General features: G+C 42.7%; 5 protein-coding genes and 1 long non-coding RNA gene across 16 annotated transcripts, besides 2 other annotated features; 2 read left to right on the plus strand and 4 right to left on the minus strand.

Annotated features, from left to right (window-relative positions):
• The first annotated feature begins 27,947 nt into the window (after window positions 1-27,947).
• haf (hattifattener) lies at window positions 27,948-82,208 on the plus strand. 8 transcript variants are annotated; one of them, NM_001369974.1, is made up of 10 exons: window positions 27,948-28,024; window positions 29,652-29,734; window positions 73,435-73,644; window positions 73,781-74,731; window positions 75,141-75,476; window positions 75,763-76,448; window positions 77,017-77,155; window positions 77,580-77,704; window positions 77,918-78,304; window positions 79,209-81,223. In NM_001369974.1, exons 3-10 carry the CDS (start codon window positions 73,453-73,455, stop codon window positions 79,357-79,359), a joined length of 2,967 nt encoding a protein of 988 aa, NP_001356952.1. In that variant the 5' UTR covers window positions 27,948-28,024; window positions 29,652-29,734; window positions 73,435-73,452; the 3' UTR covers window positions 79,360-81,223. The 8 variants fall into 5 exon arrangements, with proteins under 8 accessions (NP_001259874.1, NP_001259875.1, NP_608607.2 ...); NM_001272945.2 differs by having other exon boundaries at window positions 27,948-28,030; window positions 79,209-82,208; NM_001272946.1 differs by having other exon boundaries at window positions 27,948-28,572; window positions 29,143-29,734; window positions 77,915-78,304.
• Window positions 43,564-46,373: a mobile genetic element.
• On the minus strand, window positions 57,685-59,974 carry nis (no individualized sperm). Its single transcript, NM_134761.4, has 2 exons — window positions 59,671-59,974; window positions 57,685-59,607 (listed from the first exon to the last, which is right to left on the minus strand). The coding sequence occupies exons 1-2, from the start codon at window positions 59,849-59,851 to the stop codon at window positions 57,809-57,811; spliced, it is 1,980 nt and encodes a 659-aa protein (NP_608605.1). The 5' UTR covers window positions 59,852-59,974; the 3' UTR covers window positions 57,685-57,808.
• Rab3GAP1 (RAB3 GTPase activating protein subunit 1) lies at window positions 67,641-83,976 on the minus strand. Its single transcript, NM_134764.3, has 5 exons — window positions 82,574-83,976; window positions 82,305-82,477; window positions 68,711-69,240; window positions 68,417-68,646; window positions 67,641-68,362 (listed from the first exon to the last, which is right to left on the minus strand). The coding sequence occupies exons 1-5, from the start codon at window positions 83,888-83,890 to the stop codon at window positions 67,862-67,864; spliced, it is 2,751 nt and encodes a 916-aa protein (NP_608608.2). The 5' UTR covers window positions 83,891-83,976; the 3' UTR covers window positions 67,641-67,861.
• Window positions 83,977-84,228: 252 nt separating this feature from the next.
• CG14352 (uncharacterized protein) lies at window positions 84,229-85,395 on the plus strand. Its single transcript, NM_134765.3, has 2 exons — window positions 84,229-84,687; window positions 84,825-85,395. Exons 1-2 carry the CDS (start codon window positions 84,327-84,329, stop codon window positions 85,217-85,219), a joined length of 756 nt encoding a protein of 251 aa, NP_608609.1. The 5' UTR covers window positions 84,229-84,326; the 3' UTR covers window positions 85,220-85,395.
• RFeSP (Rieske iron-sulfur protein) lies at window positions 85,248-86,979 on the minus strand. Of its 3 annotated transcripts, none has more exons than NM_001272947.1 (3): window positions 86,802-86,979; window positions 85,863-86,242; window positions 85,248-85,807 (listed from the first exon to the last, which is right to left on the minus strand). In NM_001272947.1, the coding sequence occupies exons 1-3, from the start codon at window positions 86,893-86,895 to the stop codon at window positions 85,589-85,591; spliced, it is 693 nt and encodes a 230-aa protein (NP_001259876.1). In that variant the 5' UTR covers window positions 86,896-86,979; the 3' UTR covers window positions 85,248-85,588. The 3 variants fall into 3 exon arrangements, with proteins under 3 accessions (NP_001259876.1, NP_524748.2, NP_722715.1); NM_080009.4 differs by having other exon boundaries at window positions 85,366-85,807; NM_164426.3 differs by having other exon boundaries at window positions 85,515-85,807.
• Window positions 86,980-91,127: 4,148 nt separating this feature from the next.
• Window positions 91,128-91,376: a mobile genetic element.
• A 79-nt stretch (window positions 91,377-91,455) lies between these two features.
• Window positions 91,456-98,840, minus strand: lncRNA:CR44603 (long non-coding RNA:CR44603). 2 transcript variants are annotated; one of them, NR_124020.1, is made up of 2 exons: window positions 92,859-98,840; window positions 91,456-92,789 (listed from the first exon to the last, which is right to left on the minus strand). It is a non-coding gene; the product is annotated as a long non-coding RNA:CR44603 (long non-coding RNA). The 2 variants fall into 2 exon arrangements; NR_124021.1 differs by having other exon boundaries at window positions 92,231-92,789; window positions 92,859-96,297.
• Window positions 98,841-104,661: the final 5,821 nt, after the last annotated feature.

Below are 104,661 nucleotides of genomic sequence, written 5' to 3' on the forward strand. Positions count from 1 at the left end.
ATTGAATTTGGTGGTTTCAGTGATCATGAAAAAGGTGATATGATACAAACGATTTTCCTGAATTTTCCATATATCATAGCTTATTTTTGAGCAAGCAACTGGTTTGCATTGCATTTTATTCACTTACAAATATATTTTGGCTGAAGTGCAGGCATTATTTTTCTTAGTGCAAGTGTCAGTTACCTAACATGTTCAAATGGTAGGGATATTTTTGGCTCATTTAGAAGCATTCAAATGACGTCAACTTGTTCTTTTTAGCCAAAGCATTCCCACTGGTCCGATGCCCGGCAATACACCACATCAGTAAAGTTCTTGCTGGATGAATCGCTCCAACTTTTGTTTTACACACAGTGCCTTTGTCTTTGCAAAATATTCATCAGAGACACCAGCCGAAAAGTATGCAACTGCACACAATGCAACCGAGAAATCGCAGCTGCAGGCGAGATGGAAGATAGGTCCTTCCTCCTTATCCTGGGGCGTGTTGTGAGCAAACTTTTGCAACATTTATCTTCGTTATTATGACGCTCGAATGGGCTATCAGCGCGAAAGTGGAGCGCCTGCTAAATATTTGGCCGGCAACGGAAACGCATAAGGGCTAAAAAGCATAGTACGACGGGGCTGAGAATAAGAAGAATGTCCTTAATACCGCGATTCCACTGCTTCTCATCCGGCTTTCTCCCAACGCGCTGTGTCTAAAAATGTTACAAGTTGTCAAACGTGCTGCGCTGGCGGGCTGCGCATTTCCGGTGATGCAAAACAAATGTATCTCAAAGGGAATGAGAAGTGATTTCAATTTGTTTTCTAGCCAGGAGGAGATATTTCAAATAGAAAATTTCAAATACAAATACTGATAAAATAAAATTCGATTGTAACATTTTTTATCAAATTATTTCTGCTTATGTTTCTTCAATTCGTGTTTTTTAGCCCATGTTGGACGTCTGCATATTTCGCATCCCTGGCAGGACGAGTATCCTTCGTTCTCGCTGCATTTGGCAGTATCGGGGCAGACAAAGCGAAGTATCCCAGCTGCAAGCGAGACAGTGCAACTCGGCAGTTGTAAACGGGAAGGCAGTGGCAACTTTTTCCTGCACTTAATTAGTTTGGGCATAAGTGGAGCAGAAAAAGTTGTTCGCCAAGATGACAGTGGGAGGCCTTGTCCTCCAGTGGGTTTGTCAGTTGTCGCCGAGTCCTTCCTGCTGTGTCCTCCCTTTGGCTGTTTTGTGTGCGTTCGCAGCCAAGGAAATTGCCTCATAAATGTTCATTACCCAATGTGTGTTTGGGTCTTTCGGGTTCCGAATTTGGATGGATTTTGTATGGCGACATGTGCGCAATTTCCCCTTTTCCCAAGCCAAAAATGACGCTGCACTCGCACAGGAAATGTTGTGCGATAAATTTATGTTTAATTTAGGAAGAGAGTAGGGATTTCCCCATTCATTTGTAAAGTCTCTAATGCCTTTCACTGGTCATTTCTCACATTACCTACAACCTAATCAGCGCCTATTAATCATACGCACTGTTGACCACATTTTGTCCAACAAATCGCGCTCTCTCCAGTGCTCCTCGGTGTGTCAGATAATGGTGGCACTTCCTGTGCCCCACGACCCAGTCACATTCCCATTCTCCGCCGGAGAGAGAAACACACAAACGTCTCGCATACGCGCAGCAATTCAAAAATATTAAGTGCCGCAGTTAGGCAAGTACTTAGTGGCAACAACAGGAGAGGAGCATGCGGCTAAATGCCAGTCAAACAATGTGCAAACAATGGAAGCCCAGCCAAAGGAAAAGCTGATGGCACGCCTGAAAATGAACCCGCAAAATATGGCTCACAAATAGGGGCATCGACATCGAGCGCGAGAAGCAGGATTTCCAAGGGGAAAAGTCTGCAGATAGTCCAATGGAGATGTTCGCGTGATTAGACTTAGGCTGTAATATAGTGGATTAATCAATCGGTTATACTAAAAACCTCTGATCAATGTTGAAATTCCAGCAAACACCAAATTAAAAGGTGTAACTAAGTCTTTCCTTTGTATCTCTAGTTTTAATATCTTCTGACACGAGCACGGAGCTGTTTACCGAATCACGAGCCCATCTCGAACCTACAGCGCTAAAAGCGGAGGACCAGCAGACCAATTGAGAACCCAGCAGCATCCACGGCTGCTTTTCGAGGGGGGCTTCGTTTGTCGGAACTGTCACATTAAAATGGATGATTTATTTGCGACCCTAATTTATTGCGCCACAGTCACCGGCCGCGTTTCGTTTCAGACTGGCAGAGGCAAAGCCAAAGGACAGGATATTGAGTACGCGCAATGCATGAGCGAGTGGGCGCCGGAACGTGGAATTGGGGAAAGGGAACCTGGGAAGCTGGCCAAATGGGAACGGGACCAATGAACTCGCTGGGGGGGCCACCGGAAATTGGGGGTGTGGCAAGTGGCAGCGGGGCTAATATAATGAATTTTACACGACACCAGCGCACTTGGCACTTAATAATCGCATTAGGGCGCTAAGCAGCTCGTTGACAGGGCGGAACGGAAGGGAAACCGCAGACGGGGAGCCCCCAATCCCCCACTTCCGTTCCGTTCCGTTCCGTCCCGTTCCGCTTTGTTCCGCTCACAGCTTCTTATCGGCTACATAATGTTTTATTGTCCCGCTTATTGCTACAAATTTGCGGTTACTTCCGTGCTCTTTGTTGGGTTATTTATTCGGCCATTCAAATGCCTAATGCCGATTATAAAAACAAGGATTCACGATCAGCCGAATGGGCATGTGATAAGGACAGGTGTCTGCCATTTACCTCAAAGGTAACCTCCTTTGGTGGTCAAGATAAACGGAGTAATAATGTGGGCAATTGAGTCGAAATTGCCTTCGAGAGATATTCCAGTTAATGAGATTATAAAAAGAATATTAAAGCAAAATAAATACGAATACGAATGCATGCTAGCCTGAATAAATTAAACAGCAATCATAAAATGTAGTTCCCTTAGCGAATAAATAAATGGATAATGGCGCTGAAAGTTATAAGAAAACACAATGATTTGGTTTCAAAGGAAATTTCGCAAATGGACTGCTACAAATTCCGCTTTGAAGATATCTACCGAGTATCCATTTCCGGCAAGAATTCACCTTGCCACATTGACAGCAAGAAGCAAGCAGTGAGAAGTGAAAGAGACAACTGCCCAAGCGAAAAAGGGATGGAGAACGAGGAAAAGCTCATCAGTTGACACCTCATATCCTTGGAGCATTTTCCAATCGAAAGACTTATCTTGCCTAGCTCCATTAGAAAAATTGCGCGCTCTTCGTTCAATTCCTTTATTACAAAAATCGTTCGCTCTTTTTATTTGTTTTGTTATTTCGTATTTCTGTTTTTGTTGCATTTCGTGAGGACAGTGGAGAAAAGACCAGAAGGACTTGGTCCAGGACCAGGTGAAGCCGTGATTGAAAAACACTGATAGACTCGGTAAATAGATGAAATGCTGGCCCAGATGTACTCCAATATATGGGAAAAAGTAGTGGGAAGTGGCTGCCACATCGCCTATTCAATTGGCTCTCCCCATTGCACTTTGCGAATTTGATCGAGTGAATGGCGTCACAAAGCAGCAAATCGAAATTGAAGTTTTTTAAGCTCTTTTTTTAGCTTTTTTCTGATGTATGTACCTTGTACCCTTTATCGATATCGGGTATAGTAATGTGTTATATTTATATCGTAACACTAGATGTTATACTTAAGAATGATTGTTCTTGGTCTTCTTAAATCAGTTATAGTCAGTCGGAAATAATGTATCTAATAATTTGTATACCACAGAAAGTGTATTTATCCTTTGGATAATTTTAAATCTTTTCCCCACAAGAGCAAAACATTTTTATTTCGTATCCAACGCGAATAAATCAAATCAAGCTCATAATGGACGAAAAGGTCGAGTTCAAATGAGAGAAATGAGAGGAGTAAGAGCTGCAGCCAAACGGTGGCCAACAACTGAATGTGTGGCAATTGGGGTTGCATCCTGGTGGGCCCACGGATGGGGAAAGCCAGGATCAGGACACGTGTGAGAGCAAAGAACAACACGTGGCCACAGCCCAGTTTTCTGGGCCTAATCAACATCAATTGCGCTTTTTGGTCTCCTCTGCGGCTGCTGCGTGATATTTTGTAATTAGAGAAAAATCATTTTTCGAATTTTCAGCGATGAAATTCGCAATGCAGTGGGGTAGCTGGCCGGCCCAAATGCAAACAATACGCGAACATGGTAAAACTCATTAGTGCCAGCGGCAGCTGCAATTTCAAAAGACAAGCATTTTGTGGCTGTTCGATTAAAATGCTAAATTTTTAGGATGTTTCTGTGTTTGCAGCCTGCCGCCACGGTCAAAACCGTATTATTGTTAATTAGTCCCAACGGATTAAAGTTTTGTGGCGCTGTTTTAGGGCAGTGCATAAAATTGCATCCATCATGGCCAAAATGCTGGCAATTCATTGGTAATTTACATGCAGCATTTGTTCGAAAAGAATGGAAATTTATTGATGGGATAAGTGATCGGGTTGCTGGAATACTAGCAGCCAACAAAGGAAATTCAGACGAGGAATTCAATTGAAAATGTGTCACTTCGATTTAGTGCGATAGACTGCACTGACTTATTTGAAAAAAAAAAGTAAAAGGATTATTGTGTTACCTCCCTATAAATGTAACAATGGTAGTTTAAAAATGTCTTTGAAGCTAAATTCTAAAACCGATAAACTTGATTGGCTACATCCTTTTAATTTGGAACTTTAATTTCTGCTCTAATGGAAAGTTGTATGCATTAGTTTACCTTTTCTCAGTTTGAAAACGATCCGTGGCGAAACAAAAACAAAAATTGTGAAAAGGAGACCAAATCTCATTTGCCCGCATCTGGTGAGCATTTGCCAAATAATGCCGTGAGTTTCACACATTTAATTAGTTTAATTAGTCTGCAGCACACACACACACACACGTACCCTATCTTGCCACGCCCATCGAGCGCCCTTTATCATTAATCAGCTTTCATTTTCTTTGACTGCTACAAACATTCTTTTCGCCAACCCAAAAGGCCCCTCGAACTTCTTGCGTTGCTCGCTTAATTTTTAACTTTTAACACAGATGCCAGCTTGAATGGCACTTTGCCACGCCCCCGCCCTTTGGGAGCACCTACCACCGCCCCAGCCCCTTTTGGCTAATTTGCTTTGAGAGGAAAGTTGGAGGAAAACAGGCCACTGACGTCATTAGCATCACGGCAGGCTAAATATAGAAGATGAAAATAGAGGTGGGGCGAGTGCGAGGAAAACTTTTCCAAACTGTGTTGTGTGGCATTTTGTCACATCCAGACATTGAAAATTCGGATAATTGAATATTTTCCAGGGCGTCGGCAACAAAAACGATTTCAAAATTGGGTTGATTCTTAAATTTTCCAAGGGGGTGCCAAATCCAATCCAATCCGGCCACTTGCCCGCGCGCAGCGACGACTGGAAGGCCAAATCATTAAAATTAGATTACGGAATCCTTCTCACATTTCCGCCGGAAATTGCACTTTGCGTGCGGCAAGCAGCAAGGACTTGGGAGCAAAAAGGATCTACATCTACATCCACATTTACATCTGCGAAGTGCAGACCTGGTGACGTCAATCGCAATGGCAATGCGAATCGTCCAGAGGAAGCGACAGATTAGTTAATAAAATCTCTTTTCCGCCCGCAAATGACTTAGACAGGAAGTGGAAAGAAAATGCAAGCCAAGGACCGTCTAAATTTGTCACCCGTCATGCTAATAAAATATGCAAATTTCTTCAGTCTCTCCAGCGAGTGGTAAAGCCCTTTTTTCTCCTTAGCTTGCTGTTGTTTTATTATTATTTCTGTTTTCATGCTGCTATTTTTGTTCCAGCAGAATGACTTATTTCAGCATTTATAGTTGACTTTGTTGCTAATATCAGGAAGAGAACAGACAAGAAATATAGCGCAATACAATAGTTGAAGTTCTAAAAACAAAACCCTTTAAATTGCGTTATCTGTCTGGTATAACAAATACATATATTTTCATATTAAGATGGGTCATAACTTCGTATATTACCTCATGTCTTACATTATAAATAAATGTTTTACACTTGACGTTTTCAGTGCTGTGAAAGCGATATACATTTTTTAAATTTAACGTTTTCAATCTCTTTTAACCAAAAAAAAAAAAATCCATGTGCAACACGAAATAGGATTCACGGGATGACTTGTTGCATGTTTTTGTGCAGTTGTCGTTGCCCCACACTTTTTTGTGTTTGTGTTTTTGGGTTTTGGGGAAACACATAAACATGTTATAAAATATGCACATTATAAAATGCGAGTTGAGCTAGACAAAAGCCGAAAGGAATTTGCACACTCATGGCCACCGAAAAAAAGTAGAAGAAAAACGGGGACGACGAAAGGAAGGCAGTGGAGCTCACATTTTATAAAAGTTTTTGCTACTGTCTCTAGGTCTTCTGTTTTTGTTGGCGTTTCGACTGGGTTTCATAATTTCCTTCCTGCTTAGGTTTTCTGCTGACAACTTGCTGCAAAATATATTTTGGCATTTATTTATTTGTGTCTTGCATCTTGACAGTTTTCTTTTTTCTCGCACCACTACTTCGCTCTCTTCTTTTCCTGTGCTCTGGAATCGCATAAATATTCCCCGGCACGAAAAGCTAAAGAAGTTTTCAAGTGCAGTCAACGTTGCGTATGCGTAATAAAAGCCAATTTCGTGTCACGAGAGAATAAGTTTTGAATGAGGGGTAAATGGAAAGAAACTATAGAAACGTGTTGACTTGTACAACGTATTTATATTATGCTGTTAGTTCTGCAGAAGAGCAATTTCAATAAAATCAAGTATGATGTGTGCTTGAATTATAAACGTTTAATAGTTATTTGTTCACTATTTGCTTTGCACAGTTTGTTCAATTCAAAAATGGCCATTTGTATATCAGCTAAATTAAATCTAAAAATGCGTATAGTAAATGTAGAATCTATAAAGTAAGAAAACACCCAAATAATTTAAAGGTTTACACGCTGTCCTCTGATTTCCCTTTATTTCGTAATCGTGGAAAAACATTGACATCATTAGATTATAGAAACAGTTTTGATTGAAAAAAAAAATTTACTGGTAAAGGAAAATTGGATACAGACTGAATATTACCCTCTAAATTATGAAACATCTTTCAACTGATTCTTTATTTAAAACCTGTCGTACATTATGTTTCAGTACATTTCCTTACTTATATTTCTGGCAACATTTTAGGCACTCGTCTATAGTCTTAGTCGAGACGATTAATTAAACAGCGCTGTAGAAACGAAACATACTGCCACTAAATATGGACTTAGTAAGCAAGCATCTTTGAGGGGTATTAATACAGTAGAGCACTGCAGAAACACGCAGCTTGCGGCAATATGAAGTGCAGTGAACTGTGCACCGAATCTCACTCACTTCCCTGAATCCCACTCCACCTCCCTCCATCGGCAGCCCCTCTGTGTTCCTCCGCCGCCTGTCTTAGCCATGCAGCCAAATTGCAGTCGAAGGCATTGGCTGCTGATGAGATGAGCGCGAGCTGCCAGCGAAGCCAGCTGCGAACCACACGGCGTATGTGTAATGCTCGCGTTCACTGTGTGTTTTGCGCACACAAAATGCATCCGGGTGTTCGGAACTTGCACTGCCGTTTCCGAAACATTTAGCTCGGGTTGAAGTCGCAGCTGAAAATCACTGGAACTCACAACATTCGAGAATTGAGTTCTACGACATTTTCATTCCTCTAAGGGGATTTGCTTTTCTTTTTATATGTATTTGTTCCAGTTTTATTGTTATTGTTAACGGAGACTGAAGTTCGACAGTTGCTTAGATTTGCGGAGAATTATTGTGTGGCGAAGATGGATGAAATTTGAACTAACTTTAAGTTACAAAACGAATTCCTAACAGATAATCGTGCTTTTCCGGCCCAATTTATTAACAATGCAACAACGATAAGTTTAAGTGCAATCATCATTATTAATTCATTGGATACTTAAACCATATGTTTTATGTTGTTTTTCCTATTTAATTGTATTTTTATATTTATTTTTGCTGTGGCATGTCCACGAAAAAACTTGTTTGCACATCATAAGCGAATGCAAATAACAAGTTTTGCATCTGCTTCCAGTTTTCGACTGGGTCAGCTATTCGACACATTGACTTTTAACATAGTTTTCTCTGAAACAGTGTCCTCATATCGATAAAGATTCTCCGTACTTGATATATTTATATAAACACAGATTCTATACAGAGCTTACTACGCCTACTGAAAATAAATACAGTTTATAAATTCAATTAATTTTCATTTATTTAAATCACTGTGCCAAGTCGTGGTTGCCTAAGAAGTGGTCAAATAAAAACAAAATGCCCAAGCAGATGCCGCAAGATTGTGCAAATCTGCCTCAGCTGAAAAACGACTCCCAAACATTGCCATCACCATTATCATCAAGCCTCGAAAATGTGAATACTTGGGTTGACTCTTCGCTGATTGATTATTTATGGGCACTTTGTTTTTTCTGCGTGTGGAAGTGCGGAGTGGTTAACCCATATTCGCATCGGGCTTACAGAATAGAATCGTGTTTTTGCCAGCCGAAATTCACGTAGCCACATAAAAAGACAATTTCCCTGTGTTTTTCGACTGGGATCTTGACAAATCGTGCCCCAATGGCCAGCGTCGTGATAAACGTCAGTCACTGTCTGATTCGGGTTTTTGCTTCCGAATTTTTTGGGCCAGCATTTATTACAAATCAATGCAATGACAGGGGAAACATTTAATGGCTATCAAATCCTTTTGTCTCTGCTGATAGTTCTGGGCAAATGGTTATCTTTTTTGTAGGACAACGATAGGCTTTTGCCATGACCTTCCATTAACTCGCTTGCAATTAACCCGGCTCCAGTTGGCTAATGACATTTTAAGCATTATAAATAAAATTTAATAAAAGTCAACTTTTGACTCGGCGTAATTATAATTTACTGCAATGGCACGCGCCGACTCCTCTGCTTCCCCCACTCCACTCCAGCCTCATCTTTTACGCCCTCTGTGGTGCAGGTGTAATTGTAATTACTCCACGCACCAGCCGTCCAGCCATCCAACCATCCAAGCATCCAGCCAACAAACAACATACAACAACCAACATCCAACAGGCAGCGCAAAGTGACTCGGACCTCGCTTTTCATTGCGCGAAATGTCCATTTAAATAGCTTGATTTATGCCAGCGTCGAGCTGCAGAGTACAGTGGACGATACTGCCATTTAACTGCTCAAAAGCTCTGGAGCTCTGCGATGAAAATATAGGTGTAAATATAGTTGATGATTTGGTTGAACAGAAAGTAGGGGTCACTACAAATTCATTACTGCTATTTATATTATATTTTATTAATTATACAAATACTTGATTTTAATGTTTATTTTTCTTTTTTTAGGTACCTGGCAGTTAATGGCCCACTGTGCATGTCCTGACCTAGCAGCGGTCCCTCATTTTCGGCTTTTGCCACCGAACTTTGTCCGTTATGTGGGCAAAAAAGGGGCGTGGCGGGTCGGACGGGGTCGCCGCTTTCCTCTCGCTTTAAGTGTATTTATTTGCGCTTTATTTTTATGACCGGGCCCCGTGTAATTGGCGCTGTGAGCGCTCGCTCGCTCCGGAGCGCATTTTGATGTATATATACCCGTATACCCGTATTCCGTATTCCGTATTCAGGTTGGGTGGACGGAGGGCGAGGTCCTGGGGGGAGCCATAAAGTGCACGCTTCTTGTGTTTTATACGCTTTATTTAAATTCTCCCGTCGCTTTGGACCACACCCACTACTCCGTTTTTGCCAGTTTGTTTGCCCATCCTCTTAGCATTTTGCCAATGATTGCTGGTCCATGTGTGGGTTGTTTTGAGTCAGTGGAGAGCTTACTCAGTTTTGCGCATTTAAATTTTTAATTAAATTTAAAAAGTTCTGTGTGTGCGGAGTAATTTGTTAAATATTTATGATTATTTGCGTAGCACTCTGAATGACTACCGAATGGCATAGCTCAAAGTGGCCTATTGCTAAATGTCATTCCTAAATACTAATCACTTAATTTTCAGTTACAAATCACAAGCTTACAGTTTATGAAAGCTCCTCGATTATGGGTGAAAATGAGTATCGGAAAAGATGAGAAGAAAAACAAAAATTTCTGTCTGATAAGCTCTTATTGATTCATATTTGGCAAGCAATAAACAATTCCAGAAGACATAAATTCAAAAGTTGTTAAACTTAACTTCTTAATTATCCATAAATAATTACCATAAATTTAGAGGTACTAATGGTAATTACACAGCGTATTTGGAAATCCATTTTATTGTCTTTATTAAAAAAGGTTATAGTTGACTACTTCAGAGGATTTTTTAACAAAGGAAGAAGCATTTAAAGTGTGCACACATCAATAGCATCTGCTGGAATTAAATTATAATTGTTTACCTAACGCTTTAAAACAAAAAATAAGAATCATAATTTATTAAATTATAGCCTCTTTGTGAACCTATTTTACCATGGCCGAAACTTAATTGGCAGTTGTTTACGAACACATTGTGGGTAAACAAAATTTTAATCTCTGTCCGGAACTGGGTTCAATGCATAAAATTCGCTGAAATCATGCGTAACCAGAAGGCGGCGACAATCGCAACCGTCTGGCCACATAAATCACGGCCAAAAGCACTGAAAGCGATGGCCAACAGACAACAATGACAGCCGCCACCGAAGAAATTCATTTGCATTCAACACGTTGCCGTGTGTGCAAACAAGAGTGGCAAGTGGGCGCTGGATGTTTGCTATCTGGCCGAGGGGGCGTATGAGCGACGTGCGTGCAACGCGGCGTATGTGTAACGGTGGCAGATGCGACAGATGCAGCTCCACAACTGCGACAGTTGGCACTCGGCGTGGTCCAAAGCAAAAATAACAGCGCAATACAGCACCGTTGCAGTAAACTAAACAAGACCCGGTCAGCGGCCAAATGGCATTAGAGTGTGGACCAAATTGTACAGCAGGGCTGCAATATAGGATTCTGAGATGTAAAAAACTAATCTAAGAAACTAATCTGTCAGCTTGGAGTGGGATTAACACCAAAGTACTAATATTATTAATTTGATCTTTTTGATAACAATAAGAGGGCTTTTTTTTCATTTCAAGAATATAGTATTGTTGTACAATTTAGGTGTACTATCCCGAATTCACATGCCATCCCTGGCCCCACAAATCACGCACAATCGCACACCAGCACGCCCAGACAGTCGCAAACACAGTCGGTGTAATCTAATTGCTGACATGGCCAGACGATGCCAGTGAATGGGCCGGCCAGATGACCAGTTGACCAGAAACCAGACCAGAATCGAAATGCCAGAACCCGCTCGAGTCATCAACGCTGCGATGGAGGAGCATTGGGAACGGGACCGGACGATCAGAACCGGATGATGCGGCTGGAATTATTGTCACCCGACCACATTGCAATATGCGAAACGTGTTTCGAGCTGGAGGAGTTAGCTTTCGGTTGAAATGGACTCAACTTAATCCAAACGAGAACTGTGTCAATTCTGGCTGCATGAGAATTGAGATGGTTTTGGTTCTAGCTGCACTTTTAATGTTAATTTTAATGCGTGCAGGGAAAAGTTGCCGAGCACTTACCACTCAGCATTTACCACTTGGTAATTGCGAGTGGGTTGCGCTTTTACCGTGTGTGGGCTGCCGTTCATGAGCTGAATTTACTAGACCGCCCGTTCTATTTGTGTAAGGCAGCCCCTCCTCCTTGGCCCTCTCCACTTTTAGTTAGTTAGTTAGTTAGCTGCCACAAGCACACACATACACACACACACACACACTCGCACAAACCGCTTAAATGCACTGCGACCCTGTTGACCTTGCCTGTATGTGGTTGGCATATATATATATATAGGTACACATAGCTGCTGGCTCAACATCATCCGACCAACTCGATTCCAGTTGCCATCATCGCCTGACTGGGAGGAGGAGGGCAAAGCAAAGTTAGTTACACTAACAGGTAATCATGTCACCACCCCAGGTGAGGAGCAAGTGCCGATGGGGAATTCAATAACAATTCCACTTCAGATCGCGTTATAATACGATAACGAAAATCCAATTTCTGCTAAACATTCGCAGAATTCATTTACCATCTAATAAACTGTATTGCTGCAGAAATAAAAGAGCTAACTTGCATCATTTAAACTAGATTTTATTACACGCTCTGAGGATTGAATTGATAACCTTTTTAATTTAATTTAACAATCGGTTTTCGCTGCTTAATGCGTTTATTAGCGGTTTAGCGGGACAAATAAGGGCTTATTGAACAATGAGCTTGTGTTGAAAAATTATGTTAAATGATGCAAATATAATAAGATATGAATGCTGACCATTTAAATAATTAATAGCTCAGGGTTAACGAAAATATAAAGCAGATGAAATCAGCAGCTGATTTAAACTTTTCTTACACAATTTTGTCTGATGTAACCTTTGACTGATTTGGCTACAAATGCTCTCATATTTCTAAAAGTTTCATATATGCTGCCAACTCTCTGCGGAAAGTTTATTCTGGGATTTTGGCAACTAATGAGAAAACTGCAACTGACTTGAGAGTTAGAGGCGTTACATGAACCACACAGGTTACTTAACAGTGGTTAAATGTTAATAATACTGCACATGTATCTAAACTTTTAAAATTATGCAGAATTTCGTTGGAGATTTGTGGAAAACTTTTGTACGCTTCTAGTAAAATGTAATAAGTGATAATTGGATATAATTTTCAAGTTAAATTCTAATCGTATTTCTAGTTTGTTTAGCTCTCTGAATATCAAATGTTTTGTACACATAACATTGCTACCCAGAACTCTCGATTCTGCTCCACTGATCCGACAGCCCCCACACTTTTGTCCCCAGTCTGCGGAATGTAACTCCCACACTTGTTTTAATGGCAATGCTTATTGCATTTTGTGCTATACTTTTGCTTTCTCACTGAGGTAGGGCAGCAGATACAGATACAGATATATATATATCCGAGATGTGAAAGAGCCAAGGCCCCGAGCTCATTACGGCAATGACAAATCAGTTTTCTTGTCAAACGCAACTATGATGTCAAGTGTGTCTGTGGGTTTTCCACTCGCTCGATGTTTGTTTGTGTGCGGATGGCGTTTCCAATTTTCCGGGCAAAGTCGCTGGCCAGTAGCGAAGGGCGGATTAGGATCGGGCTTAAGGATTCCAGGGTTGAGGACGTGTCCCAGTTCATTTCGTTTGTCTGGCGACATTTATGACACGCTGCCGGCTGCAGCTGAAGTTCCCAACAAATGCAATTTAAATTGAGGCATACCTCCGGTCAACACAATCAGCGTTGTGGAAGTTGTGTGGGTTGGCATGACTTCCAGGATCAACTCGAGAAAATGCCACAGTTTAAAAGAGCAAGAAGTTAGTATTCATTCTCAATTAAGAGATGTACATATAAATTTAATCACAAGACAACGACAGCTAGACAAAAATTTATTGGGGCAGCAAAAGAACTGGAACTGTGGAAAAATTCAAAGAAAAATATGTTCCAGTCTTAATGCAAATTTTGCTTTCATTATAAATTTATGAACTTCTCATTATTATAATTGAAATTCACGTGGCTAAGAAGCGCGAGTCTAATTGCACGACCCAGCTTTCCATTTCAATATACTGGACAAACGTCCCTGGCTGCCACTTCCAATTTATTTTACATCTTTGTGGTCGCTCGCAAAAATTTCCATTTGATTTTCCTTCTTATTTACTGTGTTCTTTTTTTCCGCAACTTTTATTCGCATTGAAATGATTTTAATGACAGCAATTTGAGTTTCGAGATCGCGCAACATTAGCTTTGGAGCCCAGATATATGGCCGCGGGGGATGAGCCGGGGACTGGCGTTAAATGAACGTGTTTATAACGCTTAACTTTCAAATTAGGGCCAAAACAGGCCGACATGAGGCGGAAGTTTCGATTTGCCGTCTGCGGCTAGCCCAAGGCCCCAAGAAATTGCGCGACGTCTTCGTTTCCGTCTGAGAGAAGGATAAAGGGCCAGAAAACCCCTCAACCGAGTCATTACGTCAGCAAAGTCTCCACCACTCCGTCATTATCAGCATCCAGCGGAATCCCCATCTAGTTGGCTATTATCCTCAGCCGAATTGTGGGTTAGTGGAACTCCGCCGTTTGAAAGAAATGCTTTGTGATTTCTCCCGCTCGTTATTATCACACTAAGATTTTGATTGATGAGATTTCGCAAAACGCCTGTCAGTCGGGGCACGTGACCCGCCCCGAAAATTTTTATGTGGGCCCCGAATTTGGCCAACTTAATGGGGGAGTTGCGGCCAAAAGCCGCGGGGCTTGATTAGTTTTTTTCTAGGCTTTTCCCTCTTAGTTTTGTCTGCCGGAAAGGGGCGGCGTTTAAGGCTGAAAGTGACGCGAACTTTTGGGCAGGTCTTTTATTTTCCTCACTTTGTCTTTCAAATGGCTTGGCAAGTAGAGAAAATTGCTTTTGTGGGATTGGGAACTTTCCAGCTCAGTTCGATGTTAGTCCCTTTAAGGGCCGGCGAAAAAGGGTTGTTCTTCATTTAGGGAATTATATTTGATACTATTAGATCCACTCTGTTATTTAGTACAAAATTCGTTTGTTTAATTTCCAATCAATTTCCCGAGTAATTTGTATACATTGCGGAGTTTAGCCAGCCATAAATTAGTAATGCTATTCTCACCCAGCCACAAATCCAGAAGTTTCCTGTTTGTTTGGCCATCAGTAGTGCTGTCTATTACGTCTGTCGGCTAAAAAACATAAAAACAATAAACAAGTTGCTACAACAGCAACACTTGTTGCCCCATCACGAGGCCACACACAAGCAAAAAGGAAAACGAGGCTCGGGACACAGGTAAGTGGCAAAGTCAACACCGAAAAAGAGAGGTGAAAAAACAATTTTGCGATTATATTGTTCACGTGTTGCCAAATCCGCCCTGTTGCCGCCACAAAAATGTGCCCCCCATTTGGGCGTCTCTGCATCTGTTTTCATTTTGCCCACCTGCCTTTTTTTGGTCATTTTACAAGCATTTTCCCATATTAAATCATAAAAGTATAAAGGTGAGATGTGCAAGTGGCGCACGGTGCTTGTAATTTATTTGTACTGCTTTTTTATTCACTTTTTACCTCTATTATCATTTGCAGCACTCGTGTCTGTGGAGTACCGAGTGTTTGAGTACCCTGTTTGCACTATTAAAAAAGTTTTATTATGAAAGGTAATTTAATTTATGCTTTTTTAAGGGAGTCATAAAGGCGATATTTCTATTTGAAGCGTATGAGTACTATGTTAAATGTCAAATCTATAAAGTCTTTTGGGGTGTCTAATCTTCAGTTTATATGGCCGATGGGTGGGCCGTTGCAAATTGCGCCTTGTGTTGCAAGAAGCTGAGTGATAATCCGCAATAAGTTGCCATACCAGCGGCCATAACAATCACACTAACATCTCTCATTTTCCCAGTTTGTAATTTTTGAAGGTGGTGCCTGCCAAAAAAAAAAAAGACAAACGAAATATTACCATTTTTAATTCGCGTATGCTGCAATTTCTGTTGAATGCCTGATTTTGCAATCGAGATGCGTGTGAGCTAAGTTATGCAGATATAAAAGGGAGAATCGCCGGAATGATTAAATATAATTGCTGTATACATTTCTGATTAAGGTTTATCATTTGAAATTTTAAATTTCAATCGTAAGTAAAAAAGTATTCAAAGTTCAAAATTTAATTAAAAGTCATAAAAAGCATATTACTTCCATTTATCTACTTGTCACGCTTAAAGCATTCGATTCAAATATTATCGAATTTAATTTGTGAAATTTCTGCCTCCCGAGTTGACATATTATCCAGTGCGAGCTTTGCATTTCAAATAGATTTCACTGAGGAAATATTTATTTATTTATTTATGTACACTCCATCGTGGAGCAGATGGCAACTGGAGCCAAGTCAGCTGCCCAACCCATCGGAAGATTTGTCCGGAGTAAGACAACGAGCACCCAAAAAGGGAATTCAAGTGCCCACCCAACGCAGACTCATCAATGAAATAATTTAGTGGGCTCTTTGGTCAGCCACGCCCCTTTTGCCGTGGCACACTTAAGTTTGCCGAGGCTGTGCGTGGAAAATATACATTTGTTTTGCCTTCGGCGTTTCCCCTGCATTCATTTGTTTAATTGAACACCTCCGCGAATGGAGGAGTGGCCCAAAAGTGTGGGCTTCACAGTGAGATGTAGATGCAGATAGATTCAGATGGAGATTGAGATGGAGATGGCCCAACACTAATTATACAATTGCCGCGCAGAAACGACGGCTGCTCCTCTTTTTGGCATGCGAATTAATTAAAGCTCTGGCCTTGAAGAATTTTGCATACCAAAGAACCGTAGCTCACTGGTTCACAATGTGTTCTTGGTAGCTTAGAAATTCATACCGCGTTCCGTACCGGTAGGCCTGCTCTGCGATTTGTCAAAACTGAAGTTGCCCCACAGACCATTTCGAGTTTAATGACTTTGACAGCTAATAGCTCGCATTAATTGCTCCGATCTCTGACACTAAATAAACTTTAGCCAGGCTTCAGCTTTGGGCAATGCGGCCAAAAAAATTAAATTACTTTAAGTAAATCTCCGTTTTCGTCACCCAACAAGCTGGAAAGTAAAACCACGAAATACATAAAATGTTTGTGCAATAGTTAGTGAAATGCTTAACACATGAGTTTGCTTAGTTTGGGCAGATGCTTTTGTAAGATTTTTTATGAGTTTCAGATAGAATTAGCCAGAATTCTGCAGTTCGTATCAATGGCTCAGTATGTCATGTTCTTCAGCAATACAATGCACCCCATCTATCTTGAAATCTGTATCCCACAGAGCTGCATAACGAAACCGACCAACTTTTATTTTTGGAACGTTTTTCCCCTTGTGAGCGACATTCCGTCTCTGGCTTCAACTGCCGGCTGTCAGTTGGCAGTTAGCAGGCAAATTGCGGTCTGGGCCAAGACGTTTGCTGGCTGGCTCTTGACGGTAATGATGACGCCTGGCTAAGAAAACAAAAAGCCAGACAAAGTCGTCAATGCTGATGTAGTTACACACCGAAAAAAATGCAAGCGACTTTGACTGAGTACACTCTAATTAGTAAATATTTTATATAAATTTAAATTAGTTGATTACAAGTTATGTGCCATAGAAATTAGTGAAAATAGTGTTGATTTTTTGAGAAACACCTTGGTGGGTTTTTGGTGCAAAAGTAACACACCCAAACGACTGCTGCTGCTCCCCCAGAAGCTCCATTGCTGACCTTTATAGGGGCGGCAGGGTGCGGGGCGTGGCGCTTACTGCGCGTGCTTAAGTAATGAGACCCAAAAAAAAGAAGAGGAGAACAGGGCCAACAAGAAGAAGAAGTCAGCGACAATTAGAAGAAGGCAAAAACGAAACTGAAAACGATGACTAGGGCGACAGAAGACTGAAGACAGAAGAATGAAGACTAAGGCAGTCTGAATGACTCGAATCATTTGCCAAGGGGTGTGGCACTGATTGCGCTGACACGGGCATTACAAGGGGGCGTGGCACCCTGCCCCTAACAGCAGTGTAAGTGCATGTAAAGGTTAAGCTTTCAATTAACTCGAGTGCAGCTGGAAGCAAAAAAAAAAACGGAAGAAAAGCCAGAAGACGCAAGCGATTCGAACTCAAAACTAACAAGGATAAAAAGGGGGAAGTAGCCAAAGAACTGCGGGAGGGCGAAAAATCATCAAACTGACCAAAGTAATAAAACGAAATGAAATGAAACGGAAATGAAACTTAACGGCTTCCAAGTAAACACACACACAACAGCCGAGAACAAACTTTTCACATACCGTTTCCATGCAACCGTTTCTCACCACCAATTTATGCTGTTGCCGCAAGTCGGAGGTGCTGCGAGTTGCTAAAGATATTAAATCGTTAATAAAAATAAGTATCAGATTTTCCAATCTATACTTTCAGTATAGTTTTTGTAAAGTTTGGTTTTTGAAACACTTCAAACAAGTTGTTTTTTAAACTTATTTCTTTCATTTTAAAAGAAGAAAGTGCATATATCGTATGTGATATTAAATACTTTCTAGCCAAATTGGCATACCCGCTCTCGTGGCTTGCATTCCATCAGCTTCTTACCACTTTATGCGTGTGTGTGTGTGTTTATTGTGTTTGTGTAGGGCGCTAGTTAAACTTTATCGGGTCGAGAAGTCGGGGGATGGTGGAGATACAGCGCCAAAGTTTGCGCTCAAAACAAGCAAGGATGCCCCTGCAATTGCCCGCCCCCCTCTTCATTTCGCATAAGTCCTCTTTGGGAGTTTTCGACTTCTCAAGTTCAGACTACTTTCCCCGTCTCGCTGGCGTTTAATGCCAAGTTTTATATTAGTAAGAAAAACAGAAGCATACATTGACTCGCTTTTTACTTTCGACTCCATTTTGCCATGTGTCCCCCATCCCCATACCCTTCGCTACTCCCCATGTCCAAGAGTCAAGTTAACTTTAGTTTATTTTATTCGATGCAGCACATATTTCGCTTCCTTGTTTTTCTTGCTCCTAGTGTCTCTAGTTTGGCAAGAGTGCGTAAATTTTGTTGGCCAGTCCAAGTTGTGCCATATAAAGTTGCTAATGAATTGAAAGGTGCCACAAACTCGGCTGGAACAACATATAGTAAATAAATATACATATCCTAACCTCGGGCCAAAACGGAGCTGGTATTTAAAGTTTGAGAGGCAGTCAGTTCTGGGATAAGTTCACAAAGATCTTAATCGAATAAAACTTAACGCTTTAAAAATAAATGAATGGGAAGATTAAATAACTTAATTTCAATAATTTATAATAAACCACTAACGACAGCTAAAGCAATAAACTCTCGATTATGGCCTATAGTGACATTTATCTCCGTCTATAAAAATTGATTTTCTCCATTTCATTTTCTAATTTGTATCCCACAATCGACGAACCATTGTTAAATATGTGCTACACACAGCTAAAAATCAAATTAAATACATTATTAAATTAATTATTCAGTTTACCGAACAATGGCAATGTCATTTATTATGCAAATCGAATTTGTTGTAGACTGTTAGACAATGAAACTTCAAAGTCAACAAACTGACAAATGAAATTGGTTTTTAGCCCGGTGCATCCGGTTTTTCATCAAGCAAAATACAGTGCAGAGAAGTGGGCTTTCAGGAAAATCGAGAAAATAGCGCAGAGTTTCCACAAGTAATAAAATGATTACAATTTGGCTTTAGAGTGTTGTAATGCCTGCAGCTGCTTGAAAAATGTTATATTTCGGCATTAACTGCTTTGCTGACCATGTGTGTCTGGCCGAAAGCGAACTGAGAGCAAAAGTCAGTTTATGGCGCTAAATCCAATGCACAATGCAACCCCAAAGTACTGGCCATTACTTTGTGACGAGGGGTGTAGCCTTGGTGGCCAAGATTATAGCACACTTTAGAGGGCCGCAAGCTCATATTGCACTTAATAGCACATAAAACTAGAACGTGATAATGCAACGCACCAACCGAAAGTGGCCATAACGAGACCAAGATGAAGGCGAGACCAAAACAAACAGCTGATAGGTGAGACAGGGAAGTCGGAGATAAAAATTCATGGGCACCGGAAGGTGTATTCCTGCGCATAATTGGGGTTATTAACATACAAGTTATGGCTTCCACCACCAGCTGTTTGGTTGTAGATAAAATGGAACAAACGCCGAAGGACTCGTTCCGTAAACAGGGACTTATCGAGCAGGATACGGTAAGTGGGGATGCTACATTTTTATAAGGAGAACAAACATTACAACGTGTACAAAAAGAACATTTTAAAATAGGTCCAATAACCTTTCGTTTCACTTATCAATGCTACTCATCTAGCATAATCCTATATGATTTTACTTCCATGCCATTAAGATATAGTGTGTGTGCTATCAATCCGTTTTTTACATTCGTTTAATGTACTCAAGCCAATCCTTATCAAAGCTCGACTTTCAAGCATCCACTCACTCTGATTAGTTTGCTCTCAGTCCTTGGATGACCGGCAGCCACAAACAACATTTTGGAGTCCTTTAGGACATGCTTCTTCACCCAGTTGCGATACGAGCCCCAAATATATTTATATCGCCCATCTATCATCGGTCGCAAGCCCTGAACTTTGGCCACAGCAACCACATCATTCATTATTTGGGGCGGGCGCACTCGGGTGTGTCCTGTTTTTGCTTAATTGACAACTATTTCGCTTTTTTGCTGCGCCGGTGCTTAAAACTTCCACTGACATGTCGAATGTCAAAGTGTCCGAGTTCGAGGCCGAGCCAGAGTCCTGCGAGGGAAATATCGAAGCATCGGGCAAAAACAAGAGCTGGCAAAACAAATTGTCGGCCAGGAGCAACCGCAAGGAAATCGACGTAAACAAAGGGACGGAAATCCAAGACGCATTGCACACATCAGCAGTTCAAACAGAGCTCAATTGAGCGTGAATTATCGGCTGGAAAGGGCCCCCCTCTCCGGCCACGCCCACCATCAATCACGCCCACACGTGGAGGGAAAATGCGGGGAAATGGGGAAATGGGGAAACGGGGGACTGGTAAATACACATACAAATTGGTCGTTTCGATTGAAATTTTTGCCACTTGCCGAGAGCAAAAGTTTTGCAAGCAAACAAAAGTGCCGAAATGACCGAAATCAAATCAATTTACGACTTGAAACCTGGTAAACATTTCACGCCACAACAATAGCCCCTGACCGACCGACCGACCACCTATCCCCGAAAATTTAAAGAGCTCTGATTGTCAGTTAGTCACTCCATCGCAGTCATTCACTCATTCATTCATTCACTCCGTCAGTCAGTCATTCAAACGAGTCATACACGAAGCCATTCGAACGCTTTCCCCCCCTAGCCACAGACACGAAAAACATTTTACCACCCATGCGAGCACTTGTGTCCATCTTCGATTTTATTCCCTGCACCTCCCCCTATCCATTTGTCTGCCAGCTCTGTTGTACTTTTCGAGTGTCCACTGTGAAAGGGCTATAGCTTTTCTGCATGAGCTAAAAATGGTATAGATTTATGTCTGAAGTGGAGCGTTTTTCCCAACTTTCTTTCACTTTCAAAACCATAAAGTTCAGTACAGAGATTACCATTTTCGTCAGATATTCCTTTTCAACGACTATTTAATCTGCTCATAAAATAGAAATCGGATTTTAGAGACCCTCTTGAAATCCAGGGAGCATAGAATGCCAACATCTCGCCAGGCCCCGTTGCCCCCTCCATTGGGGTTTAATTTTTCAGGTTACAATACAGTTTTGTGGTCTAGCCCTCCATTGTTTCACCCAATTGCTTTTGGGTGCCCGGACTCAATCCCTTCGGAGAAATTTTCCGATGTGTGACAATAAAGTTTGGAGCAGTGGGAAAGTGGGGAAATTGGGGACTGTGTTGGAAATCCTTTAATTGACTTTGGGGTTTTGTGCTGAGCATTCGGAGAGGGAAGATGAGTGGCAACACGGTTTCTTTGTCGAATATCCATCGATGAGTCGTCACATGCTGCTGTTCAAATTTTGCCTTGATTTCGTTTTTATTCCTCCACTCTTACTTTGTGCTTTGCCAGCGTTTTACTCAATTCCATTTTGCTTTTGCATAATCGATTAGCGGATCTCAGCCGGCCCTGTCAGCTTCCATGACACATGGAAATCATCATCGAGGAGCTCAGCACACACATCAGCCCACAAAAATAATCATTCCGCTCATCATACCATAATGACTGCGGTAAAAATCTATGCAAATTCCGGAATTGGGCAACATTCGTTGACAATTATAGATACGCACAGTGACGGGCTGCATTTGGGGGCTATAAAGATACAGCCGAGTGGAATCCGGCATGAGTTCGCCGAATTTGTATTGCGGGGTGTTGGGTCAAATACTCGTAGAACAATGGCAGCCACAGAATGTTTGATAAATTTGGTTCCTCATTGTTCGCCGGGATACAAAGTGTGTGAAAATACAGAAAGGCTCAGCTATAAGGGACCTAATTCATACATTAATATACGCTGATGGTTTGTTGCTGAAATTCTTTGAATATAGCTATGTTTTATGGTTGATTATTAAGTTGCTTATATATTTGTCTTTATATTTACAATATTTTCCAACCAAATACATAACTCACTGTGTCATTTTTTCACCCACATATGGTTGCTTGGATGGGGCTTACACCTTTTCATGCCTTTTGTTTTCCACTCCCAACTTTGTTCAGCCCAGCTTCTATTTCTAGTTCAACCTTTTGTTTGGAATATGTGCCAAAGGGTTCCAAGCTCGTGGCCCCACTTTTCATGAGAGGGTTTTTTGTTTGGCAAATTGTATGCCGGCCATTAGCCAGTTTAAATTATTGTTAGCTGTAGGTTTAGGTAGTTTATTTTCGGTAAAATCGAACGGACCTCCAAATCGACTTCACTTATTGTCGGACTACTTTGCCTGCTTCAATGTTACTTGAGTAACTTGGAGTTCGCTTCAATTAGCATCGCTGTGTCCCAACTCAATTTACCGCGCTCTCTCCACTTAACATTGATTGAAAAATATTACCTAATTAAATTACAATTTAGTTTGAAATTCAAATTGATTCGCACTCCACTTAGTTGGACAGTTGCTTTGCATAATGTATTTATATTGCATCGCAATTGCTCAATTATGTATACGCCATGTTGGCTTGCAGTTTATTCATAATATTCGCATTAAATGTGACGAGGAAAAGCGAAGAACAAAAAGAAGCGGACCAATAATTTATGAACAAATAAAATACATTACCTGCGACAGGCGTTTCGCTTTCATTTCAATTGACATGAGGCAAAACGAAGTCACTTAAATCGCGTGTCCAACATTTAAATCAATTAAATTGTATGTAAGTGGTACACTGCATATCGGCAATGTAAGGCTATGTAATATTCCCAGTTTTTCAAACAAATCTGAAATTAAAGACACAATTATAATGATATTCGATCGTATGTTTCTTTTCGCAGCCAAAAAAAGGGACATAAATTAGGAAATTAATGTCGGATTGTTTTGAAACGCACTGTTTTTTTCTTGCAGCTGGCAAGCAGAAAATTGAAATCAAATCGTCCTGTGTCATTTGCAAAAATTAATAAATAAGTCACTTGAAATAATTTATATGTACACGCAAACATAAACACAAGCAGGCACGTGTGCCTACACATTAAATAAATATGCATTTAAATAAATAATTGGACAGGATTTGTGGCAATTTTTTTAAGCCATTTACCGTCCACTTTCTAAATATAATTGGCAAAATGTGTAATTTTAATGGCCAACTACTGTGTGAATATTTTTGCGGTTTGTTTAATTATATTTGCATTTCAACGGAAAATTCCGGACGTCATATACGCAAATGTCAAACTGTTTTGTGGGCGGGGAAAATGTGAGGTAAATCAGAATTACTGCGGAAATGGCGCTAAAAAGTTCTCTGTTCAAATATGGTTTTACATTTTTATGCCCTCAACTGTGACAACATGAAGTGGAGTAAACAGACGTGAAAGTGCATTTAATAAAGCTGGTTAAGGCAAATAGATTTATAATGTTGAGGGTGCTTCGAATGCACCAAAATGCGAAGTTTTGGGTTTCTGCATCAATCACAATCATCGTGACTCGCTTTTGTTTTGCGGCCACATAACCACATTAAACGAACGAGCCCTTCACAATGGTCAGCTCCCAAAGGACTCTGGCTGTTTTTCATTTGCAAAGTCTTTCCTTTGTGCCCGCTGACAAATGATGCCAGTAAATGCAAGGATCCGTTACTGCATCCTGCAACCCAGCGGCAGGACCTTGATGCATGCCACTCAGTTAGCAGTGCGGCGCATGACATCGATATGCCTAATGAAGTGATGCATGCACGTCCTTACATCTGCGTCAGGATCCTCCTGTTTTCAGCACTAATCCTACAACAGAGTCGCCAGACCAAAACTCAATCTGGGCCCGCGTGGATACTCGTATTTGTATGCGTTGCATTCAAGCGCCGCCAATCCTTGCGTAATTCCAATAAGCTAAGGCTCGCTGGCACAAGCACACTGGTTACGAAAATAAATATATAAAGGGGGAAAATAAACAAAACAATTAAGCAAACACTTGCAATTATGCAAAATAGCTTATGGAATATATTATAAACTTAAAGGTTAAAGGTAAGCGAGCACATAACATAGGTATATTTGTATAGGCTTTCCTATAGTGCTATATTTGTAAATAGCCTTTCTTAGATCCTATCCATTTCTTTCAGTGTAGCTGTGGACATGGTCCAGGATAATGAAATTGACCGCAACATTATTCGGGCGAATGTTGCATGAGGCAGGTGGCTGCTGAGGGGGTGAACTGGGATGGAGGATTTCAGCAGGTATAGGTGTAAGCTTATTGTGGGCTTCAACGCTGTGAGTGGCAGTGCGGGAAAAGGGGCGTGGTTGGGTAGAATTCCCAGCATGTTAAGTGCACAACGGTTTTCGGGTCCTTTGCGCCCCGCTCGACAGAGTTAACAATTTAATTGTCATGAAATATTCATTTTGCGGGAGTTGCGGACGGTCCCCTAACATGGAAATAGTTTTTGCAAGATATGTCAAACTCCTTCGCAAAAGGGGGCGATTCGATTGTATTTTCTAAAATACATAAAATGGAAATTTAACTGCATTCCAACAATTAAAATATGCGGAAAACGTATTTTTCAGCCGTAAGCTTAAAGCTTAAGTCATAAGCCATATTAAGGAAGAAAATCGCCCAAAAATAGCACCAAAAACACAGGAACTTCTAAATCTCCCCTCTGGCTGGCATGACTCTCCATTAACTATTTAAGGCGTGACAATGAAGGGGATGCGCCATGTCCATAGTTGAATAGCCGAGGAGTCTTTAAAGTGACTTTGGGTCGCCATTTAAAACTTAGGACAGGCATTATTCTCCCCGCCCCGACTTTCCACCATTGTTGTTATTGCTGTTTATGAGGGCATGGGCGCGGGAGGGGGCGTGGCGTCTGCTTTGTTTGTCAAGCGATTAAGTTGTAATTATGCGATGGTACGTGTCCAAAGACTTGGAATGAGCCTTGGTTTCTGAATGTTCTTTCTTCCGACTTTTATTTGATGGTTGGGTTGTCCTTTCGGAAATAAAAGGATGGGATTATGGACAGCGGGGCCTAATGAGTTGTCATTAATAGGCGTGGCGCTCGAATTCTGGTCCAGATGAACAGGGAAATGTTAAGTGCAATGAAAAGGATGTTCTCTAGATTTTCTCAAGAGTCAAAGAGTGTAGAATGAAATTAGGGACAAAGAAAGACTTGTTAAATGCCAATTAAAATGGATGGACGGAGAGAAAAGAGGGAAAATGGAAAATGCCACTGTCGACATGCATAAGTCAAAAATGAAAGGCAAGAACAAAAAACTGCAGGACAAGATACATGAAATCGAGCCAAGATAGACAATGGAAAGGAAAAAATATAATATCGAAGAAAAACGAACTAAAAACGATGGATCCAAAAAGTCAACGATAAGGAGACAAGAATAGGATCCCAACTAACCAAAGTGCCAAGTAAAAATGTAACCATCGATACAAATACTGAACTTACGTTCAACTTTCTTTTTAGATTTTAAGGCTATGCAAGTTGAAATTAAAAGTTCCAAATAAAAGTATGAATCAAAAGCGTGTCAACAAATTAATTCAATAAGGTCTAAGCGGTAAAGCGTTAGAGAGAAAAATAAACTTCCACATCTACCTTGCATATTAATGACAAAATAAAAATCATAGCATATCGCTTGGGTCTTTTGCAGATTTCCGTGAATTTCGTTTTGCACTTCCACCAAATAATGAATTATCTAACTAACAGCCTTGGTGTAAATATTTAATATTTAAATCAACGCTGAAATCCGATTATCAATTATCCAAATTATTCAGCTTTTAAACGACAAAATGCCGACTAAATAAATACGAGTATTTGCACCTAAATCAAATCAACCTGTCTCCTGTGCTTTAGATTAGATGCTAAATAAATAATCCACCGGCTAATTAACATATGAAAATTTCCCTGATTATAGCAAGTATAATGATAATTTTAATGGCAGACTGAGAGCTGACCGGCTTTAAATTTCGAGTAAGCAATTTGCGCAATTAAATATGAAATGTAAATATGAAATCAGCTTTATGTTGGCAGATTAGGGAAATTATTTAGGTCTTTGGGAGTGAGTGTTTTCGTCCCCGTCACGTTTGCCATATTAAGATATCGCTCCAGTCGTTTACATACATATTTAATGCGCTAATTTTTCAGCCATAATTTCCCAGAAAGAGAGGGAGCGACTAAACGCAACTGAGACGGCAACACACACGTGCTGTTGGCATTTCCTGCAGGCGCTGCTCCTTCAGGCGGATATCCTTTTGTTGTCGAGCGCCTCCGACTTTTATCGCTACTAATAGGCCACGTCAACTGCGAGGGAGCGGAAAGCAAAGATGAGCCCGAAAAGCGAGCAGAGGCCAAAAAAGACAATAAAAAGCGAAATGCAGCCTTGAGGCCTCCACTCAATGGCAGCCACAACTCACTCAGGCCAAAATAAGATAATCCCAGGCATAACAGCAGCAGTAGAGAAGAAAGCCCCAAAGAAGCATAGTGACTACTCTATTTTGAAATCAAAAAAATACAAAATGTAAAGAAGGTACATTACTTTCTCAAATAAAATAAGTATCTTTCTTCAATAATGCAGCATGTTAAGGATATGCTGACGTGTAAAAAATCCCTGTATGCATGGAAACTGCGAGTTATGGATTGGCATATTTGAAAAGTTTGCGAGTAAGAAAGTGTAAAGGAGGCGGTAAGGGCGGTGGGCTTTAGTTTATGGAGAAACGCATTCGCATAACTTGCACATTCTCCGAAACTTGCTAAATCTTTGAAGCCCAACTCGAGCTGGCAGCTGGTAACTGGAATCCGGTAACTGGGAACTGGGAACTGGGGGATTATTTCAGGTATTTCTGGGACTTTTCTTAACACTCAACTATTTAAAGCTGCAGAGTTGCTCGTATATTGCCCCCACATAATTAGTTGCGCTTAAAGTTTGGTGCGTCGTTCCTGTTTTTTGTTGCCTTTTTAGTGGGTGCTCATTCCCCGAGAGGATGAGGATGTTTGGCATACATATATATAGGTCAGGGGGTAAGTTACGGTCTGCAGTTGATTTTACTTTTTATCTTGTTTCTGTGGTGCGTGGTCTCTGTTAACTGTCGGGTTTAGCAGCTCTGAAAACGCAAGCCGGTTGTTGCAGTCGCCTGTTACGTCTACGATATTGGCTTGTGGTTTATGTTAGTTAACAGTGTTACGTTACCTACGATATTTGACAAAATAAAGAAGTCTATTGTGTTGCAGCTCACAAAAAGCATCAATAATTATTTCTTAAGAAATATTATTTTTATTTATTTATTATTATTTTTTTTAATATTCTGTTCATTTTGGTAAATAATTACAAATGACATTTATATTACAAATTTCTGAATAAATCGTACAGTTATTTGCTAATGACAGTGTTTGCGTTCATTTTGTACAGTTTTGCTTCCTCTGCCCAAACTATTACCACTTGGGTAATTTAGTTAGCTAATTGGAAGCCAATAAATTGGCCTGCATGTCTGGCCAGTGAAGCAAGGCAAAAACGAAGTTTAAGCAAGGGTTTAATGCACCCCCGAAAAAAAGCCGAAAATAACTAAGTATTAACTTGGCATGCAAGCAATGCCAGTTAGCCAAGTTAGCAGAGGGTTAAAAGCCGGTTAACACTCCAAAAGCCGAAGTTTCTCTGCTGCGTCGCTGCTTTCGCTTCGTTCGGCATCGCTGTTAGGCGCTAACATGGGCTGGAGCTCGATTTTAGAGCCCCGATTCTTGGCTTTCAGTCACCTGTTAAGGCCCAAGCGCTACGAACGTTGACGGAGTTTTTCCGGGAAATCGCCAGAGGAAAATCACGAGAGTGCGTGTGTGTGATCTTATGTGTTGCTTGTGTTTGTGTTGATTTCTGCATGCTTTTCCGCTTATCATTTGCACTTGCGAGCATGCATTCTATGCCACCAAGAAAAAGAAAACACATCATTCCTGTTCGAAAACCAGTTCTGTATTATTTTGGCTTTGATTTGGCGACGACGGCGAACAACGGTTTCCAGCTGGTCCAGAATTCCTGAACGCGCGCTGTGACGTCGCCGCGCTATATGTACTCCATCCATACTGAATGGTGTGGATTTGGCCAAGAAGCGACTTTGGCCAAGTGGCGCGCCTCTATCAATAGAGCTTTTCATTTGGTTTACCGTTAGGCGGCGGGTCTATCTGGTCGCCGTGCTGGTTGTAGTTGTTGTTGTTGTTGCTCTCGAGTGGGCAGCGCCAGCGGAGCGTGCATCTTTGGGGTTTAGTTTAGAAAGCCGGAGAACCCAAGGCATCGCACCTCGTCTCTCCATCTTTGGATCTTGAGTAAATCGAGAAAAGTCGGGGAGCCAGAAGCGGGAAAGAAAACCAAACCAGTAAGCGGTAAGACGGCAGAAGGCTTAATTAAATTTAAGGCACACACTTATGGCCAGACTTTAGAGATTGACCGACTTCTGATGCCAACAAAAGTGTATGAAAGCCGTTAATTGATTTGTTTATTTGCTGTTTAAATTGTTGCGCAAAATTGGATAAATACTTCTGCCCGAAACGTAAATAAATCGTAATAATTTCTGCGGCATGTTTGCATATAATTATGTGGCACAACGGTTTTATACTTCTTCGTAATTGAATGTAAATTGGAAAAATGATTTGCAGCGTGGAAACAGTAAAAACTTTTCGAGAACACATATTTAAAAATTAACTTTGAAATTATATATCAAATAGGTGAAATTCAAAATCAATTTCGTAATAATAACATTTTATCAATTCACCTTTTCATATAAACTTAAATAATTGAGGTCGCTTTGCATTTAAAATTTTCCCCATGACCAAGGAATTTTCTTTGATTTGATAAATGCGATAATTGTGTTCAGAAATAAAAGGCCAAAAAACTGGGCCGGAAATTACAAAGATTTTCGAATGCAATCATAATTATTACTCGTGGCATTCCAGCCGAATTTTCGTTCTTTGGGAAAACCACACGAAAACATTCCAATGGCAAACAGGTTGCCACAAAGCCGAGAGCAGCAACAACATGGCCAAGAGGGAAAATCAAACACGTGCACAGAACGGAAAAGGTTAACAACACAACAAAAGTAAAAACAGCAAACAGCAGCGGTAACAGCATTACATTATTCCTTCTTTTTTTTTTATTTTGACCAAACACAGGGAAATAAACCAAATTTTAAAACCGCGCGCTAACTGAAAAAAAGATTCGAATATAAAAAAAGGGGGAAAATAAAAACGGATATAAAGGAATTTCAAGCGTTTGGCGTTTTGTCAACCAGTAAAGGGCCAAGTGACGAGCAAACAAAAAAAAAAAAAACGGAAAATATCGAGGGAGAGGCGCACAAGTGGCTGCAACAAAGGGCCCCGAACCACCGAACCCGCGACCTCTGACACCCCAAAAAACAACAAAATATAAGAATATCTACCTTTTGGCCGGAAAACGCTTGTTTCAGCACGCGAACAAGGGAGACGGGACGACTGCGAGGGAGGGAGACAGGACCAGGAACAACAGCAACAAAAACAACAAAACAAACAGGTGAGAAGGAGACTTGCACGAATGAATGAATGAATGAATGCCTGGGTGAGGGAATGAGGAATTGCGGGGGGCGAGTATGGCGAAGTGAATGAATAAAGGCAACAACTGAAAAACGGAGGCCAGTACAGTGATACCTCAAGTAACATCAATTCTGTATTATTTCACTTATAAAATAACAATTTATCTAGTAACTTTGAATGGTTAAAAAATATTTTTATATATGTATATCCAAAACTATATCAATTTCCTTTGTTGTCGTAAAAAACCAATATCAGCAAACGAAATTATCACAACAGCGCAATAACTAACCTCTTCTAGCCACAAATTTGACTTTGCGAGTGCCCACTGTTTATTAGTTCCAGTTGCGATACAGTGATTGAAACTGATAAAGAATAATAAAAAAGGCTTTCCTCATGCACGAGGATTTTCCCAAACAATTCTTTCCCGCGGCGGTGGTTTTTCGTTTCACTTCGGATGGCAGAGAAGCCTGCTCAATAAGCAATTAATATGCACAAGTGTCTGCCCGGCGAGTTTCCACCAAAATCTCCGAGAGGAAATGGGACCGAGTCTCGACTGCGTGAAAATGGGGAAAGAAAGAAAAGCCGAGCCCAGCGTGGCACATTGTTTCGATTTCCACGCAGTGTTAAGAGCTTAATTTAATTCCGAAAAGGTTTTTTCACTTGATGAAAATTGAGTTTGGTTTTGTCGAGGAAAAAAAACGGGCAAAGCGAAATCTTGGTAATGAAAATACAAAAATACAACACTGCCCTCTGATTCAATAATTAAATATATATTTTCAGTAATTTTATTAGTTCGTGTGTGACGTCAAATTAACAAACATTTCTCCTCCAATTTGGAGAAATGGTTTACACAAGTCGAAGTGATCCGTGTGCTGCCTTCTACCATTAATTTTAATGCAAATCAGGTTCTATTATCTCAATTGAAAGTTGTCTTTGAGTAATTTGAGACCAAATTTGATTCTCTGCTCGCCGGAGCCATTTTCCACTGATATTTCTCCATTCTGCAGCTTACCCCAGTCACGATTGCAACTTTAATCTATGGCAATTTATATTTGCTTTTGTTGGTACTAAACAAATTCACCATGAAACACACACAGAACTATTTTGGCACAAAGGGACGTAGTCGGAGGTTTTTCCAGGGGGGTTTCCACAGTATCATCCATAAAAGTATGAAATAAATCGGAATATGCACAGCAATGATTTATCATTATTTGGATTCTGCAAATGCAATTTGGCCCCCCCTGCTCCCGAGCCACTGACCTTGGTGGAAACTCTGCGTGAAGTTGCAAAGTAAAAATAACCGGGAAAAGTTGCAAAAAGCAGCAGAAGTAATGCCAAAAAATACGCAAAACAAAAGAACAACGAGTTCGCAAAAAGAAAAACACTCCTTCAGAAGTACAACGTATTGGTGTAGTCAACTCGATTCCGGCGAGACTCTTGTGAAATATCGCACTTTGCTCATAGAAATGGTTATCTGCGCTCGAAAAAGAAATTCAGGAAAAGTCCGAGTAAACAAAAACACAAACAGCGAGTAACAAAACGCATGGCAAACAAACTCGCACAGACAAAAGTAATGTGAAACACAATAAAAGTGTCTAACTGTAGGAAGAAATGAAAGTCAAATGCTGGTGCGTTTCCAAGAAGGGGGCTAATATATATATAAATATATATATATATATATATATATATATATATATATATATGTATATACATTATATTGAAGAGAGGCAAGGCCCCCATTTCCGCCTTATTTCTCACAGCATCTTCGGCGGCTTTATTAGCGGCAATCGAGTTTGTATTCTCTTTCGTTGATCTTGATCGTGAACTCGAAAATATTTAGAAAATGTGTTAGAGACGCGGCCAAGAATTCGAGAAAGGCGCGCGGAGAGCGGGGGATTTGGAGACTCGTGTCTGGGTTTTGAGAAGAAAGCGTGCAAATTATGGTTTCTAGGAAACTGGGTGCCTGACTGATGAAGACGGCCTAACACCACCTGTACCATCATATTCCGCAGGTACAGTGGTTGATATAGCAATTAATGGTTGAATTATTTTTGATTGCTCGGTAATTATTTTATTTCTTTATAAAGTCTATAGATCACTTCTTTATGCTTGGTTTGGATAGCTGGTTGAGCGGAAAACCAATTAAACGCATACACTTGCTCCTTGAAACTTATTCTATAATTTTATATTTGATGATGATTCAAGAATCATAGTTTATTGGTAATAACTCACTTACGCCGGAGAGTGATCCCACAACAGCATGCTCTTTAAGTACTGTTGAATCAGTAGTAATTTATAGTTGTAACTTAAGCAGTGTAATAGCTTTCTTTATTTCTTTGAGCACTTTAATTTCCAACCATCCATCATATGGCTCCGCAGCACTCCAAGAACCTAACAATCCACCTATCTGCGAGTCAAGCTGTTTCCCCCAAAAGTCGTAAACCATTTCCTTTGGCCAACTTGGTGTTTGGGCCATCAAAGCCGCACAACCACTTCCTCGGATTCTTCCCACTGTCAGAGGGGTTCCCTCGCAGATAATTGAATTATGATCGAGGAGTGGGGCTTACTGGGCTAATGAACACAAGCTGAAGGGTAGTCGTCGAGTGAGCCAAGAAGACAGGGCCCACATTGAGGTGATAATGATCCCAGTGTTCATTATGATAATAATGACTATGCTGCCACTCAGAAGCGAATGGAAAATGTTTGAGAGAGATATACGTGTAGAAGAAAATAAGAATGAGTCGCGGCAATGAACTCGAAAGAAGCAATGCAGACAAACTAACAAAAAGATGTGGTGGAGAAGAGGCATGCATAACTAAGTAACTGCCACAAACAGAGAAAGAGACGGCAAGCGGCAGAGTGAAAGAGACAGCAACTGGGCGAGCGACTGAGATGGCAGGACACGCAGCATGCAGTTGCAGTTGTCAGTGCATCATTATCCAGCTGAGATTTTTGTTGGCCTATTAGAAGGATGGCCAGTGGCAAAAACTTTTCGAGTCTGCAGCTGCATAATAATGCTGGTCTACACTGGGGGAAATTTATATTAAAGTTCTACATTGCTTTACTATAGATACTAACTATTACTTGCTTCATTGTCTGGGAGAAGCCACCTCAAACCATTAGTTTCTTTTATTTAAGACTACATTTGAAGATGAAGATGATAAGATAGCTAAAAATGTTTTCCTCTGTTTGCCTTTAAGATCCATCGCCGTCATCTGTTTTTGACTCAAATGTAGTTGGCAGGAGGAAAAAAAGAAGAGTGCTATATAAAGAGAGAGGTCATTCATCCAGCGTTTATCACGTTATGTTATGCCTAACCCCCATCCCCCAGAGTTTATTAACATATTTTTCTTTCCCTTTCTAACCACCTGTTTTTTTTTTTTTTGTTTGTTTGTTACCAAGTGTGGCTTTGGCCTTAGCTGTTGTGTATTTCTACTGTTTGTTGGTATATATCATATCTACCTTTTTCTGAGGCTGTCTAGCGATTCTGCTTTTTCAGATTTTAGGCAATTATTTAAGGTACTTATCTTAGTTAAGATCCCTGAGATCTTAATGCTGTCTTTTACTTCTTTATTATAATTGTTACTTGGAATCTTCGAACTTGCAGGGAAAGACTTACCCATCAGTAGATTGTTTTTTTTTGCCACTGTAAAGGGTATTCCCTTGGCCATTCCAGCAGCTGTCTTCCTTTATTCTGCGGCCTTTTTTGTGCCCTCATTTCCTGGCAGCGCCCACCACTTGGTGGCGGTTTGGAAAGTGGAAAAGTGGCAGGAGAGGTGGAAGCTGTCGGGAAAAGACCCCAACTTGGGTCCAGAATATCCCTGACCAACTTCTCACTGTCGCGTTCCACGCTTCTTTTACTGCTTCCGGTGACGCTTGCTTTTATGCATGCCTGTTTTTTTCTGCCTTTTCCTATTATATCGCCTTTTTTGGCCTACGGTTTTGGCCAACAGGAAATAGCCGACATTAGACTGGGCTGGCACGTGTTTATGTTGCTTTGCTGTTATTTTATGCTTCACGCTGGGGCAGGAAATGCGATAGAAAAATGCATTTTCAGTCGCCATGGAATTTTCGCTCTTTTATTCGGGAAAAACTGTTGGCAGTTTCGCATCTGCCTCTGCTCCTAGTTGTCTGGATGCTTTTTTCAGCACCCAGGGTTTTTTAAGCGATCTGTGTTTGGGTTGCTTTAGATTTCAGTTCAATTTCGGTTTAGTCCCGTGCAGAAATATATATTTTATATGTGAACAGAACGCGGAGGAAATTACGTTTTTATGCCTGAACTATAAAGCCAAAACAAACGAACGATTTAACTTATTTTTTTTATTATTTTTCGAGCGAAATTGAAACTTTTATTGCTACTACCACTATAATGCCGAACTAAACGGTAATTTTACCTAAATAAATCTTAAATGCTTGTGAATTGTATACTTAAACCCATTAAAGTCGAATAAGCAATGATTTCTTATATGAACTAAAATAAAAGGAGCATCTCACATCTGAAGGAAAGCGTTTATAACAAAAGTTTAATAAATGTTTTATAGTGGAGTAAGCTAAAACTATATTTATTTTCGACCATCCGAGTTATTATCTTCTTAATGGTTTCCTTTATTTTTTATATTCAAAAAAACACTGTTGTGTTTCGCCCTCACTGAAAATGTTTTCTTTTTAGCATATTCCAAACCACTCCTCCACTCATTAAAAGAAAACTCTGTCGCCGGTGGCGACTTCAAAAGTCACTCTTCCCGAAAAGTGCAGCTGCATAGTCCATTTATCCGACCATCCATCTAGAATGCTGCAGGGAATTTTCCTTCATCGAGGTGAAGAAACGAAATGTGGGAAACAAGAAGAGAGCCAAATGAAAAACTTTGTAGCTTTGTTATCTGGTATCTGCCTTCTGGTTTCCAGCCACACTGTTTGTATTGTGGCTCATTTGCATTATTTTAATTCATTCCATTCGGGTAATCCCCAAAAGAAACTAAATAAAAGCTAAAATTGACGTTCTGTATCAATAGATCAGAATGAAAATGAAAATGGTGATGGTGATGGGGAAATTGTTACGGTTCTTGGGAGCAACCGTTATGCTGACTGCATACACTTAATTAATTTCCAAATAAAACGAGAAAGAAAACCCACAAATTGAAGAGGGGCCAGCAGCAATCCATATGGCAAAACTTTCAACTTACAATTCAATTTATTTTTCAACAGGAATACAAGAAAACCGAAAAAAGAAAAAGTAAAAGTAGAACAAGAAATAAGGAAGTGCAACAAAGGCGGCGATAGAGCAAAGGTAAAAAGACAAATTGCAACTTTTTGAGGCACAAAAATCACAGTTAGCAGATAGTTTTACCCCCAGTTTGCCCACCCACTTCCTCCAAGGACACACAAAAGCATAAGGAGAAACTTTGTCCTGCCGCCAGGACACTTGAAACAAATTGCAATTCGTGCCTTTGCCTACGAAGCGGGGTTAAATGGTTTTCCCTTAGCTTTTTGCGGGACGACGTACGATGTTCGCCGGGGTCTCCAGTGTTGCCTATAAATTAAGTGCAGCAATTAATAATTAAAAAAGCGTGTTAATTAGAGAGCCACACACAGAGTCAAATGGATTAGGGGCGGATGGTGGGGAAAGACGGCTAATTGCGATTTCAATTAGCCGTATTACGAAAATCCTTTTGGTCCACTCAATACACAAACCAAATCGAATTTTAATGGTGAAAAATCGAGGTTAACAGTGGGTTGTTACTTTAAGCTCTCTAAATTAAAGATTTAAATTCGTTTACTAATAAATTAAACAAGTAAGCAAAGCAAGCATTAACTAACCCTCTAAGCCATAGTAAGTCAACCATCTTGGTATGAAAATCGTGTGAATAAATTGAGCTTGTCACATCAGCAGAACTAACTGCCTTTGTTATGCTTACTTATCCATGTTCATCGCTTTGTCTATCCGCAAACAGTCCGTGGAATAAGTCCATCGTCACTGGCAGTGCGCTCCACCATTGGTTGAAGGTGGCTGCTAACTTTTGGCCAGCACTGTGCTGGGTGGTTCTGTCATTAAGGTGGCCGTTGTGCTTCCGTTCGGTTAGTTTACCCCCCCCCCCCTTGCGCACCATTTCATCTCCAAAAACATTTTTCGCTGACAATTCGATTGGCCAAGTTAACTGGGGAAATCTCCGCGCTCATATTTCATTTCATTGTGCGCCATTTCTCTGGATATGAATGCACCCAGACAGGAATGGCGACTGCTGACTGCTTAATATTTCACCGGACTTTGCCAAATCTTTTATTACATAACTCGACTTAGATGTGGTTGGCAGCGGAAGAGAACCATTCCCCCATATATATTTGCACATACACCATCTGATATCTGGAATGCCCCTCACGTTCGCGGCGTTGCCTAATTTAGTTATGCATCCAGGCACTATATCTAAATATGTCCGCCCCCCGATTCATAACCATCCATCCACCCATTGATTATTCACAATCAATCAGCGTATTGAGTCGGCCTATTCCCGTTACGATCCAATTTCCCGTTGCGCCTCCGATTCTATTTCCATAGCCATATATATTGGAGACCTCAATTAGTCGGCCACGGATATTCTGTTCTTCGATTCGCCGAATTGCAATTGATTTTGGCTGTGCCAATTAGTTAATTAGCAGATAAGTGAAATAGAGGAGTCAAGTGATGAGAATAGCCAATGAATAAAAGGGGGGCTTATAAACTAATCCACACTAATCTTGAGATAAAAGATGCAAGAATGAATATATACTAGAATATTTATTCTGTTGATCAACTTTACATATCATTAAAGTCAATATGAACGCACTTGCACAAATTTAAAAATTAAATTTCTAATTAAATTGGTCAGAATTGGTTTAAGTAAGCGATTGCGCGCGCTTAACATCAAACTAATCAGCTTAGGCAAATGATTATTTTCAATTATTATGTGCGAAAGTGCTCTGCAAATTGCAGATTTGTTCGACAACCGTGTAGACCTGAATACAACTCAAACTGCATGCTGTATTCATAAATCGAATCAACGACATTTAATCGAGAGCCAGAAAACAACAATGCCCAAGGCAAATCGAAACAATCCCAACTGAATCGACGACTCAAACCGATTTCGATTCACAGACCGACACGCAAAATAAAACAAAGACTAAGCGGCTTTGGCTGAACCCCAACCTGAAGTGCATTGTGCAACGCTGCGTATGCGCAACAATTAAGTCAGCAATTCTCTGTGGCTTTTCGTATTTAATTTATTTCCTGGCTCACCTTGCCACATACTAGAGTCGAGCAAAAACCGACCGATTTTAATGAAGTACACATACCGAAAAGTTAGCAAATAAAACAAACGCAGTCTCAGAACTAAACCAATTTAAATGGGTTTTAAAAAAAATCCAACTGCCAGGAAAAATATGCGAGTCCAAATGACCCAAATGGAAAATCGCTGAAGGCAGCAGCAGCAGCAACGAAAAGCCACAAAACATAGTTTCTAATGAGCCAAATTAAGCAAACGTCAAACAATTAAAGCGAGCCCAGCGAATGAGCGTGTAATTATATTATAATTAAATTCCATTTAGCCAAGACTCGTGTCTACGCGACCACGATAGTTGGCCCATGTTGGCCTGAAAATTTGTGTAAGCTCCTGTGTGTGTTAAGCGTTTGCAGCAGGTGCAACAGGTGTAAATTACGACAGAGGCGAAAATCAAGAAAAAAGGGTGACAGCCAGTAATCGCTGCAATCAGCTCGCAAAACAACAGCGAAAACAAAAGCAAGTCCAAATCCGTTTCCGGCGCTCAAAATTAGTGAATTTGTCAGCGGCAGTGGGTCAACAAAACGCCTTTTGGCCAGCACGTCAGACAAGGGTCAGTAGCTGGAAAAACTGCCAACGAGTCTGCTGGGTTTTAGCAGGACACAGTAATAATATGTACAATTTTTAAGCATAACCCCTTTCATTTAAACGTGAGCTCAGTCATGTACGTTATATTCACGATAAAAAATAAAATAAAATTTAGAATCTTAAAGTCAATCGTGTCTTTCAAGACGGCCACAAATCGATGGGCAAATAGAAAATTCAAAAAAGAGTAGAGAAATTAGTAGGCAGCCAGATACACTTGTTGTTTTCCCTCCGCCGTGTTTATTCTGAGTTGGCAAGACCAAGTTATAATTTGTGGTATTGTTATTCGCCGACTGGTTGGTGGTTGCCTGTGTTGTTGCAATCGAAGCTGGCTAAAATTGGAGAAAGTCAGTCGAGTAATTTGGTCTTTTCGCAGTCGTTCGCATGCGTGCAGCGATTTTAGTTTTATTTTATTTCAGATATTTGCCGGCAGTTTTATTTGCACAGTTTTTTTTTTTCTATTTGGCTTGTGCCTTGTGGGAGGTGCTGGCACTCGATTGAGCCTTCTAGAGTGGAGTGAACTAGTTTCCATTTAATAGTTATAGCCCAAGAGCCACTGGCAAAGAGAGCATGAAATGTGCAACGAATTGTGGCAGCCGCACAAAAAGATTTATTGAAGCCGCTGCTGCTGGTGCAGCTATTAACAAAATTACTTAACAAGCGGCCGAAAAACTGGAGAAAAATACCATATCCAGCAGCAGGAACTCCCTGAGTTATTGCCAGTCGGCTGAGTTTCGGTTTCGGCTTTGGCCAGTCCAAAAGGCCCAAAGGGTGGGCATTCTGCAACCGCAGGAAACGGGCGACAGGCAGCAGGCGACCTTGTGAGGCGGCGATATATTCTATTTAATTGCATTCGCGGTCCAGACCAAAGAAACCCGCAGAGCCGGAGTCTCTAAGCCGCTGTCAGCATTTTTGGGGGCTGGCAACTCGGATTCGCCTCCACATGTGCCCGAATTTCCAACTGCGATCTGCGAATGGCGAACTGCAAGGCACAACTCCCAGCACAATGTGGAGAATGTTAAGCCCCGGATTACAACGGACATCAAAAGTGGGCGGTGACTGGGCGCCTTGATTTATGATTGCGCAATAGAAAGATGGAGCGGCGCGCTCACATGTAGTTGGGCCCAAAGAAAAGTGTATTTAAGCCCTTTATGGAGTGCAATCCGAGGAGCTGCAAGTGGGGAGGCTGACCGAAAGAGGCCCTTAAAGGCCCGATGAATTCACAGATTAGATCTTCTAGTGCTATAGAAATAATACGCAGTGGCTGATGGTGAGCAGGAACAAGATGACTCGCTGGAAAATATGGATTTTATAGGACTGCCTTAAGATGTAATAGTTGCATACTTAAATAAATCTCGCATTCCAATGCAACCTGTAACGTTAAGTGTCGCAAATCGACAAAAGTAGACCGGAAGTCCATAATTAAGCTCGTGTTCCTCCCTATTTCAAATTGAATACACCCACAAATCTGTAAGTTCAATCGAATCCCCAGCAGATGGCCGGGCAAGGAACCCATTTCCTGCACCTTCATTGGACATTGATTGGAACTCAGCCGCCCAACGAACCCTCGACAGTCAGCCGCAGAATTGGTATCGCTAGCTCGCCTTTTCTATGTTATAAATTTTCGCTAACGACGCCCCTGGCACCGGGAGAAGTTGCTTTGTTTCGTGGCCATTTGCCACGTTTATTCCCCTACATCTCCCCGCCCCTTTTGGTTTTTCGGGATAAAGCCCACTATCGTCCAGTCGCAGCTTTGGACAGCAGCAGCATTCAGGAGCATTCAGCAGCAGATCCAATTGCGGTTGCCGCCTGCCAATCGGCAAAAGTTGACGACCGCAGCGCAGCTATTGAAAGGCAATGAAAACAACAAAATCACATCGGATGCAGTGGATATGGGCGAGGGGAGGTGAGGTGGATGCGCTGGCGAAGGACACTGGCTAGCAATGCAATTTGTTATTTTGAATTTAGCAATTTTGAGTCGCAACTATTTTTGTGCAGCAAAAGCAATCGGAAGCGGGGCACAAAGCCATGAAATGCGCGCATCCAGTTTTCCCTTCTCTCTGTTTGCTCTTATTTAATTAAATGTTCCGCGAATTTTCGAGATCGAGCTGCGGAGGCTGGCAGTCGTGGGAATGGGCGTGGCAGCTGGTTTGGCAGCTCTATTATTAGCCACAAACAGCAAGGAATTCTTGTGATTATTGGTTCGATGGAAATGCAGAAATCATGCATTTCGCCCAACTATTTTTAGTGCCCATCATCATATTGCCTTCGCTTCACCGCCCCATTGCCACTTACCTTTCCGAGTGTCCTTTTTCACTTCGTACTCCTTCAAGGACAAGGAGGCTGGAAAAAATTTGAAAAATTCCCAAGTCAAGGGCTAAATAAACTTTGTCGCTCGGGTGAAAAGAGCAAAAGTGTTTGACAATCGGACACTGCGAAAAAATATCTAACCATTTAGTTGGGTAGTTCTTAGCCCTCAGGGTGTTTGCTATAAACTTAAAGCGCACTTAAACTTTTCATTTCGACTTTTATAACGTAGTTATCCGGACAATCATCTTGTGAAATGGATATCTTAAGTACCCAATTCTTGATTTTTACTCCCTGTGCAGTCGCATCTATCGCCTTTCCTGGCTCGCTATATATATAAATGTCTATCAATTTGAGCTGTTATCCTTGTGCATATCCTTTAGCCAAAGCTTACTGTCGGCAGCTTGTCTGCCCCGCCCCCGTTTACCGCCCACTTACTGGCTGTCGTCTGTGCAGGAAATTTATTGAATTTAATATGCATATTGCAGGAGAAATGTATGCATTTTTTTTTTGTTTTTGCCATATGCCGGTAGCTCTCTACTGGCGAGCACGCTCTTACCCTTTTGTCATTAAGTGTTATGCAACTTCAAATTGTTTTTATTGTTGTTGTCATTTTGAGCCCAAGATGGAAATTTCAATTTGGATTTTTGATAGCAGAATTTTCAAGTGGAAAATGCTTCAATGGCTGAGGCCATTTTTATGCAGATTTCGGGACTATTCGAAAACTGAAAAAGTGAACAATGGAACTTGGCGTTGCCATGTGAGAATATTTCGTCCAAAATTATCCAATATTGGACATTGAATAATATCGATTTTAATATTTTGTGTATTTCAAACACATGCATTAATTTTCCTTTCATTTCTTTCTTTCTAGGTAAGCGACTTTAAACAGACAGCACCACGTTAAAGAAAACACAACAGGTAAACCCTCTAAGCAAGTCCATTAAATTTGAACCAAAATTTGGAGCCAATCTCCACACTGACCCCAACTTTGACCCACTGCGCTCCCAAAGAGATTTCAGCTAATTACGAGTGTGTGTCACTTTTACGAACGTCTCTCAAATGACCCATTAAGCTGGGCCATTAATTTTTAGCCCAATGACCCCGCTAAGACGGCGAAAAAATCGAGAAACTTGAGAGGAAAACCAAATTAAAATTAGAAATATTCGAGCTACACACTAGAGAAACACTAAAATTGCGCATAAAACAAAATAAATAACCAATTAAGGAGCCGACGCACCCCGGAAAATCGACTACGAAATTCATTAATTAGCCATAATGGTCGCCCAGCCGCAGGGGGCGTGGCCTTTCAAGGGGCGAAAAATGGGGGGCGGACATGTCCATTCGCTATTGGCATATCAGAAACACATGTCGCTTGTCATGTGTGCCAAATGTGGCATGCAACATTTAACTGCAGAACAACAACAGAACAACAGAAGCTGCGTCAACGGCAACTGGCAAAATGGCAAATGGTAAAGTGGCAACAAAACAGAGCCATAAACGCGGCTAATTGCCAGAGGAATGCCGCCAGAAGGTCAGGTCATGTCACTGCGGAATGGCACTTGGGGATTCTGACTCGAATGCCGGGTGGCCAGTTACACTGGCAAAATCAAGTGGATAACTAACAAAGATAAACTTTTTAACGAAAAATGCCTATAACTGGATATAGAATATGGTTTCAAGCAAAATGACCCCAGTTGATCGAAAGCACTTAACACAAAGGTCTCCAAAGTTAATCCATTTGAAATGCTTTCGATTTTCGCCCCATTTCGACTTCTTTTCCCCTCTTTTGTCGAGTGTAAAGAGGCCCGCTCATAAGTAATGTAGTTTGGTATGTGACACGGATTGGCAGATTCGACCGGCGTATGGCGCGTAAATTGGTGAAGAGCCCAGATTAACCGTTAATGGCCACGAGTGTTGGATGCCACGCTTTTTGATTTTGGGTATTTTGGCCATTTAGTTACGCTCAGCAACTTGCTTGTTGGTCAGTTGCTCGCAGCTCTGGACCCAAACATACGTGCACACCTAAATACAATGCCCCAACTCGATTGACTCGTTTCTTTTTCGGGTTTTTCTTCAGTTCGAGTTGGCCAAGACATAATAACGATGTTTGATGATGCGGTAACTGAGATGAGGATGCCGTGCCGCCGTTTACTCCATTGGCAATTTGCCGATGTTTATATGCCAATTTGAGGCCGTTTTTCAAGTTGGCTTCATTCTCCGATTCCGATTTCAATTGACTTGTTCAGTTTGCCATTGGAAATGCGAGTCGAATGTATAAACACAGTTGCTCCGTCTGCCTGAGGAAGATTGGCATTTGGAACTTGCAAGCCGACTGCACTTATTCCTGTGTATTTGGGACGCCAGGGACCCCAGAGGCCAACATATTCCGGAACGAAATGAGCTGGGGGAATGCAATTTATATGGACCTCATTAAGCAGCAATTGATATGGACAGCAGCAGAGGAATAAACAATTAGAATTGGAGGAACGTGGTCTAGAAATGAACATCTCCTGGACATATTTAGTGCCTGGTAAATAAATAAATTGCAATAAACTTGGCTACAATGGTAGCTTGCAAAGCAACTATGCTTCGAAATGAAAATATTGTAGTAAGCCCATGGTTAATTTCATTAAAATTGCAGACATTTCAACTTATAAATAAAATATCTGCCATTATTTGTTGCCTACAAAGAACCTTAAAATAACACAATAATATAAAAAACTTGTGAACATGTATAGCATTCCTTTTTGTTGCTGACTAAAGTGCACATCTATTGATAAAGTGAATTATTCAGCTATATGCTGCTGATTTAATTTAGCCAGTTTTCCAGCAACTTCGCTTACATCATCCAATCGATAGCCAAAAAGGGTTTCCAACACTTAATACAGACGCGACAGGAGTTACAACATACTCGTAAATAAATAACAAAGCCAAAGCAACGAAAATCCAAGCTGAAGTCATGCGTATTAAATACCATGGAAATCGAGAAAAAAATCAACCAAAATCAAATGCAAGGGGAGCCAACCAAAAGGCTGAAATCGACCAGCACGAACTAAATTGCAGGCAATCATTTGGAAATTCAAAAGCAAGGCACTAAAAACTGAAAATTCCCGAAACAAACCAGTGTGTGCAGTCACGATTAAATGTTTATGTGTATGCACGACTATAACTAAGCGTAAACGGTTTCAGTTAGTGATTCATGTGGCTAAATACAGCCATATTAAAGCCGACACATTTATCGCCATCGATATCTTTCACCGGCGAAATGGGGGAAAAAAAACTGTGCCACTTGTGTAATTATTCCATTTGACATGAGCCATTCGGCGGGGGACACTCTTTGATTTACGGCGATCAGCCATCGAACGAAATCAGTGCAGCTAACAGTGCAACCTGTTTGCGCCACGGAAAACAAGTCCCCAACTGCAGCCTGAAAATTGGCCTGCAAATTGCCCCAGAACACCCTCCTTTGCCCCTCAAAATGTTTTTACTTCTTATGCGGCTGCACAGAAAGAAAATACAACGTTATAAATACAAACCTTTTATGTTCCAATAACATTTGAGATATAATTGTTTCTTTGTGAATAATATCTCAGCATCTGAACTTGCTACGTGGAACGCCAATGGCGTCTCACAGCGCAAACTTGAGCTAGCTCAATTCCTACATGAGAAGCATATCGACGTAATGCTTCTTTCGGAAACTCATCTCACAAGCAAATACAATTTTCAAATAAGAGACTACCATTTCTACGGTACAAATCATCCCGACGGAAAAGCACACGGTGGCACCGCCATACTCATAAGGAACCGTATGAAGCACCACTTTTATAAAGAATTTGCGGAAAATCATCTTCAGGCCACATCTATCAACATTCAGCTGGATGACAACACTCTCCTTACACTAGCGGCCGTATACTGCCCCCCCCGTTTCACAGTATTAGAAGCTCAATTCCTGGATTTCTTCCAAGCACTAGGGCCACACTTCATTGCAGCAGGCGACTACAACGCTAAACATACTCACTGGGGATCGCGACTTGTGAACCCAAAAGGAAAACAGCTTTATAAGACGATAATAAAAGCCACTAATAAACTTGACCATGTTTCCCCCGGGAGTCCTACATACTGGCCATCAGACCTCAATAAGCTGCCAGACCTGATCGACTTCGCAGTTACGAAAAATATTTCCCGCAGTTTGGTTAAAGCTGAATGTCTGCCGGATCTCTCATCTGATCACTCGCCTGTACTAATTCACCTCCGCCGATACGCAGAAAACGTGAAACCACCAACCAGATTGACCTCTAGCAAAACAAACTGGCTCAGGTATAAAAAATATATAAGTTCACATATTGAGCTAAGCCCAAAACTCAATACTGAATCTGATATAGAGAGCTGCACGTGTGCATTGCAATCCATCCTTACTGCAGCAGCTCTTACTGCAACACCCAAAATAACAAATAATACAATTAATTCAAAAAAGACCAACGTACAAATCGAGCAACTCGTCCACGTAAAACGTCGCTTACGCAGAGAATGGCAATCTTCCAGATCCCCAACTGCAAAACAAAAGCTAAAAGTAGCCACACGGAAACTGGCCAACGCTCTGAAACAAGAAGAGGACGACGATCAGCGCCGATACATAGAGCAACTCACACCAACAGGCACAAAACAAAAGTCACTGTGGCGAGCCCACTCAACTCTTCGCCCACCGACTGAAACCGTTTTGCCGATAAGGAATTCATCAGGTGGCTGGGCCCGTAGTGATGAAGACAGAGCCAACACATTTGCCGCTCACCTACAAAATGTGTTCACGCCAAACCAGGCTACTAGCACATTCGCGCTACCGTCCTATCCCGTAAACCGCCATCAGCAACACACCCCAATTGTGTTTCGTCCTAAAGAAATAACTAAAATAATCAAAGACAATCTCAGCCCGAAAAAATCCCCCGGCTACGACCTTATAACACCGGAAATGATCATCCAGCTGCCACATTCTGCAGTTCGCTACATAACCAAGCTCTTTAATGCCATCACCAAACTTGGTTACTTTCCACAACGATGGAAGATGATGAAGATCATAATGATTCCAAAGCCTGGTAAGAACCACACAGTCGCTTCATCTTACAGACCAATAAGTCTACTCTCATGCATTTCGAAACTATTCGAAAAATGCCTGCTGATCCGACTTAATCAACATCTGATATACCACAATATAATCCCAGCCCACCAATTTGGATTTCGCGAAAGCCACGGAACCATTGAACAGGTGAATCGTATTACAACGGAAATAAGAACTGCATTTGAATATCGCGAATACTGTACAGCAGTATTTTTAGACGTATCCCAAGCATTCGACAAAGTCTGGCTCGACGGCCTAATGTTTAAAATTAAAACATCCCTACCCGAAAGCACACACAAACTTCTAAAGTCTTACCTCTATGACAGAAAGTTTGCAGTGCGGTGCAACACTGCCACTTCCACTGTTCATACAATTGAGGCTGGAGTCCCCCAAGGCAGCGTTCTTGGGCCAACCTTATACCTCATCTATACAGCCGACATCCCTACAAATAGTCGCTTAACGGTATCCACATTTGCCGACGATACAGCTATCCTTAGCCGTTCAAGGTCCCCTATCCAAGCTACAGCACAGTTGGCACTGTACCTCATCGACATTGAGAAGTGGCTCTCTGACTGGCGAATAAAAGTAAACGAGCAAAAATGCAAGCACGTGACGTTTACGCTAAACAGACAAGACTGTCCTCCGCTCTTGTTGAACAGCATACCACTCCCGAAAGCAGACGAGGTAACGTACCTAGGAGTACACCTAGACAGAAGACTCACATGGCGCAGGCACATTGAAGCCAAAAAAACCCAACTTAAACTCAAAGCCAACAACTTACACTGGCTCATCAACTCTGGTTCTCCGCTCAGCCTAGATCACAAGGTCTTGCTCTACAATTCTATATTGAAACCAATCTGGACCTATGGCTCACAGTTATGGGGCAATGCCAGCAACAGCAATATTGACATCATTCAGCGAGCACAATCAAAGATTCTGAGAACCATCACTGGGGCACCGTGGTACGTTCGGAGTGAAAACATCCAAAGAGACTTAAATATCCCATCAGTTACCAACGCAATCACGGAACTTAAGGAAAAATACCATAGCAAGCTTCACACGCACCCCAACCACCTAGCGCGAGGTCTAATCCAGCTCAGCAGCCGTTCCCGTCTCCGGCGAAAGGACCTACCAACCCAGCGAATAAATTATTAGGGCCGTTTAAACATAGAACAGTTGGAAAAATAATACAACTGTTCAAAAAATACTTGTTATAGTTAAGATTTTTAAACTTATTGTTAGTTCTTATACAAGAAGATTCAATAAATAAAAGCAAAGTAAAATAAAAAAAAAAAAAAAAATCTGAACTTGCAAAAAGAAAATAATTTGGTCATAACTGAACTTAAACGAGATACATTAGATAGATTTTCTTCCGGTGCTCTCTTCCTGAACTTCCACAGCTGCCGACGGCGAACGGGACACTCGACGTTTTGGGCCATTGACAACGATTAAAAACAAGTTTCCCCCACCGGCCACGCCCTCTTGCGGCCGCCGTCCCCTTTTCGGGACCATGGGCACTGGCACTTGTCCACCCAAGTTCCACTCACTTGTTTGCTTAACCGTTCTCGGCCTCAGTCGACGTCGGCTGCATTACTGACCCACATACAAAAGACATTCAATCGAACTGTTTTCTTTTTATCCCTCTCTTTCTGCCCCAGCCTCTCCCTTTCCTGCTCGCACACTGCCCTCTCTTTCTCTCTTTTGATGGCCTTGAGTGGCCGGAGTATTATGGTTTTGATGGAGAGCTGAGCTCAAGTGGACCCAAAGAAGCACTTGGAGGGGCAGCTAAGGCACTTAAAAGATAACTTTATCTTTCCACAATTTAAAGTTTCTTGGGAAAATATCACTATTTTATGGAATTTATTCAGCTAATATAATAGAGGAGATGCAGAGGTTATGACCTCTTTCTATACTCAAATGCAGCTATGGCCACACCAATTATTATTTAAGATTCAATCAAGCCTACTGATATAACTCATGACATTGGTATTCTACAAATGTTAGATTGTTTTAATTACCTCCGAATATTTAACGCTATATAAGAGTATTTCCTATTCGTGCTGCCTCCATGATATCCTTTTTTTTCCTTTTACTCGTATAAATACACATTGAACTGTGCCGAACAGCATGTAAAAGGTGATGGGGATAGTCGGTGGCGACTGGCGAGTTTTGTCGTCATCAAACCGCGAGGTTTGCGTGTGTTTGTTAGTTGAGTGCATCTCCTCTGTGTGCGTTGCGAGTGTCCGTGATGATTTACCGTTGTGGCCTTCTCTATGCACATACACATGGCAATTCTGCCGCTGAAATAGAGCCAACTGCAAGGGGTTTTGGCCAAAAGTGGGAGTCTGAGTCTGGTCCCCATCCTGATTCCGATTCCGCTGACATTGCTGTTGTTGGCTGTGTGTGCCCATTTGAACGTTAGCTACACATAGTTGGCTTGTTAGCCAGTTGCAAAGAGTACGGTACTCTGGCTCTCGCTCAGGTGCGGAAAAAAAAGAGATCTAGCAAAAAAAAAAAAGCGAGGAAAACCCAAACTCACTGTAAAAGCAAGTGCAGAAATGTTTCAATTTGCAGCCAGAAAAAGAGTTCAAGGCATAATGGCTTAACTTGGGGGATATGTTCACCTTTATTCGTTTCTGATGCTTGCCGAGAGTGTTGATTCTTAGCTACATTAAATCTTGGTAATACGATTCTTAAAAGCTACCGGTTTGAACAAGCTTTTGCAACATGGCTTTTAATATATATGTCCCTTATACCGAATTATGCATGCCAAGTCCCAGTTGCTTACCATTTTAATACTCCGCTTGTAGCTTCTAGTCTGCCTCTGGTCACTCTAACTACTCCTTTATCCCACCTGAGACTCACCTTTGGTCATTAGCTCATGTGAAAAATGCGCGTTGGCTTCCTCGAAATGATGGCGTTGGACCGTTTGGAGGCTGGAAACGACCGCAAGGGGAGCAGCCGCCCCTCTCACAAAAGAGCAAGCTAGCGAAATGAATAAAATGGGAACACGCACAAACAAAACAAGCACACACACACACACTTTAGCCTGGCCGTTGAATTCTCATGTGTTTGCCACGCCCACACAATACACCGGAGGGCGTAAACAATAGGTGAAAAGCCAAATGAAAAAAGGATGATGTAGATGATGATGTGAAGCCCGCAAGTCATCGCAGGTGAGGGATATATGCGAAAGTGAGGGCGTAGAAGGGGTCGGAGTGGCCCTAGTTGCAACTTGCAACATAAGTATTAGCTTCATTTTTGCAGCATTTAACTTGGCCCCCCGTCCGTCGCTCACCACTCGTTAGCCCTGCGCCTTTGTAACTTTGTTTGCTGTTTTCTTCTTCTGCTGCTGCTACTGAACATTTTTTTGTGTGTGCTGTGCCGAGCCTCAAATGAATTGAATGTGAAAAATTTAAATGCAAACAGCCGCAGTCGACGCAGCAAAAAGAAGAAGCAGACGCAGCACTGCGAAAAATGAAGTCAATTATTTGAACAGTTTAAAAAAAAATGAACCTAATCTATTGTCAGCGTAGTGACACTTAAATATCAAATTAATTATTTCTGACTGCAATTGATCTTTCGTTATCAATGAAATATTTTTCAATAGGTGCATACAAGGAGTTCTATTTATCACAGTGCAGCCTTACCCTGTTTGCGTTTTCGCGGGGTAACCCCTTTTTTTCTATGCTGTTTCTGCTTGCCCTGCATTACACAAGTCGACAAGCCTTACCGCTCCTGCCAACCCCACCAAATCTCCCACGCAGCTCAGACTAGCAAAGTTCATTGTACCATCTCGCTTAGTTGAAGAGTCTATGAGTCCAAAACAAACGATGCTTTTGATTGCCAACCAGTGGGTGGACTGAAGAGGGGCGGTGCTGTTTGCCAACGCCGCCAGAGATCGGGTCAAAGACTCGACTTTAGGCCTAAGTTGGGCCCTTTGGTTGGGTGCCAACGCAGTGGTCTGAATTTTGTGTTCCCATATTTTTTATGACTCTTTTATCTACGGAGGCAGGTGTGAAAACAGTTGATAAAGTGGTATTTCACCTACAGCACATAAAAAGATTTTATAAATTAATATTTTATAGTCCAAAGACAAAGTCGAAAGTATTATCTAAACACTTTCCTTGAGCGACCCTTCATTTGCCAATCAAATTAGAGAAATCACTTTGAAGATATGTTGTCTCCCCGTTGATAACTAAAGGTCTTTTCAAAGATCTTTTTCCGTGTTGCTCATTAAGAAGACATTTTTACGCTGAATAGATTTCATCTCGTTTCACCGCGCGAATCTGCAGAGCAAACATTTCAGGGCGAAGCTTTAGCACCTTCACAACGATATGCTTTTGAAAGGTTTTTTTTGCGAAACTTTCTCAAAGAATTGCGAGTGGGCAAACAGTTGGCCACGAAAATTAGCACTTGACGATGTCGACAAATAGCACAAAAGATCTGAAAATTAGCAAGTCGCATTCCACCCACTCAGCGGCAAAGTGCGTAGCGTAATTATATATATTTGTAGTTTACAAATGCGATTTCGCAAGGTTAAATGCAAGGATCCTATTTTGCATTTAAGCTACCTCTGCATGAGTGTGCTCCTATTTAGACTGACAACTGTTGGCAAATAATTCCCCCACCCATTTAACGCAGCATCCCCCTTAACCCACTAACCATATCCTCGAAACTCTGTTCATTATTCCGAGCACGCATTCGCCATGAGTTTTGTGGCTGGGTTATCTGGGTGTCGTGCTCTAGTCCTCCTAGATAAGGACCCTCTTTCAGCCGCGTCCCTTTTGGCATATTTACTTTATTACAATGTGTGACCCCAGTGAAAACGCGACAGGATTCTTTTATGGGTCGCCAGTAGGCTATTCATAACTATTAAAGCAAATGCTGGCTTTTGAAAACTAAAAGATTTAGTGAAATCCCCGCGAAGTCAAGGCTACTTTGTTTTTTATTATGAATTCAGATTGATTTATAAATTTAAATCTGAACTAGATTTAGAAGTCTTGTTAAATTATGCTATTTTGTCTCGATATTTCACAATGTACTTGTTAGTTTGCAGCTACGCTTGCAGAACGCCATTTCCCTCTGCAGTTTTTTACGCAGGACATAAATAACGTATACGCCGCATTGGACAGTAACCTGCCTCTCTCTTTCTCCTCCGCCACTCTCTACCCATCTGCACCCTCTACTCCACCATCTGCCGGTGTGTTCCTTCAGTCATTTATCATTTTCCATGGCGTTGACACTTTCACTTGTTTCACACAATGAACTGAACCACAACAAGAAAACGAAACATGGAAAATAAAAACCAAAATGAACCATTGAGAAGTCAATTTCTGTATGGGTCTCCGCCCAACCTGGACCTCGTTATGGCCTGTCAAATTTATTAGTTTCAATATAATTTGACAAAGAGTAAATTTGTACGGTTACATTTACCCAGTTTGGCCCCAAAGGCAAACATTTATCAACGGTTTCGACCTCTTCTCGACGTGCTTTTGTTTCTGCTGCTCTCTGCTGCTGTACTATTTTCATTTTTAAAGGCTTGCTCTTTGCAGAAATTTATGTTTATTGCGCGATGGCCTTGGCCAGAAATTATCATAAATTGCACTGTCATTACAGCGGAAACAACGAAAAAAACGAAAAAAACGAGGCAAAATGGTATCATAAATATGAAAATACTGTTATTCTGCGTAATTGCGGCTTACTTTGGTTCATTTTCGGTTCACGGCAGTTCATCGCCGGATCACTGCGGTTCATTTCCAGTTCACTCCAGTTCATTTCACTGACACTCAGTGAAATTTTGCTTTCATCTTCGAGCCGCGGCGGTAGAAAAACAAAAGTGTAGCCAAAAGATAGCAAAAGTGAAGTGAAGTCCATCTGCTCCGCTTTGTGTTTCTGCTATTTTCACTGCCTTCGCATCTTCTTTTTTTACTTTGCTGTTACATTTTTGTAATTCTTTTGATGTCTTCATTGTGCGAGCCGCTCGCTTTTTTTTATTGGGTTATTATTTTTATGTTACTGCTGAACTTAATTAACATTTGGCACGACTTTCAATGTCAATGGCAATCTCACTCGGCTCTGCCGCACAAATGTCAGCAAATTAGTTAATTTCTTTGATCGCCAGATAAAAGAAATACTTTGCACTAATGATCCGACATAAGTGCGGCAAATGATGAGAGAGTTGCAGGTTGAAGAAAGTGATTTGGGACATGCAGATACAAATTGCAACAACTTTTTCATCCAAAACTGCATAGGTGTGAATGAAGAGAGCTTGTAAGTGTGTTGCAGTAGTTGTAAATGTTTACTGTTCAAATAAAAGAATCCAGAGATAACGTTTTTTGTTTATAAATAGAACATGTATGTAATTCTCGTGAATACAATCATTAATTCAATTTTCTTGTCTTTGCATTAACTCAATTTGTTTCCTTGCTCCCTTTGCTCAATTTGTGTGTCACCGATGACACTTACATCAATGTACTTCTACGCATATCAGAACCAATTTAGCCCGAAATCCTACAGCTTCCCCAACAAATGAACCCGAACACATTTCCGACTCTAAAATATCTACGAACATACATACTTTACATTAAACAAGCACTCAAGTCGAGCCGAAGCTTACGAGCCAATGCACTTAAGTTTATTTGCTTGGGGACAGCAGCCAGACCGAGAAGGAATAAAAAAAGAGTTGGGATGTCGGATGAATAGATGGCGGGAAACCCCAAAATATGTAGCAGCATCTGGAACCTAACCCATTGGGCAACATCAGGCCGACTTGGCTACTTGTCATAAGCATGGCAAGGTGCGGTCATTTGCTAACAACTCACTTGGCTGGTCACACTTCACACAGCTCCCATCTACAACCCTTTCAATCCGTATCTTCATCGTCTCGACCCTTGAAGATACATGAGAGTCGCTTGAGTTCTCCCTCGAGGGATTTCACTCAACGGGCCGCATAATTTATAAGCCTTTTTTGCCGATGACTCGTCTGATATTGATTAGTTGTCATTTGGCTTATTACCTGGGATGCTGACCTTGGCTCGTCTGCTGAGCCAATCGATAAAAAATCCAACACTCACGTTCCAAGCACTTCCTCAAACTATTTTGGCTACAGTCAGTGGCGATAACAATATTCCATTTTGTATGAGCGGTATAGTGTGAATTTTAAAATTTGCGGATAAGCATATGACTATTTTGTTAACAATACGACAATCTGTAACATTTCTCAAATTTTCGTTTTACACATAATACATACTTCACTATTTCACCTTAACAGTCTGAAACGCACTGTACTAAAATGTATCTTGTGATCTGCCCACATCTTTTCGGTTCTTCATCGAAACTGACCAGCATCACAAGTCTTCAAAGCCCCATCTTATTTATAAGCATGAACATCACATACCGGAATACGTGCCATATTTTAGTTGTCTGTTATTTATTTGGCTTTGGAGTTTTTTTTTTTTGTGGGCCTTTGGCATTTGGTCAACTTTTTAATCGGTTTTTGCGGCTTAATTAAATCTGTTTTTTTTTTCTCAGCTTCGGATACGTTATACGCTTCATTGTGAATGTTTTTCCATTAGCATATTTTTGTTTGTTTGCGACTTGCTCAACTCTTCGACATTAAAAGTTTCTGCGATTGCTGGCAAGTTTTTCCTTCGCCTTTTTATTAGAACTCCATGAGTTCCGATTGGGAAAAACTTTGTTGGCTTCGTTGCATAAACAGGAAATCGAATGCCGGAATGTCGATTCGATTGTTGGTAAACATAACAGTCTGTTATGATTATTTATCATTGCCTGATTTGCTGGAACAACATTTGTATTGTAATATTCTGATGCGGGTTTTTGGCTCTGCTGGTTAGATGTTCGCTTTATTTATAGACGCAGATGATTATGATTGTATTATGCATAATTTGGCACGGAACTGGTTAAATAAAGGAAATCGGACATCAAACAGTGATTGGCTCTAGATGTCTGAGGCCATCAATGTCTGGCTTGATTTGAAACTTTAACTTTTTTGGGGAACCTTAGCTTTTTATGGTTCCTCGTTGATTACTTTACTGCTATTTATGAGAGTTAATTCCATTGTAAGATTTTATTTGCATAAACTTTTACTTTTTTACAGACTACACAATTTGGGTCAGGTTTTAAACGGGTCGTTTCGAACTTGCTCTGAATGGTAAAGTTTTTGGGAGCTTTGTTCTTTCTTTTGTCATTAGTTGTATATGCAAGCATATGCAATTAAGCATTCAGATCTCACTTTTATGTGTAAAAACTATTTATTGTAAGTTGTTAATTTCCATGCATTTGAAATATTCGAGGCTCAATTTCCCATGGGATCTAATTGGAGCAGCAGCAAAGTGCATTATCAATATATTATTCATTTATTCCGTTTTGTACAAAAGCTCTCTGGCGGAGCAAAAATAATACATCTTCTGTCACATACTATATATCAATATAAATCATCTTCGACTGTCCATGGCTGACATCAAATCTCTTAATGTATACAAATCATATTTTCCAATTCTATCGCTTGTAACCTTCAACTCCACCCAGAAATCAGAAATAACCCATTTTCCCCAGATCCCAACGGCATCGCCCAATTCACGTAGCAAATCACTTTACAACTGTCAGACAAACAATGCCAAGAGCTGATGGCCAAGAGAGTATTGAGCGGAAAGTGTTGGCCAAAATGGGCGAACGGGCTAGTTGGGTCAAGGGGCGTGGCAGATGAAAGATATCCTTCACCGGATGCTGTTCGGCATTTGACTTTATCACGCAAATTGATTGCTTTGACCCGAAACGATTGACGAAATTTGATTGATAACTTATTAAGTTGCCCATTGTCTGTGCGAGATGTGGGCGTGGCGTGGCCCGCCCCTATATAATTTTTGCATGGTGGCAAAAGTTTGTGTGTTAGTCTTGCTCATTTTTGGAGTCACGCATCGGTGAATGTCTAATAAAGATAAATATACAAGATCCCAGATGGCAAAAGGCAGTCTCCCCAAAATTCGCCACACATTTTATCTGCACTTGCCCAGCAGCAGGTTGCGGCCTGAAAAAATAACAAAAACACAGATTTAAATCCACGAATATATCACTTTTGTGCTGCCTCACATAAAAATATGTAAAAAAGTAAGACATGCAAGTTGGCTCGCTAAAATATTTTGTAAAAACAGCCCAAAGGCCAGACAAAACACCAGAGATGAGTGGCCTGAAGCCAATGAAATTATTGGCCGGACCTGAACACCCAAAAAAAGAAAAATAAATATCAGCGTCAACAGCAAAAAATGCTAATTCAAAACAAGCAGATTTTGCGGTTTATGCAAATGCCTCTCAGACCAGAATAATACCCAAACAAGTCATAACAGCCAGGGCAGCAGCCACACAGATTCCACTCGTTTGTACAACTTTGTGAAGAATAAGAATAAATAAAGTTTGTAAGAAGTGCAGTCAAATTTATATAAGCTGCCGTGCAGGATTCCCAAAGTGCAAAGTGCACTTTATGGTTACTCCTCAAAGTAAAGGTGGGTTTGGGCATTTAATTAAAGATTATATCCACATACATTTGCAATAAATCATACAGCTATCCTTTGTGTTAGGTAAGAGCTGTAAAAAATTTACATATATTGGCAAGCAAATAAAACAACATTTTGTAGAAAATACAAGAAACACAAACACAGTGAAATCTATGATGCTCAGCTGCGTCAAACTGTGCAGTTCAAGGCTATTTCGTCTTAGCCCCAAGTCATTTTACTTTGGGCCAGAAAAAGTTGAAAATAGCAGGCCGAGATAATGCCGAAAATGCCTTTCTTTTCAACTACGACTTCTTCCATTTCTGCTTTTGGCCCTCTTATGTTTATTTAACACACTCGCACATATTCGCACACACGCATATAAGGGCCAAAATGAGTTTGGGCCAAGAGCAATAATTCATTTTGACTTCCATTCTCGGCTGACTCTGATGGAAAACCTTTCTCCTCGTTCTATCGCCTCCAAATTGAATTCCAACTTAAACATCATTTGGCTATTTTGGAATGGAAACGATTTCGCACATGCCGGAGTGTTTGTGTTTGCTTATGTAAGCTGCCTTGCTGAGCTGCGATATTGATTACATTTTTCACCAGCTTTGAATATCTGTTCATTAGACTGGTTTGATTTTTTGTAACATCTCACAATTTTTGTACACATTACAATTTTTTTCGATCAAATATGGCACATATACCAACGCTTAAAGTGTAGGATATACATATACTTATTTAGAACAGTTTTTTGTTGCTCTTTGACAGTTAAAATAGCATTTCGCTTTTGGCCCTTTGATATTTAACTTATCGACCAGTCAATTGTAAACTTTTCCCTTACCAATATTTGTACTTTTTTCGACTTTGCTCAACACACAATTGCTCAAATTATTTGTCTTTTTTATTTGTTTATCACCATTTAGTTACAAAATAAGTTTTCTAAAAATGCTGAAATTTTGTCACAAAACTTTTCCTGGCATTGTTTATTTGGTTTATGGGTGGGAAAAACCCGCAAAATGGAAATGCGGGTTGAATAGTTTTCCAGTTCTTTTAAAGCTATTTGCATGTAGCGTGTATGATAATCAATAAATTACAGTAAGCCACCACCGATATTATTCACTAAAATCACTTACTTTATTTTCAGGTGAGTCTTCAAACTTTTAAGTCGACAAGTCATTGGATCTTGGGAATACGCACAGAGATAACAGACTGCCGCAATCAAAGTTGGTTATAGGTTAAGTGAGACGTGGAAATTGGCTCAACAATTTGGCTCAAGCTCAACACTTTCCCCCGCCGCCTCCCCCATTTTCCGCCCACTCCAAGTGTGACCTTCAAAGAGCGACAACAATGGCGCATCTTCTCCCATGTGCTTTTTACCCGGCGCGGTGTCTGCCTGCCTTTTTTTTGGGGTCATTTCCGCGATTTGGTTTTTGGCTTTTGCTTTCCACGATGTCGAGATCGAGAGACTTCCGTCTTAGCCTTGCACTCAGACCCCAATCTGAAGTGTTTACTGTTTACACTCGTTTTCGTTTAAATTTGCATTTTAATTTATTTGCCCGATGTCTTTGTTTTCCTCTCTGTTTGCCTGCACCTTTTTGCTTTCTCGCCATTTCAGTTGACCATTGCACAATTCATAAGGTTTCATTTGACGTTTTTGGCACTCTGCTTAAAACTCGCTTTAGAAGCACAGAGTGACCATGCACCGCAACGGCATTTCCGTCACTGTGCAAGGTAACACTGTCTTCACAAATAACTCGATTTTTCACTTTTGTCTTCTATTGCTTTCTGTGAAACTCCTAGTTTTTTTCGGTGTAATGCTTCTGTTACACTTAGTTATAACTATTTGCTGTTATTGCTGCCATTTACCAACTGAGTCCATTTCTGTTTACATTTGGCCTTTTTCTGTCTTCCGGCTTCGCCCGTTTTACTTGCAATTTATGCACTGACCTGTTTTCATTAAAATTTCGTTGGCGTGGTGTCTCTCTTTCATTCTGCTCACATTGCAGTCTCTAATTAATTTCAACGTTCACTTATGAGGCTTTAATGGCGAGCACTTGCTTTTACCTTTTAAGGGAGCTGAAAGCATTAAATGAAAGTTGTTTGCTGTAGTTTGCTGGTATGCTAATATATACAACTTATAACATTATTTGTAGTATTTTTCATTGGACGAAATAATATGACATGCAAAAAGTGTCAAAATCAACTCCCATTCAAAATTAAAAAAGTGCTATGTAATTCGTTGTAATGATGCTTAAAAAATGTTCAATAATGTTCAGCATGTAAATGGCATCTGACTAATATGCTGAATAATTTAAAATTTATGCCGAAGGAAGTCCGCCCTTATTGTTAACATTTGAATAAAGGGTAAATGACAGTTCTGCCATATCTGCGGCACCATTTTTATTCTGTGATAGCCTTCGAACGAGCACTAAAAACAATTTATTTATATTTATTCCTGGCTTGTTTTGCAACTGTTAGCTTGTTTCAATTTATGGCGAATTTATGCTTTTTATCGGTTGGCCTATTAAACGCGCCCTGACAGTCCATTCAAATCATGCACTTAAAGCCCAGATTCAGGTTCAGAATGAACTTGCCCCCGATGCGGGCAATAAAAAATGTTTATCAATCGCTGCCACAGGCACGCCTCGAATGCTGCAATGCGAAGCCAAATTTAAATGAGCCGCAAAGCGAAAATAAATGTTTAAAAATATATATCCCTGCCATGCACTTGCTGTAGGTAACTGCGTCAATTAAAAGCGGGCAGTTAAAAGTGCAATCAATGATTATTTCAAAGTGTCGCGCACAGCCATGGAAACTTGGAAATTAATGCTCGTGGCCAAAAAGTCCATTAACATAAATCGCTTACAGTCAACATATTTTATTTAATTCTCTTATGGAATTATACGATGATGCAATGAATATTAAAGTGTAGTGTTCTTGTGTGTTCTGAGATTAAAATATGCGGATATGCGATCTAGAGCAAGGGAATCTGTGCATATTAATTATTTTTCCAGGCCAAACCTTTGTAGCCAATATGGCAAGTACATACGTAGCGTGTCATTGTCAGAAGTATTTGTAGTTCACAAAGCTTATTGTTATTTCCAAAGAAAAATATATTTTCAGACGGATAACATACAGAAAATCTATAATTTTGTCTAGTAGCCCAAAACAACGATTATATAACTACAATAGCTACAATCTATTAGCTGCAGTAGTCCCTCCTATGTCCAACCGCTGGTCTTCTTTGACAGAATGACCTTCTGCATGTGCTCATCCGCGGTGTGGGTGGTGTGACTTCCGCCCGCGTGACGCGGAGTGCACTTGACCATGGGAACACCCGAGGCTCCTTTAGTCCAGGCACTGGTGGAGTGTGGGAACTCGTCCTTGCGATAGTATCCCATGATGCCCGACTTGCGGATCTGGCCCAGTTCGTAGGTGACAATGGGACCCAGGCCGGTGGAACCCTTAGCATTGGGCAGCGAGGGCACCTTGGATCGCTCCACAGTTCGCATTACACAGGTGGTGTCACAGGCCAAGCAGGCCAGATCCTGCATGACCTTCACTCTTCCGGCAGCTGCGGCACAATCATCGTTGGTCATCTCCATGTACTTCTGGAGGGCCTCGGCTATAATCTGCACCCGCCGCTCGATCATCTCCCGGAAGTCCTTGAGACTTAGCTCCAATGCGTCGATGCCCAGTGTCATTCGCAGATTGTCGATGATCTGCAGGACGTTCTTCTCGTTCAAGCTCACAATGTGGCGCACCTCGCAGAACATCTGCTCCAACCTGGCCTTGTACTCCTCCAGTTGCTCCAGGGACACTTTAGTGGCCAACTGCTGGAAGTCAACCTTTTCGGCCAACAAAAGCTCCACCTCCGTCTTGTCAATCTTCACCTCATCCAAATGGGATGCCGATTTCTTTAGGACTTGTATCTGGTATACGCAGTCATTGAGGCGAGTCATCATGCCATTGGTAGCCTCCTTGTTGCTGGCCATGTAGAGCTTAATATCCCGCACCGTTTCCGAGAGATCCTTCATCTGGTCCATCAGTCTCTGGGAGTCCTGTTTCAGCAAGGCTGCAGCGAGTTCATTTACCTTGTTGGTCAGAGCACAGAATTGCGACTTGAGGTCTAGAAGCTCAGTAAGCATTTTCTCCGGCGAATAGCAAAGGGGCTGTTCCAATTCAAGTTCCTCCTCTTCCTCAGGCTTCTCCACCTCCGTGGGCGCACTAGACTCCACTGGGACCTCCTCCTCTGACAGGCCCTCCTCTTCGACACCGTCCACTATATCCCCACTCGACCAACTCACAGAAACCTCATCACCAGTCGTCACCATCAGGACCCTCAACTGCTTGGCTATGTGACGGAGTAACCGAAACCTCTGCGGGTTCGGCTTGCGATCGATCAACAAGTGGGTCATATTGTTCACCTGCTCCATCGTGATCTTCAGCTGGCTGGTGAGATTGCTCACAAACTGCTGAACCTCCATTGTGGCCTGTTCCTTCTGCAGTTCAATCTTGGAGAGGCGTCTTTCGAGACGCAAGAGATTATTGGTAAGAGATCCGTCCGTTTGACTGTGCGACTTGTCGCGACCGGAGGATCTCGAGGAGACCCGTGAGGCCTGCGGTGCCAGCTCCTCTCCCTTGGCCTCGGCAGGCACATCCATTGGTGCTTTTGAGGTATCTGCCTCGGGCTCAGAAGGAGGATGTTCCTCGGGAGCCGGAGTTGCAGATGGAGTTGGTTCATGGTTGGAACCCACTGGTTCTGGAGATGGTGCGGCAGCCTCCGCAGGAGCTGCTTCTTCTGGGACTGGCTCCGCTGGGGCAGGTTCCTCTGCAGCAGGCTCTGGAGCAGGTTCTGGAGCAGGCTCTGGTGCTGGATCCGCTGCGGGAGGCTCTTCGACTGGCGCAGGGGGTGCCTCTGCCTCCTCGGCTGGGGGCTCTGCCGCCGGCTCGGCTGCTGCTCCCTCCTCGGCATCCGCACCGGCGAAAAGACGGAACTTCGAGGTGTTACCCAAGGTCACTATTTAGCAAAAACAAATTCTAGTATCCCAAGTGCACTTAACAGGTGAACATTCCCACTTACGTAAACTGCTTTGCAAGCGCACATTGGCCACCATATAGTCTTCCTGCTCGACAACCTCATCGAGGACCTCCAATCGCTGGGCAAAGCACGTGAGCAGGACATGCAAAGCGTAAAAGTTAACGTGTCCTGATTCCGGGGACCCAATGGCAACATCTATGAGTTCCTTATACGTAAAAGTCATTTCGTGTAAAAGTGCTCGAATTTAGTGGCAGTTCCTGCGAAATATTTGACAAATTTTTGAGCCACAAATGTAAAGCAATATCGAAAATGCAGAGTAAACCAAATGTGAACTGAACCGAACGAGCTTGTTTTGTGAATTAGAAAATGAATTCAAAGTCTTGATGGAAAATTCACAGCCTTGTTTTTCGGACCAGTTACTCAAGGGAATTTAATGAAAAACATGACTGATTTCTGTCAAGCTAAGTGACGCAAAAAACAAAATTAATATTTAAGGGAACCATTTTCCCATATCTAATCCATTAGGTCAACTGTTATAGCAGCATTAGGATAAACCGAAATTACTTGAATATTAAAGATAAATTTGTTATTAATTATATTCGCTCAAATTGAGTTACTCAACTCCCTTAAACTGCGCACAAACGATTTAAATTATTCCTCATTGGGTCGGTGCGGGTAAATAAAAAATCTGTTTTGCTCGAGCTCCGTTTTGTGGCTGCGTAAAATGCTCCACAGCTATTAGGGCTTAATTAATTTTTACACCATTTTGTGTTTAATATTTTCTTCCCTGGCAGTTATTATGATTGCGTTCGGTTAATGAACATCATCAACACCATTAAGTTTAATTTTATGAAGCGGCTTCTTCGCTTTTATTTTGATCCAGCAGCAACCGAGATGCAAAATGATTGCAGTGTGCGAGTGAGGATGATGCAATTAAGTGGAATCGATGAAAAGTGTCTTTCGAGTCGTTATTGTTCCCAATCCGATTGAGAGACTTGGCCATTATTAATGTTTCAATTAGTATCCGAGTAGCCGAGAACAAACGGCTTTAAACTACCAAAGTCTAAGCACATTGGCTACCTTTCCAAGGACACCAGAAACCCGCAGACTTTGTGAGATAACCGGGAGTAAAATCCCATTTGTCATGCTCGCAATGCAATCCTCTCGACTTTTGCGATGTGCGGGGCAATCGGCGGCCCTCAAATTGGATGGTAGTCAATGTTTGTGGCCTCGTAAAATCTAATTTAAATGCAAACGCAAATGTCAAAATTGTAGAATTAAAAATCACATTCGGTTTGATTCAGGCAGACAGACGTACCAGCATCCAGCTCAACTATTGCTCATGGGGAGTGTCTGTAGCAGCAAGCGGTAGATGGGGCGTATACGCAACATATTTTCAGCAAACTGTCACATCGCGTATACGCAATCAGTCGGCAGTCAGTCAACAGGATGCCACATATTGGTAAAAATTTACACGGATAGTAAAGTCTAAAAAAGAATACGAAGCCATGAAGGGAAATCTAAAAAGTGTCGTTGGAAGAAATACCCTTCAGTCAAAACTTAGGTAAAACCTAAATAAGCTTTGCTATTGTTCATATTGCATTAGATTACAATTTAGTCTGAGAATTGATTTGATAAATTTATGACATGCTCTTTAAGCATTCATTAGCTCCTGCATACCCGCCGTCCAGTAGGGTATTGTGAAAAATAACGAAAACCACGGTTATCTGCGAGATGCGTTTGAAAGGTTTTTACATCAAACGTCAACTATGTTGATTGAACTGCCTGAAAGCTGTACACCTCTCATTCTCATCCCCTGATCCAGGATACATGTACCCGGTTACCCATTTGGGTGGCCATCAAAAATAACAAATTTTCACCAATGGCAAGCTAAATTTCATCAATATCAAATGCTGAGCGACCAAAAAAGTCTCAGACAAATATGGAAAAATATTAAAAAGTGTCAGGTTTTTGCTGTCATCGGATTATAAGCTTCATGATGTCGGACAACCGGTTTAAAGTTGAGAAGTTATAAATAAATTTTTAAGCGAATATCTCATGGTTACTGCAAATATTTCATTACAAATTGAAATTCGTAAAGTTTCATTTATGTGCCATGCGGTTTGTGTGCTTAAAATGTATACCTTTAATTTATGCGCAGACATCGAGCGACAGGAAGGCAGCCAAAATTGCAGTTCGGGTCGCAAAAAGAGTTGGCAAAGAGTCCAGACAGACATTCTCATTCTCATACACACACATACACGCACGCCTTTGCACAGGAAACGGAAACGGAAATATGCGCAATTTCTCAACAAGACAGTGTCTGCAGCTAAAACAAAAAGGGAGCTAAAGCGCCAGAACAGGAACTTCTCCTTGTCATTTTCATTTCTTCAACTTTCCTCAGAAATGGCAGAAGTTTTCCTCACTGTTTGAGTTCGCCTCAAATGTTTCTTTGTCTTGAGCGCATTTTTAATATCAAACAGGATTTGCCGAATGGAAAGTAAGTCATAGAGAAACTTTATATAATTATGCAAGTGTCTGATAAAACTGTTGGAAGTGTGTGCCGGCAATTTATGCATAATTAAAACTTGATTATGCGGTTTTCGAGCTGGCGCTGCGTTGGAGTGTACTTTTTGAATACTTTTTTAAATGAGTTCGGAAACTGTTTTGTTGACTCTGATTAAGATTTAAAATTTTCCATTAGCTTCATACAATTTAAACATCAATTGCATCGCATGGAAAGTCTTTTCGTAAATCGCTCTCAATTGTTTGCCCTTCCACTTGAGCAAATTAATTGGATTTGTCAATGGCACTTGGCCGGGGCGTGTGTGATTTTATGCTTTTGTCAGCCAAGTAAAATTTTGCCTTTCAAGCATTTGTGCAATAAATAAACTGAGAATCATATCTTGTCAATTATTGTGCAGCCAAGACTTTTCTTCGGCAAAGCGATGAGCAATTAGAGATGATTTGCCAACATTTGCATTTGGCACTTGGGTCAAATGCACAATGAAGAAGTTAATTCCCGCTCTGCCTCTACGTTTTCCCCAGCTTCTTCTTCTTCTTCCTTACAATGGGTCATAAAGCCAAGTCAAGCGATTTGCTCGCAGCAAGTAGCCAAAAGCAGAAGCACAGCAAAACCAAAAGCAAAAGCAACTCCAAGCTGCCGGGAATCTCAGTTGGTGGCGAACAATGGACGGGGCGATAAATGGCAAGTCGCAATAACATTAACCGTTAGCCAGGCCCTCCCCCCATTTCCTCTCCATCTTCTTCTTCTACTTCGGGCCAAATATGCCCAAGCTGACCCAATTCGAATAGAGGCGCGTTCCCAGCAAACTCTCGACTTCAACTCTTTCAAACGGATCGGATTCAATCGCCGCAGCAACAACAGCGCCTATTCCATTTTGTCTCTGCTCCCATATTTGGAGCAGGCGCACACACACACACACTCAGAATGTTGGGGAGACAGTACACTGGGAGAAACTAAAGAAGAATTTAAAGAAAAAGGTTAGAGCAAGTTATATTACTCATGCTTAAGCAACTCAGCGTGTCTTAATGAAAGTAAAATATATATCAGAGCGCTTTTGAACATATTGAAATTATTGTTTTGAATCTGCATCAGTTTTCTCCTTGTGTAGTGTTGTATGCCCATGCTGGCACTTATTCCACATTGTCTGCCCCCCACACACTCCCCTTGTCCCCTTGTCCACTGTTTGTGTGGCAAGCCGCTGACGTAATTTACTTGAACATCGCCAAATGCATTTCCTATTAGAGATGGCCAAGTGTCTCTGGCAAACTGGCAGTAAGGTGCGTTCGTCGTTACGCAAAAACTCAAATGGCAAATCTGAAAATGGGTCAGTGATGGAACGAGTTATGATGAGGTTGTTTTGCGGTAAGTGGGTTACACTACTGTCTTACTGTGATTAATTGGATGATTTAATCTTCGAGTGCTGTTTTATCTAATAAAATATCTTAGTATCACAATATCTAATGTAATATAAATGACACGTTAATGTTGCGAAAACCAATTGTTTCTATTTCGTTTGTCTTCTATTTGATTCCCATCGCTGTTAAAGAGCAGCATTGTTCAAGTAGCCGAAAATCTGACCGCAGTTAACTTGGCGCAAATGTTTGCCTGTTCCATCGGCCAACAGTGCGTATGTGTGATGTTGACCATATCTATATTTGTCCACTGCCTTTGCTGTTGTCGTTGTTGCTGTTCGGCTCTTCCAATTGGATTTCCAATTCCGTTGACCAACTTTTTCGTTGAGTTCTAGGCCCGGGCCATTTTAGCCTTAACTTGTGATTTCTGCTTGCCAATTTAATTAGCCATTAAAAATGAAGAAGTCGTGCGTTTAAGCCACGCACCGTATATTTTCCATAAATATTTTGTCTGTTCCGCTGGCACACATTTACAATATTTTTTATCATTAAAAATGGGATGCCTGTCCTGGCGGATAATTTATATTTATGCCGCATCGGTCGGATGCCAGCGAAATTTACGCAGATTTCTTTGTGCCCCTGCTCGACACTTAAATTTATTTATGCTGATATGTGAGATTCGCTTCATCATCATTTCTCCGCCTCCCGAGTATCTGCCACTTAACACCTTTCTGGCAGCATCTGCCGCAACACCCAGCCACGTTAATAAATGTCTGCCCCTCAGCCTCCGGACTTCTGGTTCTGGCCTCATCATCCAGCACCCATCTTCATCCCATTTTCCTGCCATGGCAACCTCCTGACAGATGGGTTGATCTGCGTGGCCTTAACTTCGCCCTCGGTCTGTCTGCCAAGGAAGTGGCGAAACTGGAGGCGATATTACAAAGTTTTTAAAGCTTTAAGCCGGGCGAACGGTGCCCATCCAAATTGCAAATATTTGCTCCGGGCGGGGGAGGAAGAGGAAGAAGAGCAACTAAACAAACAAGGTTTACAAGACTCATATCAATAATCCCATTTTGGCAGATTCTCTGGGTTTCACTTGAGAAACTGGAAAATCGGTTGAGCGAGGAAGAAGTAATGTTTCGCCAGCAGTCAAGCCAAATTAAATTTGTTCACCACTTGCACCGACATGACAGCAGGATAATTTAGCGCAAGATTTAAAGGCATCGAAATATTCTTTAATGAATACTGTATAAATACAATTACTACGAAATAGTATCCAATGCAGTATGTCAAATCACAAAGTTGTTGTTAAACTTCAAACGTTTTTTTTTTCCAAGCCATTTAAGTTAAGGTCACCTAATGAAGCGGATGTTGCTTTAATAATATTAGCAACCAATATGTACATTTTTGATAGCCCAACCCTGTTTTACATATTCCCATATAAAGAAATGATTTCATCGGAGCCACAAAAAATGTACGAAAGCAAAAGCTACGAGGGCGTCCATCAGCAACCCACACAGAAAATTCCCATTGTTCAGCATACATCATTACGTTATATGGCATATACAAAGATCCATCGGAGGGGCTAATTGCTGGCAAACAATTGGCATCTTCAATTACAATTATTTGCCATCACTTTGCAGAGCTCAAGTGCCAATAGTCTGGCTGAAAATGTGAAAATACGGGTGCAGGTGGGCCACTTGAGTCTGCCTACGAGTATTCATAATTTAAGCCCATCTCCTTACTTATGCATACGACAACAGGTAAATTTGTAATAAGCCGCTTAAGACGCGTGCTCCCCCAGGTTGCAGTCACATATTCACGAATTTACATACTACATATGAGTATATACTCACAGGTGAGATGATGGCAGAAAAATATGAAAGAAGACATCTAGTAATCCCAACCGACTTCGTCTGAATTCGCCGCTTCTTGTTGTTATGCCTGATTTAAGCGTAATTTTCCATTTAAAATGAGATTTTCCTGCAAGTTCCTATGGGGCTTATGAGGTAACATGCTCTCGTTTGGGGAAAAGGATATCTGTAGAAAATGAGAGCCTTTACGCAACATAATCCTCAAATAAAATCCATTTAATGAGTCTTTAATTATTTGCATCTTCAGAAATTCCAATATAAGAGTATAGAGAGTTCCCGCAGTTAGTGTCTCCTATTTTTTCCAATGCGATTTTCTTTTTATTGCTTGCTTTTAATTATTGAGTATTGAAACTTATAATCCGCCTCAGTTTTTCGGTTTTTTTTTCCATTCGTTTTCGTTTTCAGCAATGAATATGCAAATTTGTGCAGCTTAGCGGCCTGGTGGATGGGTCTGGGCTTACTTTGCTGGCTTCCCATGGATATTCCACTATGCCCTATTATTATTTAAGGTCTCAGGCACTTGGCAAGGCCTTTGCATATTTTATTACGAATTTAAGAGGGAATTTCAAGCTGAATTACGGTCTGTGGGCGGGGCAGTGGACGAGTGCTTATCACTGCAGTTTGTTGGCTGAATAATTCATGTACCGGAGGGCAGTGCAATCGCCCCTTTCTGCGAAAAGGACTTTTATGATTTTTATACTCCGATTTCCTTCATTTCATTCCGTTTCCCAGTAGAAGTTCAATGGAAAATTGAAAATCTCAACGAGCGACTGAGTGTGTGTGTGTGGGCTGCTATAATTCAATTTGCTGAGCAAAATAATAAAAAAAAAAAAAAGTGGAAAATAGAAAAAGTTTCATTAAAATTCAACTGCATCAGCAAGATTGTAACATCCACACAGACAAACGAAGGTGGACCACAAAACCGCCAGCAAATCAATTGGAAGCGAGCTCCACTTTTCACTCGCCCTTCGAATTCGACCATTTCATGCCAAATTGAATGCAAGAATTTAATTAAGCTCACTCTGCCTTTTTTCCCATATTATTTTATTGCACATAAACAGAGCGACCACATATCTATCTATATCTGGGCTGCCTGTATGAATATCATTTGCAATATGTTTGCCTTACTTTTGTATGCACAATTTGTTCTTTGATTTATTGAATGGCCACTAGCTATGAATCAGCAAGAGCAGGCAGCAATAAATTCATCGAGTTGGTCCTTCGGCGGTTCGACTAATGGCGTCATAAAACCATTTGCAAGGTGTCACTGCCACAAATAGCGAAATGGACCAAAACGAAGGAAAGCTGATGTATCCACAAAAAGCAAGAATAGCTTTCGCATTGCTATCACATGTTGCCCAGTGCTAATAAATGCTAATAAAAATCAGCCGTCCTTGAAATTACTTCCTGGCTTGGCAGTCTTAGGAATTTTTCAGAAATAACTACTTAATCTGCATCCACACTATTACCAACAAGTTTAAGCCCTTAAATGGAATGTGGAGGACGGTTAGTGTGGCACTTACATCCAGCAGATGCACTGCATTTGAGCACCGGGCCAAGTGCAGCGAAATGCGCAGGCACTCACATAATTCCTGCCCTCAAATGCAGTAAATACAAATTTATTTTGCACTCTTACATTTTCGGTTGGCCAAAGAGGCAAGAAAGGGTGGTTTTGTGCAATGACGATAGGGGGTAGTGGCTGGGTAGTGGAATAGTGGTGCTGGAAACATTGTTGCCAGCTTTATGAGGCAACAACAGGCACAACAACCGACATGTACACAAAACAATTATTGCCCGTAGGTAATTTAGTGGAGAAAACATTACCAGCAAACCCGAGGAGCAAACGAGCCCGCTAGAGAAATGTTTCATGTCTGCCAGGTCCCTCGATGCCACCTCTTTCTCCAGCGATTTCTGGGCCCTCCTTCTATTTCTTCTTGCCTGAAGTGTGCGCTTAAAATAATTCCAGTTAAACATGGCCCACAATTTGCTTATGGCCCCGACCGGCATTTCCTCGCATTTCGGGAATTGCCTGGCCAAAGTTTGCTGGTCTAGGAAAAGTAACAGAAGAGCTTTCCTCGCTTTCCTGGTCTGTCATTCAAGCGGAGTTTCCATGCGGATTTCTTTTGGCCCCAAGACTTGCGGCTGCAGAAGTGATTATGTGATTATATGAGGCCAAGATCTCAGAGGGCAATTCCCTGAAAACGAGCGGGAAAGATGGAGCTAAAAGATTGGTAGGAAATGTTGTTCCACAATGTGGTTGATTTTCTGTACGTTTATTACTGTGCATAGCACCAATAACACCAATTTGAGTAGCATGATTATTACTATAATAAAATATTTTGTGTGGAGATACAAGATAGAAATGCATGCAATCCATTCCATCTATTCTGCTGTTTATAATTGTGAGAAGATCTCTGTTGGATTTCTAATTTGATTTGATTTAAATAACTTATCTACTTTTATGTTTTGGTACACTTGACTTAGACAAACGCCGTACTTTCTGTAAACGCTCCACAAAGTCTCAGCTTCTCCCCGGTTACAATGGCCCTCATGAACTGTGGGCCCAAATATAGACCCTTCTCTGTGGTCTTGGTGTCCCCATCCAATCTAATGATGTAATCCTTGCTTATCAGTCGGTCAGCCATGTCCTCCTCCAGTTTGGGTATGAGTATGTCATACAAAGTGCCATCGCCAGCTGCAGTCAGTCGTCGATTTACAATCGTGCAACAGTTGTCATTGCGAAGGATCTCCTCGAACTGGAGTTTCACTTGCTGAAGAGAGCTTCTTTTCGGATATCCCGATAGTCGTTCGAAACACTTGAACTGGTAGAACCGTCGCTCCAACTCGGCCAGGTCATCCAATAAGGGTTTTATTGACGGAAGTTCATCCGAATGGGATCGTGAGAGACGGCAGAGATCGCTGAGAAGCTTCTCGATCTGGGAACTGAACAAATCTTCCAGTTCGGCATTGCTTAGAATGTCCTGTAAATATGTGTTCCTTAACAATTAATCTTTAAAAAGTTTCGAGTTACTTACAGCTAGTTTGAGTATTGCTGAATGCAGTAGTGGAATTACTGTCAGATTGTAGATCTCGTGCATTTTTCGTGTCTCCAAATAGTGAAGAACTTTCAGAGCTTCGTTGGTGTCGTCGAATAGCCTTTTTTGCCTGCTAACTGGAACGGCTTGAGCCTGTTCCCAGACCTTCTGCCAGGTGTTGCCCTCAGTGGTCATCCGTATACTAAGTTGATGCTTCACCTGGCCCAGTTCTTTAATAAAATAAGGTATAAATATGGAGAAATGATTCATCCTTATCAAATGAAAATCACGTACCATCAGTCACCTCCTCCCAGTCTTTGGGGCTATACCAGCGTATAAAGTCCTCCATGATGCCCCTGGGATTGGCGGCCTTGAAGGCTTCCATATCGGAGAGCAATGAAGTACACATCATTTGGGTGGTCAGGCCCGAACCGGGTCCAAGTTTCAGCATAACTTCTGCGTCGTCCTGCAGCTGATCTTCGGTCTTTGGAACGGGCTCCTGGGTATCTGGGATATACAGATACTCATCGGGCTCCTCCAGCAATCGTTCGTTGTTCAAACGCCTCAGGCGACCCTCGGGCTTCAGACTAAGAACTGCTTTTGTGGGTGAGCCCGCACCGGCAGTCAGATCATCGCAGTCAAAGAACTCGCCCTCGTCGTCATCCTCATCCTCTTCCTCCTCGGAACTAGCTTTTCCCACCATTCCCTCGGATTTTCTTTTGCTATTCGCCTCCCGTTGCACGCGACGCTCCACGCAAACGTTAAGCATCTGTAGTTTCTGGTGGAGGAGGCAGGTGCGCGTGTCGGGAAAGCCAGCGGAAATTCTGGGGGAAATCCAGTAAATTCGAAGGTGTTAGCATGTTGAGAACAACAGCGGAGGTGTTGATACATTCACTTAATTAATTAGCTTTATGCCGTTTGGTTTCGTTTATTTGCCTTATTGGATTCTTTCCTCTTTAGATATTTAACAAAACTTCTTCTGTGATTGCTTTAATACGAAATAAGGTGGTTGTGCAGCATTTATAACCTTAACTTTGCTTCTTCCTCGAGTCACAGTGTTCAAGTTTAAGATTTCATCTAAGTCTTAATTTATGCTCCAACCTTTTCATGGCTGGGCCAAATCTTCCACCGCCTTGTGGGCATATCAGTCACATTCTTCGGGCCAATCTCAGTCGCCGTGACAATAAACCCGACAAAGGCGGCCAAAAGCGAGCTCTCTGGGCCAAGTCGCCACGCATACATCAGGGCAAACTATGGGAGGGTCCCACGTACAGACACATACATGTATCTATCCCCTTCTGGTAAACCAATTGATATTCACGCTCATCATGGCTGTCAACGCGTGCGTGCCCCTCTGGTCTTGCATAGCCAATGAGCCCCAGAAGTGGAGGTGACTCAGTCCACAGAGTTCGGTGAACTTTTGCAGCAGAGTAGGTTTTGGGCCCGGCTACAGGGGCCCCCTTAATGTAGGGGGGAAGTGAGTTATTTGGACCAGGACAGTGACTGCCTGTTGGGCAACCGAAAAAGGGGAGCCCTGCAGCTCCTGCACTTGGCATTTGCATAAAAGTTGCCTTATTAGTGGCTGCGTGGACAGCTGCAGCGCAGGAGCAGCTGCTTAAAAGGTTTTTAAAGTGGCTAAAATTGCACTCAACTTGGCAGCGGGCGACCGAGCAAGCTAGCTGACAAATGGCTCTTGGCTTTTATTGACCCAATGTTGGCCACTTGACAATGCCCCGCTCTCTAGGCATTTGGCCACCTCCTCGACACGCTTATTTTGGCTGCAGTGAAATAGGAACATCAAGTGTGCTCCAAGACATTAATTCTATGTCTATTTTTACCGGGTTCCCCACCATCATCATCGTCATGGGGGCTGCCCCAATAAACTAGCTCGAGTTACGTTTATTTTTGTGTGGCCAACTGAACAATTCAGTCGGCTTCAATGGCCAAAAGGATAAGCTGCGGTTAAATGGCAATTGTTTTTTGGCCTCAGAGCCAAAATGGAATACTAAAGCCGGAATATTTAAAAGGGGATATTGTCAGGGGATTTTCGAGGAATTTATGGTATAATTCAAGCGCTCAGAAGTGCGACAACTTAACTGTATCAATTATTTAATAATTTAAAGTGATTTATTATCCTAAACAAATTAGTTGAACTCAAAGCTCTGAGACCTTTTCAAAGGATTCCGACCCTTTTAACGCCGCGGCGAAAGTTAATTCTCCCTTGCAAATGCAAAATTAATATGCCCCGAAACGGCTTCAAACTTCATCGGTTCAAGCTCAAAAAGCAACCCAGTTCATGTGGCTGCTCTCGACTTAATTCCTGTGGCCAAGCTGACCCAAAAAATTATCGGCCCACGCACTCACACCTGTCCACCTGTCCACCACACCAATCCGACCCGAAAACCAGCCGGTGCTAAATTTAATCCCGTCTATATATAAACTTTTCAATTGACAACTTTTTCTGGCGAGAGCCAGAGAATACAAAAAACAAACTCACTTTTTCCAACCTCAGAAATTCTAATCCACTTAAATGCTTAACAGCATTATGTGACCTTAAGTCCAGAGCCGCCCCCGAGCCACGCCAACAAGAAGAATGCCCGGCTTTTGGTGAATAAAACTTCAATTAAAACATTTTTGCGCCTAGAGCTGTGCGATGGGACCAGAAGATTGCCCAACTTGGCCCGAAAGGCAGGTGGATGAAAAAATCTAGCCAAACAGAAACAGAGAGGGAAAAAAATTAACCGCTCGACCATTGTCTAAAAATGCAAATTTGCCAAGCCAGCGACCGCCAAAAAATAAAAAAGAGTGAATAATTATGCGGTCACAACAAAAGAAACAGCCACCAAGTGAGAGGAATAGGAAAATCATTTGCACCTCTCAAGTTTTTCGGTTGAACGAACAAAAAGGTGCACTTTTTAAAAATACCCTGGACAAGCCTGAGTTAAAACAAAAATATATTTAAACTATAAATATAATAATGATATACAAATGTTGTAAGAAGTAATCCAAGTCTATATTCCATAAAAGTTTTCAGTTGAAGTTCTAGTCTTCTGATTATAAGAATTAATCCGCATTTAAATAGCCCATCCTTTCAACTGGAAAACTGTAATTTAAGTTGTCTTTTTGAGGCGGATTGCAACTGTGCTCCATTCGATTTTCATTTATCCAGTCGCACTGCATTTCCTTCATTGTTTTCCCGCTGCAATTTTCGCACTTTCCGCGCATTAAAAAATTTAGTGATGCAATTAATACGCAGAAGAAAACAACAAAAGGCGACGCGTCGCAAATGAAAGAAAGGGAATAAAATGGTGCAAGAATTTTTTAATTAAATTTGCGGCCAGACAGCTGAGTGAGAAATGAGAAATGGGAAATGGGAAAGAGTCGGACGAGTGGGGCGAGTGCACAGTGGAGCTTGAAATATATTTCAGCCCGCTCCTTTTTTTTTGCGGATTTAGCCACGTAATGCAATTTATAAGTTGAATTAAGGAAGAGACAGAGCCCAACAAAAACCCCCAATTGCCATGAAAAATGAAGTCAGGCGCAGCGGACAATTGAAACATCAACCTCAAGAGCCGCCGCCGCCGCCCGCGGGGATGTATCTTATGGATTTCGGATTTGGGGGCTCGGGTTTCGGATTCAGGGAGGCGTGACACAGCTGCCGAGATGAAGGAAAAACTATCAATCAAAAGACAAAATGTTGATTATTATTTGGAATGCAGCGGAGCGTACAGTTTAATTATTACTCTGCGGTTTATCCGCCAGTTGCAGAGGAGCGAAAAGTGGACGGGGTACTTTAATTTGCAATCGAGTAACATCTTCATAAACTTTGGGTTTGCTTTGAAATTATACGGGAAATCTGTACTGTAAATGTTGCTATTTGATTGATTAGGGCACGAAAACGATGCACAATTTTTGTCCGTTTCATGATTTCCTCTACATCACTAATTTGATTAATATATTTTGCATTTTTAAACTCACTCAATCAACATTGATTTGGCCATGGAAGAATGGCGGGGAGTCCATTCACCTGTGCCTTTCCGTCTGAAATTTCTGCTTGAAATCACATAATATAACAATGATCTGCGGCATAAAAACTGTCTCAGACAATAACAAGCGAAAGAGGAGAAAACTGTGTGTCATCATAACTCATGATTATGCAAAAAGGTCAACAGCTTCTTTGCTGACCCTTAAGTCATCGTCCATTGTTTGCTTTTGAGGGGTTCAAAAGGGTTCAAAAGGCGAAAAATGCTTGGGCGGTGAAAAGGGGGCCGCATCACGTGCTTGGCTTTTTTATGATGCGGCCAAATTAAATTAAATGGCCAACAAAAAGCTGCGCCGCGCAACACTTTTTTATTTCGAGCGTTTGGCGGCGGTTCCCTTTTTTGAAAAGGAGTCACCAAAGGGATGCAAAGGATTTACTTTCGCTACGTCTTGCTTACCATGTTTTTATGCCTATTTTATGGCCAAAAGCGGAGCGGGAAAGTCCAACTGAAGCACCTCGTATGACAGGCGGCGCAGCCAGGCAGACGGGCAAATTAATCAAAACTAAACTGCCCCAAGGATCAGATCACTGGAATGGGCTGCCATGGGATGGCATGGTATGGGGCTCCTCTTTCACGCACTGTTTGCTGTCTAACGAGCATGAAAATGAAATTGAAAGTAGCCTGCCAAAACTGATTGATTAAGCTTGCCCACTTGCACTTCCCATGCAGTGAGAAAAACATCTCAAGAGTGCTAGTAAAATAATGTACATATGTGAAATCTAAATAAATGTATAGAAATTGCATTGTATTTCTTTCTGTGTACACTTCTGCTACTAGACACTCACCCCAATGCCAATCCTTGACCAACTGACCAGTGAAAGACACTAGAAAACAGGGGGCGATTTGCCTGCCAGGCGACAGTATTAATTGGGTAATTTATTGCCGGGCTGGCCCAGACAACCTTCACTTTTTCACTGAGTCCCAGCAGGATTGAGTCTCTCTAACTGAGCGCCGTCTTCTCCCATTTACTTGCAGCTCTATGCCGGCACCAAGATGAGACCAGGCCGAACGACAACAGCTTTACCAGCAGCGACCACGCCCCTGCTCCTGCTACTCCCACTTATCCTGGGCAGGCTCCACGTGGCCCACGCCCAGTGTCCTTGGCAGCGAGATGTGCCCGACCTGCAGACGAGCTGCATCTGTGCCTACAACCTGGGCAGAGAGCTATCCGTGCAGTGTGATCAGGTGAGAGTTGATTCCTAATTCGATACGAATATGCAAACCTAATCTGGTGTGTTATCCAGATCCGGTTAAATTCCTTCTTTTGGACCAACAATACTTAAGTGGTTGGTTGTGCAACCTTTTATTCCCTCCAATCCAGGTGGACTTTTCGCAACTCCTGGCTGCGATGAACACCCATGCCCGTCTGAAGCCCGTGGATTTGCTGTACGTGAACAACTCCACGATTTCCGAGCTTCCCGACGCCGTTTTCAGCAATTTGAGCCTGCACAATTTGCAGCTCTCGAGCTGCGGCATCCAGAGGATTGCGACGGGTGCCTTTAAGGGCCAGGAGTCGGTGTTGCGGAATCTCAATCTGCAGGATAATCTGCTGGCCGACGTGCCAGTGGAGGCGCTCAAGGTCCTGGGCAAGCTGAACCTGCTGGATTTGTCAAAAAATCAGCTCAGTCACATTCCCGACGACGCCTTTGTGGGCCTAACAAAGCTGTCCACCCTCAAACTGAACGATAACAATGTCACCCTGGCCAGCAATGCATTTAGGGGGCTGGAGCAGAGCCTGAAGAACCTGAATCTGAAGGGCACCAAGCAGCGAAAGGTGCCGGAAAGTATTAGGGGTCTAAAGAGCCTGGCCTTCCTCGATCTCTCCCAGAATGGCATCAAAGAACTACCGGGTGCGGGCGGAATCCGCGTCTTTGACGGTCTGGACGCCCTGACTGCCCTGAATCTGGAGAGGAATCTCATCCAGAGCATCGGAGAAACAGCATTTGCCGGCGTGCGAAAAACACTGAGCTCGCTGAGTTTGCTCAACAACCTGCTGGCCGAATTTCCCATTGGAGCCGTTCATTCGCTGAAGGAGCTGCGTGTCCTGGACATTGGATTCAATCTGCTGACCAGCCTGCCGGAGGCCGCCTTTCGGGGCAATCCGGGCATCACTCTGCTGGCCCTGGACGGAAATCCACTGAGCAGCGTGCCCGAAGGCGCCTTCGCCCATCTGAATGCCACACTCCGCGGACTCTCCCTCGGAGGCAGGTTCCTCCACTGCGACTGCAAGCTGCGTTGGGTGGCCGAGTGGATTCGCAACGGCGACTTGCAGGTAAGTGCATCCTTTTAAAGTCAAATTCAATGGGAAATTGTAACTAGATGCCACACAAATCCTTTCAAATTAATTTCGACCAATCTTAAATTTGCTTAAAGCCCAAACTCTTGAAAGCTATCAACTTCTGCACAAATATTTAATGGACTATTTTACCGAGCCTCCTTACATAATTCAATGACTTAAACTTGTTTCAGTTTGATAGAGAAATTCCTTTAATAAATATCAACGACCAATTTCAGCATCCCTAGTTCCCACATTTTTTTTTTTTTGGTTTCCTCTATAAAAATTGTTGTCAAATGGACCATTTCCGATTGGATCTTTTTGCAAACTTGCCAACGTTCGTTTCATTAACTGTGTTTTGGTCTGTTTTGCTTTTCCTACCCAAAACCACCCCGCACGGCCTTAGGTTACATCGCGCGAACGGAATCCCCAGTTCTGTGGCACCCCACCTCGCTTCCGGGACCGAGGCTTCTACTCCATTCAGCCGGAGGAGCTGAGCTGCCCGGACATTGCCGATGCGGCCCTCCGTGGACCCGTCGGCCTGGCCGATAACCTGAAGCCCACCCTGCCCTCGTCGCCCGATTCCGTGGAATATGAAACGGGCACGGGCACGGGTACAGTGGGCACTGGCACGGCTGCCTCTGCTCCGGTGACCAGCAGTGTGAGCAGCTCCACCTCGACGACAACACCCACAACAACCACAACGACAACCACAGCGGAGCCAACAACCAGGAGAAGCACGGTAAGTGGGCAGGTGATAAAACCGGGCGGCATCGTTAAGTTAACAATTGCGGGAAAATAAAATGCAAAAAAAAAAGAAAGGGGGGAGTATATGATGGTGGCATAAAGTGTCCGTACATTTGCGGTTCCTCGGCGACACTTTGTCAAATAAATCAAGGGACATTATTCGCACTGTGTTGATGGTTCGTTCTTGAAGTACTCTTAAAATAAACATACATATTTGATTGAGCTTTGAACTTTTGAATTCTCACATATATATATATATTTTCCCATACTAAATGCAACAGACTCGTCCTCCGACCAAGTCAACTACAACAATATCGGCCACCACAGCCTCGCCAGCTTCCAATCCCCCCGTAAATGGAACGGGCACAGTTCAGGCCACCTCCATCACGACGAGCAGCAGCTCCTCCTCCTCATCCTCCACGTCCACGGGTCACGGCAACGGCAAGCAGGCGCCGGGATGGCGCCAAGGAGTGACCAATGGCAATGGCAATAGTGGAGTAGGAGGAGCAGGAGGTCTGCACAAGCCGCAGAGGCCACCACTTGTCCTGGGCTATCCACCACAGAGGGGCACTCGCATCGACGACGCCAACGAAGTGCAGGTGAAGCACGCCTTCCGTCAGGATAGCTCCGTGATCATTCAGTGGGACTCGGACACGGCTAATATTCTGGGATTCCGCGTGGTCTACCGCCTGTTCGGCGAAAAGGCCTTCAAGCAGGGACCTCCGCTGGAGTCCAGCGAACGCGAATTCAAGATCAAAAATGTGCCGGCCCAGGAGTGCATCATCGTGTGCGTCATCTCGCTGGAGGAGCTCCACGTGACCCCGGAAACGGTTCCCTACCAGCAGTGCCGCGAAGTGAGGACTGTCGCCTCGCAGGCCTCCAACATGGACAAGATAACGATTGCGGCCAGTGCGGCCATTTGTGGCACCATCATTGTGGCCGTGATAGTCTTCATCGCTGCCAGCAGGTGGGTTCCTCTGCACTTTGAATACTTCTGCTCCCCCTGCTTCCTTTCCGACCAAAGAGTTATTACCCAACAACTGAGCCACGGACAAAGCCAATTGCTTTGCAAAGTGGCTGGCTGATTTATCGCAGGTCCTTAAGTCGTTCCCACTTTCCTATACATTATACAGTGTATTCTTGCCCCATCGCCCTGCGTGGAATTTGTTACGCTCTACATAGTATCTTTGCACTTCATCATCTTTCGGTGCAACCCATTGTACTCTGCCAAAGGTTATTGTAATTTGCTAAGGAAGGTTGTTAAGATTATCATTGATTATTATCATATGTCAAACAAACGCATACCCTCGTAAATTTAGAGAAACTATGATGTTTTTTTTTTGTTTCATGTAATTTATTTCATCTACACTATTTACTTATTTGAAATGCAGTACTTTCATTATGCGAAACTAGGTAAATTGCCGTTTAGAACTATAAAACGAGATAAATGATGCGATTACTTGTTTGGCAGTGTATTTAGGACCCCCACTTCTTGCCGAGACTCATCCTTTCATCCCCGTTTGTATCTTTTTCAGACGATCCCGCAAACTGCAGAGCAGCCAGCAGAAGAGTCCGCTGCCAATTGGAGGTCTGCCCGTTAATTGCTGCGGTCCGACCGGTTCACCGGGACCACTTGGCTCCATTGCAACGCTATCGGCATTTAACAATCACAAGGTGAGTAGAAACCCCAACCTCCGCCCTCTGGGCCTCCACTTGGCTTAGCTCGAGGTGGAGCTTGCCAAGAAATTGTTGCTACTTCTGGCTCCCGGCTGGCTGGCCAACTAAATAGCTGGCTGACTGGCTGACTTTCTGTCCGGATTATCGGGTAGCTGGTTATCTTGGATGGGGAACTTAGTCCATGACTACGGGAAATTGGCAGCGACGCGATTTGATGACTGTTGATTGTATTTATGGGGGGGCAGCACAGATAAATAATGCGAGCGAAAAAGTATTTCAGATTGGCAACCTTCCGTTTTCGTTTTTTTGGCAAGGCTGCTATCAAAATAATTAAGTATGAGAAGGTGGGAAAAACGCTAGATGAGTGGGGAAATGGAAAGTTCTGAAGACTTAAGTCTAAGCTTTGAAATCTACTTTCCAGGAATGGGATCAAGTGTCGGCGTACAGTGGTCGCTCTATACCGCGACCGCGCATTTATCCCGTGGAGCAGCCGGATGACATGAGGAGCCACTTCTCCGGAATGCCCGGCAAGGTGGGCAAGTCAAGGTGAGTCGACTCTTCAACCTTTTGCAATCCGCGGCGAACCAAACATTTGCTTGCCCTGCATTCCGAGCCTGCTGCATTATTTACACTTATTATTTATTTCGTTCGTTCGATTCGATTGTTTCATTGTTTGATTATGCATTACACACATGCATTACACACATGCCCACGCCCACAAACCACAACCACACACCCATCCATACGCAACTACAGTAGATCCCTGGCGGACGGACAGTCGCAGCACAGTTTCTCGAACAACTCGCACCGCGGCTACCTGGGCAGCGCCTTCCCCTCGAACCTGGTGAACTCCCGGCCGGAGCTGAGGCAATCCCGTCAGTCCCTGGCCGCCGCCTCGGAGCGCATGTCTCGTGCCTCCTATGCGGGATCCATTCACGGCGGTAACGGAGGAGGCGGTGGCCTGGGCGGCAACGGAGGCGGCGGAGGCAACGGCCTGCCCGTGAGCAGCCTGATGGCCATGAGCGGAATGGTGGGCGGCGGCGGACCGGCCAGCATCGCCTCCAGCGCCCGGAGATCGCGACCGCGCTCCAGATCCCGCGAGCAGCTGAACACCACCCACATACATAACCATCGACCGGGAAGTCGGTAAGTAGAGCACACACAGCTCCCAAAGAGTCGAGATAAACAAACTAATTAAATGGAGCTCACACCCACTAAGAGATCGTCGTAAAACGCTAATCACGGATTACAAATCCACACACCCCAGCAATTCAAACACTTTCAATTCTTTCTTTTATGTTTCCGGTTTGCGACTTTTGCGTTGAAAGTTTCTTAATTCAATGGCTTTCGTTGGTCGTTATTTTAATTAGTTTTTTTTTATGCATGGGGTGGAACAGTCTCCTAAAATTTCAATGCCAAATTTTATCGCGAGTTTCGCAGAAGTCGTGAGAAAAATAGCCAGATATTGATTAATGAACCAGTTGTTTATCAAACACCTTTGATTCGTGTGCGCTGTTTCACATTTCACCTTGAACTTAGAGGATGACTACATCTAGATACTTTTTGATTGATTCTTGAATTCTTAGTTTTGCTTACTAATAACTTGTTCAATCTGAGTACAAAATACACTATGTACTGACTTATTTCAGATTAATTAACTTGGCTAACTTTTCCAAGTCGCAACTGAAACACTTTCGAACTGCTTCCTCGCTTTACTTTCAGCCTTGATTGGCAACTATCCATCGCCGCAATCAAAACGAATCAAACTTTCATTGATGTGTACAAAAATTCTGTAACTACAGTGTGTACATGCATTCCTTTCACCACTAACTACTAACCCAATGGCCCCCTTCCCCCTAGCCCCACTGTATAAATTTCCACTGATTCCATTAATTTTAATTGCGTTTCGCTTCGATTCGAGCATTTTTACTGTTTTGCCGCACAAACGCATTGGGCAATGCGTCAGTGTTGCACGAGTGAATCTCTGATATAATCGATACCAACTACCAACCAACCGACTGGTTGGCTGGCTCTTTGGATTGCTTTGCAGATACTCGCAGGCGGGATCGACGCACACGCTGAACAACTACTGCGATACATCGGACAACTGGACGGATCACGACATGGACATCTATATGGCCCGCAATCCGACGACGCGAAACGGTTTAGTGCCATTATGAGGGCGACTTACGTTGTCCTGATATTTCAATGTTGTATTAAACTGGGACGGCATCTTCTGACAATATCTGACGCCGACCATTGAGGGGACCGAGGGCAGGGGTCGTGGTCGGCGTCAGCAACAGCAGCAGCAGCAGCAACAGCAGCAACAGCAGCAACAACATCAGCAACTGCAACATCAGCAGCAGCAGCAGCATCAGCATCAATTGCAACAGTTGAGGAACGAGCGACATCAACAACGACACAGAAACGATCAGCAATGGGAGCAGCCATATCAGCCAGCACAGCAGCAACATCAACGATTACAATACTATATGCCGCAGACGGAGCGCTGCACCTCGCCCCCCGACGTGGTGCCCCGAGCAGCCAATTTCCATAATAGCAACACCACCAGTACTGGCCACAACGACAACAGCAACAGCCACGGCAGCAGCAGCAGCAGCAGCAGCAACATCGCCCAGCAGCAGCAGGCGCCGCTGGCTGCGATGACAGCAGCGCTGGGAGATGCAACTGCAGCAGCAACAGCAGCAGCAGCAGCAGCCGCATCAGCCAGTGGCATCGTTGTCGAGAACTATTTTAACGAATATGAACGTCAGGAAATCATCTATCATCATCCCACAAGCAGGAGAAGCAGCAGCAGCAGCAGTAGCTGCAGTGCGGCTGCAACACGCCACGTTCCCCGCAGCAACGCCTTCCGTTTACAGCTACCCGCAGTGGCAACGGCCACGACTAACAATATTTTATATAATATCAGTAATAAGCATGGTGCAACCGGCCACAACGGCAGCATCGGCAATTATAAGGCGCATACGTTTAGTGATAGCTGTAATTGTACATGTAATTGTAGTCTAAGCGAGGAGGAGGAGATAAGCCAGGAGACAGCCGCAGTGACAGCAGCAGCTGGGGAGGATGGGGATCAGGCGGGCTCATCCTTGTCCAGCACCTCAGTGTCGAGCATAGAACAAGTGCAGCAGGGGCAGCAAGAGCAGCAGGGTCAGGAAGTGTACTTGTCTCTGAACTTGACATTGGCTGATGCTGCTGCGGGGGCAGATGCTGCTGCGGATGCAGCAGACGCATCTGCAGACAGGGCCGAGCTGTGAGTGCAGCTCCTTGATGCCGCTGTTGTCACGGGGCCTCTCGGAATACTAGGATCTGCATAATGCATAATAAGGACACGGCAGACGTGGATGTGTAGTACAGAGGATAGATATTTTTATACGCTGTTTAGAGTGCAATAACACAACTTATCCCCAGTTCTTTCCGCAGCAATCGAGGAACTACAACGTAAGTCAATATGGTACTAAACCCCACTTAATAGCTATTAAACTAACTAATGACTAGCGCGTAAGGAGGCGGGGTCGTTGGGCGCTGGTATAGACAGGCATAGAAGTCGCTGAGAGAGCACAAAAGCAATATGTATATAGTCTAGAATGAGCAACAGCCAGTCCTATAAGGTGTAGTTAACCCGAACGTAATTCAAAGTTTAAAGGTTTTCAAGGTAGTTAAGAGCCAAATAACCAATTGCAGTAGGTCGAATTAACTTTTCACACACTTTCAAGCATTTCCACAACACTCTCTAGTCTAGAACTCTTATCACTTATCATTTGGCTCAATTCATTTACTTTCATTCTATGTTCGTCTCTCCCAGCTCCGAGCTAATCACCCATTCCAGTAGTTTTGAAGAAACCAACAATTTACTGCCTTTAGTTTAAATCACATTGAAGTCAGTTTAGACTCAGCTTCAGTTTCAGTTCGAAATCGATTTTAAGTCTCGTCTTGTTTTTATTTCGTTTGTACAGAAGCTTCAATCGAATATTTGCGTGCTAAGTTCTGTCTTATGTTTATGCTTTCTACTTTCAGTAAGATTTTAATAAAAGAATATATTACACACTTTTGGTTTTATTCACACTTTTTTGGTTTGTATTGCTTGCCAGTCGAGCGCCTGTACATCGATGTATATAGAAGTTTGTAGGCTTAAGCGTTCGAAACGATTTGGGTTCATCATTATCATAGCCTTAACATTATCATTGTCGTTGGAGGGACGCGTCCGGACAAACAGTCCGGTCCAGTCCGGGCGAAACACAGTTGACAGTTAACAATATTTAGTGCCCGTGGGCGGGACTCCCGCTGGGAGCCATAACAAGTCCATGTCTGGCACTAGATACTTAGTGCAGTAAGCTAATATCTACTCTATACTCTACACACTAGCCCTAAAACATAGTTATAGGCGAGGCTTTGAGCATTAGACCAGTAAGCACAATTTAGGTGGAAAACGGGAGCAATTATTTAGAACAGAAGTAAGCAAATACTCCAATAAAACTAGGCAATAAATTCAGAGAAAAAAAACTAACTAAATATGTTTCCGTTGAACGTTTCACTTTAAAGCAAGCCTAAGGAGAAGTAGAGGAACCAATATCCGCAATTAGCATAAGAAACTTTAAATCAAACTTAGTGTTAGCGTTTACAATTTAATTCAACTGCCTTAGCACACTGAGAAAAATGATAAAACGAAACGGGAGGAGAGCACGTGCTTAAATTTAGTTTAGCTGCACTGGAAGAAAAACGATAACCGAGCGATGAGCAATATTAACGATAATCGGTGACACCAAAACTGCCAGCCACAAAAATATATACATCCTTTAACTAGGAGAACAGTGGAGCACTTACCCCGAAAGGAGCTCCTCTCTAGGATAACACTAAAAACGAAGACACCAACCGATTTTGAGGAGATAACACCACCAATTCAACGCAGTTAGAGTTATAGTACACGATTCCATATTAAATGTGCGTTATACTGTTAAATGTAAATCCAATTCAAGTGTTAACTTTGCGGCTTCACAGATTAGCAACTAAATTTACTAGACAATTTACGAAACGTTTCGTTTTTGGTCCTTAGTTCGTACGCATCAAGTTCCGAATAAAGCATATTTTTGTTACTATCTGTCGGCTGATATGGCGTTTTACTTACCCGGGCACCATGAGCGAATTATCCCACAGCAAACGGAGCTGGCGGGTGAAGGCCGCCCATACCTGGGCCATGCCTTCGACGCTGCCTAGGTGGGCGTGGCAGGTGGCCAGCAGACAACTGAGGCGACAGACCAACGAATCGGGAACAGCACTCTTAATCCGCATGGGGTCGAACTGAAAAATGGCAAAAATGAGGTAAGAAGTATAGTTTAACTACAAAATGATTATTGGACTGCAGACTAGACTATCATTTCTCGAAGCTTCACTCACCTTATCCGTAAAGTTCTTTTTGGCGTAGGGGAACAACGCCATCTCGGGATGCATATCGGGGAACAGATACGCCAATAGCTCGCTCAACTCGCTTTCGGTCATGGGACCAGGTAGTCGCTTGGTTAATCCCGCCTGCGAGGGCAACTCAAAGCTGCGTTCCCTACGCTTGGTCAGCTTGTGCTCCGTAATGCGGTCCAAGGGATTTGACGCGGCCTCAGCTCCGCTGCTAGTGCCGGAGAAGTTTCTGCCCACAAAGGACTCCAGGGACCTGGTAACCTCGGCCACCGATTGGTAATCCCTTAGGCAGCAGGAGAGATAGGAAGAGGCCTCAACTGATAGGTAGATTTTTCCCAGCGGAGCTTTGGCGGGCACAAAGTCACTCCTCTGTTCGCTATCAAAGGCCACGTGCTCGGACAGCTCTGGCCAGGTGTAGACCAGGTAGATTTCCGTGCGGGACTCGGGCTTGTAGCCATGTGGGAGGGCACAGAACTGCTGTACTTCCAGATGCGAAACTTCTCCATCCACTACGATATCCTCGGAGCTGAGGCCGTGGTCGAAGGGCACGTACATGGGCATGCGGATGCGCATGGTGTCCAGAGCGTAGGTGGTGCAAACTGAAATCATGGCCGCCTGGGTGTAGGAAGTAGGCACCTTTTCCCTGAACAGGGTAAGCAAACCCATCAGAAACCGACATTCTGGCGGGGCTTTCTCCAGTCCAATCAGCCTGAAATTGGTTCTCAGAGCAGGAGCCAGGGCCACGCCCGTATAGTAGTTCCATTTGGGATCGTAGATCTGGACGAAGATGGGCACTAAGCTCTGAACTTCGGCAGACACAACGGCGACGGCGCTCAGGAAGAAGTTGAACTCCGAGGTGGACCTCATGTAGTTCAGAGTTGGATTCACGGGGTGCAGGACAATGAACCTCCTTAGCCCGTAGATCCTGGCCAGAATGTGCAGCTCCTGTGAGCTTCTTATTGGAGGACCAAAGCTATTCCCAGTGGACATGAGATCATGGTGGCAACTGGTGCGTTGCAGGCAGGTGATCTCCTTCGCCTCCGCTCTGACGAGTTCCTCATCCTCCAGTATGGCCTGGTGATACTCCACCTCAATGCCATTCCTCAACATGTCCAGCTTCTCCCGCTCCACCTTCCAATTGCAGCTGAAGATTTCTTCGGATTTAAGATTTCTGGTCTCGGAATCCGACGATACGTCCCATTTTTGAAGGATTTCGCCCAGCTGGGCGTTGAACACCTCCCAGTCGGAATCCGCACTGAAGTTCTCCCGGTAAAACTCGTTATCGTCGATTTCTTCGGCCATTTTACAGGAATTTAAAGGCGTAAATAAACAAAGGACAACAAACTAAAATCGTAGACAACAATGGACAGCGTTGCCAGAGCGTTGTGATCGGCCATATCAGCTGATGGTTAGGGCTGCCATCGGAAAGAGTGTTGGAAAGGAACCAAATTTTTGTTATTTATTTAAACTTAAAAATAACTTAAGGACCACCTATTTATATAAGTAGCTTGAAATTGGTCTTTTAAGTTGGCAAGTGCGCTCCAGTAATTCATTAATTATTTTGAACTAACGGAGCTTAGTATTTTTCTAAACGGACCGCCGAATTTGAAACTTTTCTTGTCATCCATCCCTGCTTAACATCAAAAGATCTGGCAACTCACGACTCGCAACCAAACAGCTTTTTGTTTACCAAATTTTTAATTTTGTCTTTGCGAAGGGAAATTTAATTACATACGCAATGTTTGCGGCTAAGCGAGTAAGGGCCCGTGCGAAGAACTTCACCATTGAGGAGGAGGAGATCCTGGAGAACCTGATCCTGGCGCATCGCGACGTGATCCGCAACAAGCAGAAGGATCCGGCCATTTGGAGGAAGAAATCGGAGGCGTGGAAGCAAATTGAGGCGGACTTCGCCATTCAGACCGGAATAGAGCGTTCTTGGCAGGCTCTGCGAGAGAAGTACACCAACAACCTGCGGATGATGCGAAAGAACGGAACACTGAGTGACGAGGAGGCAAAGACTGACAATGCATCAGATTCGGTGCAGAATTTGTCCATTTCGGGAGTTTCTTCGCTGGCTGCAGCTGCTGATAATGAAGAAAGTGAGTAAAGGATGGCAGGATCAAAAGCATGAACGTGGTAGTTGACAAGATGTACCTTAATAGTCTTACCATGATAGGTTCTTCTACAGCAATATTTCAGTGCTTTATCTCTAATAAACTCTAAAAACATCTTGCAGGTAGTACCTATTTCGAATCGGAATTGAACCGAAAAAGCCTCAGAAGCGCCTCTACCGAAGTCAAGCTCGTGCCGAATAACTCAAGCTACTCAGTTGACAGACCAAACTACTCAGCTCTGAATGTAAATGAAGAGTCAGTCGATGTGAGCTCAGAAGAGGATGCCACGAATACCCTGAAGGATGAAAAAGTCGTTCTGATCAGGCTGCAACAGGAGTACTATCGATGCGAAAACGCCCGGGCAGCCGAGAAGCACAAGCTTGAGATGGAGAAGCAGAAATACGAGCTGGAGCAGCGAAAGGTGGAGCTGCGCAATATGCGCCTGAAAAACGAACTTCTCGAAGCGGAAATACTCGAAAAACGACGCAAAGTCGCGCAAAGCAAGGCTTCATCCTAAGGAATTGCTAGCTAGGATAAGTTAATTTATTCTTGTCTTCATAATGTCAGTGCTCTTCAGTAATTACTATAGTCCTAGTTAAACAAAAGATTATCGAAAGAAACTCATGTACACTCCTTGATTTTTGAAACCAGAAGCAAACAATTACATCTTCAAAAGATTTAATAATGTCTGTCAAACTTCTAAAGATTCGTCTACATTTTAACAAGTAAGCTGGATTTAGGCTGCTGGATTTAAGCCCTTCACATTTATTCCTCCTCAGTTCGAATGAATTGCTCGTTTATGCTCGGTCGTTCTGTTTGGTTGTATTTATTAATTTACATCGATCCATTCACTATGCAGTTGGGGGCTTAAACGATAACAGCTCCTCTAGCCGACCACGAGAAGACCCTCGTTGGGGAACTCGTGGGTGGGCACCTCCAAGTTGAGGGGCGCGGGTCCCTTGCGGATCCTTCCGGAGGCGTCGTAGTGGGAGCCGTGGCAGGGGCAGTAGTAGCCACCCCAGTCGCCGGCGTTCGCGATGGGCACACAGCCCAGATGCGTGCACACTCCGATGACCACCAGCCACTCGGGCTTGATCACACGTTGCTAAAGAGGAAATGGGTAACAGCATTAGCGAATCGACCCACTCCACGGTACCTACATCATCAGCCTCCGGATCGCGCAGCGTGGATGTGGGCACATTTCGCTCGGTCTCGATTTCCGCGGCCGTGCGGTGGCGGATGAACAGGGGCTTTCCGCGCCACTTGAAAGTAACCGACTTGCCCTCCGGGATGTCGGACAGCTTGATCTCGATCTTGGCCATGGCCAGCACTTCGGCGGAGGCGCTCATCGATCCGATGAAGGTGTTAACCAGGCCCTTGGCCGCATAGGCACCGCCCACGGCTCCGGCGCCGACCATCAAGTAGGAGAAGGCCTTGCGCTCCTCGGCGGTGTCGTTGCGACGACGACTGTCCTTCACGGACTCCCGGCGGTATGCCGAGAAGTCTGGCACCTGCAGGTCGGTGTGTGCCTGGCGATTGGCTGAAAGGAAGGAGGGAATCATTAATTATCCATTGATCGAAGTGCAGAGGTTCTATAGATCCTTGTGCTTGTTTGCAGAGCAGTGTTGCTGATATAATCATAAATTTTTTGTGTGGTGGGCAGTGAAGAGTGTAAACAACATTGTTTTGGGGTTGTCAAGGCTGAAGGTATATTTCTTATAGCCGACACAGGGCATCTTGGGCCAACTTGGCATAACTTGGCGTCCCTTGCAGACAGAGGTGCCAAACTTCGCATGATGATATTCCTGGTCCCAGAGGTAGTAAATCCCACGTTTGGCAGAAATCGATTGAGTATATCCCACAGATCCGATGTAAATTGCAGGTGTGCTTGTGAGCCAGTGATTGTTGTTATTGTACGAGGTTATGTTGAAATTACGTAAGGAAATTTGACAAATCGCCTTAAAGCCGAGTGCAAATCACGTCCTGGTGGCATTTCCAAGCTTTTATTCAACTTTTTCCGCCTATTTCCCGATCCATTCATTATGTAATGGCTGTGTTTTCAGCTGGCAGCTCGATGAATTCGCCTCGCAGAGCCTTACCCATCGAGTTGACGGCCACGCCGCTCGCCTTCAATCCCGTGGAGAGGACCTGGGCTCCGCCTCTGACGTAAGCACGCGACACGGCGTTCATCATTTTGTATGTTTCCCTATCAAATTAAATGATCACGAAAATTTCGACGTTTGTCGTTTTCGTCTGAGAACCAGTGTGACCGCACTCAAGTGGGTGAGAAATACCAGGTAACCTGCAAAAAATACCACAATATACTAGTATATATTAGTGTATAGTGCTGCCAGCTATTTGCATTCTCAGAGTTGCCACTACGATTGCTCACTGTCAGGAGCTGGCCGCTATTACAGCCCAGTAACGGTTTTTTAAATAGGTGAATAGAATTTCAAATAATTTTTGGAACAAATGATATTGTAGCTCGTTAAACCACCCCGCAGTGCATAAAAGCTTTTACTTTAATTTAAATTGATATGCATTTCATGTTGAAATGATAATCCTGCGTCGAATTAAATTGCATTTGTTTCACCTTGCCGTTCAATCCTTCATCCCCTTTCGTTTTCCTTCGAAAGGTGAAAAGGAGGCTCAGTTTCCACCCTTCGACCTTTTCATTCAAGTGAAAACTACCTTTCTTTTCAATTGGAAACTGCAGTGGCATAGATTTAGCCCGGATGAAAAGGGGTTTCCATGGCAAACCGGTTGGTCAACGCACCACCGAGTGGAGAACAAAAGACGAGGTCCAACCACCGGACTTTCACTATCCAGTTTTTCCACTGCACTTTTCCATTTTCCCCCGGGCAGCATCATTATGATGTCATTGATTGGACTTTGCTGGATGTTGCCTATTTTCTTCGGGGTAGTTTCTCTCAGCTTAATTAATAAGCGTAGCTCCTGAATTGGAGATATGCCTCGGCTGATCTCATCCAACGCATAAAATGGCAATAAAAACTGCATAAAAAACAGCCGATGTAGGGGAATTTGTTATGCGCATAAAAGTTTGCCGCCCGAAATTTGGCCAAACTTTAAAACCAAAAAAGCGGCCGTGGCAGCGGGGAAAACTCTCCCGCAGCCGGCTGAAATGTAATTCCTCTGGCGCCAGTCCTGTGATTATCGAAAGTAGTTCTTTTTGATGTCGAAACTTTGCTGCCACCCACTCCCCTCCTCCTTTCACTGGCTAGGTGGCAAGTGAAAGTGGGCCCGAAAGTGCTCCACTCCTCGCTCCGCTGCGATGTGTTCATCTATTTCCCAGCCGGAGGAGGAAAATCTGCGCACATAACGGCGCCTCTATGTACTTGGCCCAAAACACGCACACATACAAAATGGGTTCCTACGGAAAAGTGCGTAAAATTTGGCCAAAAACAAACTTCATAATGTAGTTGGGATATGAACAAGGGGATACTCTACATTTACACAAAATAACAGACGTTTTTTTGTGCGGAAATGAGATTTATTTATTTATTATGCATTTTAATATCTAGGACACAAACAGTAACCACTTGTTATGTTCCAATATTTGACATATCAATTTCTGACAGTGTAGAGGCCTGAAAAGTTGAAACTATGCCGCGTAGGCGACGTGGCAATGGCATCTGCCCTTTCCCTGGATTTTGCGCATCCACCCACCGAATTTTCCAGCCACCACAACGCCTCCAACTTCAAAACTCGACCGCATCCCCACTCAGACTTAACTCTTGTCAAGCTTCGACTGCGTTACACTTTTCAGCAACTTTTACATGGGAAACTGGCGCCAACTACAACAGCAGCAGTAGCAACAACAAAGTTTCAACCCTGCCCCAGGGCAGCCCCCCCTTACCCCCCTTACCACTCCCTGCCACGCTTCTTGCCGCACACTCCACCCCCTTTTCAACCATTTCTGTGCGGCGTGTGCAGCGTTGCGGCTGCGGCAGCAACAACATCAGCACAGCAGTAGCAAGAGCCGAAATACACTCGAAAAAGTATTGTTTAGCTTTATAATTGAGATATTTACATTTCCTAAAGTTTAGCTTAGTTATTATTAACTTTTAAGCTATACCCTATTTGGGAATTATGAATGGTGTGTGTCATATATTGTTTATTTTCAAATACTTTTAGCCGTGTAGGCGACGACATGGCCTGCTTATCGCAACATCAGCCAAGCATAAAGCTGAGCCCACCCAGAGTGGGTCGCCACCCCTTGGAAAAGTTGAAAGTGGAAAATTGTGCGTGGCAGGCAAAAGTTTCTGAGGTTCCCTGGCTGACTGACAGATGCGGAGGCGCCGCCACGCCCACTGCTATCCTGATATCCTGCTATACTGCTATCCAGCCATGCCATACCCCTTCCCTGCGCTGACTTTAACCATTTACAAAAACGAAAATTAAATGAACAGAATCATCTGTGCAGCATCAGCGAGGCGAAGGAGCCGCCAGGAGCTCTGGAAATTGCGGAGGACTGCCGCATGTGCAGCGGTGCTTGGATCCGAGAATTTGGCACAGCTGGCGGTCATTTATGGGCCCATCTTGCCGACTTCCTTGCCCGCATCCTCGCCGGCCTGGTTTTGCATTTGAAATGATTACTTTCGAGCCTACGGCTTCCGTTTCTCGGACAAAAGAAGAGGCTCAAGTCGCCCATTTTTGGCCAGTCGGATTAGGTGACCATGACAATGGCCAGTGCTTTGTTTTCATATTTTATTATTGGCCGAAGGAAATTGCTCTCTGGCGTGGGGGTAATGATCCTTCATCGGATATTTTGAGCAATCCATCACCTTTCTTGGTAGATGGAAAGGTATTTTCATATTTAAATGGCATTGGTATTTGCCCAATAGATTATTGCCTATGTTTTTAGTTAAATTTTTATAAATGGTATAGCATTTATAGGAGGAGTTCATTAGTAATAATTTTAAACCGATTTCTTTGAATTAATTTAACGCTATAAGCTTATATCCGTATCCACTTCCGATCCCTGCCCATATGGCCAGTCCCATCTATATCCTTTTTATCTTCTTCTCGGCTTGAAAGTTTGTCAACACTTCTCGCGCTGCCGCTGGCTAAGTAGAAAGACCAAAGTTCCGAAGGCAGGATACGTTTTTATTGTGGGTTTAAGCGCGAGTGAAACCTGCCCTAAATTCGACCAAGCGGCTTAAATGAACAAAAAAAAACAAGGAAACGCGAGGAGCAGCGGGCAAAGTCGTGTGGCACGCGCAGCAGGAAGCATCCTGGAGGAAAGGCAGGGGAATAAAAAGGAAACGACTACGTTGCGTTTTCCCCAACCGACGGAGGACGCCGTTCCTCTTGCGAAGGCGCAGCACGCATAAATCTACGGGCCCAAATTACATTATTTTGTCATTTTCCTTGGGCGGGCAGGCGGCTCCCTCGGCGTTTTGCTCGACCCTCGATTGCAGTGTCCTGTTCTGGTGTCCTGCCTGCCTGCCTGCCTGCCATCGCCCGCCAGGCACATAAAACTCTGTCAAAAATAAACTTTCAAGAAACGCGCACAGCAACAACAAAATGCAAAAGCTCTGGGGCAAAAGTTTTTCCAAAACAAAAAAGCCAAGGAAGCCGCCAAGTACATTATATGCAAGCAGCAAGTGGGGGCTGCCTTTATAGATGGATGGCGGTGGTGGTACTGTCCCTCAACTTTTTCGCCTTCGGTGTCGGCGGAAAGTGAAAGTAAGTAAGTAAATGCACGACGCCGACTGCGCTGCTAGCCAGCAACACCCCCCCCCCCTACGCTGCTTTTCTTTGGCACCCAACTCACCCTGCAGGCAGCCAAGGACATTGTGGCCATTAAAAATGTAGCAGCGAAAGCTTCGGCAGCCAACTTTTCTTGAGACAACTGCAACTTCGCTCGCTCTCTCACTCACTCGCGCGCTCTGTCTCTCTTGCTCGCTCTCCGCATTTTCTGCATTGTTTATAACTATTTGGGAAAAATGCGCCTGCGCTGGCGCTCTCAGCTTTCACTTTCCTCGGTTGCCTTGTCCTTTGCCTTTGCCTTTGACTTCAACTTTCACTTTCACCCTGAAAGTTCGCCGACATGGGTGCCTCTCTTTCTCTGCGCCGCGCTCCGTCCCCCTCTCTCACTCTCTCTCTCTCGCTCTCGCTGTGGCAACTTCCTGTGCGGGCTTCCGGTTTTGTTTTCACAACTGATAAGGCCTCCTGCCGGCGCTTTGGTCCTTCGAGCCGCACCTCCCCGAAAAGTATGCTACGCGCGCTCTCTCTTGATTTTTCCAAGGCGACCAGCAGGCGCCACTCTGCTGCCGCTGCTTCTTCTTCGGGCTGTTATTATGGCTGTGCGTTGCAAGGATCAAGGACGTTCAAGAAAATCCACGGCCAAGAACGAAAACAAAAACAAACCCGAAAAGGAAAAGCAATTTTTTACGATTACGATGATGTTTTTATTATTTGATCAACGCACTGTTACCCATGCGGCAACTTAATTTGATCTGCTTAAATTATTTTATTTTACAATGTGTCTTGGTTACTTAAGACTAACAGATTTTTAATCCTAAAAATGATAGGGAGAATTATAATAGTTGATATAACATAGTAATTATTATTTATTTGATTATTCTAATGAATTTTAAAACTAAGACTTTCTAGGTCAAAACCAGGTTAGGGAGGTCATGAGGGTGGTGAAAGGAAAAGCAAAGCCAAGGCAAAGTAAATAGAAAAAAATGCAGGGCGCTCGCGTTCTTGCGAATGGTTTGGAGTTTTCTGGGGAGGATGACTTTGACACGGGTTGCCGGGTTTGAGTGGGGGACTTAGCACACCGCCCAAACCCCCCCCCCCTCCCCAAGCCACCTCCGCAAATGTTTTTTTTTCGGTTGCAGCTTTTATGTACTTGGAAATACATATATTTCGGCCAGATGTGCGTGCGCCGGCGCCTATATAAAACTTTCTTTTGGCGGCGGCAAGGAAAGGGGCCATTTTAGGGTGTACCTTTCGGGGGGACATGGAATTTACTGCAGTCCTTTATGGACGAAAAGCAAATGGGGGAACGGGGAATGGAGCGGGGAGCGGAAAAGTGGGTGGCAGGATAACTCCCAGCCATTACAACAGTCGACCACTCGCTGCGTTTGTGATTTTGGCGCCTTTGTGCGTGTGCAGCGGTTGAATTGGGGATAAGGAATGGGGCACAGGAACGGGGATGGGGAGGCGGCAAGATGGGCTGCTAGGAAAAGGGAAATGGAAAGTGGGGGAAATGTGGGTGGATTGGTTGGATGGGGGGATTGTACAGTGACAGAATGTAATTTGATATATTTTCGTGTAGGCATTTCCGATGCGTAATGGCCTGGGCTATAGTGAAATAATGTCGGATTACTTAAGGCTTAATCGATAGTTAATAAGCTGAGTGAAAATCGAGGTGCTTGCCCAATGGAAAATTAAAATTTTAATATTTTAGAGTAATTCAGATAATGGCATAATCGCAACTTTAGAAATACAATTTTTACTGGGCTAAGATACAAAGATTCCAAATTGGTTTTCTTTTGCCTGCTTAATATTATTTTGAAGAAACTTCGCCTGGTAGTAGGCAATATGATCATCAATAAAACATTAATCACTTATTTTTTTGCAGTGTATCACGCATATTCTCTCCACTGCTATGTGAGTGACGTTGCCTCCACTGCGGTTTTTCTTGGTTCGGTTGCTCTATGTGGCACATACTATGTAGCGCTGCGAGTAGGAGTTGTGGTACATAGAAGTTTGGGTTCCTTGGTCCTCCAACTGCCAACTTCCCTTCTTTCTCTTTCTCTTCCTTTTTCTTTTCTTTTTCTTGCTCGTGTTGCAGGCCAGCTATTCAGCAAAGTGCGTAGTTGGCCGTCTTTGTTGTTTCCTCTGCTGGAAATGCAAGAAAAGCGAAAACATTTTCCCCGGCCCACGGCTTTCTTTTTGTTGGCATTTTCCGCCTTCGGCTGTTTTTCGCCTTTATCAATGTGGGTCGCCTGCTGCTTCTTGACTGTGTTTTCCCCACCTTCTCAGGCTTTTCCTGCAGTGCATAGTTGTGAGTGTGATTGTGTGCGTTAGTTTAAAGTTTTTCCTGGCTTGGGCTGGAAAATGGATAGATGTTTGTTAGGTTAAATTTTCCGAGTTGCGGCCGGAGCCTTCTTTTTTTTTACATTTTTTTCTGGTTTCCGTGAAGCGCTGAAAATTCTCTTTGAGGTTTGAGGTTTTATGTTGTCAGTTCTCCCTCATCTACTTCCGTTTCCTCTCCGCCGCCATCTTTGCTTTTTTCCAAACAGTTTCTACGGTTTTCTAATAAAGTGCCTTCCTTGCGGCCAAGCGGAATGAGTTGTAGGCTTGGTTAACTCGAAAATTAATTGCAATTTTAAAGCTTTAATGGTAGCTCCACTAAATTTATGTAGGAAATAATGTGATTTTAAAGTTTACTTAAAATATAGTTAATATAAGATGCTTGTGTCCTTTATATAGTGAGTTTAATATTTATGTGGAATTCTATTTATTTATATGCTATACTTTAATTAATTGTACAAATATGCATTTCGCCTCTGGCATTCAATGTTACCTCCCCTCAACAATCTGACAACCCGACAGTTCAGCTTTTCCCGACTTTCCACTTTCAGTTTCACGTAAAATGTCAATCACAACGCAGCCTGCTGTCTTTTTCCCCTTTCCACCTTTTGATCTCAACCCTTCCATCTGCGAAACCGAGGACAATTAAAAAACCGTCAGGATTAAATGTATTTGTAATTATATATTAGCTGAAAACGCTGTGCGAGTTTTCCGCAGTCTTCGCTTTTCCTTTCGCTTTTCCCTCGAGCTTTGATGCTGCGACTTAGGTTGTTGTTGCTGCTGCTGCTGTAATTGCTCTTGGGCTGATAACAAACACCAACACAACTGCAGACGCACAAACACATAGAAAATCCCCAATGCCATGTACAAGTTTTTAGGCTTATATAATCGTAGCCAGGGAAGGGACGCAGACAGGAAACACAAGGAGCAGCAGAGCCGGCTTGCATTGAGAAGACAGTGCACTCAGAGAAAAAACTCATGTACATATAGTTTAATGGCAAAATATGTAATTTGATACTTCCATAAAAAAAAACAAAGCAACATAAAAGTAACTTGATGTAATGAGTTTCTTAAGTTCAATAGTGATTTATGCATACTATTTCTCTCAGTGCAGGGTGCTCAGCCTACGCACAGGCACATCAACATAGAAACTCACACAGATGCAGAGTAATTATGTTTCCCAGCAGCTCCTTACACCGCCCCCGCCCCCTCACTCAATCCCCCCTCACTTGGATCCTTGGTATTTTTAGTTGGGCCGCCTTGTTTTCAGTGCATATCCCCATCTCTTTCTCCAACGCAACGGCCGTCTCTTTCGCTCCCACTGGCCATCGACAACGGGCTGCGGCTCAATTGAAATTTGAGGATTTTTGTCTCAGTGCCCTAATTAATTTTACGTACCATGAAAATCATTGTTTGTAGCTTTTGTTTCTATTTCGTTGTTCGCCGTTGTTGTCCTTTGTTGTGCGTAGAGCACGAGGACATAATGCAGAGTTGAATGTGTGCGTTTGTTTTTCGGGAGTGTGGGTGGGTATTCCACCAAAGAAGGTCAAGGGTTACGAGTGCTTATTCCCTGTAGTTTTGCACTCATATATCCTATATAATTATATTAATATGACAATACCTTTCTGATTTGTATTAATCGACGCTTTGATTCCCTGTCCTTTTATCTCTTCCACTGATTTGTATTGTTCACTGATCATTCTTCTAATCCTCCCTTTGTTTTCCCTTCAATGCGAACTTCCTTCAATCACTTTTTGTTTGATTTCATTTCCCAAAAACACAGACCAACTCCTGTTGAATATTCATTCGGTGCATTTGCATTTTCAGCACCCTAAAACACACTGTTTCACAGATTTGGCCAGAAAACAGAGCTTCAAATCTGGAATGCCGAGGCGGCGGACCCTCTACTTTGGTTGGTTTTTCCCTTTGGCTGGCCACATCTCGTTGCTTGGGAAACTCGAGAAAATTAGGTTATGCCTTGTTGTTGCCGCTGTCGTTTTGCCCGCTTTTCCTTTCCCTCACCTGAAGCTCGCCGTAGCTCGGTTTCCACGTTTTTTCTCCAAGGTAATTAAATGCTGGACGGCTGGACCGCAGTTACCAAGGTGGAAAACGAAAGGGGGTGGAAAATGGAAAGGGGATGGTGTTTGGGGACTGCTAATCAGCAATCCCAGTCGATCTGGTTTCGGTGAGTGAGTGGGTGTGTGGGTGGTGGAAATTATGCAAATACCCAGCGACGGTGTAAATTTTCTATAATAAGGAATGTGGAAAGTGTTTTTTCATTGCTGCATTTGGGAAATATGTTCCCGGTCACAGCGAAATTTTAATTAAAACTTGGCGACCTCCAGACTTGAGCTGCATTACAGATTAAGTTTGGATTTTATATATATTTCAATTAAATTCACAAGCTTCGCTTTTGCCTTCTTTGATTAGTTGTCCTTCCTCCAATTTTTGGCCACTTTCTATGACAACCACATTTTTGTGGCCACTCAGGTGGATGTCCTGCTTTCAGTAGCTTTCCTTTTAAGGTTAGAACTGTGAATTTAATATCACAACATTCCACTGCAGCGTTCATGATTTATTTAATATCCGCATTGTTTCCTTGCTCCTTTGGCTGCTTGTCGCTGTGACCATTAAATTAATTGCAATTTATCGATTTCCAAATTGCAATCTCCACGGGCCATAAAAAATATCTGCCCGTATGAGTCTCCGCCCAAACTCCATCGCATATCATCACGCAAAATGCCGCAGCACGACCAGATAAAGGACGAAAAAAAAAAGCAAAGCTAAAGGGATTGGGCAGGAAAAAGGACGAGAGGCTACGCAGCTAGGATTCGAACTGGGACTGGGTCAGGATTTGGGTGCGGGTGGCTTTTTGCCGGCGGCCCCAATGCGTTGCATCCACATCCACATGGCAGCTGGAAAAAGTCGCGGCCTCTGGTGTATAGAAATAAATTGTTGGTCCATGCTACAGGGGGAGCAAACGGACACTGCGTATACGTAATGTGAAAGGAGTGGATGGAGGGAAAGCAAATCGAAGGCGGAGCAAAGTGGGGCTAACGAGAATTGAAGTTACTACGTCTGAACTTCTGAATGTGTTCTTTTTCCCAATCTATGTTTTAATTACATTTGTTCTTAATGAAAATGTATGTTATAATCTATCAAGGGGTAACTTTACTGTCGATACACTTCTTGTTTGCATACAGCGTTTGCCTGCTGGTCAACAGGCAGCCAGGGCAATAATGAAAAATATATGTGAGCACCATTAAAATACATCAGATAGGCATAGATCACATGCTCAGCGGGTCGTCCTGCCTGCGTGCGTGTGTATACTTGTATGTTTGTGTGTGTGAGGGAGGTCCTGCTGCTGGTCATTTGCTTGCCACATGCATTGGCATTGCTGCTGTTGTTATTGCGTTATCTCTGCTGTCACAGCAACGTCAGCCGACGTCCGTCCGTCCTCATTTTTTTCGAGTGTCTCTGCATGTGTGTGACACCCTCATGTAAGTGCGTGTGTATATGTGAGAGGGTGGAGAATATGGGAGTTGGAGCTAGCTGGGTAAGCTATACATGCAGGCCAAAATGGATGCCTCGTTAGTTAGATGTGAGATGGCTTCAATGTAACTTTAATAAGGTCTTGCCTGGATTATGTTCTTCCATCCTATTATTAGATACGTTCCTTCCCTTTAAATTCACATTACAAAATGGTTTAGAGCTTGTAAGCTTGTAAACCTGCTTTCTAGACTGCAGCTGGATGCGGAAGACTAATATAAAAATATTCAACTTATACATACACTTATTCAGCGAGAAGTGTACTTCTTACTCACTAAGAATTATCAGCTTGCATTTGCACTCAATATGTCTCGGAAATCCCTTAAACTGCCGATGGCCATTTCCTAAGAACACAGACACTTTTAAGTAGCTTATTCCATTCCCCTTCAATTTAAACTTGTTTCAAGGCAGCGAAGCCAAGCTCAAGGGCCACTTGACGTGTCCCACTTGTTACCAAGCGAAGAAGCCAACGGAAGGGGAGCCGTAAACCTCTGGCCAGGAGCAACTTTAGTTCGCATGTGTTGTGGTCTTCCATCATCAAGGGAGAAGGGGATGCTAGCTAGCTAAAAAAAAAATGTGGCACGGGAGCTACGATGGCTGAGGCCCATCAAGTATGCGCACTGTGGGCCCTGCCAACCGAACGAAACCTCAGGAAAAGAGCAAAAAGTGAGCTACGGGCAAGTAGCCGTTGTGTTGTGAAAAGTGCCACGTTACTTGGCCCAAACCTTTTTTTTTTTGCCTTGCCCCAAGTTTTCACCATTTTTTTTTTTTTCGCCTCAACCAAGTGCGTGTGTCTGCATTGTAAGAACTTTTAATGGCCAACACAGCCAGAGCACTCCTCGTTCGAATCCACATCTTGTTTTTTGGACCCCTGGGCTGCTGCATATGTGAACCACAGGTGCTTGGCCCCAAATGCCCCATCTCCATTTTCTGGTTTAATATTTCGGCAACAACTTTACAGCTGTTACCTCGATTCCCGACCATAATCATTAACATTACTGCCCAGATTGCTGAGGGGGAATCGCTGGCTTTGGCTCTCATATTTTCCAGCTTCCTTTCCCCTTGGCAACTTTTCCGTTCGGCGCCCAATGCATTTTCAATATACAGTTGACAACGTCGACAATTTATTTGTGCTGGGCCCATAAATCAAAAATGCGTAAAAATTTTTACGTCGTACGCATTGGACAGGATGAGGCACGCCCACAAGCAACCGCCCCTCCCCGTGACCGAAATGAAATAAGAAAAAGTGTGTATATAGGGGAAGGCCCATTATCATCATCAACAGTCAGCAAAATGGCCCGGGCGGAGGTGGACTTTTTGGGCAGGGGCAGGAGCAGCAGGAATAGCAACAAGCAGGCGCACCTGAAACTCACAGCTCGCCCAGCGAGGGCTGTCACTGAAGTTTGGGAAACTGTCCACATTACAACTAACATATCAAATAATAGAAAATTGTACTAAGATCTGTTTGCTAGGCAAAACATATGAAGTTCAACAGCTGACAATCGAAATCTCATAACTTACCAAGCACCCCTCGCAGTGCCACCCCTTTTTGTGAATATTTTCGGCAACAACGTTGCAATAACAACGCACACACACACAAGCACAGCGAAGCGACTGCCAGGAGCAGCAGAAGCTGCAAGGAAGCCAAGCAACGAGGACGAGGCTATGTTTGTGGGTGGGGGTGGAAAAAGGAGGGCGGGGGCGTGGCCAGGCGGCGGGTGAAAGCAGAAAGCAGAAGGGCAAGGGCCCCAAAGGTGCGTACAATCATTTTATTGATTTATATGCCGAAGCTATTACAACTGACATTCGAATTTTCCAACCAACTTTGTACTGTGTGGAGTTGTGGGGGGGGGGGGGAGGCGTCTGAAAATGGCAAGGGGAGCAGCAAAAGTTGCGTGTGGCAAGTAGAAACCCAAAAATGCCCGAAAATCGCCCGTTGTTGCTGCTTGTGCTTGTGCTGACGAGTTGCTGTTGTTTTTGCATTATTGAGGCGGACTCGTGGCCGAAAGTCCGTATTGCCCCGGCAACGTGCAACATCTTCGCAGAGGCAAGAAACGATGAGGACGCAGCAGCAGCAGCAGCAGCAGCAGCAGCAGCAGCAGCAGCAAGGCAGCCGCAAAAAGCAGGAAAAGTGGCAGCAGAAGCAGCAGCAGCCGAAGACATGGCACTGGCAGCTTCTTTATATACCAACCCCTCCAGGGGCCAACCCACCACCCCCTATTTTCTTTATGTGTAGCACACTTTTAGGCGAGGCCTTTGTCTTTTTAGTTTACTTACTCCTGACAGAAGCGACGGCCGGATGGTAGGCGTTCTCGCCACGATGAGAAGGCGGGAAAGCGGACAGAATCCCGAGTCCTGACAGCCTGACAGCCCAATCGTTACTTTGACAACAACTACCCACGCCACTTGAGAAGCAGCAGAAGCCACTCGACTCCTCTTCATCCCCCAGCTTTTCGTATCCCTGAGATACTTTTGCGCGCTGCGCTTTTGCACTTTCACTTTCGTTTTCATTCTCCGCCTTCGTTATGTACTCGCAATAAGGAAAATCAATTTCGCCCCCCCTTCCCGCCCCTTTGATTTGCACTCCAACAATGTCACTGGGCCAAAAATTAATTAAGGTCGCAGAAGGGAAAGTATCTCCATCCCATTTTCCCACTTTCCAGTTGCGTCTGTGTGCGCGAGTTCTAATTAAAATTTATATATTTATGTATGCGCGATAAGTTTTTAGTGGCTTACTGCGACTTTGACTTCTTCTTGCCCCAGACGAAGAATTCCTGAAATTGACAGCGGACGACAGGCGGCATGCGAGTGTGGAAAACCAGAATCAAAGTGAAATAGCTCTGCATATTTCCCAATCAATTAGACTGAGAATTTCGGGGGAATGGAAAATGTGATGTTTTAATAGTTGGAAATCAGGTATGAAAATATTACAAAATATACAATACAAATATACAATACAATATATTATAAATATACAATGAAGCTGAATCCCTTGGCATTATGATATATTTTCTAATTAATTAAGAACCGATTTCCCAAATGCGATAATCTCTAAGCCCCAAAAGTTTGAATCACGCCCCGAAAGCCCAAGTGAAATCACAGCCCCAACAACTTGCCAACCTCGCCCGAAAACACATAAAACTGTCGTGAAACAAATATGACAAATTTTTAGCAAATTGTGAGCCAATTCGAGATATTAATTACATACATCGTTAATTTGTGGCATTACAAGCACGACAGCTACAACAACAAAAGCGGCGAAGGGAGCCAACCCTTAGAGAAAAATAGTGAAACCGTGGGGTGGGGTGGTTATCCATGGCACAGTTTCCCTTTGCCACCGTAAACACACACAACTCCAGCTGGAAAGTAGTGAAAGTAACAAGCAGGGAAAAACTTTCTGGCACACTTTGTACACACACACACACACACACACGGGTGTATTGCGAAAAGAAGACACTCTTATCCTGGCAAAATTGGGATAAAGGACCAAACACGCGCTTAAATTTGTGTGTGTGTGTGTGAAAAAAGCGTTCGAAATAAAGAGGATAAACATGTTGAAATTTATTATATTTAGTTGTAAATATGGGTGTGCGTGCCACCCCCTCGAAAATCCCAACGTAGTTGGTCTGGCGTTAAATGAGATATTTAAGTCATTCGGATGCTGTTGGCTGATAAGCAAATTCAGGTCAAGCCTTTTTGCCCTTCTATTCCTGTCTGTGTGTGTGTTTGTGTGTGTGTGTACGTGGCCCAAAGTAGGTGAATAATAATGGGCCAGGTTTGTTTATAATTTGTTTTTATTTCGGTCAGCAAAAAGTTTAATTTGACCCCGCATGCTGCATACATTCCGCAAAATGAAAGGATAATTACGTGCTATACGATGTGTGTGTTTAAAGTAAAAGTTTGATTATGTAGGCATAGTATGTTCTTTTTCGTATTTTAAGCATTTTGCATTTAAAAATAAGTTTTGATTGCTTGTTGTTTAGTGTAATCAATCTGCTTGGTCTGTATACAATATTGTAGCATACTTTTAGGATCGAAAAACTTAACGAAGAATCACAGAAAGAGCTATTACAATCATTGTTGCATAGTAAAGCTTGTTATATATACTAATAAAAATCATTTTAGTTATTGGGCTTTAAAAAAATCTAAATTCTGTCATGATTGATTCTGCTATCCAACACACACATTCACACTTTGTGTACCTAGTATATAGAACATCTAATTGCATACAATTACCCCCAATTTATCGCTATCTGCCCGCTTGTCTGCCGTGCGTCTCTGCCTACTCAGCCTATAAAAAAGGCTAATATATGTCAAACCAAAAACTAGATAAAAATACCCAGCAGATGACGTTCGCCAACTAGCATACCCATAGTTTTTTTTCGGTGGCCAGACCTAGACTAACATAATTATCATCACAGATTATATAGAATCAGCCACACGCTTCGCCAGCCAGCCCAAATACAACAACAACAACAAATAGTAGAATAGTAAAAAAGCTAAACAAACTATGAGAACACACACATTTGTGCACACATGGACACACATGCGTTTGCCCGAGAAATACGAAATCGTTGTAGTTGTCTGCGAAATAGAACGCACGATCGGCCAGATAAGATTCGGTTCTATAGAGTGGGTTTGCTTTTACTACTGAACTTAAATGGGGAGCCAAGAAGAGAAGAAGAGAGACATATATACACACAGACATACATATGTAGTCTCCAAGCTTCGATCAATTCGCTACCCAAAGGTTATACACTGAGGAAAATACGACTTAAATTGAAATTAAGAACTTGAAAGATATAGTACAAATATTGTGTAATCTTTTAATCCATTTGTATTTCATAGCATTTTCCATAGATCAAAAACTATCGATCAATGGGTATTCCTCTTTCCGAAATATTTGTACGTCTCCTTATCTAGAATTATACACATGAATAGTTCTGCCTGCCAACAATAGTTAGAGCTAATTTTTTGTAGTTTTCTGTCTGCCTTTTTCGTTGTTTTCCGCTTAATGGCTCATACCTTGAACTTCACCGAATTTTGCCATTTGTTTTGAACACTCGCACAATTTGTTGTTGCTGCCAATTTGCGCTTTTTTCGCACTTTTCGCATTTCTATTTCGCGAACGCTGATAGTTTGTTATTGTTTGGCTCCCCGTGCGTGGGGGTGTGCGAATTTGTTATTGTTTTTCCCCCTTCCCCCCCCCCCTCGTAATCAATTTCGTTGCTGGTGCGAAATAGTTTTGGTTGATTTATGCCGGGTAGTTGCTCCCGTTTGGAAAAGGGGAATACGAGGCTTTGATTGCGCTGACTCATAGCACAATCTACAATTGAAGGCCTCTTAGTTTATTTTCCATTCTTATACAGATGCTACTGCAGCTCAAAGTTGCTAGATTTGAGTTAAGAACTCACCCAAAAGGTGCCATATTTAATATGCCTCATTAACTAGCACAGATCTTACAGCAAATATGGCGGTAATAAATCTTGAGCTCGAGACTTGTTGGCCCTAGGAAAGCATATTAAAATCGAGCTACAACTAATTCCGAGAACCGAAAGTGTTCTTACTACCCCGGATTCTTGGATTCTTGGAGCTCTAACTCGGCCGCTGGGCAAATAAAAAAAATAAAAAGCGGCCATAAATAGTCAAAAGGAATGGCCGCACGAAAAATGCGTATATATTTGCATTGAAAATGTTGACCATCCCTCTCCCTCTCTCTCTACCGCGACCATCTCCTTCTCTCTCGCTCTATCCGATATGCGTGTGTGTGCGTTTCTCATTTTTTGCGTGCACCCCAAAAAAACAAAAAAAAATGAAAAAAAAACAGCAAAGTCCGGCGAGAATTTTGCGTCCAAATAAATTATGTTATTTTTGTGCAAGTTTTTTTTTTTGGACTTGGGACGTTGCGTTTGGCGTGAATGAACTTTTCAAGGTGAAACTAGAAAGAATAGTCAAAGTGAAAATAAAGAGAACGTCGGCAGAGGCAACTTGCAAAAAAATAAGAGAACAGGAACTTCTGTTCCACTGTGTGTGTGTGTGTGTGTTTGCTTCGGTGCGTTTGCAGTGGTGTGTGTGTGTGTGCTGGGGAGCGTGTGATTGGGATTGAATCAACAAGAACAGTGCCCACACGCATGTGAGCGATTCCAAATGCACAGCTAGAAATAATATCAAGCAATAGATACTTATATATAAAATCAAGATATAACTATGGCTATTTAATGATTGTAAACTGTTCTTGAAATCATGATACTTTTAAGTTTCTCTACACTTGCAACACATGGCGTATGATTAATTTACGCAAGACAACACTGCGTATGATTTCTTTTTCAGTGCGTTGATGTTCCATCTATTTTTCTGTTGGCGATTATAAAGAAGAGTCATCGCTTGCAAGTTGATGGAGGATGGAGGATGGAAGACGGTGGAGACCACGCACCGAGCAGCAAGAATAGAGAATTGTGAATGGCGGGCGGGGGAGGGAAGAATAGAAACCAGCTAAGAATTGCTAGAAAAACTTTGGCTTGGCTTCGGACTCGCTTCGTTTGGCTTTGCCTTGTTATTCTTTGGGTTTTAAAGTCATTTTTGTGGGCTCTGTTGTTTCTGCGTTTATTCTTGGACCTGTGCTGCCCCATTCTCCAATGGCCGATCCCCCTGATCCCCCCTGATCACCCCCTCATCCGCCACCAGTTTTTACTGGCTTTGCAATACCCATTTTCTGCTACTTCAACAGCAGCCGAAGATTGTGGTTTGTAATTTGAAAAGCATTCACCTTTACAATCGGAAGAAAATTGTAAATGTCATTAAATCAATTTAGAAAACTATGCAGCATTTAAAAAAAATCCTAAGTTATTAGTTTATGATAATAGATTTTTATAAAATTTTCATGAATATATCTCATTGCTGATGCTACTAATGATCTAATTTGCCTCACTTCCAAAAATATTAATTAATTTGGAATTGCGTTCAATAAGTTTTTTGAGCCTCGTCACTCAAGAACAGCCGAAATTGAGAAAATGGCGGTGCCCCCACGCATCTGAGACTTCCTATAAACCCCACTTTTTCGATTCGCTGCCTGTCAATTTGGCAGCGTAAAAAACTTTTGGTTAATTAATTGCCCAACCGCCGAAAGAACCGAACGCAGCAACAAATTCTATTCAAACTTCACGCACTTTCGGGTATCGAAAGACTCGCGATTGTAATTGGTATGCATAGAGTGGAATGATCGGCTGTAGTTTTCAAGGTTATCGCATTTCGGACCCAAACTCGTCTTCTTGGGCTAGGCCTATAGTTCCTATAGAACCACTTGGCTATATGCAAATTAGTCGGATTTGTCTGCAGTGTAAGGGGAAATGTTAATAGGCCCGCATTGGGAACTTGAAAGGGAAATATTATATAGCAGAATTATGGTTTATATTTTAGAAAAGTAAAAGTCGTAGGGAACAAACTAATTATTTGGAGTTCCAGCAATTTTGATTTTAATTCAAGAAAATATTTGTAGCGATGTTTAGAGGCAGGAAAAAAGTATTTTGCATAAATGTGCGTGAAGTCATCTGCGGCCACAAGTTTATTGTTTTTCTTATTGTTTTTGTGGGCGTCGCACACAAATTGAAATTTATGCCTTGCTAATAGCCTCCGAATGAATCTATCTGCATAATGAGAGGCATTAATTGAATGCCTGTTGAACGTCGAGTGTTGCAAGAACTTTTTGAATAACATTAGAACAGCACAGTGGGTGAATGAATGAAATGAGGAAAGTGGAAACATGCTTCAGATGAAAATGCTCAGTTAATGCTCATTAATATAAGAATGCTTTTTCCTATATAAAACCCCATCTAAAGTTTAGAGTATCTGCAAAAAATCTTGCGGAATGAGCACAAGCGTAGAGAAATGAGAAAGAACTGGCATTTCGAATGGAAGTGCTCTAATGCCGATTGGTGCAGGCCAGCAACAAAGTTGGCGAACCCACGTCGACTATAAGTATATATGTGGGTACATATATACATAAAGAGATATGACCACACACACTTGTGCACACACATGTGCTGGATTTCTGGGCAAGTCAATGAACTCTCCTATGCACGATGCGGTAATTTGCGGCTCTGCTTTCGCGAATTTCGCACCGAGTATTATCTTTTCCAGCGCCGATTTAATATTGCCTTTTTTTTTGTGGCGCTACTTCGGTCAGAGTGCAATGACTGGCTGACACAGCGAATATGATGATCAACATAAATTAGTATTTTGACACGAGCGTGGGAGACAATAAATTTCAATTAATAGTGGCACTGGCAAACACCTCAGAACTACTGTTCTATGAATCAGCGAATTGATTCAAAATGGATCATG

This window comes from Drosophila melanogaster, chromosome 2L, assembly GCF_000001215.4.
Source record: "Drosophila melanogaster chromosome 2L".
NCBI classification, from domain to species: domain Eukaryota; kingdom Metazoa; phylum Arthropoda; class Insecta; order Diptera; family Drosophilidae; genus Drosophila; species Drosophila melanogaster.

Bases quoted from the DNA above. Each gene is read 5' to 3' on its own strand.
- nis (NM_134761.4), bottom strand. From the start codon at position 59,851: ATGACTTTTACGTATAAGGAACTCATAGATGTTGCCATTGGGTCCCCG. The intron at 59,608-59,670 runs GTAAGTGGGAAT...TTTGCTAAATAG, and splicing joins GCGCTTGCAAAGCAGTTTAC to TGACCTTGGGTAACACCTCG.
- haf (NM_001272946.1), top strand. From the start codon at position 73,453: ATGAGACCAGGCCGAACGACAACAGCTTTACCAGCAGCGACCACGCCC. The intron at 77,705-77,914 runs GTGAGTCGACTC...ACGCAACTACAG, and splicing joins GGCAAGGTGGGCAAGTCAAG to TAGATCCCTGGCGGACGGAC. The intron at 78,305-79,208 runs GTAAGTAGAGCA...ATTGCTTTGCAG, and splicing joins AACCATCGACCGGGAAGTCG to ATACTCGCAGGCGGGATCGA.
- RFeSP (NM_001272947.1), bottom strand. From the start codon at position 86,895: ATGATGAACGCCGTGTCGCGTGCTTACGTCAGAGGCGGAGCCCAGGTC. The intron at 86,243-86,801 runs GTAAGGCTCTGC...CCTTCCTTTCAG, and splicing joins CGTGGCCGTCAACTCGATGG to CCAATCGCCAGGCACACACC. The intron at 85,808-85,862 runs GTAGGTACCGTG...TTTCCTCTTTAG, and splicing joins GCGATCCGGAGGCTGATGAT to CAACGTGTGATCAAGCCCGA.
- Rab3GAP1 (NM_134764.3), bottom strand. From the start codon at position 83,890: ATGGCCGAAGAAATCGACGATAACGAGTTTTACCGGGAGAACTTCAGT. The intron at 82,478-82,573 runs GTGAGTGAAGCT...GCCATTTTTCAG, and splicing joins AAAAGAACTTTACGGATAAG to TTCGACCCCATGCGGATTAA. The intron at 69,241-82,304 runs GTAAGTAAAACG...GATTTCCCCCAG, and splicing joins AATTCGCTCATGGTGCCCGG to AATTTCCGCTGGCTTTCCCG.
- CG14352 (NM_134765.3), top strand. From the start codon at position 84,327: ATGTTTGCGGCTAAGCGAGTAAGGGCCCGTGCGAAGAACTTCACCATT. The intron at 84,688-84,824 runs GTGAGTAAAGGA...AACATCTTGCAG, and splicing joins AGCTGCTGATAATGAAGAAA to GTAGTACCTATTTCGAATCG.